General features: G+C 30.7%; 15 protein-coding genes, 1 long non-coding RNA gene and 2 other non-coding genes across 21 annotated transcripts; 7 read left to right on the forward strand and 11 right to left on the reverse strand.

The window, feature by feature from the left end:
- Positions 1–1,555: 1,555 nt before the first annotated feature.
- LOC124929063 (inactive poly [ADP-ribose] polymerase RCD1-like) lies at positions 1,556–8,861 on the forward strand. The gene is made up of 7 exons (XM_047469330.1): positions 1,556–1,723; positions 5,450–6,622; positions 7,651–7,892; positions 8,033–8,115; positions 8,263–8,418; positions 8,507–8,605; positions 8,692–8,861. Exons 2-7 carry the CDS (start codon positions 5,577–5,579, stop codon positions 8,698–8,700), a joined length of 1,635 nt encoding a protein of 544 aa, XP_047325286.1. The 5' UTR covers positions 1,556–1,723; positions 5,450–5,576; the 3' UTR covers positions 8,701–8,861.
- A 1,410-nt stretch (positions 8,862–10,271) lies between these two features.
- On the reverse strand, positions 10,272–11,917 carry LOC124933093 (probable transcription factor KAN2). 2 transcript variants are annotated; one of them, XM_047473822.1, is made up of 6 exons: positions 11,425–11,917; positions 11,253–11,329; positions 11,128–11,176; positions 10,900–11,044; positions 10,693–10,804; positions 10,272–10,595 (listed from the first exon to the last, which is right to left on the reverse strand). In XM_047473822.1, exons 1-6 carry the CDS (start codon positions 11,897–11,899, stop codon positions 10,512–10,514), a joined length of 942 nt encoding a protein of 313 aa, XP_047329778.1. In that variant the 5' UTR covers positions 11,900–11,917; the 3' UTR covers positions 10,272–10,511. The 2 variants fall into 2 exon arrangements, with proteins under 2 accessions (XP_047329778.1, XP_047329777.1); XM_047473821.1 differs by having other exon boundaries at positions 10,693–10,807.
- Positions 11,918–26,956: 15,039 nt separating this feature from the next.
- On the reverse strand, positions 26,957–35,002 carry LOC124933054. The gene is made up of 2 exons (XR_007098809.1): positions 33,959–35,002; positions 26,957–33,850 (listed from the first exon to the last, which is right to left on the reverse strand). It is a non-coding gene; the product is annotated as an uncharacterized LOC124933054 (long non-coding RNA).
- A 2,619-nt stretch (positions 35,003–37,621) lies between these two features.
- Positions 37,622–39,295, forward strand: LOC124931871 (probable plastid-lipid-associated protein 3, chloroplastic). Its single transcript, XM_047472446.1, has 3 exons — positions 37,622–38,410; positions 38,491–38,686; positions 38,777–39,295. Exons 1-3 carry the CDS (start codon positions 37,695–37,697, stop codon positions 39,095–39,097), a joined length of 1,233 nt encoding a protein of 410 aa, XP_047328402.1. The 5' UTR covers positions 37,622–37,694; the 3' UTR covers positions 39,098–39,295.
- Positions 39,296–39,538: 243 nt separating this feature from the next.
- Positions 39,539–43,105, reverse strand: LOC124931933 (binding partner of ACD11 1). The gene is made up of 6 exons (XM_047472519.1): positions 42,954–43,105; positions 42,736–42,874; positions 41,284–41,387; positions 41,128–41,203; positions 40,522–40,608; positions 39,539–40,252 (listed from the first exon to the last, which is right to left on the reverse strand). The coding sequence occupies exons 2-6, from the start codon at positions 42,739–42,741 to the stop codon at positions 39,722–39,724; spliced, it is 804 nt and encodes a 267-aa protein (XP_047328475.1). The 5' UTR covers positions 42,742–42,874; positions 42,954–43,105; the 3' UTR covers positions 39,539–39,721.
- Positions 43,106–43,897: 792 nt separating this feature from the next.
- LOC124932480 (protein SAMBA) lies at positions 43,898–45,376 on the forward strand. Of its 2 annotated transcripts, XM_047473116.1 has the most exons (4): positions 43,899–44,106; positions 44,178–44,288; positions 44,908–44,949; positions 45,051–45,376. In XM_047473116.1, the coding sequence occupies exons 1-3, from the start codon at positions 43,950–43,952 to the stop codon at positions 44,946–44,948; spliced, it is 309 nt and encodes a 102-aa protein (XP_047329072.1). In that variant the 5' UTR covers positions 43,899–43,949; the 3' UTR covers position 44,949; positions 45,051–45,376. The 2 variants fall into 2 exon arrangements, with proteins under 2 accessions (XP_047329071.1, XP_047329072.1); XM_047473115.1 differs by lacking the exon at positions 44,908–44,949 and having other exon boundaries at positions 43,898–44,106.
- Positions 45,377–45,645: 269 nt separating this feature from the next.
- On the reverse strand, positions 45,646–48,351 carry LOC124930999 (heat shock factor protein HSF8). The gene is made up of 2 exons (XM_047471379.1): positions 47,904–48,351; positions 45,646–47,049 (listed from the first exon to the last, which is right to left on the reverse strand). The coding sequence occupies exons 1-2, from the start codon at positions 48,174–48,176 to the stop codon at positions 45,925–45,927; spliced, it is 1,398 nt and encodes a 465-aa protein (XP_047327335.1). The 5' UTR covers positions 48,177–48,351; the 3' UTR covers positions 45,646–45,924.
- Positions 48,352–48,853: 502 nt separating this feature from the next.
- On the forward strand, positions 48,854–53,424 carry LOC124932720. Its single transcript, XM_047473387.1, has 7 exons — positions 48,854–49,032; positions 49,231–49,320; positions 49,507–49,661; positions 49,758–49,878; positions 50,406–50,525; positions 50,621–50,926; positions 53,137–53,424. Exons 1-6 carry the CDS (start codon positions 48,922–48,924, stop codon positions 50,924–50,926), a joined length of 903 nt encoding a protein of 300 aa, XP_047329343.1. The 5' UTR covers positions 48,854–48,921; the 3' UTR covers positions 53,137–53,424.
- On the reverse strand, positions 51,837–52,809 carry LOC124928846 (transcription factor MYB53-like). The gene is made up of 2 exons (XM_047469099.1): positions 52,537–52,809; positions 51,837–52,452 (listed from the first exon to the last, which is right to left on the reverse strand). The coding sequence occupies exons 1-2, from the start codon at positions 52,803–52,805 to the stop codon at positions 51,837–51,839; spliced, it is 885 nt and encodes a 294-aa protein (XP_047325055.1). The 5' UTR covers positions 52,806–52,809.
- Positions 53,425–54,062: 638 nt separating the features above from the next.
- LOC124932719 (RING-H2 finger protein ATL29) lies at positions 54,063–55,128 on the forward strand. The gene has a single exon (XM_047473386.1). It carries the CDS (start codon positions 54,075–54,077, stop codon positions 55,050–55,052), a length of 978 nt encoding a protein of 325 aa, XP_047329342.1. The 5' UTR covers positions 54,063–54,074; the 3' UTR covers positions 55,053–55,128.
- Positions 55,129–56,372: 1,244 nt separating this feature from the next.
- On the reverse strand, positions 56,373–56,476 carry LOC124933182. Its single transcript, XR_007098892.1, has one exon. It is a non-coding gene; the product is annotated as a small nucleolar RNA R64/Z200 family (small nucleolar RNA).
- A 375-nt stretch (positions 56,477–56,851) lies between these two features.
- Positions 56,852–56,938, reverse strand: LOC124933170. The gene has a single exon (XR_007098881.1). It is a non-coding gene; the product is annotated as a small nucleolar RNA Z199 (small nucleolar RNA).
- A 5,465-nt stretch (positions 56,939–62,403) lies between these two features.
- On the reverse strand, positions 62,404–64,441 carry LOC124928847 (protein RGF1 INDUCIBLE TRANSCRIPTION FACTOR 1-like). The gene is made up of 5 exons (XM_047469100.1): positions 64,438–64,441; positions 63,591–63,802; positions 63,299–63,499; positions 62,981–63,196; positions 62,404–62,888 (listed from the first exon to the last, which is right to left on the reverse strand). The coding sequence occupies exons 1-5, from the start codon at positions 64,439–64,441 to the stop codon at positions 62,679–62,681; spliced, it is 843 nt and encodes a 280-aa protein (XP_047325056.1). The 3' UTR covers positions 62,404–62,678.
- A 4,735-nt stretch (positions 64,442–69,176) lies between these two features.
- Positions 69,177–73,424, forward strand: LOC124929603 (uncharacterized protein At4g17910). 2 transcript variants are annotated; one of them, XM_047470008.1, is made up of 16 exons: positions 69,177–69,594; positions 69,673–69,736; positions 69,871–69,916; positions 70,026–70,159; positions 70,276–70,349; positions 70,645–70,720; positions 70,803–70,892; positions 71,353–71,426; positions 71,640–71,727; positions 72,080–72,206; positions 72,315–72,422; positions 72,519–72,645; positions 72,715–72,766; positions 72,834–72,878; positions 72,987–73,085; positions 73,178–73,424. In XM_047470008.1, exons 1-16 carry the CDS (start codon positions 69,545–69,547, stop codon positions 73,328–73,330), a joined length of 1,407 nt encoding a protein of 468 aa, XP_047325964.1. In that variant the 5' UTR covers positions 69,177–69,544; the 3' UTR covers positions 73,331–73,424. The 2 variants fall into 2 exon arrangements, with proteins under 2 accessions (XP_047325964.1, XP_047325965.1); XM_047470009.1 differs by lacking the exon at positions 69,177–69,594 and having other exon boundaries at positions 69,667–69,736; positions 70,003–70,159.
- A 4,416-nt stretch (positions 73,425–77,840) lies between these two features.
- On the forward strand, positions 77,841–79,807 carry LOC124932787 (glycine-rich cell wall structural protein-like). The gene has a single exon (XM_047473467.1). It carries the CDS (start codon positions 77,882–77,884, stop codon positions 79,571–79,573), a length of 1,692 nt encoding a protein of 563 aa, XP_047329423.1. The 5' UTR covers positions 77,841–77,881; the 3' UTR covers positions 79,574–79,807.
- An 11-nt stretch (positions 79,808–79,818) lies between these two features.
- On the reverse strand, positions 79,819–82,948 carry LOC124932788 (probable ADP-ribosylation factor GTPase-activating protein AGD8). Its single transcript, XM_047473468.1, has 7 exons — positions 82,777–82,948; positions 82,516–82,634; positions 81,991–82,411; positions 81,398–81,658; positions 80,586–80,708; positions 80,231–80,332; positions 79,819–80,162 (listed from the first exon to the last, which is right to left on the reverse strand). Exons 1-7 carry the CDS (start codon positions 82,843–82,845, stop codon positions 80,055–80,057), a joined length of 1,203 nt encoding a protein of 400 aa, XP_047329424.1. The 5' UTR covers positions 82,846–82,948; the 3' UTR covers positions 79,819–80,054.
- A 5,432-nt stretch (positions 82,949–88,380) lies between these two features.
- LOC124932006 (mitochondrial carnitine/acylcarnitine carrier-like protein) lies at positions 88,381–89,687 on the reverse strand. The gene is made up of 2 exons (XM_047472599.1): positions 89,141–89,687; positions 88,381–89,012 (listed from the first exon to the last, which is right to left on the reverse strand). Exons 1-2 carry the CDS (start codon positions 89,533–89,535, stop codon positions 88,508–88,510), a joined length of 900 nt encoding a protein of 299 aa, XP_047328555.1. The 5' UTR covers positions 89,536–89,687; the 3' UTR covers positions 88,381–88,507.
- A 7,983-nt stretch (positions 89,688–97,670) lies between these two features.
- Positions 97,671–98,565, reverse strand: LOC124932891 (transcriptional regulator SUPERMAN). Its single transcript, XM_047473602.1, has one exon. The coding sequence runs from the start codon at positions 98,433–98,435 to the stop codon at positions 97,734–97,736; it is 702 nt and encodes a 233-aa protein (XP_047329558.1). The 5' UTR covers positions 98,436–98,565; the 3' UTR covers positions 97,671–97,733.
- Between the last annotated feature and the right edge of the window lie 4,466 nt (positions 98,566–103,031).

Below are 103,031 nucleotides of genomic sequence, written 5' to 3' on the forward strand. Positions count from 1 at the left end.
AATCATGCTAGTATTCTTCGTTAAAAAAATATTATATATAGTTTTGAGTTTTCATCCGGTGTCTCTAATTATTAGGCAAATATATGTTAGACTATATATTTATATATACATATTTTATTTTTCTATGTTGATATATGAATAAATATTTTTAACTACATTATTAAATTCAGAAAATTTATTATCATTAATGGTTGTCATTCAAATGTTATATATAGTTATTTAGAGTTGTAATATAAGAATTAGTTCATGGTCATGTATTTTATTTAAAGTATCTGATAAATATTATTGAGACTCTTTTAACCTAATAACAATTGTCATTAAGACGTGAATATCGTCGGTCTTTTTTAGCTCTTGAGTTCCAACTCGTCAAGCGACAAGTTATGCATTTGATTAAATGGTTAACTGTTTGTAGGCTACGTGTTCATCGCACTTTAAAGAGAAACATAACTCTTCTAAAAAAATAAAATATTATTAAGATAATAAGATTGTAAACTCAACATGTTATTCTATAATTTAATAGCACACAAATGAAGTTTATTTTATCTTAGACAAAAAAAAAAAAAAAAATATTGGTCAATTTTATTTTTTATTTTTCCTAAGATCAATAACATCATTTATTCATATTTTAGAGTTCTTTTTTAATAAAGAGATTTGACTACTCATTTCCGTTTGAAATAGATGTAAACTTGAATGATGAATATTTATAACATATAAAAAATGATAACTAAAAGTAGACATCCTATTACTTTATAGTCATTAAAAAGTTTGATGTTTATGTAAATCAAAATTGTAATTTTCTTTTATTTTTTCTTCATTTCGTGAGATTAAATTAGATTGATTTTACACGTTTGTTTTGCTTTATCAATATTCACTATATTTTCAGATTTAGTAATATACTTTTAATATTGTATGAAATATTCAATTTTGATCGTATTTGAATAACAGATGAATACATAACCTCTAAGCCCAATGTAATAAAATAGACAAGTTTATTAACTATTATTTTATTAACAAATAAAGTAAAAAAATTGAAACTTTAATTTGAATAATGATATAATAAATAATCTTATAACAAACCAAAAAAATTATAATTCTAATGATATCAAGAATTAGATAATTTTTTTTTTTTATCATCATTCATCCAAGATATTTTATTAGTAAACAAATACCTCAAGATTTTTTTTTAACAAATTAGTTATCAATTTTGTGAGATTAAATTATATTGATTTTATATTGTTGCTTTGCTTTATAAATATTACCTATTATTTAATAATATATATTTTTTTGTAAGCAAATACATCTTCTAAGATAAACTATTAACAAATTAGTTATAATATTATATATTCTTTTAGTATTCAAAGAACTTGGGCTAATAATTTCTTTTCTAATTGATTTATTCACGGACGTTAAATTACACTAAAACCCCTTCTCACTTGAATCACCATTTTATTTATCTGAAGGGGATTCAATCTAAAAGGGTAAGTTCGTAATTGAACATTGTCATGGTTATCGTCATCCTCAAGTAAAATCAAAATGAAGATGGAAAGAGTTAGGTCGGTCCCATTGGCATAGAACGACGGTCTCGAATTCTCATCCGGTCCAGGGCTAACATTAGGGTTTTCGAACGTACGCAGTTGGAAGAAGAAGAAGAAGAAGGAGAAGAGAAATTGTCTTTAATCAGTTCCCTCGCTTTCCTGGTTATTTATCGACAGCGCGTTTCCAGGTTCGTTTGATTACCGTCTATCTGCGATTATATATATTTTTTTCGTGTTTACTTTGTCCATTGATGATTTAATCAAGTTCAAGTATCAATAATATGGAGATCTGTCATATACGATGCATTTCTTGAAATTGTATTGTTCTTCTTCCGGATCTTGAATTCGATCGCGGACAATTCGTCGACAATTCCTTATATTTGTCTAAAAGTCAACGCTTACGTGCTGAGAAAATTACTTGATTCGGAAAATAATTTAATCCTAGTAGAGTACATATTTTTATGAAGAAATGAGTTGTGTAAAGATCAGATCCAAGTATTCACCAAATTATATTTGTACGGTAGAAAGTATGGTTTCAATTGGATAATTATTATTATTATTATTATTATTTTACATCACATGCTCTTACAGTTTCAATTTACATTCGTTTGATTTAAAAAAATCGTGGTTATCACGTTTAGAGTATTATTTAGATAAAGGCTGGTAATTACTAGATATGAGGACTCAGTGAGCTTGATCTTTGCACCCCTTCTTAATTATATTTGAAGGTCACTTGATGTTCATCGTGATTATATAATTTCTTCATTATTTCAGTCAGATCAGTTTTTAGTTTTTACTCACTGATTCATAAGTTCCTTTGATTGCAAAAGTTGGCGTAGAGTTCTATGCTGATAGACTTTGCTTGCACTAATCTTTTATCATTAAAGAGACAAAAATTCAAGAACATAAATGGCTTCATGAATTTGTGCTAGATTTACCTTAGATGGGTGGACATGAAAAAAAGAATGATATTGTTGCAAGTGACAACCTTTGAGTATTTATATAATATTTGTCTAAATGATTATAGATTTGAGTCACTGAGTGTTGGTGTATGACCAGCATGGCCAAATGCCATCCTCGATCTTCTTGCGTTATGGTTTCTCCAAGAGTTATGGTTTTTAATTTAGAGCCTTATTTTTGCACCCTTTCTTAATTATATTTGAAGGCTCACTAGATGTTTTATAAAATGATTTCAGTCATATCAGTTTTACTCACTGATGCATAAAGTCATTTGATCCCAAAAGGTTGTGTAGAGTTCTATGCTAGTAGTTTTTGCTTGCACTAATATTCTATCATTAAAGAGACAAAAGTTCAAGAATTAAAATGACATCATTAGCTAAGTTTTTGTGCTAGATTTTCCTAGGGTGGATTATGGAATGATATTGTTGCAAGTGAAAACCTAAGAGTATTTATAAAATCTTTGCCTACATGATTATGTATTTGGGTCTCACTGTTGGTGTATGACCAGCATGGCCAAAGGCCTACCTCAAATCTTCTTGCACTGATGAGTCTTCGGTCATGGTGGTCTCCAAGAGTTAAGTTTTGATACTTTTGTTCCCCATCTTAATTAGATGAAGGCTCACTGGATGTTCATGACGACTATATAATTTCTTAATTATTTCAATCAGATCAGTATTTACTCACCTATGCATAAGATCATTTCACTCATTTGATCCCAAAAGGTTGTGTAGAGTTCTATGCTAGTAGTTTTTGCTTGCACTAATCTTCTACCATTAAAGAGACAAAAGTTCAAGAACAAGATGTCTTCATGAGCTAAGAATTTGTGCTAGATTTTCCTTAGGGGTGAATTATGGAAAGTGACAACCTAAGAATTTATATAATCTTCAAGCCCACCCCAAAACTTCAATTCCTGGATCCGTCACTGGTTGGGGTAATCTAAATCCATTGCTTTGGATTGGGTTGAACATGTTTGGATGGGGTTATGATTTTTCATCAAGTATGCATGACCATAGTTGATCTATACATTGAGCATTCATTAGGGTATATACCTACCAGACTAGACGACGATTGCTTAGAAGTGTGGGGTCATTTTTTAACATTTGGTCTCTCCTTGAGTAGAGAGAACTCACGTGTTATTAGTTGTAGCGTGTGGAACGGTAGTGTGAGACAATAATTATCTTTACGTCTCATGTAGGCACATTTTGGATTGACTCTCCACACATTTGTTTGTTTGACTTGATTTAGGGCAGTTCATGTTGTAAGTTACTGAAGTTGTTTGGTTTTACCCACTATCAGCGTGATCTTCGTGTTTACTATGGTTTTTAATGATTTTTTCTTTAAATAAAATATATCATTATTGTGGAGAGTTTATTTGTTACAATAGACTTGGCAGGGTAGGAGCATGTATATATATTTTTGAAGGAAGGAAGATTTAAAAAAAATATGTTAGTATTAATCTAATTGTGAAGACTGACTTCTTTCAATTCAAACAATAAGAAAGAACAATAAAAGGGAAAAGAGGGGAAGATGAGAAGCTTTGACATAGACTAGATAACCTCCATGGATGTAGAGGTTATAGTCGAATTCTGTAACGAATCACAAAATTATTCTGACTGTAAAGCCAAATCAAAATCATGTGTTCTTCCAAATTGTGTTATATCCGCTATGCTGGACTAAGCGAGAGAGAATCCTAATTATTGTTAACTTGTAGCATTGGCGGGTAGAGGAGGATTCAAGTATGAGTGTGATTGGTCATGAGAGAGTTCACCGCGTTCCCAAACAGTGATGCCATTCGGTGCAAACAAGGATGTTGAGGTTGTGGCGTTAGGGATATTGACAAGGAGAATGATATTCGTTATGTAACCCATATTGACAAGGAGTGTGCCTTTTGATTGTACTCCAAGTGGGGTTGTGGGAATTCAGATTAATCCCACGCCCACATGTGATGAATCATGAAAGGAGGGTGGGAGCCAGATTAAAGTGCTAAACCATATCAATATATATATATATATTTATTTAAACTTAAGATTGCAATAAACTACAAATTTTGCTCATATATTAAGATTACCAAAGATGATACCTTTCAAATAACACTATAGAAGAGGTTGAGATGACAGTTCATAATTGAAAACTAAGAGGCTAGTGATGATGAAAAGGTTAAAAAGACTAAGAGAGAACTGAAGAAGTTGAGTTAAATAAAAAAAAATGATTGAGTGATTCTCACGAAACCTTTAGTTAAATATGTTGTGCAAATAAATATGTACATTGTGTTCCTCCATTAGCAGATTTGATTATTTTTCATGTTTTATATTGTCAATACAGCTAGAGTCTAGTTTGTTGAACCATAGAAGGGGAAACCTTGTAGTTTAATCACCAAGCTTGCTACGCTTAAAAACTGAATATTTGTGGAGTATGGATATCATTTGAGAGTGAGTAGTTCAGATAGAATCAAACTTTTGATTATCCAGGCATTTTTGGATCCTATATCTTTTGCCTATGTTCCTTATTTTCTTGTATCACCACATCTTGTTATATATCATTGCAAAAACTTGATCATTATTGCTACAATGATGTGAGGGGATGGATTATGATTTTTATGCTATTGGTTTTTAGAAACGAACAAAATAATTAAAAGATGCAAAGGAAACATAGAAAATAGTCAAAGCTACAAAGTGAAGCTGGAAATGAATGAATAAGAGTAAAATAAAAACACAGGGATGAAATGAAAACGACATGATGGGATGAACATATTTGGAGCTTGTTTTACATGGATCCTTGTATTGATTTTCTTAAATCATTTTTACATTGTGGTGCCATTTAACCTATTCAGTTTTATGTAGATGTTCAAAATTCACCATTATGCAAATACATTATTTGTCTAATTTTGATTGATAATTTTATTTTATATGTATGGCTGCATCTTCTGATTCTTCTCTGAGTGTTCTGTTGATCAGGTCTGCCACTTATCATCAATGTCACAAGTCATGATGAGTCATTGACAGGATTAAATCAAGTGTTAGTGTTGTTTTCGTGAACTCTTGGTTGTATATCTGTGGATAGGGATTGATCCAGTTGGTAGAAATGGAAACGCAATCCGGAAAGGTATTGGATAGTTGCAGTAAGATTTTGATTGACTTGAAAAGGAAGCAGACTGCACTGCATGAAGCATGTCTCTCTGGGATTAATCCATTGGATAATTCCAAGAAGCTTAGCAGCAAAAGGAGGAAGTTAAATGCATCAGTCAACAAGTGTGTCAAGAAATCTTTGGTTCACAGTTATTCAAACTTTATGAGAAGTGAGGTCCCACAGCGACTGATGTATCATCAGGATGGTGAATGGTGTGATTTTTCTCAGGGTTTTATTGATCTAATTAAGAATGATTTTCAATTGAAAAGGGCAGCTACTCAGTTAGAGTTTAATGGTCATCAGTTTTTCCTAGATTTTATACATATGTTGCAATTGGATATGGAAACAGGTTTGCAGAAGCCGATTGCGTGGATCGATAAAGCAGGTCAATGTTTCTTCCCCGTGACTAATCTGGATGAGGAGGATCACCTTTTGGAGTCTCCCGACTGCCATGATATTAGGTTGCAGCTAGAGATTGATATAAATGGATTGGATGGCACTAAGGTGCAGGAATGTACTGGGGATTCAAATCCAATACTTGATCCTCATCGAGTTAAAGGACAACCCACCATCAAGAACTGTGATGTAGAGGTTGAGGTTAGCTACAACAACGCTCCAGAGCTTGCTGGAGGAAACCGAAATCATCTGAGGGTGAAAAACTTGGCTGACAGTATTGATTCCAGAAACACAGATCCGGACACAGATACTGTGAGAAAAATGTTCTCTACGGGCATGGGTTCCTCCATTGCTGCAGAGATTGTGAAGATTTATCGTGGTTGTAGTGCTTCAATGGAAGCTCGTCTAGAACTGTTCCACAAGCAAGTAGAAATCACCAAAAAACATCGTGGTGATGCAAATGTACGTTATGCTTGGCTTCCTTCTACTAAAGAAATGATTTCTGGTACGTTGATGTATGGAATCGGCGATAGTGGAATGCTCAAAATCAAGTCCACGTATGGTGATGGTGTTCATTTAATGCCTTCAAGTTGCACTATTACTAGGTACAATATCCCCCACACCTTTACTTCTGTTTTTATAGTATTAGAATAACTCACTAGGGTAGCTCAAGTGGTAAGAGTCGTGCCTATGAGACCAAAGGTCACGGGTTCGATTACCACTAAGAACGCTTTAAGTTGAAGCGGGGGCCATGACTGTGGGGGTTGTGCTAGCTTCCTAAATTCAAAGAAAAATAAAAGATATTAGAATCTTCATCTGGTGGAGATTTATAGGATTTATGTTTCTGATTTTGTTGAACCTCCAATTACATGCTAGAATATTTAAGTCTGGGCTAGAGTTGATAGTCCTTTTCCAGGGGAAAATAGATACCCCATTTGGAAACATGTGGATATAAATTTTTTTGATAGAAAAATATATATGAAAGAAATAATGTTTGGAAACTAAACTTAGCTAGAGTCAAATTAAAAAAATTATGTGTTGGTTCTCATCTGAATCCGAATCCGGATACAAAAACAAAATTGTTAAGTGTTTCCATATGGGGAGTGATTGCCATGTTTTATTGAGTTTCCACTATCTGTGCTACAACTTTTTTATTTTTTTTATGAATTAGAGTTGGATGTTCTTTCTCTGGAAAAGAAAAGATGTTTGCTTTCTTTTCATGTGGCTAGGGACTTGATCCATGCCATTTTTGAATGCTAGTAGTTAAACTTTCTTTTTTGTTAGGGTCTGGATACAGATGATACCTAACTTTGCACACTGAGATTTCTCTATTAATTATGTAAACAAGAGTGCCATGGATAGATACAAATGAATGCTAAACATGTTAAAGTATTACTGATTATCATTATCATTTACAGTATGATGCTTGAGAACGAGGGTGGCTTGCAGAGTTTGGATTCTTATGCTTATCTTTGGTTTATACTAACCTGAATTTAATTTCTGGTTTAGTTTGATGTAGAAGTTTCTATTCACTTTATGCAGACAGCACTATATTGTTGTGATGTGCCTGCTGTGTCGGTTTTGATATGCATTTTAGTAGTATTGTTTTTTGTTTTGTTTGAAATCTTGACAGTGCAAAAAATAGTGATGTTGACGAAAAAGGGGTGCGGCACATGGTATTCTGCCGTGTTATAATGGGAAATATGGAGCTTCTTCATGGAGGATCAGAACAGTTCCATCCTAGTTGTGAGAAGTATGATAGTGGGGTTGATGATCTTCAAAGTCCCAAACTCTATATGATATGGAACATGAATAAGAACACTCACATTTTCCCAGAATATGTGGTTAGTTTCAAAGTGTCATCTGATCTAGAAGGTGATACCCGTCCTTCTTCTTTATCTAACCCTATCTGTCCAAAATTAAACCATGTGTTATGTTAATTGTGTCACTCCATATATTTTTAAAACTTTACGAACTTGGCTTGAGTGTTGGTTCTTGTATCTCATTCTGTGCAGTGGGCAACGAGGGCTTGCTGGAAAGTTCAGGGATCACTACTTATTCTCAAATTCCTCAAATGGGTTTACTTGGGGCTGCTGTAGTAAGTACTGAGGATTATTTATTTCATTATTTTTATCTGTAGTTTTTTTGGGTATAGCGCATAACTTTGAAAGGTTTAGAATCTATAAATCCACGAAAAATGTTTGTCTTATTTTGTTAGTTACTTGTGTTTGAATAATATTGTTAGGGAGGTGGTGGTGGTGGAGGAGGACGTCGTCCCTTCAATGCTGCTAGGGTTCCTCAATCTCCTTGGATGCATTTTACAGTATTATTTGATGCAATCACAGATAAAGTTCCTCCTATGGCTATGGAATCAGTTAGAAGTAATTATGAGTTGCTCCTGGTAATTAATTTATGTTTGATTCTTTCTTGCAACGATTCCCTTGTCTTTTCTTTTGTCTTCTCATTCTTGGTATGAGACGTACTTTCAGACGAAGAAGATTAGCCGCGATGAGTTTGTGAAAAAGCTGAGGCGGATTGTTGGGGATTCCTTATTGAGGTTTGCAATAACAAGTCTTCAACCACGCCAGGTATAATTTTTAATAAGCTTCTTGTGTTAATAATTTGTAAAATAAAAAAGTTTCTCATTTGAGTAAAACTATCATATGGGGTGCAGGTTGTTTGAAAATGAAAGGGAGAATGATGAATTATTATGGTCTGTTTGTGTGGTTTCCCATACATATATATATGTTTAATTAAGAAGCATCTTATGAATATGTAATCTTGGCACTACTGAAGGACAAGAAGTTTATTATCCTCTAATAGTAATAATGTTGCTGTGAAAATGAATGGACCTTTTCTTCTGAATGAAATGAAAACACATTATTATTATTATTGTTATACCTAAGCCCTATTGAACTTTTAAGGGCTTGAATTGAAAGAGCTAAGCCGAGCTAAGCTCGTATGTATTTAGTTTGACTCACGAACCGCTTGGGTCGGGAGATAGCTCGTTAAGAGTTCATTTACAACCCTAGTTACAAATTTGTTACTGAAATAAAAATATGATTTACAAGATACATTTAATTGAACATGGTTGTGAGCCTCTAAACAAACATGACAAACCAAATGTTTAAAACCTCAAATTTGACTTGTTAAAATTTTAAGCTTTTAATCGGGTTCGTTGAGACAAATGGTATCGTTTTCTTACTAGTTTGCAGTCAGTTCAATTAGGGTTATTTTTTGAAATAATTTTGTTTTAAGTGACTTATTTAGATAAACCTGTTAAAATATTATTAAAAGGTATTTTAATTTTGAATTTTAATTTTGAATTTTAATATATAACTTACTTGAAACTGGTCCAAAGCATGATGATGATATAAATGTGAAATGAGTTGGGTAAAGGTTATGAAATGTCAATTAAATAAAAGGAGACTGGAGGACTTGGAAAGTTTGTTATGATTACACAAATCAAAGTGCTTTTAGAGTCATGATTTTTTTTTAAAATATTTTTCATTTCAGATGAAGGATAAAGTCATCAAAATTCTAGCACTGGTTAGGCTTTATAGGTTTAATATATTTTGCTTTTTGTCTTTTACCTTTCTTTTTGAATGCACCAACTTTTAAAAATTTACATTGTTTAAATGAAAAAATATTTATAATATTCTAATATGATATGATTTAGATGAAATAATATATTAAATTTATTTTATTTGTTTTCAATTATTTCATGATCATTAGTTATGTCATTGTTTCTTAAGATATTATAACATGTTACTTTTAAACTTACAGTATATCATAATTATTTTTAAAAATATAAAGGATAGAAGATAAGTAATTTTATTTATATTTATTACATAAAATTTGATTAAATTAGATTAAACATTTTAAAGTGAAAATGAATAAATTTAAGTAGTTTGTCAAAATTTAGTAACAAGAAATGTAATTGAATCAAATAAAAAACAGATGAAAAGGGTTATAAATTTTTAGATTAAGTTAATTATATGATATTTTTTTTTTCCAAATAACCTAATTAATAATTTCATCATATGAACCAACTCTTTATCAAGTAGATCAATATTAACAATTAGTTGCATGATAAATATATCCTAATTAAAGAGTTGATCAATAATTGTTTTGCAAAACCTGAATAATTATCAACTGTTTCCTTACAATTATTGATTGATGATGGAATTAATTCTTGACCATACGAAGTACGTACTCTTCTCTTTCTCTTATGATCACTCACTCACTTAATTGATACAAAATGGATGATTATATTCGATTTGATAAATATATTATATATTTTATATATATATATGGATCTTGATATATAAAGATAAGGAAAGGACTATGCTTTTCTCGCCCCCATTGTCCTTTGTTTCCTTGTCTTTCTTTAGCTTTCCTTTTTTGTCTCATTTTTTCAAAAAATAAAAAAGAGGATGGGAAGTTGATTTATTCTCACTTTTATGGCCATTAAAAGAGATGATACCCATTTCTTCAATGAAGCGGTGTTCCCAATGTGAAGTCCAAATTGGGTTTGCTTGAACAATTCACTTTTCCTGAGCTCAAACAGTACTTTTCCTGTATCATATATTCAGATTTATCAAGATATTTAGAAAAATATTGTTTTTTGTTGTTGTTGGTAATTGGCATGCATGCACCACCTGACCTGACCTACCTCATGATGATGATGATCAAGAGATGATGATGATGATGATATCATGTTTCTTCTTGAATTATTATTATCCATTATTGTTTTCCCATGCACCCAATTTCCATGTCCATTGTTGCTGCTGAAATTAATTTAATTAATTAAATAAACATAAACAAATATTAAATATATATGCTTTTACTTTTCTTAGTAATTAATTAGCAGACCGACAACCTTGAAGAAGTATTGCTCCACAACAATGGCGGACTATCAGACCTAATAATTGTTTGACTGTCATCAAACATCACCATTGTCGTCGTCCTCGTCGTCATATCTTCTGATGTTTCTCCAGACATCCACCTATTGTTTTCGAATCCTCCTTAAAAAAAAAAGAAGACAAAAATTACAACACAGTAGTTTAGTACATAGGTACAATAAAGTGACTCATTTATATAATTGTACCCGATGAAACCATGGTAGATCGATCAGATGTCTTCACTGTTCGATACATCTGCATCATCCATCAAACATATTGTTTTGAAAACGAATTATAAATTTTGTTTTGAAGAAGTTAATTAATTAATTACCTGCAAATGAGACTTAACATGCGCCAAGGTGAGATCTTTTACTTCCATAAGTTCAAGAACTGACTTTGGAGTTGCTCCTGTAATTAAAAGAGGGAATTAATCAAATTAATAATATTTAAGAGAACGAATTAATTAAAAGAATTAAAGCTAGGGTTTAATTAGGCATATATACGGTGATGGCCGCCAAGGAGATGAAGGGCATGAAGAAAACGAGCATGAAGAGAGGTAGTCCATCTCATCCTTGGCGCTCTTGTTCGTTTAGTTGGAAACCTCGCCGCCGCTGCCGCCGTCATAGGCCGCCGCCGCTCATGGTGAGAAAACTGTAGGCAGTTATATTCTGGAGGAGAAGAAGAAGATGATGATGATGAAGAATAAGAATCTTGGGGGGGCATCATCATCATCTTCATAAGCCCGATATCGATATGATATTCAGTAGGAGGTTTGAGGTGTTTTTGGTTGTGGATCAAAATGGGTCGTAATTGTGGAGTACTTGGAGTTTCTAAAGAGGTGGAGGAGGAGGCTATGGAATTAATTGATAAAGATGAAGATTTATTCCATATTGAATGATAATAATATTCCTTGTTATCATTCATGGTAATTGGAGGAGGGCTGATTTGTTGTAGAGATAGGTCTGGAAACAGCTCCATATATAGATAGATTAAAGATCTGAGTTTAATTTGTATATTATATATAGAGATCACCCAATTCACTTATATAGATATATATATAGCTATATATGGTGGAGATCGATCGATCGATCGATATAGAGAGAGAGGAGTATGTAAAAGTTATCTTCAGACCTAGCTAGCAAAACATTAATAAAGATTACCTTTTTTTTTACTTAAAATTATTTGGTGAACACCATTCTAAAGTTTGCATTGTTCCCTCAACAACTGTCATGCATAGTATAATCACCTTATTTCAAATAAACTTTTATTTATTTAGTTATTTTTAAATTAGGGTTTATAAAAAAATTCTTTTGTAATAATAAAAAAAGACCTTTCATTTTCCATTCAAATAGACTATTTTATTTCTTTGAAAATCAAAGTTTATTATATGGATTGAGATTAATGTACTCTAGTCTAGTACACACATGACCTCTTATTTAATTCTAATTCATATTATATAATTTGTTGAAATTTACAAAGATACATATACTGCCCCCAAGAAATCTTTAATCCACATTAAATATTCTAAGAGACAACTAATATTCATTTATGTATGCAAAATAAATAAATAAACATTTGGTGAAAAATCATCATTAATATAAATAAATAAATAATTATTAAATTTGAATAAATAAATATTTGGTGAAAAATCATCATATACAATCAACATTGCTATATATTTGCTCAACTTGCATGATAGCCTAGCTTAATTAGTATATTGAGTTATTTGTTCATTTCTTAATAAAAAAATATACAACTTTTTAAGTTTATGTAGAAGTTATCATTATGAGATCATTCTAACTTCTAATATTCAACAAAAATAAAATAAAAATAGATTGATTAAATTGGTAATCATTATTGTGCAATCTCTTTAATAGATTAATTAGTGCATGAAAAAATTGTAGAGGGTGAAGGTTAGGAAATGATTAATTAGTGGTTAATTATATATTCTTAACTAGTATAAAATAATACATATAGAAAGCTTTTTACCCTTTACATTTTTAATCATTTCATAGTTTCAGAATTTAAATTTACTATTTCAAATATATTTTTATTAATAAAATCAATTAATTATTAAATAAAATATTATATATTTTTTTAACTACTTTCATTAAATATTAATACTTCTTAATTAAGTTTTCAAATAATATATATTTTTTAAAATCTCAAACTAAACAAAATTATTTAATAAACTAATAAGTTATTTATACAACAAAGCCTTACTTTACCCCGTTTCCCCATGTTGAGTAGATCTTGTCGGTCGAAGAAAATTTCCTTTTAATAGTTTCTCACTTTCCCGATTTATATGCTCAATATTTCTATTATTAGTCCATCAATTAATTGATTTCATGGATCTATTATCAATTGAATTCTTTTAGAATTTTAGCCATGTCCTTTCTTATTCAAAATTAATAAATATAGCAGGTAAATTATTATTTCTTATACAAAATATAAAAATTAGTATAATTATTTAATAAATTATATAAAATTATTATTTTACTATCACAATTAATTAGCTAATGTTTTGTGTCCGAACTAAGCAAATTGCAAGCTCTATCGAACCAAGGGAAATTCTTGAAAAGCCTATGTTATTTTATTTATTTATTTTATAGCCTGAATTTTATATGGAGTTAGTGGCTATTGACTCCAAAGTCATGAAACACGCGACATCTTTTAATAAGAGAATGTTTAGTAAAAACCAAATACGAAATATTTAGTTTACAAGATAAGATTCATTGTTAATTGTGTTATAAAACCAGTTATGTGGACTTCAAACATGAGATTTGTTTTAAAAATCATATTCAAACAATCTATAATAGAGATCATATAAATAATCCACTATATTTTTTTTAACTAACAGAGGTATCTTACACTAGTCAATTCAGGTATTTTAACAAATAGGAATAAAAAATCTTACCTACTAAACAAAAGCTAATTTCATATTCGATTAAACGCTAGGTGTCGTGCTAATCACCTTAAAAAATATTTATATCCATTCAAATATTTGTATTCATATTTTTATAGAAAATAAAAATATAGAAAGAAAGTCAATAGAGTCTATTGAAGGAGTTAATTATTCTTTTCAAAGATTTACGATCGAGCTCGATAACTTTTTAAATATATATTTTTTTATTTTATATTTGTTATATTCATGTCATGTTTTGTCGTTGATATGCATAACTTTAAAAAAAAATATATATATATATATGTTTTACATTGAAAAATTATAATATAATATTGTTTGTGATAAATGCAAAATATTGGATGGATGAGCATAATCAAAGGAAATAGGTTGAACTCTATAATAAATGTGAGGTGACTTTTGAACATGAAAAAAAACAGTAACAATTAATTATGAAAGACTATTAGTATTTGAGAAAGGACAGTGCATGTCACATATATATAATGGGAAGAATGCCAATTTTACACACCAAGTTGTAAGAAGGTGTCAAATTTACTTATTAAGTATCAAAATTCCATTTATATGTATGAACTTGTCAAAAAGTGTCAAATATATTTAAAATAACAGAAATGTTAAACGGTGTTAAAATTTTTGCCACATGTAATATCCACCTATTTTTTATTTTTTTAAATTGACATTATTTTAATTATTTTTCCATTTAAACAAAACTTATTTTTACTTTATCTTTCATCCCTTCACAACTCTCCATTTTTTATAATTTTTCTCTCTTTGATTAACTCAAGTTCTTTTGGATTTTTACCTTCTTCTAACCTCCAAATGCTCCCTAACTGAACTTTAAATAGTCATCATCGTTGGTGGAAATTTTTGTTGGCCGATTCCTAAATCATAGACGTTGTGGCCAAAATCTTCATTAGTCGAACCCTAAATCATTGTCGTCATTAGCGGACAATGTCGAATCAAGGTAATACAATTAATAATAAAATTACTCATAGATGAAGAAATGAAGAGAAAAATATTTAAAGAAAATGGTAAGTTGTGAGGGTAAAGAAAGATAAAATAAATAAGAAAAGATTTTAATGTTTTGTTTGAATAAAAAATAATTAAAGTAATGTCAATTTAAAAAAATAAAAAATATGTGGATATTACATGTGGCAAAATTTTAACACCGTTTAATATTTCTGTTATTTTAAATATATTTGACACTTTTTGACAAGTTCATACATATAAATGGAATTTTGATACTTAATAAGTAAATTTGACACCTTCTTACAACTTGGTGTGTAAAATTGACATTCTTCCCCATATATAATTAATGAGGAAGAACGTAATAAAAATGTCAAAATATTATTTTTACTGTTCATCAACAGTAATATTTTTTTTTCAGTCCCCACCAGTTCTCTTAATAATTGACCTCATATATATGAGTAATGAGTTTGCCAGATAAGGTATTGGCTCATGAATTTTTCTTTCATATTTTCATACAAAATAGTACATTTAAATTTATTTATTTTTGTTGGAATTAGGGTAAGTTTTGTAATAAATTAATTAATGTAAAAATAAAATTAACACTATGGACTAATTATTATTATTAAATTTTTTATGAAAATATATTCCAATTCCACAATAATTGAGTGATAAGAGACATGTACTAAACAGTTAATTTATCATCATTATATGTTTATTAATAACCCATTAATTGAAATTAGAATTGAAATTTATGATATTGAGTTGATGCCCTAACATACAATAATAATAATAATTAATTGAAAATAGACTTAAAATCTTAATTTTAATAAAATATTGCAAGCATTAATATAACTTAAGCTTGATTAGTACCCCAATTATATTTTACAATATTGTACTAGATTTTAGTAATAATAAAATTAAAATATCAAAACTCAACCTAACTAAAAAGTAAAAAATATAAGAAATGACAGTAAAGCTGTCGTTGTTGACTAGCAAATTGAAATCTTCCAATCAAATTGAAAAGGACAAAATTCTGAGGGACAACATGCAGAATACTTTAATATTCCATTATTAATAACCATATTATATAAATGTTAATTATTATTAATTTGCCCATGCATGTAATTAATTTTGGATAATTAATAATAAACTGAAAAAGCAAAAGATTTCCAAATCATATTCTCATACCTCTTTAATTTAGTGCTTGTCCTTCCCACAAATTTAAATACAATGTTATAACAATTAAAACTCAACTTTTCAAAATTCTACAAATCAATCCTATGTAATTTTACTAAGAAGTTTGGACTAATTAGAGATTCAATATTATTAAAAGTATTAGATTAAGTGAATTATCGTTAATAAGGTCGTGGTGATCAGAAGTACCACCAAACCACCCGACCCCTCTTAGAATTTAAACAATTAAAAACATTTTAATAAATCAGTTACCATCTACATTAACACTATTAATTGTTTATAATTTGTAACATTATAATGTTATATATATATCTTTTTTTTTTTAAAAAAAAAGCACACAAAATTATATTAAAAAAATTATCACTTAGGTGCAAAATATACTAACTTTATTTTTCTGGGGATCAGTAATTTTGAAAATGTTAATAAATTCAAGGGAGAGGATAAGACGTGTATTCTAATAAAAGATTAATTAAATCACTAAAAGTTGAGACATAATGAATCTTTTCAAAAGACTTTGAGCCCATATTAGTGACTTACAAATCTTTTGGAACAAAGGAATTTGCAGATTTTGACAAGAACCCATTAACCACACTCCCCCTTACTTTTCTAATTATTTATTTTCTTAGATTGTATTCTCTTTTCCTTATATTCATATCTTATATATTAGGGTTCTTGACAACTTAATTAGGTCAATTTGCTACATTTAAACAAGGACTTGGATGCATTCATGCATGCATGCACGCCTCATATGACTATATATTGTGTAGATCCATATTGTATTGATTAAGGGTGGTTGAATATATAAAAAGGTTTGATATATATCAAGCATTATAAGTTCATTGCAATTTATAATTAAGTTAAAAGTAATGTTTTCTTTATTAATTTTGGTGATGGAGAATCTTGTTATCAATAATTAATGGTAGCCACATATAATTGTTTTTTTTTCTTAGCTAATCTAATGGTGTCAAATCCCATGATGCTTGTTGGACTATTTGTAATAATATTCAAATTACATGACCATATCATATCATCTGCTAACAAATTAATGTTGGATATCTAAGCTTATTTTATCGATCTTTTAAATAATATTTTAGTTGCGGGTTTGTTTTGATAACTAATGATCAAAACATCTAACCTTAAAAGGTTCAAGTTATTAATTAGTCGAGGATTAATGAAAGAAGTTCCTCAAACTTTCCTTATTCTTATCTCTTCATCTTGTCCACAAATAATTAATGTCAAAGTTAATTAAATATTGGCCGGTTGAAATAATTTTGTTAACTACTTTTTTGAAAACTAAATTTGAACAAATTTAGGTCATGTATAATGTATTAATAAATCATGAAACTTAGACAAAATATATATATAAAGTGTAAATTCTTTTTTTATAAATTTGTGCAGATCATGATAATCATAAGGAGTGTAAATCAGAACAGACACCCTTCTATAGGTTGGAACCTCTAGAAGAAATACTAGCTACCATTTTTTTTTTTTATATTTTTTAAAATTATAATTAATTAAACTTATGTTTATACATTTAAAAAAAATGTTTAATCAATCAGATTCAATCAATAAAAATATCAATTTAATTCTTAAAATTTTAAGATTTTAAAGAAGGTTAACATTTAATTCTTAAACTTGTAAGATTTTAAATTTACGATTTCAAGATTTTATAATTTTACTACAAGATGATAGTGAGAGGGAAATTTGGAGAGAGAATGATGTGTATCACCAAGGAAATAGAAAAAAATAGAGAAATTATTTGATTTTTTTAAGTGATTACCTCTTATATTCTCTCCCTCAATTATTTCTTTTTTAATAAATTATTTTAATTAATAAATATATATAAAGTAAATTTATATTTAAAATTATAAAAAATAATTATTCAAATAAATAAACCAAATTTTGTAAGTATAACTTCTTTTTAATATTAATTTTAAATATAATTATATGTAAAAATAATAATAATAATAATATAGAACTAATATTTTTTAAAATAAACCTATACTATTTTAAATAAATTATTGATCTTACAAATTTATAAAAAAAAATTTAAGTAAACAGCCTACATTCGATTTGGACTGGAGTGAGCCCTTTAAACTCAAACTATTAGGGTAGATGGATAAAGCCCCCATTATATAGGTATGATATTGATATTAAATATTTAGATAGAGAAAAAAATAATGATGGGTGATAATTTTAAGAAAGTTATGATTATTTTTAATAAAAAGACTTAAAATGTATTGATATATATAAATAAAATAAAAAATAATAATTTAAAATAAAGAATATTTTAGTATTTTGATTAATGAAATGAGTGATGTGATGGTGGAGAAGTGATTGATTGAAAAATTAATTTTGGTTGGATTTTTTTAAAACCTAAAGAGAAGCAGGCATATTATACAAAATCATTTCATAATATATATTAGAAATAAATAATTACTTCACTATATATATTACTTAACTAATTAAATAAATAATAATATAATAAAATAACATAGATCGCCGTCCCCATCTAGGCCAGGTGACAAATGATTTCTTCAACTTATAATTGGTTCTTTAGCATTATTATTGCTTCTATTTTTACAAACTAAACTTTAGTTCATTAATTGGTTTTTCTATATATCGGGAGGATGGTATGATGTGTTTTGAAAATCGCATTCATTGACATAATTTTTTTTTGAATTATGTAAATTCTTAAAATTTATTTTTATTTTTGTTGAGTTGTTAATCACGTCTAGTTAACAAAAGTTTATTTCAAGACAACGTGACAGTTTAATTATGTTATTTCCAAATGTTGGGCTATTCCTATCAAAGGTAAAAATATTTGAATTTATTTTGTTCCATCCCATTTTGCAAATTGATTTTTCATAGTAGTATTGCAGTTAATGCATATACTATCTATCAATTAAGGATGTCAGTAGGTTCGGATCCGAAATGTACGGTTATTGATGAATTTTCTCTGGTTTGACCTAATTGACCGATGAGGGTGAAAATGATATTTTTAATCTCACCAAAACACTCAACATACCTAATATATAACATTATTAATATTATTTATTTTTTTATGTTTTATAAGAGATGTAAATTTATTTTTCTATAATAATAAATTTTTAATATATTAAAATATTTGTTTATATAATTTTATAAAAATATAATTTTATATATTTTTTGAAAATATTAATTTTTAAACTACTGTATAATTTAAGTCATTTTTTTAATCTGATAGATATTCTTAAAAAAAGTCCCCTTAATTGTATATTTTACTTTTTTTTTATGTATATTAATTTTATATGTATTCGTTTATTTTTATTTTAATATGATTATTCCCTAACAATTTACCGAAATAATAATTAGTCAGCCAACAAAAAGAAATATATTATAGACTAGAAAGTAACATTTGTCCAAGTAAAACAAACTTAACCAATTCTCCAAGTCAACATTTTGTGATGACATACAAGGAATACAAGAAATGAGTTTCATATATCAAATAAAACTCTCTTATGCATATATTTTGGACACAATATGTATTAACAAACGAGTGCAAAACAATATCCCAGCAGCAGACATCAAGGCCTTGTTTGATGTATGGGTTATTTGGATAAATTCTGGGTTTTTTCCAAATAACCCTTGTGTGATGAAAATGATAAGAAACCAGGTTTTTTTAATTTTATTCCTATTATGCCTTTCCTTTTATATATTTTATTACATCATCTCCCCCTCCCTCTCTTCCTCTCTTCCTCTCTCCCTCTCTCTCTCTCCCTCTCTCCCTCTCTCCCTCTCTCCCTCTCTATATATATAATAAAATAATATTATATTAAATAAAATTTTAAATATAATAAAATAAATATTAAAAAACTATATATATATATATATATATTAATATTAACTTTTATTAATATATAAATAATTTTTTTATAAATACTTATAAATAATTATTATTATAATTCAAATATTACATAAAATAATATAATAAATTATAATTTTATTTATATTATGTATTTATTTTTATTTAATATAATTAATATAATTTTTTTACATAAAATTAATGTTATAAATATTTTTATTTAAATATGTCACTTTATTTTCTAACATAATTATTTATTTACACTTTTTAAAATTTAAATGGTATATTAGATAATATAGAATGTTATAATTTTATTTATATTTTAAATTTATTTATATTTAATATAATTTTTTAAAATAAAATAATTTATTAATTTAATTTATATGAAAATAAATTTTATAATGTAATAAAATAAAATAAGATATATATATATATATATATATTTATAAATATAAAATAAAATATTTAAGTAAAAGTAATTTGGGTATTTTAATTAATAAAAGTGTTGATGTGATTGAGGATGGGATTGTTGGATTTTGGGATAAAACTTGGTTTTTATTCCAAAAACCCAAAGGTCAAACTAGGCCCAAAGGCCCAAAGGAGGTTCTAACACCAAATCATTCACTAAATGTTCCATGGAGGTCTAGAGCATTCGCACTTTGTATCATATCATAGAAAGTCACATCAATCAAAGGAGCTTCTAACACCTCTTACCCCATTCACTGAAGTGAATGGTTCATATTCTTTTCCAAATTGCCCTAGTAACAACAACACTTGGATAGAAAGGAAAATAGAACTTACAAGTACACCTTGCAGGCTATAACATCATAGTTCTCCTAAGAGAGAAAGTCCCTACCTACAAAGTCAATTGCGTGAAAGAACTTATAGGTACCCTAGTGCAATTTTAAGTTGTCCACAAAATCATAAAAACAAAATAGAAGTGAAGAACCACCGAGATATAGATGACCCCATCCAACCGCTAAGGCATGTACCAAGTTGTCCAAAAATTGAGAAAAACTAGACAAAGATACATGGGACAGTAGTTAGCTCTAAAGCAGTGAAAGAACTTACTATACCAGGCTGAAGTAGTACCAATGCTATATTATCAAAGAGGGTTTTATGTGTCCTAAATATAGGAGAAACTTCTTCTTGAATGCAAAGTAATTGGTGAAGACAAATGCAATATCAATATCGAAAGGCAAGAGTCACTGTCAAAAAAACGATACCATCCGTAATAACCAATTACAATGGCATCCACCAAATTGTTCAAAAATAAAATCAAGAAGCATTCCGATCAATAGGTGAAATTAGGCGAAACCAGAGTATTATCCCTCAAATTACCTTAGAACAACACAATATGAAAAACAAAATGACAGTAACCAGCTCAACAACAAATTAAGGATGGACTTGCAGCAGACTATAGCATCAAATTTATTCAAGGAAATTAAGGGAGAATCTTAAAAGTACCTCCTGAAGGCTAAATAATTGGTGAACAAAAATACAATTCCAATGTCATTTATCATAATTTTTTTGTAATCCTGGAATGGGCATGTTGCCGATGACAACATTCATGATGACCAACTGCAAGAGCATGTACCAAGCATTCTATTAAAGAAAAAAAAATTAAGGGACCTAAACTAAAAAGGTCATCGAGAATGCATCGTCAGCCCTCAAACTACCTTAGAATATTAGAAAAAGAAACAAAGGGGATTGACTTTTCAATAACAAGTGAGAACTTACAGGTGCTTATGCAGGCTAGAATATGGAAAACTTTCAAGGACTATTTGAAGACCCTAACCAAACCGGCTAATTTGGTTGAACTATTGTTAGATCCACTCATGAAGGTCACATCATTCATCAATCCAAAAAACACAAATGAACAATTATATTTGACATGATGGACTATTTTATGGGGACATAACACAAAAAGTAAGCTCAATGACTATTTGAAGATCAGTGCAACAAAAACCGGATGACTTCATGTGAAGGAAATTGCATCTGTCATCCTAACAACACAATGAACCAACTTATATTTTACAATATAATGATGAAGTTAACACAAAAGATGAACTCAATAATGAATGTATTTGAAGATAACAATAACCAAAACGGACTGAAACTGCCAAGTAGATTGTCCAGACAGGTTGAATATTCACCACTCCACGATCAAAAAAATCATCCTATCAAGGTCAATAAGAACACATCATATCTTAGCTAAGAAATATTTTTTTTATCATAATCAATGCACAAACAAATATATCAAGGTGAATAAATTCAAGGACACCCATAACCAGAAGCCTGTTTATAGTTCCATCCGTCCATCAGCCCAATTGAATATCTAGCCAGACTTGGACATTGACCACTCCACGATCCAAGAAAAAAATAATCCTACACCAATAAGAACTCATCACCGCTCGCCTATAAACTTTTCCTAATCATAATCAAATTACTAAGTGAACAAATTCAAAGATAGACGGATAAGTATGTTCTTTTATATCCAGTTATTCATCCAGGATTAAATAGTAATCCCACTCCTATGTTATTTAACAGAAAGACAACCTAAGGCAAATAAGAACAAGTCACATCCTACCTATAACCCTGGTCATAATTTAATGCCACAAAATAGGAGAGAAAAAATTTGAATAATGCCATAACCAGAGGCCTGCTTCTTCCAAATTGTCCATCATCTCAACATAAAAGGTCAACCTTCCAAGACAACCAAAACAAAAATTATCCTCCAACTGTTAGTTAACCCTAATATAAAAAAAAACAACATACAAAACGACATCTTAATAAAAAAAACTAAAAGTCCACCGTAACCAGAATCAACAATTTATATCCAGTTTTTTCACTAACACCAAGAAAAACAAACTATCTACCTATAATCACTGCAATAGACAGACACAAAAGAAGACAACAGATGACCTCATGATTACTTATAAAAATCTACTGCCATACCAAAACCAGACTACGGAAAGGTTTATCAGTACAAAGAGAATCAATTTTGTTTCTAAAGTATTCCATGCATCTAACATTAGTTAATAAGCTCCTTTTACTTTCTGCTATTCCCAGGAGCATGCCTTTACAATATTGATTTTAAAAATCTACTAGAAATGGTTTAGAAAGAGTACAAATTTGAAATATGTAAGTTGCATACTAAATCATGCAAGTTAAAAAAAACTCAAGACCTAAATTTAAAAAATAAACTGGGAGAAAATCTTCATATTGAAGAATAAAATCAGAGAGTATATAAAATAAGGTTTAATCAGTTCAAAGAGAAGAAACAGATTTAGAAACAAGTTTGTGTTTAAGTAAATTATATAAATGTTTATGTTTTAATTGTTCATGCATAGTGTAGTCATTTGTTTTCTGTTATTATTATAAATATATGCAAACAAAATTATGTTACCCCACAACTGTTAATTTGTAATGCAAATTAGAGTATTCTAAAAGTGTACAAATTAAAATTTAACATTAAAAACTAGAAGAAAAAATTCTTAGAAAAAAGACAATGAAAAAAAGAAATACATCATCTCAAAAAATGAAGGAGATCTCATATATCAATTCAAATAGAACAAAATGTTTTAGAAACGACATTAACAGTTATTTTTAATAACAATAATACAAATATATGACAAAATAATAGCATCAAATAAAACTCTAACATAAGCCGCTAGCAGAGTTCCTTCTTCCAAAGTATGCCCAAACACAATACACTCTCTTATGCATTTATTGTGGACACATTATGCATTAACAAACGAGTGCAAGACAATTTCCAAGCAGAAAAAATCAAAGAATTTTTTAACACCTATCCATTCATTAATTGGTTCATATCAGACAGAACGTCATTAACACTCTTGCAGACCTAGTATTATGAATGAGAAAATCTATTGAAGCACCATCATGACAAAGAGCTAAATGTCTATCATTGTGGAATATGACAATTCCCAGGCAGAATATAGAGAGAATTCAGTTATAACATTAACATTCATGATAAAATGTATTCTTAGACATATTGCATTTTCCACCCCTCCCTGCCAAAGAAGCCAAATATGAGCTGCAGAATTAAGTAAAACAGGGGTGTTCCATGGAGCTCTAGAGTATTCGCACTCGGTATATCATATCATCGCAAGTCACATGACCTCTTACTCCATTCACTAATTGGTTTATAATTTTTCAAACAGTATAAAATTTCCCAGCTGGAACAGAACACTGTTAAAGTCGAGAAAATTCATTGGAGCGCACCATCAAGACAAAGTCCTAGTATATCATTGTGAAATATAAAATTTCCAAGCTGGAACAAAGCACTGCTGCAGTCATAAAATTTTGAATGAGAAAATTCATTGAAGCACACCATCAAGACAGAGTCCTAGGATATCATTGTGAAATATGACATTTACCAGACAATTCAGTTAAATCAATTCAGTTAAATGCATTCTTAAACATATCTCCTTGTCCACTCCATTCACTAATTGATTCATACCAGCACTAATGCACCGGATCACATCAAAACTCCGCAGTTAAGCGTCTGATAACTCTTAGGAGAACCACACCTTAAAAGCTAGCTTATAAGGTGGGAGAGCCTAAGAGTTATTAAACCAAACCCAGAATCACTCTACATTGCCGCCCGACATCCACGCGGCGAAGGTCACGGCAATCTCCCTGATTCCGCTCAAACCTCCCCGCGCTTCGTCGCACCAACGGTTCAATGTAGAGACCTGCTCTGATACCATGTAAAAAAATGAAGAAAAAAGAGACAAATTTTATTGCTTGTGTTTTTGTTGTGATTCTTACACAAGACTTTCTATATTTGAGGATAATTCTACAATAATTTTTCCAAACAGTATAATATTTCCCAGCTGGAACAGAACACTATTGCTGTCATAGTATTTTGAATGAGAAAATTCATTGGAGCACACCATCAAGACAGAGTCCTAGTATATCATTGTGAAATATAAAATTTCCAAGCTGAAACAAAACACTGCTGCAGTCATAAAATTTTGAATGAGAAAATTCATTGAAGCACACCTTCAAGACTGAGTCCTAGGATATCATTGTGAAATATGACATTTACCAGACAATTCAGTTAAATGGATTCTTAAACATATCTCCTTGTCCAGTTCTCCACCCAAAAAGCCAAATAGTAAAATGCAAAATGAGTTTCATGAAAGTTTCGCAAGTCGTCTAAATTGATACCATAAACCATAATTGGCAATTTTATACTATGTGCTGATAGTACTGAAGACACTTGAAAGCACCAGTAAACTAGGCCAAAAGGCCACTACTTTTTGTTGAAAGTATTAGGTCAAAAAGCCACTTATTGCTGAAAGTATTGGACTGGAAATATTACTAGATTACTTGAAAGAAAAATGTGTACCAGTAAAACCAACCACAACTCCAAAATAAACCAATCCTGCATATCAACTATACATGACAAACAATAAATCGTGAAGGACCACCCATATAAACCATATTTTAGCACCAGAGTTGTAAGGAACACTATAGAAAATAACCAAGCTGCCACTGTAACTGAAAATGACAACTGAGTGCACTTATCAAAAAGCATTATTGAGCCAAAGACTTCATGAATTCAAATTGAGGCAAAATCTTTATCCGTACCATCTAGAGTTCAAAATGGTCAATATAGCATGTGCACAAATGGAATGTCAATGTTGCCAACTAGATCAAACTTAGGAAAGCAGGGAATGGCCAACTTAAAGATGACACCATCCAACCAACTGCATGGACTATCAAGAAGCATTCCAGTAAAGGTAAAAAATCAGGGATCAAACCAAAGAGTGTTCCGTAGTCCATCCCTCAAATTGCCCTAGAATAACACTTGGGATAGAAAGAAAAAAGAACAATAGCTAGCTAAATAGCAGGGAAGAACTTAAAAGTATACCTTGCAGACTGTCACATCGAAGTCTAAGAGAGAAAGTTCCTACCAAAGTCAATTGCTGACTATAACATCAAAGTCTAAAAGAGAAAGTTCCTACCAAAGTCAATTGCTGACTATAACATCAAAGTCTAAGAGAGAAAGTTCCTACCTACAGAGTCAATTGTGGGAAAGAACTTACAGGTACCCTAGTGCAATGTTATGTTGTCCATAAAATCATAAAATGAAAATAGAAGTGAAGAACCACCGTGATATAGATGACTCCATCCATGATAACCAACTGCAAAGGCATCTACCAAGTTGTCCAAAAATTGAGAAATATTCCAATAAAGGTAAGAAAATTCAAACAAAAGAAATAAAGATGACCCCATCCATGATATCCAACTGCAAAGGCATCTACCAAGTTGTCCAATTGAGAAATATTCCAATAAAAGGTAAGAAATTTCAATCCAAAGAATTGTGAAGTGTTGTGGTCTCGTAACTTTCAAAATGCCATGGAGAAACATTAGACAAAGATACAAGGGATAGTAGCTAGCTCCAAAGCAGTGAAGGAATATCAAAGTCGACGGCGGAGGTTATATTTAGGGATGGCAATGGGGCGGGGAATACAATTACCATCCCCGCCCCGTTCGGTTTTTTTCGGTTTCGGGGAATCCCGCGGGGCACCGTTAATAATTTTTATTTAAAAAAAATAAATAAAAATTATACAATAAAATTATATAAACGAATTTTCTAATATAATATATATTATAATGTATTAAAATTTTATATTATTATAAAGAAATAATTTTAATACTCTTCTAAAATATAGTAAATAAATAAATATATTGATGATTTAATATATTTAATTATATTTATGGTATTCGGGGCAAAATCGGGGTGAAAACGGGGTGAAATCGGGACGGGTCGGGGGACACAAATACCATCCCCGCCCCATCCTTGTTCGGTTTCGGGGAAAAACCGTCCCAAACGGGGCAATTCGGTTCGGTTTTCGCGGTGCGGTTTCAATCCTTAGTTATATTATCATAGTTATCCAAGGCTATATTATCAAAGCTGGTTTCCTATAAAAAAAATATAGGAGGAATGTCTTCTCAAGAAGGCAAAGTAATTGGTGCAGACATGCAATATCAACGTCAAAAGCCAAGAAGCACCGTAAATAAAAACGATACCATCCGTAATAACCAAGTGCAATGGCATCCATCAAATTGTCTATAAAATCAAGAAGCATTCCGATAAATAGGTGAAACTAGAGGCCAAACCAAAGAGAATAGTATTATCCCACAAATTACCTTAGAACAAAAGGGCATAACCAGCTCAAGAGCAAAGGATGGACTTGCAGAGTATATTATCAAACATATCCATGGAGAAAGTTCTTATAAGTCAAGTCCAAGGAAGAACTTAAAAGGTACCTCCTAAGCACTAAATAATGGGGGAACAAAAATATAATTCCAATGTCACTTATCAAATCAATTTGGAATTCAGGAATGGGTGGGCGTGTTGGAGATGACACAATCCATGATAACCAACTGCAAAAGCATGTACAAGAGCATCCAAAAATGGGGAAGCATTCTATTAAAGAAAAAGATTAAGGGAGCAAAACTAAATAGATCATAAAGAATGCATCGTTACCCTCAAACTACATTAAAATATTAGACAAAAAAACAAAGGGAAATGGCTTTTCAATAACAAGTGAGAACTTACAGGTGCTTTTGCAGGCTAACTTTTTCAGGCTAGGATATGGAAAAGTTTCTAAAAATAAAGTTCCTACAACGTCAACAGGAAATACTTATGAAATGAGAAAGTACTTACAAAGTTATTATCAATTGAAATTCTATTAGACAAACACAAAAGATTAGTGAGACTACCCAAATAACCACCTAAAACTGCAAGGAGAGCAAAAATATCATATGCACTGCCTCCCTAATAATGAACATTTCGCAAGTTGAAGGGAAGACAGTAGAAAGAGGTAGTTCAAACCAGGGAGAAAATACTCCAATAATCACTATATCGGTACAAAATAGAAGAGAGAAAATCCAAAACATCAAGAAAAACTAGTCACTCGAATATTTTGAAAAAGCATTATGATCTAATAGAAAGAATCCTGATAAAAAGGTTGATCATCATAATATGCAGAAAATACATGAAAAAGATGTGTAACCTGCCTACGGAACAAAGACAGAAAACATGTTATACCTTAAGCTTACAAAAATATCTCCAAACGAAAATTAGGATAAATAAACATCCGCATTATGTATGTAGTAAATTAAACTGGGAACATACTTAAAAGGCTGAAATTGGGAAGATATCAAAGACTAGTAGCAAAAATTTAACCTAGGTTCTCCGTTATCCAAGGACAGAAGACATCCTATGAGGGACAACAAGAAAGAATAGTAGCACAAAGAAATAATTATATTTTATACAGACTAATTAATCTTGATGAAATACCACAAAGGAAGGCTGTATTAGAAGACCAGGACAACGGACAAGAGATAATTTGTTTAGATATATAGAGATCACATCATCACTCCTAAAATCACTGGAACAAAGTATATTTACCATAAATTAACGATGAAATAACATAAAAGGTGAACTTTTAAGATCTCTATTTGAAGACCGAAACCAAATCGGCTAATTTGGTTGAACGATTGTTAGATCCACTCATGAAGGCCGCATCATTCATCATTCCTAAAAACACAAATGAAAAATAATATTTGACATGAGACTATTTTATGGGGAAATAACACAAAAAGTAATCTCAATGACTATATGAAGATCAGGGCAACCAAAACCAGATAACTTCTTAGCCAATTATCAGATAAATTGAAGGAGATTGCATCTTCCATCCTAAAAGCAAAAGGAGTCAATTATATTTCACAAAATAATAATGAAGTTAACACAAAAGATGTGAACTCAAGAATGAATGTATTTGAAGATCACAATAACCAAAACTGACTGGAACTGCAACAGGCATATCTCCACTCGAGAATCCAAGAAACTGTGAATCCTACCAAGGTTAAATAAGAACACAGCATCACCTACCTTATGAAGTATTATTCTTAGTCATATCACACAAACAAATATATAATTGGGGAATAAATTAAAAGGCACCCTCATAACAATAAATCTTAAGGTAGTTAGTTTATATTCATCCATCCATTAGCCAAATAGACTGTCTATTGAGTATGCACCACTCCACGATCCAAAGAAAAAATCATCCTATCAAGGTCAATGAAAACACATCATATCTTAACTAAGAAATATTTATTATCATAATAAATACACAAACAAATATATCAAGGGTGAATAAATTCAAAGACACCCATAACCAGAAGCCTGTTTTCATTACCATCCGTCAAACAGCCCAATTCAGTATCAAGCCAGGCTTGAACATTGACCACTCCACGATCCAAGGAAAAGTGAATCCTACGTCAATAATAACACATTAACGCTTACCTATTAACGTTCCTAATCATAATAAAATTACTAAGTGAACAAATTAAAAGATAGACGGATAAGCCTGTTCTTTTATATCCAATTGTTCATCCATAGAGTGTCCAGAATTGAATAGTACTCCTACTCCTCTGTTATATAACAGAAAGGTAACCTACGGAAAATAAGAACAAGTCATCTCCTACCTATAACCCTAATCATAATTTTATATTACAAAATAGTAGAGAATAAATTTTAATACTGCCATAACAGATGCCTGCTTTTTCCAAATTGCCCATCATCCCAACATAAAAGTCAACCTTCCAAGACACCCAAAACAAAATTATCCTCTTCCTGTTAGTTAACCCTAACATAAAGAAATAACATAAAAACGACATTTTTATAAAATAAACTACAAGTCCACCATAACCAGAATCAAGATTTTATCTTCAATTTTTCACCACCTACACCAAGAAAAGCAAATTATTCCTTCCTTCCCTTATTGGTAAATCGTGATCCGAAAAGAAATAAATGAAAACCATGGAAAGACTTGGGGTAAATAGTTAGAACTATGGGTGGATTGAAAACAGTTTCGGGAAAGAGGCTTTAATTGTATCTACACTCATTGATCCAGGAATAGAACAACCGACCTAGCAATAATTCCAGTAAAAACACGTCATCTTTTCCCCAAAAGCTAACCCCGATAATAAAGAAAGAAATCCGCATAACCATAACAAAAGTTGATAGAAAGAGGAACCATAACAAAAGTTGGTAGAAAGAGGTTGGTGATGACAATCTATCAATAAAATGCATCTCTGTCAGATCAGAAATTTTCCATAGAATAATTAACAATCTGCATATACTAAACTTATCAGATAAGAAGGACAAAAGAATAGAACCACTAAGAAATCATTATATGCAGACTAATATTGATGAAATAATACAGGGGAGGCTCTATTTGAAGACCAGGGCAACCGAAACAGAATATTGGTTTGGACATATAGAGATCGCATCCACACTCCTAAAAATACGAGAGTAAATTATATTTCATCACAAGTTAATGATGAAATAACATAAAAGGAGAACTTAAAAGGAGAACTTTCAAGGACTCTATTTGAAGATTGTAACCAAACCGGATAATTTGGTTTAAAGATTATTAGATCCACTCATGGAGGACACATCATTCATCCATCCTAAAAACACAAGGGAAAAATTATAGTTGACATGATAGACTATTTTATGGGGAAAAACACACACAAAATGAGCTCAATAACTATATGAAGATCAGGACAACCAAAACCAGATAACTTCATAGACTGATTATTAGATCAAACTTCTTAGCCAATTATCAGATAAATTGAAGGAGATTGTATCTGCCATCCTAACAACAAAAGGAGCCAATTATATTTTACAAAATATGAAAATAATAATGAAGTTAACACAAAAGATGTGAACTCAAGAATGAATGTATTTGAAGATCACAATAACCAAAACTGACTGGAACTGCAACAGGCATATCTCCACTCAAGAATCCAAGAAACTATGAATCCTACCAAGGTTAAATAAGAACACATCCTCACCTACCTTATGAAGGATTATTCATAGTCATATCACACAAACAAATATATAATTGGGGAATAAATTAAAAACACCCACATAACAAGAAATCTTAAGGTAGTTAGTTTATATTCATCCATCCATTAGCCAAATAGATTCTTTACTGAATATGCACCACTCCACGATCCAAAGAAAAAATCATCCTATCAAGGTCAATAAGAACACATCATATCTGAGCTAAGAATATTTAGTATCATAATAAATACACAAACAAATATATCAAGGGTGAATAAATACAAAGACACACATAAACAGAAGTCTGTTTTTATTACCATCCGTCAATCAGCCCAATTCAGTATCTAGCCAGCCTTGAATATTGACCACTCCACCGAGATGTAAATGAGCTCATCCATGATAACCAATATTAAAGGCATCTACCAAGTTGTCCAAAAATTGAGAAACGCTAGACAAAGATACAAGGGACAGTAGCTAGCTTCAAAGCAGTGAAGGAACATAGCACTCAATAAGCATGAAAGAACTTACTACACCAGGTTGTAGTAGCATCAAAGTCAACAGAAGAGGCTATCATAGTTATTCAATGCTATATATTATTAAAGTAATTGGTGCAGACAATTGCAAAATCAACATAAAAAGCCAAGAGTCACTGTCAAAAAAATGATACCGTAATAATCAAGTGCAGTGGCATCCACCAAACTGTCTAAAAAATAAAATCAAGAAGCATTCTGATAAATAGGTGAAATTAGGCCAAAGAAAAGAGAGTATTATCCCTCAAATTACCTTAGTACAACACTAAATGAAAAACAAAATGACAGTAACCAGCTCAATAGCAAAGGTACAAAATAGAAGAGAGAATATCCATCTTTTGAGAGATCGTGAAAAACATGAGAGCAAATTATATTTTGCCTTAAATTAATAATGAAATAACACAAGTTAAACTTTTAAGGACTCAATTTGAAGACCTGAACCAAACCGGATAATTTGGTTGAACCATTGTTAGATCCACTCATGGAGGTCGCATCATTCATCAATCCTAAAAACACAAGTGAAAAAATATATTTTACATGATAGACTTTTTTGTGGGGAAATAACACAAAATAATGTGCTCAATAACCATTTGGAGATCAGGGAAACCAAAACCAGATAACATCATCATAGACTGATTATAGATCCAACTGGATAGCCGATTATTAGATGAATTGAAGATCGCATCTGCCATCCTAACAACGCAAGGAGCCAATTATATTTTACAATATAATGATGAAGTTAAACACAAAAGATGGAACACAAGAATGAATGTATTTGAATATCACAATAACCAAAACTGATTGGAACCTGCAACAGGCATATCTTCTAACAGCCCCACCCACATATTATTGTCTGCTTTTCCCTCTTACAATAATAAAAATATTGACATACACAAACAGATTTAAGAATCATTTTTTGTTCAACTACAAATTGTTTATGTTTTCTTTGTAACATACATAACTATTCATATATTTTCTGTTATTATTACAAGTACAAAAAAAAGTTAGGTTAAGCCTCTACTGTTAATTGTTAATGCAAATACAATTAACATTAGAAAATTGAAGAAAAAAAATTCGAACATTAGAAACTAGAAGAAACTGTTTCCAGGAAAAAGACAAAAAGGATAGAAATTCATCATCTCACAAAATGAGAATATCATACATAGAAGATTATGAATTCTGAGAGAAAAAAATTGAAACAACATTATTAGTTACTTCTAATAGCAATAATTTAAATACATTGAAGAAGCTTCTTCTAACAGCTACCCATTCACCAGTTGATTCATATCAAATAGAACATCATTAACACTCTTGCAGACCTAGTATTATGAAAGAGAAATCCATGACAAACAATAGATTGTGAAGGTCCAACCACCATATAAATCATATATTTAGCAGTGAAGAATATAACCAAAGCTGCCACCGTAATTGAAAAGGACAACTGAATGCACTTATCAAAAAGCATTATTGAGCCAAAGACTTGATGAATTCAAATTGAGGCAAAACCTTGTCCGTTCCATCAATATAGCATGTGCACAAATGGAATGAATGTCAATGTTGCCAACTAGATCATCAAACTTGGGAAAGCAGGGAATTTCATGACACCAACCAACCAACTGCATGGATATCAAGAAGCATTCCAGTAAAGGTACAAGATTAGGGATCGAACCAAAGTGTTCACCGAGTGTTGGTAGCCTTCCTCAAATTGCCCTAGAACAACACTTGGATAGAAAGGAAAATGAATAGCTAGCAAAATAGAAGGGAAGAACTTACATGTATATACCTTGCGGGCTATTATAACATCATAGTTCTCCTAAGAGAGGAAGTCCCTACCTAGTCAACAGGGTGAAAGAACATACAGGCACCCTAGTGAATGTTATGTTGTGCGAAAGAACCACCGATATGTAAGTGACCTCATCCATGATAACCAACATTAAAGGCATCTACCAAGTTGTCCAAAAATTGTTGAGAAACGCTAGACAAAGATACAAGGAACAGTAGCAAGCTCCAAAGCAGTGAAGGAACATAGAACTCAATAAACATGAAAGAAGTTACTACACCAGGTGGTAGTAGTATCAAAGTCAACAGCAGAAGAGGCTATCATAGTTATCCAATGCTATCTATATATTATCAAAATAATTGGTAAAGACAAATGCAAAATCAACATCAAAAGCCAAGAGTCATTGTCAAAAAAAAATGATACCGTAATAACCAAGTGCAATGGCATCCACCAAACTGTCTAAAAAAGTAAAATTAAGAAGCATTCATTCTGATAAATAGGTGAAGTTAGGCCAAAGTAAAGAGAGCATTATCCCTGAAATTACCTTGGAACAGCACAAAATGACAGTAACCAGCTCAGTAGCAAAGGTACAAAATAGAAGAGAGAATATCCAACATTTGAGAGATCATGAAAAACATGAGAGCAAAAAATAGTTTACCACAAGTTAGTGATGAAATAACATAAAAGGAGAAGTTTTAAGGACTCTGTTTGAAGATTGTAAGCAAACCGGATAATTTGGTTGAAAGATAGTTAGATCCACTCATGGAGGTCTCATCATTCATTCATCATTCAATCCTAAAAACACAAGTGAAAAATTATATTTTACGTGATTGACTTTTTTTGTGGGGGAAATAACACAAAAAATGAGCTCAAAGACTATTTGAAGATCAGGGAAACCAAAACCAGATAACATCTCATAGACTGATTATTAGATCCAACTTCATGGCCGATTATTAGATGAATTGAAGATCGCATCTGCCGTGTCCTAACAACACAAGGAAGGAGCCAATTATATTTTCACAGTGTAATGATGAAGTTAACACAAAAGATGGAACTCAAGAATGAATGTATTTGAATATCACAATAACCAAAAAAACTGACTGGAAACTGCAACAGGCATATCTCCACTTGGATTCATACATCCTACGTACCAAGGAAAATAAGAGCACATCATCACATTCATCTACGTTATGGTATTATTCTTAGTCATAACACAACATAAAAAAATATATCAAGGGGAAGAAATTAAAAGACACCCCATAACCAGAAGTCGCTGAAGATTGTTAGTTAATATTTCATCCAAATAGATTGTCTGTTGAATATTCACCACTCTACAATCCAAAGAAAAATCATCCTATCAATAAGAACAGATCATATCTTTAACACAAACAAATATATCAAGGGTGAATAAATCCAAAGACACCCATAACCAGAACCGTGCTTTTATTTTCATCCATCCATCCATCCATCAGCCCAACTGAGTATCTATCTAGCCAGGCTTCAACATTGACAAGGAAAAATTAATCCTACGCCAATAAGAACACATCACCACCGCCAAGGAAAAATAAATTATCTTCTTCCCGTTAGTTAACCCTAATATAAAAAAATAACATAAAAAAGGACATCTTGCCCGCCCACCGTAACGAGAATCAAGATTTCATATCCAGTTTTTCACCCCCACTTACACGAAGAAAAGCAAATTATTGTATCGGGATCAAATCGGAAATAATTGAAAACCAACATATGGAAAGACCTAGGGTAAATAGTTATAAGAACGAACGGTCGGATTGAAAACGGTACCGGGAATAGACTACTGGCTTTAATTATATCTATGATCCTTCCTTGATCCAGGGATAGAACAACCGACGTCATCTCCTACCTAAAAACTAACCCCGGTAACAAAGAAAGAAATCCGCATATCCTTGATCACAAATACGCAAGAAGAATATAATTCGCCGGATGCAAGCCAGGATGTCTTATATATATATATATATATATATATTTAGAAATATATTATTTATTATAACAATATAAAGTATTTTAAGAGTCTATTTTTAAATTAATAAATATATAATTTAAAATAATTTTAAAAAATAATTTATACAAATTATAATTTTAAATTTTAAATTAACAAATATATATTATTAAATATTATTTATAATATATCTAATATTTTTAAAAAAATAATATAAATTACAAAATATAAATATACAATTAAACTAAAAAAAAAGTAATTCAACCGAAAACAAAATCGTGCCAAATTCATCTACACAAATTACCAAATGTATTCTTATTTTTGCATCCCATAATTGTATATTTTAATTTTGTATGAATATTATTTTTTATATTTATATTAATATTTAATATGATGATTTACCTGATAATTTAATTTCTTACTATTAAATATAGTTAAAGCTTTAAGTTAACGCGATATCTTAATATTATATAATATATTATATATCAATTTATCAGTTAAGAAACACAAATTTATTTTAAAATTTGTCAAACTAAACAAACAAAAATAAAAATATTTTTGTTTAGTATAAAAATATAATTAATTAGTTTTAATAAAAAAATACATCAACAAACTATTTTTTTTATTTTTTAATGTGGAATATATATATATATATATATATATATATTAAAAATAATATATGATTTTTATTCTAGTTTTTAAATAATTTATTGAAAATTATTACTTTTTAGTTTAGACATTTTTCGTGTCACGTAAATTTGAAAAATTATTAATTTTTATATATTCTTTCTTCATATCTATTATTTATATAATTATTATTTTTATTCATTATATTTTTAAATAAAATGATTAAATATATTGTATTCATAAAATAATAAATTAAACAAAAAAATTACATAAAAAATTACAAGTGATACCATGATTAAATAATTAATATTTCAAACCCTCTAGTTTATATTATAAGGATTAAAATAATAACGTTCACATATATCATATATGTGGGTGAATATATTTGAGATTGAAATAATGATAAACATATTAAAAAAATTAGGTTATAAGAAGAAAAGAGGAAGAGCAGCGTTGTTGGGTATACGCAAGTAGGGAAAACCAGTCTTGTATTTATATAGTTTCCCAACCAACACGGAGTTTTCTTAAATATATAAATAATTTTTCAATTAACAAAAACAATATTATTTTAAAATTAATATTTTTTCATTATATTATCCCAATTAATTTAAAAAAAACAAAAAGAAAAAATATATTTATTTTGGTATAAAAATATAACTAATTAGATAAAAAAAAAATTAATAAAAAATACATCCACAAATTATTTTTAATTTTTTGTTCAGTTATAAATAATTTTTAAACAATTTTTCTAAGTACTATGATTATATTATAAGGATTAAAATAATAACTTTCATATATTAATATGTGGGTGAATATTTTAGAGATTGAAATAATGATAAATATATTCAAAAAATTAGGTAAAATAAATGTTTATTAATTTTAACATTTTAAACTTGTCTAATAGAATAAAATATATAAGTGTAATGTGACTACTTTTTAATGTAAAATCTGTTATATATTTTTTTGTATGTACTTTTATATTAATTTTAACTATTTATTTATCTAATTATTAAAAAAATATATAACTTATTTTTTTTCAAATTTTCTATTTATTACTATTGTATCGTTAGCTTTCTACATTTTTTTTGTTCTTTACAATTTTTGTCCCCTTAAACTTTATTAAGAAACAAAAACGAGGCTAAATACATATGGCGGAACCGTATGAACGACCTGAAAAATACACGTACATATTGATAAAACCACTTTTTAATCAAGTCTATTGATATATTTACTAACAGATTAATTTATTTTTTTTTAAAATGGTTTAAACATAAACAATACAAAAATATGAAACAAATAACAGTTTAATTTAAATAATTCTATGCATTAATGTACCTCAAGTTAATAATAAATTTATAACAAAATTTACACTGGAACCAAGTCCATTAACACTTTATAAAAAGAAGTTAGACTCAAATTTTCGTAAAAAAAAATTGTTTTGAAAAAGTCGCTCTTTTTGCACGATTGTAGGCGGACAACAAGTCGAAATTGGGGACATTCGACAAAGGAAAGGGAGAAGAGGCAAGACTAACAAGTTTGAGTCGAAAACCTTTCATTTCAACAAAGGAAATAGTGAAGGCAAGACTAACAAGTTCGGTCGAAGACCTTTCATTTGGGAGGCAAGACCAGAGGTACCTAATTCGTTAGCTCTATTATGGATAATAGTTCATAAAAGAATAAAAACTTATAAAACCTACATGACAATAAATATCATTATAATATTTGATAATTAAAAAAATATTGAACCTAATTTTAGTTTTGGATGTGACCCTAAAACCTGATGTTAAAAAAAAGATAAATAAATTTGAAGATATTTCTATTATGACTTAAGGAAAAGAAACAAAAGAAGTCTCTGGTCATCTTTTTTTATGTCATTTGTTTCCTTCCGTTCGTTAGGTTTCAATGATAATTATTTATTGAAAATTAATATATAAATAAAGTATGTGCTTGTGTGAGAGAGAGAACTCAAATAAAAAAGTATCCGTCCCTTGTTCCTTTCTTTGTTTCTTTCTTTCTCTCTCTCTCTCTATCTCAAATATGAAATCCATGGCCGCTCATCTTCTAACTCCCTCTTTCCTTCTTTCTAGAACCACAACAACAACAGCCACACTTCCCCTCAGTTGTTCCCGGAGAACTCATTCTCTCAAATTCCCTCTCCTCCACACCTCCTCCTCCTCTTCCCGCAACTCATCATCCATCCGCTCATCTTTCACCTTCTCCGGCGACTCCGACGACAAATTAAACGGACCTCCCTCCCAAATCACCGACGAATGGGGAGAGAAGTCCGGTCCTGAACCTGACTCCTCCACCACTAAGCTACCAGAGACTGACCCACCTATAAACGAAGACGAGTGGCAATCTTCCGCTAATGACAATTCCTCCTCATCGGAGGAAACTCGCTCGGGAGTTGTCGACGAATGGGGAGAGATAGCTGTGCTTGAAACAGAACCCTCCACCAAGCTTCCTAGTACCGATCCTACATTAAATGAGGACGAGTGGGGAGACGACAGTACTGTTCCTCCTGCCGCCGCCGACAATGACCTAAAAGAAGATGAAACCAAAAAGGCCAAGCTGCTGCTTGAGGAGCTAAAGAGATGTTTAGTGGATACCCTTTACGGGGTGGATTTAGGTTTCCGGGCTTCAGCAGAGGTTAGAGCAGAAGCGTCGGAGCTTATTAGTCAGTTAGAGGCGGCCAATCCAACTCCGGCACCGTCCGAGTCACCGGAGTTACTTGATGGCAACTGGGTATTACTGTGAGTTCACTAAAACTTTAGTCTTTTTTTTCTCTTGTGGTGGCAATTATGTAATGTAATGGAATGGAATTATGAAACAGGTACACAGCTTTTTCTGAGCTCTTGCCTATACTGGCAGCTGGTAGTACTCCTTTATTGAAAGTTGACAAGATATCTCAACTAATTAACACAAATAACCTCACTATTGAAAACTCGGTTACATTCTCCAATCCATTTGTTAGTCTTTCCTTCAGTGCTACAGCCAACTTTGATATCCGCTCTCCATCAAGAATCCAGGTGTTATGAATACTCCAATCAACAATTTGTCAATCATATCACCAAATCCTAATACAACAACAATGTTTTCTTTTCTTTTCTTTTTGACAGGTTGAATTCAAGGAAGGAGTGTTTAAGCCACCAGAGATAAAGACAAAAGTTGATGTCCCAGAGAATGTAGATATATTTGGACAAAAGATAAGCTTATTACCATTGCAACAGTCTTCAATTATTGGTCCTCTTCAGGAGGCTGTTGCTGGCATTGCTCGGGCAATCTCTGGTCAGCCGCCCATCAAGGTTCAAATCCCTGGTGGCCAGCGGTCCGAATCTTGGCTTCTCACCACTTATTTGGATAACGATTTCCGCATCTCTAGAGGGGATGGTGGTATTTTCGTACTAGCCAAGGAAGGTAGCCCCCTTCTAGATATCTAGTCACCTACCCTTTCATCACTATAATTTGTACTAATTTCATCACTATACAAGTAAAGAGATATTTGTAAATCGCCTTACTTTCTCATATCCTTTTCATTTCAATCAAATGTCAAAATGATGTAGCCTATACCAAAAATATCCTATGCAGATAAGTGTCTTAAAATGCATGGAATCAATGAAAGTTTTTCATGAGAATCACTACAGATATTGCCAATACCTCCCAATATAAATGTTTAAGGGTAGTCTCATCTTAGGAAGCGCACAAGGTCAAAACAAAATACTTTTTATTAAAAAAATAATAATGATATATTTAGAACCCTAATGTCATTTTACCCAAATAACCAACTATAAGTAACCTTATTTTTTATAGCTCTGTCAAACAAAGATATTTGGAAATAACTGCTGGGATGTTCAAATAACACTAGATAAAACAGGGCCTAAGGTCTTCAGAATTCTTACTTTCATAGACTTATATATGACGAGTTTAATTGAGTTCTACATTGACGGGCAGCAGCAGCCAGCATCAATCATATTAGACTCGCATAACATAATACAGTATATCTAATAAACATATGACATTAATTGAACAATGATAATAATAGAAAAATGAAATGTTTTAGGCTCTTACTCAGACAAATGAACTTGTGCATAATCGCCCACCATTTTCTGCCTATCCTTGTCTTCCGACTTCTCCACCTTCTCTTTTGTTTTCTGGCCAACTTCTCCAGCAGCCTTGGCCACTTTATTGAAAGCACCAGTCACCCAAGATGCACTCGTGAATACGTAACGGTTCTTCATTATCGCCGATCCAGCGCTACTGACTTTCTCCTCAGCAGCTGAAAAAGCTGATTTGGCTTTCTCGGAAACCTGAAATTTCTGATCTACTTCCCGCACCTTGTCGCTCACAACAGAAGTCCCAATGCTTATTTTATCGGTCAGACCGATCTTTTTGTCCAGAGAAACAACCTTTGATGTGGCAGTGGAAGTCAACTGGTGCTTTTCGTCGAAGGACTTTGCTTTGCCCACAACATCTTTTCCTAAGACAAACCCTTTTGCTAGCATGCCAGTCACTACATCTTCAGCTTTGCGAAGTGCTGATCCAGACCCAGCCGCATCCCCAGATCCAGCAACATCTGGAGCTTTTTGTTCCGTTTTCTGCACAAACCCAGTAGTAGAGTATAACATTGTTATCAAAGATTCACCTTCACATTGAAAATTTGTCAAAAATTAACTCAAACTGATTTTGCTTTTGTTTGGTGAATGTCATTTTTAATGTTTTATTTGGTTTATGAATTATAGTTTAATTTTTTTCATTTTGTATAAGCTTTTTTTTTTCTTTCTAAATCATTATTGGATCATTACAAATTACAATCCAACGTGGATCACTATGTTTGAAGGAAAATATTTTTTCTGCAAGTACTTACAACAGGTTGTGGTGCTAAGGCAGCAGGTGGAAGCTGATAATCTGGATCCAAAGTTACTATCACAGATTGATCCACTATTGTTGCTCCCTGAGAACAAATAAAGCTTTGTTAAGAGACAGACAAATTTCCATATTTTGCAGTAAAGTTCATATATAATATATATACATATCAAGACAGCCTTCCATTGAAAATTCCATAATTTCAGCACTCAAAGGAAAATGAAGATCATGGCATCTAAAAGAAATTTCTCAAAAAAGAGATTATGGCATCTAATGAAGTCATGTTTATATCCACAATGTAAAACAAGAGATATTTGAAGTAGGAACCGATTAGATCCCGACGATGGAGATCCTATCCTAGAACCATAGGCATTGTTTGAGTAGGGTTATTTGAAAAAAGTCTTATCTGATGTAAGAAGTGGGTTATTTGAGTGAGTAAAATGACAAATGAACTTATTAATTTTATATTATAATGTTATAAAAAATTATAGTAAAGATAATTTAGTATTTGGATTGATATTTGAATGATGATGGGATAAAGGGGTTATCAAACAAGGCCTCAGTGAAGGTTTAGATTCAAAAAGATTGTAACAAGATGTAGAATCACCGAAAGTAGGACAGCAGTCTCTGCTCCTTGAGCATCCTTGAAGGTAACAAATGCAATTTGGGAACGCTCACTGTCACTGTAAGAACATACAGAAAAACTGGGTCATACAAGAAGCATAACAAGAAAAGGAAAGATGAAACCCTTTTAAACGACAACCTCTTGAATTCAACATAGTCAATATCGCCAGAGAAAGAGAAGAACTCGTGTATGTCTTGCATTGTAGCCCCTAAAGAAACATTACTGACTTTGGCAGTTCTTACCTGCAGCAATCCAGTATTCACACAGAAGCATTTAGAGTCATTCACATTTATTATAACACCTGAAGCCTGTATTGTTAAAATATGTACTTTGTATAAAGCAAACAGTATTTTTCTTTACAAAAAGAATACTCAAAATAACTTCAATCTCACTTGTTGAAGATTGTATAAGATATTAGTCTTCGCTTATAGGCGTGATCAATTATAAATAGTATCGATTAAGAGAACGATCTTCAACATACATGGTAACTACATCAGTGCAATAGTATTTGATTTCTCAACATATAAAGATAATCAAAAGAAAAATCCAAGTGATAGCACAAGTACATTCATTAGCAAAAGAAGCCCTAAGAGACCAAAGGTCCAAAGGTCTCGGGTTCAAATCTCAATAAGAACACTCTTTATTTAAAGGGGATCATGTCAATTCACACTAAGAACGCTCTAATTTAAATAGGATCATGACTGTGGGGGTAGTGCTAACCATTCAAAAATAAACTGGGGTCACAAAAGAAAAAAAGAAGTAAACTGGGGAACCACACAAGGGAAGAACTTGTGCGTTGAGTGGTTTCCACATTATTTATGGGAAGTTAATGAAAACCGAACCATCATATTAGATATAATACTAAATGAACGTTATATGTCCATATTTGACGATTAGGAGATCCGTATGAAATGTCACTCGCATCAGTGTGGTGAAAAAGTTTCATGCATCATATTCTTTTCAAGCAAGTGTATAACATTTTCTTTAGGCAAATCATATATTTGTTTCAAGCCTCTCAACTCTGTTCCACCATAAATTAGAGCTGCAAAGGAGCCTTTTCTACATACTTAGTTATAGTGAAACCATAAGCATGAAGCCACTACATGCTTACAAAAGAAGTACCCTGGAATACAGGTCATAGATCTTCATTAAATCAAATCCAGCATAAATCAAAGAGTGCTCACTTATGTTACACTTCACCTTTCACCCCCCTGTAGAAAAGCCATCAGTTCTGCCATTCCTTGATCCTAAATTCTAGCAACTAAACATTCAAATTATATATCCCCCTTTTCACATTCTAATTGTAAAGTGGGAACAACAGCTGCAATTGAACCTACAGTCTGTTCTTGTAAAACTATCGCTCAGAAATAGCAAATTAAAATAATCCAGGGAACATTAACCTAGTAGCGTTCATTGATGAAAACAAGAAATTAGTAGTCTAATCTTTAATCCTTTAGTAAATTTGAAAGACGCATATCCAAACCAGCACAGAAAACAGTAATAGATAGATATAAAGTAATCCCTTGATAACTAACTAAGCACAAAAGGAAATGAAATGGCAAAGAGAAAGGAAGTAGACAGATTACTGACCGACATCCTCACTACTTTTCCCAGATATAATGAAACAGAGAGATCGGCTGACGAAGAACCGGATGTGACGGATCCAGAAAACTGCAACCAATCGAGCTCAGTTTTCCTAGTTGTTCTCCTCAGTGCTGAAGCTCCGGTACTGGATAAAATTCAACTAGAACTTTAAGTATATGATAATCTGAAGTAGAGACGGTAGAGAGAGAGGGAGAGAGATTTACACTTGCCGGCGTTGTTGGAGCGTCAACTGCGTCGTAATTTCAATGGCCTGCGTCTAGCTTTCCAGCGAAGTCAATTTTGAAGAAGAATCCGGATTTCAAGAAAATATTAAATAAAAAATAATCCAGAATTCAAGATAAAAGTATCCTCGATTTTCCATGGATCACACGTGATTTTGATCGATCTAATTAAGCTTGTTTGATTCAAATAATATTCTTTTACAAAAATAAATATTTCTATAGCATTAAGAAAAATAATAATTAAAATATTCTTTACAGTGGTTTGACTGCAAGAACTTTAAGACAACAAATAACATTAATCAATTACAGTAAAGTGAAAAGTAAAAGAAGTTATAATTATAAAATGAAATTATATAATTTATTTATTAGACTAAATAATATTTTAATAAAATATATACATATATATTTATTTTATTTTAAATTAGGTAATTTATTAATATTAATAAAATAATATTTTTACAAAAAAATAAAAATATTTTAATAATTAATCTTAAATTATAATATAAATCATATATATAAGATAGGTTTAAAAAAATTGAAAAATAATATTGATAGAATTTGAGAATTTTAATTTAATTATAAAATGACACTTCGTGTCAACTCTCTTGTTAATATTATTTGAAAAATACTGATAAAAAAATATTAAATTTTTAATTCACTCAATAGAAATCTTTGTTAGATATTTTATTTACAATTTTTATAAAGTTATGTAAAGGTTGACATTTTAAAAATATATATTAAATTTAAATTTATAAAAAAAATACTAAAAATCTTAAAAAGTTAAATCAAACTCGAGCTCTTACATATCTTCTCTAAATTAAAAAAAATGTAAAAGTAATTTAAAAAAAAAAAAGTTGGAAAAACAAAATAATATAAATAACTGAAAATGGTTATTCAAATAACAAGGTCTAACAGTCGTCAGATATTCAGCGTTCAACAAACGCTAAAAAGTGGAATTCAAATTTCAAGCATCAAAGAATGAGTAATAGTTCGTTATCATCATCTCCGGCTCGATCCTCCATATCAACAATGGCAGTCGCCGGAGCTAATGTATCTTCTGTTCCTACCGCCGACGATTTCCAATTCCCTGCCGACATCATTTCCATTCAAGACCGCAAAGACCAAGCGCTTAAAGGTCAGCAATCAATACCTTCGCCAATCTTCTCAACTTCTTGTTTTAGGTCAAACTGCTCTGTCCGAATACAGGTTTGAAGGTTGATCTGATGGCTGCGCTTGACAAACAAGTCAAGTCGTTGGATGATGACTGCTGGATGTTTGAAGGTCCTCGTTCCCGTATTCATCTCATCTCACGACCAGGTAATTAAACTCCCGAAATCTGATAGTCACTCCAATTGTTGAATCTTTGATTCATCTTCATTACTGTCATCACCTTCAATTTTTCATCAAGAATAAGTTAGCAGTACTTTCCTTCATGTAAAATAGCAGGTTGTTGATCTAAAAGCATTTTTAACCTAGTGTTGTTTACATTGTGCGGTTTGATTAAACCTTATATGAGTTGTTAACAGGGAAAGTATATGCTTTGTGTTCTGAAGTTTGCCATATTAGATTTAAGCATTTTGGAAGAGTTCAAATTCATGTCATGTCATACATCAAATTCAAGTATTTGCTTACAAAAGATAGACTCAACTAGTTTTCCCTCACACTTAAAGATAGACTCAACTAGTTTTCCCTCTGAAAATAATAACTCGGATTTTCGAGTTAAAACAACAAAGCCCAAGAACATTGTCATTCCTACCTAACTAACCTAATTGTCACAATGTTCCTAACAGTTCACTAGTAGTTTTAGGCTTCCTACGTGTCTTTTCATAATGCTCAAGTTTAAATTATGTCTCACATATGTGAATATGCAGAATTAACACTCTGAACAAAAAAAGCTAAATTACCTACTTATGATATGTCTTTATTCTCTGTGAAGATATATGTCTTTACATCAGTCCGGTTGCAGGGCAATCATAAGGTTGGATTTCATCATTTAATTTCCATTGTAGGTTTGTTTAATAATAATAATATATATATCCTGCAAGTTGCAACTTAAGTTAAACTCTTGATTTTTGTTAGGCGGCCATTTTAACCCGAAGAACCGGGAAACTTCATCAGTGGACCATACCACCTTTCCCAAAAGATAATCGGATCAACACTTGGCTGATCAGTGAGCACTTCCCTTTGCTAAAAATTTCAGATGTTCTAAGGAGATGGAGCTTCTTGATTCCAGCTCAGGCTGTAGACGACGATTGTGGTCTAGCTAAGGAATGATTACAAAATACTCATTCTATAGTTGATTCACTAATATTGATGTAGTCTTTGTGAATTGATAATATTCTTATTAATGGGCTGTTTTGATATTCATATTTTTTCAATCATAATTAGAACAAAATCTACATTTATGTTTATCCACATTTATGTTTACTTTTTCCAATTGTTTATGATATATATAACCAAAGCTCTAAAGTTATCAATGTATTGTGTTGTTATTTCATAATTTAGAGAAAAGTATTCTTTATAAATATAATTCAATCACTTTGTGTATAAATTGACTTTACAAATATATGAAATAGGTTATTGAAAACATGAGTAAACATCTAAGAAAATCAGGAGACTCAATTTGACATAAACACTTATACTGTAAAAATAAGACAAAAGAGACAATTCCATAGAAAATTTTTAGATCTTGTATTGAATATATTGCTAAAGCTTTAAAGAAACACAAGGAAAAGTTTTTCTTGTTTAGAAATAATGATTGAGGACAGACTCAGCGACAGCATTGGTATTCAGTTTATTACCATACATGCTAATGCTTATAATTGTTGACAGTTGAAGATACATGTAATTACAGCTAACATCCATCATCAAACACACTACTACCGGCGAACTAAGGGAAAGCGACTCATTGAAAGCTGACTATATATTGACAGTTGCAAACTTGGGCAGTAGATTAAGAAGCCTTCTTCTCAGAGGTAAGAAGTCCCATCTGTTCTGTAAGCTGTTCCATGTATTCAGTTTTGTCCCATCCATTCTCAGATGGTACATTTGTTTCATTACCGTTATTTGTTCCTTCCATTGAACTTGAATTCATCTCCTCTGTTTCAGAAGGTGGCCGCGGACTAGATGAAAGGAACTGTTCCCAAAAAGGATCGCCTATTCCTGGTAGCTGCTGTAAGTCATCTTCTTCAAGTAACGAGTCATCCCACTCAAAATCACCAATTTCTATTGCGTTCTCTGGCGCATTTGCAATCAAAGGACTCGTCATTTCAGAGTTGGAATCAGGAGGAGGAACGTAAAACTGAAGATTTGGGACTGTGGCTAAAGGAAATTGTTGTTGTTGTTGTTCTGATATTAATGGAGATGGAGGAGGGGGCACAACCTCTTGAAGAGTAACTCCCGATGGACGAGAAGACCCGTAGTCCATTTCCTCGTTCATTAGGAAGTTGTCGCCAATGCTGTTAAACGGTTCGACTAGGGGAGATGCATCCAATTTCATGATTTGCCTAAGCATTGCCTTGGCAGCCTCGTTCATCAAAGGCTGGTATTTAACAATCTGCCCGTCAGCAGGTCTAACCGAAAGATTATTATCAGAAAGCTCATCCTGCCTCAGTCTTCTTTTTTTACTTCCTTCCATTATGAGTCTGCTGCTATCATTCTGTTGCTGCTGCTGCATAAATTGTGCAAGAAAACCGGGGCTACGAACCACCTTAGCCAGGAAAGACATCATCTGTTGTTGTCTTTGCTCCATCCCCTGAAGCCGCTGGACCATCGATTGCAACTGATTATCTGTACTCTGCTGCTGTTGTCTCAGCTTCACAAGCTCTTGCATCAACACATTCTTGTCCCTTTTTAGCCTCTCCACTTCTTCTTCAATACCGAATTTCCCAACCTCAACGCAGGCTCCAACCGAAGGACTTTGACCACGTGGCGGCTGCTGCTGTTGTGGTTGCTGGTTAACGTTTGTATTTGTATGGGCAGGTTTTTTTCTATTAATATTTCTTAGGAGATGCTTTTGACCTCTAAGGAATCCTTCATTTGCAAATGCCCATTTATCTGGATCAATCTTCCGGAAACCCTACTTGTCCAGAAAATAAAGGCTAAAGTTACTAATAAACTATACAACAAATGAATGACAGCTAATTAAACAAAGAAACAGCATAGTTAACCAAGTAGGTTCTAAAGACTAATCATGCTTTGTAGTACCCATTTACCAACAGACAATCCATAACTGCAAAACAATCCTTATAAAGATTCTATATAATCTTGCAATAAAAAAAACACCTGGTTCATGTTCAATCTGTCAGTCAGGTTATCAAATACTATATTTAACCTCATAATGCAAAAAGAGTAGGAAAAAAATTGGGAGAATAAGGTTGGGTTTCTTAACAGATAAAATTGCATAATAATTTCGATTCAACTCAATTAAGCTATAAAATATGACTTATTTCGGTAAACTATGAATGACTTAACTCAGTAATCTTTTGGAGAGCATCCAAAAGACAACTTTAACACCTGAGAATTAATCAAATTATGTCAATGTAAAGTAAAACATTCTTCAAGTTCAAATCAATCAAAAGCTAATATATGGGATGTGAACCTTTAACTAATAGTAATCCACTCTAAGACAAATACAAACAAAAGGTAAACCTATCGAGTTCATGTTATCAAATTAGAATCTGTAGCAGGAAAGAAAACGGGTATATCTTGCTTAGGATTGAAAACATGGTTAAAGTGGAAATGGAGGCACAAATGGAGTTTTTTTCTTTAAACAAATAAAGACAGTGAGTGGTCTTTTTCTCTAACAATCTGGGAAGTTAGAACTAGGGTTATCATCCTTACTGAAAACCCAGTTAACAGAACTCGCTTTAAAACAAATCTATGGTGGGCAAGTGTTTAAAAAAAAGTAAAAAGAGAGAAAGAAGATCATACGTAAGTGTTCAATTGTCTGACAAAACTGGAGAAATTGTTGTGCTTGAAATATTTGGGCAAAAGGTTTCTAGCGAACTCGGGAGGATCCCAAACGATGAAGCTATTGTTGGTGGAACTCCAAGAGACGATATTATCTGTTGATGGGTCCTCGACCATGTCGTATGTCTTTACCAAAAACGGCGGTGGGGAATTTGAGTTCGATATGGGCATCGGGAAAGGAGACGGAGACGTGACAGAAGCATTGAGCGCAGCAGCGTTTTCTCCTCCAGCCATTTAGTCAATTGGGTAATAGAGAATCAATGAATCAGATGATGAAGTGGGTAACTAATGATTTCGTTCTTCCATTAGTTATAAAACTTGCTCTAGATCTCAGTCAGTCAGTCAGTCAGGGGAGAATCATGGATCAAAAGGAGACGATAGCCGACTGAGAGAGGGTTAGAGAAGATTAGACAAACAATAAACAGTAGTAGCCTTCCTTTGGGGTAAAATGACGATGATGAGGAGGATTTAAATTACTCAATTGTCCTCCTTTGTTCTTTCTAATGACGTTCTCAGTCCCTGGAGGAATATGACTCGTTCAATCCTAAAATAATTAAATAAATGTATTTCCATGTTTATTAATTATATTTTTTTAAAAGGAAATATATCTTTTTTTCTAATTATTATAACCCTCCATTTTAATTTAGTAATACAAATAGTTTTGTAAATTAAGTAAATGATCAAATTTTGAGAATCCTTATAGTGTAGATTTCGGTTTATTTTTTATTTATTTTTTTAAACGAAACAATTTCAACCGTAAACTTATTATTTATTTATATGATATTTATAAATAAATAAATTTAAAAAATAATGTAATTTGAATAAATAATCCGAATTTATTAATAATTATTTATTGATCATTTCCTTTATTAGTGAGCAATTATAATTAGTCGTCGGCGGTACGAGTCCAGTTCAAAAGGGTAAGGGTTAGAAGTTGAAGAAGAGCTGCTAAAAAGGCGGGAATATCGGCAATCCGGCAATGAGCTCACCGCCGGCGATGGACTCAGATGTATCGGATCTGGTTTGCCGGCTGGACAATGTCCAGGGCATAGTGGACGCCCTCTCCTCTATTCGATGGAAACGCCAGCAGGTCCTTACTTACTCTGAGACTACTGAAAACGAAGATAATTTTGCATAATTTCTTTTGTCTCGAATTTTGCATAAATTCGTTTGGTTCATTTTGAATCTCTCTGGATTCATACTAGCCAGGCAGAATCCGACGGGAAAAGAATCTAGGTTCTTTTTGGTGAAATCTTTTCAATTTTGTTTTAGTTTTTTTGTGATATAGGACGCTGTTGTGGAGTTATCCGAGCATGGAATAGTACTCATTGTTGAGGAGTCTAGATGTCTTCAAGCGAAAGTTTATCTACAGCGTGAGGTAGATCCTTCTACTTGACTGAAACGGTTTGAATTTGTATCTGGTTCTTTGTAAAGTGTGAGTGTATGATGGAAGAATGATTACCTTCTGTTATCACTTACAGAGATCCCAGAATATTTTCATTTGTTTTTTTGGGTAATGGATAGAATTCAACATCCTGAAAAGCTTTAGTACTTTATTTTGTAGCTATTCGTGCAATATGAGTATGCATCAGAAGGGAGACCACGGTTTGGTGTAAGTTTGGGTCTCTTTGTTGATTCTCTCAGCACTTTCTCTACCCCTGGACGGACAAACATGATTGAAATCCGGTACCCAGGACCAGATATGCAGCTTCTTATCAAGTATGTCTGTTTTATTTTCTGGGAAGTTTTTGCCTTATAACTGTTTTGTGTTGAGCTGATTAGTCCCGGACTTCCATATTGGTTTGTTTGTCACAGGTCTCTTGATTCGTATAATGCTTGCATCTATGCTGAAATCAGAACAAGGATCCCCGATATGGTTTCCTGGGACTACAACTTTGAAGCTGCTGGAGATACTCCTCTAAGCTTTACTGTTAAGGTATTTCTTACCTCAATGGTGCCTGTTATTGACCTCAATTAGTTTGTCTTTTATGAAAAATTTGGAACACACATCCGCTGGACCACAAGAGTTATTTGTTGCATATTTGTAGAAGGTGGAAATATCAAAAAACCCGAAGTTTTGATTTGCTCAAATAGCCTATTGACCTTGTGAGTTTTCGAGATCAATATGAAAGAAGAAAATTGAGCCTGTACTTTGTCAAAATCGCAACCTCATTAATCTTATAACTGATTTGCTAGATTAGTTAAAACAGATTCCACAATCATTTGAATCCCTAATCAGAAAACATCTAATAAAATCTTCCCGATTTGTAGCAGATACTTGAGAGAGTAATTCAGACAATTGTACATTCTTAACCTATTACATAATTCTTTGATGGGAGAGGCTTGTGAGGAGGATATCTGTTGTTCTTATCTGTTGTATATGCAAGTTGGACGACTCGTCTCTTAATGTTTTTTTCTCAGATGAAGTGTGTATTGATCTAAACAATGACATGCAATCCTCAGTCTGCAGCTTTGAAGGAAGCCATTGATGATCTTGAATGGCCAGGATCCAGCATTCAGATAACACTAAAACCAGACCCTCCATCTGTTACCTTCAGAGGAGAAGGCCATGGTGACTTGCAGGTGATGTTTACTTTTTTCAAACGTTTTGAAATACAGAAACAAAAGTGTTTCCTAATTGGGGCCAACAAAGTGTCAATGTTTGATCATCTTTGCAGATAGACTTCATGTACTATGTGAACACAGACCTGTTGGTTGCATTTCATTGCGATCGTCAAGTCTCGTACAGGTATAAATATAAGTTCCTTCGTGCGACATCTTGCAATATTCCAGGCAGTGTTATAAAGGATAACAGAGGAAGCAAATTGACGATAGGGAGAGGTGGTATGCTAAAAGTTCAGCATCTGGTGTCTGTTTCCAAATCATCCATTCCACACCCACACATTGACTCTACTGGTTATCAACAGCCCAGCCGAATAGCTTATATTGAGTTCTTTGTCAAGCCCGAGGATGATGAAACTTAGGTAAATTAATGGTCGATTGTCAATTCCTTATGCATGTTTTTTTTTGGAAATGTAATTTTATGCTGATTCAGATAGATCTCAGGTTCGATTCTCTTATTAAAAACATTTTGATTGAAATGGAAGATCAGATCACAACCGTAAGTCGTTGTGCTAGGTTTCACTAGATGTGCATGTAAGCTAACTTGATCTTGATGAGTGGAGTTTGAGTGTTAGAGAGAGGGAGATGATCTTTATGAGAAGTCAAATACTTGTTTTACACGGAATTATGTTAGTATTAGGTAACACTGCAACTAACAGGTAGACTTTCACTAATAAAACATCCAGAAGCATCCAAACATTTAGTTAGAAGTCAAGTCTTCAAAAGTGGACTTGTAACAATTTCTTCGTTTTCTAGTAATTAGAAGCATTTACATATATAGGTAAATTGGTTTACCCTCTCCCAATCAGATCTACTTGTGTTGACTTTACATAATTATATTACTTGTCGTTATCAACTTTCTTTGACAAGGCTAGGATTATAATTTTTTTTCTGATCCAGGTTTAATCTCAGGGGTGACTAACACGACCTCCCACAGTCATGGCCCCTTTTAATTAGAGCGTATTTAGTGGGAATCGAGACATTTGGTCTACAGGGTAAGACTCATTGTCACTTAAGGGGTTGGCTAGGTTATAATTAGTGTGATCTCCCACGTCAAAAATCACATAACAAATATAATATAATATTATTAATATATACTCAAGTGAAGCATGAAGACATAATGAAATGGAATTCAAACGACTATCTTTTAGTGTCTAGAATAGCCTTTCCCTTAAAATCATTTCTGCAGCTGATCGTCATTTGATAATATTATTCTTACAAGGAAATGCTAAGAATTGATTAATTTGGGAAAGAAACTAAATTGGTGCTTGATCATGGAAAATCATTTTCGTCATTCAACAGCTTCTCTATATCTTCAAAAATGTTGGAGCTGGATGAATAAGTGACTAATTCCTCCACCATCCCAAAACCGTTTTCCAATATCACATTGTCGTTGCTTACACGATCTGTACAAGGAGAGTAAGCTGGAAGTAGTGCAGGAAGCTCTATTCCAGGAAAACTACATGAACCTATGTTGAAACATGTAGACTCATTCACAATATTATTGTTGGTCATAGGTTGTTGTTCTTGTTGGCTAAATCCAGTTAGTGTCGACTGTGGATATGGTACTGTATTGATCATAAGTTGATCAAGTTGGGACATATTAATATTGTTCATCAGTGGAAGTACTGGATTGCCCACAAGGCCTTCCATTAGCAGTATGCTTTGGAGTAGAGTAGTAGTCATGTTGTCCCAAGGCCTCATTAGTAAACTCCCCAAATTTGTGTGAATAAGATCCGTCAGCAACGAGTAGTGATCTGAAATAATAGGCATATGGGTATTCGGATCAATACCCGTTTTCAATAGCTTCTTTCTAAGATGGGTATTCCAATAATTCTTAATCTCGTTATCAGTACGCCCCGGAAGTTCATTCGCAATCCTTGACCACCTACGCATATACAACAGTCCAATCATTTTTTTTTTCAAAAACAGATAACTTAATAATATTGTGAAAGAGTGCTTTATTACTTACTTATTCCCAAGAATGGAGTGGAGTTTAAGGATGATTTGCTCTTCTTCGTCGGAAAAGTTTCCTCTCTTGATCTCTGGCCGGAGATAATTATTCCAGCGAAGCCTGCAACTCTTCCCACACCTGTTCAAACATGCAAGCTTGGGAAGTGCTCTCCAACTTCCATGGCCATTTTTGTTGATAAAGTCAACTAGCTTTGCATCTTCTTCCTGCGACCATGGTCCCTTCTTCACATCATGATCACTCTCACCACAACATGGAGATCTCCCCATCTTCTTCTTCCTCCAAAAGTATCTAGTGAGAAAGAGAACTAACTAGCTGTTGCTGAATTTTCTGGCACAAAGGATATCTGATTAAATAATGGATGTCCATGGAGGACACGGTTCATATGCTGATGTCAGTTCCATTATTTATTTATTTTTTTATTATTCAATTGTAGTGTACTTATAGAAGAAGGCAACTAGGAGTTGTCTAACTACCATCTCTGGTTTTATTTTTCAAACTTTTTCGTGATTTGTTTGGTTTATATGTTACATATCCATTCATTGAAGTTCGATATTGTAACTGAAATTTATTGTTCATGCATGTGCTATATTCTCGCAGGATTAACGAGGTACCCTCAAGTTAGCTTAGCTTGAACAACAAGGAGAAAAACAAATGAAAACCAAGAACCAAACAAATTTATATATTAAAGTTGTGGTTAGGTGATAATAGTGTGTCATCATGAATGAGAGAAGGGAGAAAAAAAAGGTCAAATGAAATGGAAGACCAGATTTGCTAGTACTATAAATCATATGTTAATTGTGGGATGTTTCCTTAGATAAACAGTTGACCAAATTAATCTTGTAATCCGCATCCAGGTTTTAGGAGACAAGGATCCTCTATCTAATATGCATGCATGGATACATACATACATTATTTAATATTTCATACTAACTCTCTTTTTCTAATATATATATATTATCATTTTACTTATTTGCTGTGTCATATTTCGTATGTGCTTAACTCAGCATAAGATTTTTGACCATAATAGGAAACAAAAAAGAAATCTCAGTCTATAACATATTATTATTTTCAGAATCTTCTCAATGTTAATTCAAGTGTGTAAAAATTGTGAGTTATTCCTAGTTAAAGTTAAAACTATCCTTAAAATAAACTTACCAAAACTAACTATGCAACATGTTGTGTGTGAGAGAGAGTGAGTGAAGGGTGTAATTAATTGTGGCCTCAAACAGAAAGTTTAATAATAGCCTTTAAAGAAAAGAAAAAACAGCTTTGTCTATCCCATGTAGGACTAGTGTCGTCGCTTAATGACTGTATGGTTATTGTCCATTGATTGCTTAACTAACTCTACCTAACTGCTCATCTCATTCATTTCCTTTAACATTTTCAATACAACAAAAAAAAACACACAAACACTTGTGCAAAACAAATCCAAACGCTTAGCTAACTAGCAAACTTATTATGAATTGAGTACATGGTCTTCAATTAATATTATACACATTGAATCCAGAAGAATCACCAACAAACAATTTATATCCATGGCGGAAACCCCGCCGGTGGAAACATACTCGTCCTCACCGACGGTGACGATAATCTTGACAGTAATCTTGTTAGTATTTTTCTTCTCAGGTTTCTTTTCCATCTACTTCTGTCGTTGTTTTATGGACAACGTAATCTACAGTTGGTACAGCCGAAACAATCTCACCGGAGGAACAACCATAGGTACCGCCGGTCGTAGTGTCTCAGCAATCCAAGGTCTAGATCAAACTGTTATAGATTCTTTCCCAACATTCCCATACGCCACCGTACGTGACCTCCGTAAAGAAAGTCACAGCCTAGAATGTGCAATATGTTTGTCGGAATTTCAAGACGAGAGCACTCTCCGTTTGTTACCTTCATGTTGTCACGTCTTCCATCAAGGTTGTATTGATATATGGTTAGTATCTCATAAAACATGTCCTGTTTGCCGGAGAAGCCTTGACCCAGATGAGAAACCAACCGCCGAGAAATCATCATCACCTCCTCCTCCGCCGCCGCTGCCTATAACAACAACCACCGCAGTAGCAGCAGCCGAGGAATACGTGAGCATTGAGATTAGAGATGATAATAATAATAATAATAATGTGGGTATAGCAATAGCAAGCTCATCGGGGGCGGCGGCAGGAGGGGAGATTAATAAGGATGTAAGTAAAGATGATGAGGATGATGAATTAGAAGGAGGAGGAGGAGGATTGATGGAGAAATTTTCTCGGTCGCATTCAACGGGGCATTCAATAGTTAGAGCTAGGAATATGAAAACGGATGAGGAGCTGGGAGGTGATCAATTAGACAAGTATACATTGAGATTACCCGAGCATTTACAGGCCAAGCTTACAAGGGGACATCAATTAACGACGAGTTGCACCACCTTTGATGAATTTAGGATCGGTCGGACGGAGGGTGGTGGCTTAGGCGAGGTTTCGGAGTCACCCAGCAGCCGGGGAAAGAATGTTAGCTGGAGATTAGATCATACATAAATTAATCCTCCCAAATGTTTTTATTTCTTTCCATCTTTGTAAAGATAAAAAGAATTAATTATTTTTTGTTCTTAAATTTAGTGAAGTTTTCTTACATTTAATTGAAAAACAAATTAAAAAATATATGATTAAAAAAATAAAATTAAAAAATCAATTATATAATTTTAAGATAAACAATTTAACATTTATTTTATTTAAAATACTTTTTATATTTGTATTTTTGAAAGTAATTTTACTTAATTAATATAAAATATTTCTAACTCTAGATCAAGAGAGAAAAAAAAAGATTGTCAATGAAGATCCGAGTGGAAATTAAAATATTAAATAGCTGATGCGCCGTTAATCATATTTAATGACGAACAGCTGGATAAATTATTATAATTATAGATTATTTTTAGCGTGTTTAACATTTTTGTTCTTTAAACTTTTAGAATAAAATATAATTTAGTCTATTATCTCAAAAGAAAGAGTTATTTTTTCCTTTTTACAATTTTAATAGTTTTCTTTTTAATATTTATTTTGTTATATTCGAATGGGACATTCTATTTGGTTGAATATATTTATCATTTCCGAATTTTATAATTGAAAAAAATACTTTTAATTAGTATTTCATTCTTAATAAATAAAATAAAATGAATCATTATTATAATAATATTTTAATAAAATTTAATTGAATGCGACTAATACCGGTTAGGATATCAAAACAAGAAAACAAGAAGAGGGGATTGCATTATAAATAAATGATGAATTATTATTTTGTTATTATTTTTTGCAGAATTATTATTTTGTTATGATTTTTTTCAGAATTATTATTTGTAACAAAAAATTTCTGATTTCCTTGTAAATTTGGAAAAATATATTTAGGTAAAAGAACAAATTTATTAATATTAATATAGATTAAACTTTTTTTTAACTTATTAACCTAAATTTTATTAATGAATTTTATTAAATTATCTATAATTAAATTTTAATATTTTATTATATAATTAAAATAAATTTTTACATGCATTTTATTAAAATTAATAAAAACTAGCTCTTTAATATAAAAAAACATTTTATTTCAATGAAGTGTCATTAATTTTAATTCTATAAAATTTATACATGAGATTATTTTGATGATCATCTAATAGATGAAAAACAAAGGTGCAAGAACTTAGGTCTGGTTTCGATTGGATCGTGGTAATGAATTTAATTGAAAAATTAGATATTAAAATTTTGAGAAAAATTAAATTACTTCCTTAAAAACATTAAAAAAACAAAGTGTATAATTAAAATAAACAATTATATTGAATTGTTAATTAAAAAAAAAGAGAGAAATCTCTAGGTGCTCAGAAAAATGAATTTTCCTTCTCATAGATTTTGTTTTTTCAAAAATCTCTGAAGTCTGACATGTGAATTAAATCCGTGATTCATCGAAGCAGTAGAGTATTTCATTAAACATTAAAATCATTCTAAAAATGAAAAATCAAATGTTAGATCGGAAGAGAACATAACAAAACAAAACATCATTAATAGTAGATCAGAAAAAGAAGAGATCAGAGAATTGGTATAAAATTGTCGGTCACGGTTAATCAGAACCACAGCCAAAGAGAATACTCATCATATCTCACTCAAAAATAACTCAAATAGGGTTTGTGAAAATTGACATAAACAAAAATGAAAATGATCAGAGTATGGTATAAAATTATCTGTCACGGTTAATCAGAAACACGGACCAAAGAATACTCATCATATCACTCTAATATAAAAAAAAAAAAAAACACGACATTGATAGGAAAAAGATTTAGAATACGAAATCGAACCATCAGAGACTTAAATATATAAAAATGAATCATGGATATTTTCCAATCATATTGTTGCAGTTTTGTTTCCTCATCACCTGATTCGAATTCGACAATGTACAAAATAGTAAACAGACAAGCAGCAGAAGATAAACCCTAATTTGAAACAATAAAGAACCTGACAGAGCAAATACGTTTGACGGCTTTCTGTCTTTAAAAATTCAGAGATGGGGTGTTGTTTAAATACAACAACAACAACAACGTCAAACCCTAATTTGCCTTCTTCTTTTTTATTTTCAAATTTGGGCCTATCTATGGGCTTTTTTCTTACTGAGCCTTCTTCATTCTATGGACTCAAAATGATCTTTCAAGCAAAGGCTGAATGAGACCCAAAAGCTCTTGAAGGAAGATGTGTCCACGTGTATGTTTCCTATTCATCCACTCAAGTCTCAACCTTACACGTCACGCCGGAGGGAGGAGGAGGAGGAGTGGTTCTGTCTGTCATTCTTAATTTGCTCAATTCCTCACCGTAGCTTTCACTCCCTTTGCTTCTTACCTTCATTTTTTTTATTTTCTTTTACCAAATAAATAAAAACCAATATCATTTAGGATGTAACCATTCATTAGAATTGGGACACGGTAATTCAATTTTTTTAAGTGTTATAGGTCACTTAAATTTCATATTTTGATTTTTAATTATAATTTTTATAAAATTACAAATAATATATATATATATATATATATATATATAATATTGTAATTCTAATATTTAATTTTTAAAAATAAAATATCTTATTATTTTACCATGTACAACATAGTTAATTTGATGAATTAATTTTTTATATTATTTAATAAGTTATCATGTCGCACTTAAACGAAGCCCGTAAAATAATGTAGGAAAGAAATCATAGGATCATGATTATAAAATATAATTTTTACTTGAGCGATGTTAAAACAAAAGTGGAAGTACTCAATTTTCCATTTGAATTTAAATTGTCAACTACTGAAGTAGAGAAAAAATGTATTAAAAATTGAGAAAATGTAGTGGTTGAAAACTAATAAGGAAGAACATGGTATTATTCTCAGTCATCAAGAAAGTTTTAATGAAACAATGGGAGCAGAAATAACTAGAGAAGATTTCTGCAAATATACATGATCTTTATTTTCTACATTTCAAGAAGGGTTCAAACATTGACGATATTCTGAAACATTGGCATGCTTATATTTGATCCAGCTACATGAAGTTGGAGAGATGGTCTAAAGAATTAAACTTGCGTGGCAAACCAAAGAAACAACTCATATATGGTTTAAACTTTGGAATAATATTACAGCACAAATGTACAATGTAGAAGTTATAAGTCACTTTGCAATTTTATTGAAGAAACATTATACACGGACCCAATTACAGAAGGAGGATAACAACTTACCTTTGATAGAATAAATATTGAAGTGCATCATCGAAGTAAGCTGTCAAAGAACATGATAGTAGTTGATACGAAAGGAAAGTCTACAGTCATAAAAATCTCATATAAATGGAGGTCACGCATGTGTGTTTTCTGCAATACTTTTCAACATGTTAGCACTAAATATGCAAAAATAATTGAGAAATGGTAGAAAATTCTAAAAGCCCAAAAAGAAAAAAAAAACGAAAAAAAAAACGGATTAATCAAAGATCGGAGAGCATATTGTGGAAGTTAAAGGCAATATCAACAAGGAAAAAATGCAGAGTAAAAAATTAAGGAAGAATCAAAGAAGAAAGAAAATAACATAGAATCAGATAATGAAGATATTGATGAGACATGGGATGCTAAAGACGATAAACCTAAAGACAAGGAAGATGAAGATGTAGAAGATTGAAGCAAAGATATATTAGAGGAGAAAAACGAAAAAGAAAATAAGGTTGTTGATATTTAAACACGTAAAACTGAAATCGAGAAACACAGTGACAAAAATCCTGAAATCTAGAAGAATAATACATTTTATCATATTAATATGAGTTCATACAGAGGAAGATTAAACAATGCATGAGTGCTTCAATTCAATTCTTTTTTATGAAGAACGAGAGAGGAAGAGGACATGGAAAAAACAATATGGTAAAAAAAGGCAGACATGGAGACAATACATGTTGAAATAAATAGATAGAGTAGTCTTTGTTCATTGTAATATGTGTTTGTAATGTTGTATGATTACTACCGTTCAGAAACGTTTTGCTCGTTTATTTGTAATCTTATAATCAAAACTAGAGTTTGTCTAGTTTTAATTATTGACCCTCCCATTTTTTTAGGTTTCTTAATAAAATAGTTAAAATGATATTGAACTATTTAAAAAAAATATAATTATAACTATTATTTTCCCTTTTTATTTTTTTATGTCATTTCAAAATTAGTGGACCATGAATGTTACACTCAACAACCTTATCACTATTTTGTTATATCTTTATATATGTGTGTGAATTTTACTTTTTATTGCAAATAAAGTAAAGGGTATGAATGGTCTATCCCGATTATTATTTATTAAATTTTAAAAAGTGTACTTATCTTATCTTACATTTTTTATTTTATTTTTTATAATAGTCAATATCTTGTTTGTTTGTTTACTTGGCTTAGTTTGATATATATATATATATATATATATAATAAAGAAAAAATATTTAATTTTTTACGAATTCGATTCTCACTAGAAACGAATGTTGTGACTATAACTATGAGGTGTCATGCATGCTAACTCTTCATAATTAAAAAAAATATATATATATATTAAAATTAGTTTGATTTAACAACTTATATATTAACAATTTATTTATTATAATAATTCCCAAGTTTTAAGTATCTTAGACCCAAGAAAAAGGAATTTGTTCTTCTTTTTTATTTTACTTTGTATATTATAAATCAAATTGAATAAATATTTAATGTCAAATGTATTGTTGATTTGTTGTCCTGAATAAAACATTAGCAATGCATTTATCTTACATACATATTTATTAACAAATTACTCACACTATGTTAAATTAGTTTAACATTCTATTTGAATTTTTATTCTTAAAATATAATTAAATTAGTAAGAGATAAAATTAAAAGTATATATTTTAAAATAGAGTCATAATCAAGAGTTGAGGTCTACACCAGGATTTCGACACATATACTTAATCACCATTAGTTAACAACCTTTAAATTTATTTAAAAATATAAATTAAATTATTATATCACTATCTTTTAAACATCAAAATTATTTAATTTATTAAATAAAATATCAATACATTTTTATTTTATTTTTATTAAATATAAATTTTAAATAAAAATATATATTTTTAATAATTCCTTCTAAAAAAAAATCTCAAATAATTTAGTTTCTTGCTAAGTTTTTTATTTTTTATTTTATATAAGAATGCAAGTTGAAACGAGTTATTGCAATTTTTCCTAAAGGCGGCTGAACTAATATTTAGTGGTTTTCTGAATTTATTATTTATTTTCCATCCTTCCGCCAATTAAACAGTGACACACAAGGGGCCCCAACCGACATGGACAACATCGGCACTTGTGTGGGCTCTAACAGCCACACTTGGTTAATATGGTCTTAGTCCACATGTTTATAGGTCTTGTTGGTTACACTTATTTGTTTTTTCATAACATTTTAATATAAATAATCTAACTATTTCATCAATTTCAACTTATTTTTGTAAGAAATTAGTCCTTCTAAAATAATCATCTCCAAAGATGATAAGTAAATAAAGAATCTAAAATTGTGTTAACTATCATCTTTGGGTTAGAGTCAAATATCAAATTATTACAAATAATTACACAAATATTTTTAAACTAGTAAACAAAATTAGTAAAATCAATTATCCTCTTACAAACTTTGTGATGATTAGCCCACTAAAGTTAGTTAAATGATAAGAGTTGGTTTAAGAGACCATAATGTCACGGGTTTAATCCAATTAGAAACGCTTTGAGTTGAAACGAAAGTTATGAATGTGGGGTGTCATTTTAGTTCTCCTTAATAAAAAAATAATAATTTGTAATGAATTTTATACAAATTACATATGTATATCTCATCAAGATGGAGATTGAAAAGAAGACTTAATAAACCAAAATGTCACATGATAGAAATAAAGCATTGTTAGGGAAGATTAGGCTACTTTTCATAATTTTAAAAAAAATTAACATTTGTATGTACCTATTAAATTACATTATTTTTTGTATTGCATATTGAACTTATAAAAATTAAATAAAATAATCAGGAAAAGACAAAATCTAACCTTAAAAGTTAACAATGATATATAATTTAAATTGATTTGGAAAATAATAAAAATAAGGAGATCAACTTGCTCTAAAGTTATTCTTATAATTTTAATTTATCTTTTTTCTTCTTTAATTAAAGTAACTTTGATTTTAAATAAGGATGTCAATTATAGTTTGTATATAGTTTTCTTATTGAATTCAAATATATAATAGTTATATATAAAAAAGTAATTGGTAAATAATAAAAAATAATATTTACAAAATCATCTAAATATTAAATTGCATAAATAACTTACATAAATAAAATTTTAAGTAAAAAAAAATTAAAAAATCATTATGCAATTTGTTAAGGATTCCTCAAAAGACAACTCATTTGAGTTCTTAAACGAGAATATTTAAATATAGTAAGTTGAACATACCAATGAAATGGTGTCAGAAGAATCTCTACAAAAGATTCTGAACAACAGTTAAAATTATCTTTAGCCGATGATTGGTAATCAACACAAAAAAACAATGACAAGTGAAAATGGATCATCTATGTGACCGAAATAATGAAAAATCCATGTAAATTATGGGAGGATACTTGTAGAAATATTAAATCGAATAATTTTTATTAAAAAAATTAAAAATAACTTTAAATCCGATTATTTCAAATGTATCTATCAGGATTCCCTAAAATTGATTGAGATGGGAGATAGAACTCCGTCTCTATTCAGTCATGGTCAACCTTAATGGTCATTAAAATGTGTACAAATAGTTCAATCAGTTAGTAGATGAAATGATTTTCCTTTTTAATTAATAGCAATCAAAGCAATCAAGTTTTTCTTATACATGGTGTTACAATTATATTAGTATGTTAGCATATTACTATTATTAGTATTGTCTTAGATTTATCTATAAATAGTCTTTTGATCTCATTTTTATTTGATCAAATTAATACAATATATAGCCCAAGTTTTGCCCACAATCTTTGTTTCCATTTTTAGTTTTATATGAATCATGTTATATAGCCATAAAAAAAACTCAGAAATTGTCTAATTGGACATAGTTCTAGAAATAAAAATAAAAATAAAAATTATATTAAGAGAAACTAAAACAACAAGAAAAGACAATTAATATTGAACGTTTTGACATGCAATGGAATCTTTATTTTTTTTTTTATGGCATTTCATTTATTCATTAAATTGCAAATATCACAATATAACTAAGAAAGTTCATAATTTGTTTTATATTCAAATTAATATTATGCTTCCATGTTAACCCATGATACAAATATAACCGATTTGTTGTTAAATAATGATTATACTATATAATGAAGAGGAAAATACACTACTAAACTATATTTTTACATTTCATTATACAAGCTCAAGAACACAAGTAAAAAAAAACTTAAATTTTGTTTTAAACAAAGCTTATTATATATATATATATATATTCCTATTTTACCCCTACACACTGCTACATTTGTTTGACATGGATATAATATTATTACAGTAATTTCACATTGATATCTAATATGTATATGATATATATATATAAGATATTTCCTTCACACTAGCAATGGCCTTTTTGGTAAAAGCACAAGTGCTAGTGGTGGACTGAAGCCATTAGTATTCAATGACTAGTCCCATAGGGGCACGATGGGGAATTCCCTTCCTCCTCTTTCCCGTCCGGTGATTGACCGCCGTTGGCGGCGGCGTTGACGGACAGAAACTCTGCACCTTATTGCACGAATCCTCTGAATCTGACGCCACAGTTAGTAAATGTTTCTTCTTCATCATCATTTTCATCTTCAAATCATTGGACGTTCCTACAATCTGTCAAAATTGATTTCAAATCAAACCCAATATGTTATATGACCCAGAAAAGAAAACCCAGATCAAATCTACAAGCTTTAATTCAAAATTACCTTGCAACCGAGAGAGCAGAATCGGAAGGAATCAAGAAGGCTACGGTCGCAGACATGACAGGTATTAGTGACGCCTTTACCAGGCCTAGGCTGCGGCCTCTGGTTCAGGAAAACTACCTTAGCGCTATTGATAACGTATGTCTGCACCGATCCTATGTCCAGATACTTCTGAATCTCCGAAACTCTTATCACATCATGGTAAGATGATCTTCTTATCTGTCAGTCAGTCAGTCAGTCCATGGAAGAAGAAGAAGAACAGAGCAGATAAGATGCATTGAAGAACCCATATATGATGAATTGATGAAAGAAGAAACAAACCTGAATGGCGCGGTGGTCTTTGTGGTGGGAAAGACAGAGATAACAGAGAGGTCCATTTCTGCAATCCAGACAGTACATATTACACTCGGTCTTGTGAGAATCGACATGAAGCTTGCATTGAACAAAGAAATTCTCTCGGAGGAGAGGTTTCAGCCACAGCGGCCAACGGTTGTCTTCTTCATTTGAACCTCCGGCGGCTCCCTAACATTATAGGGAATCAAAGTTAATAAATAGTGAATATGATGAATAAAGGAAACAAACAAACACCCATTAATCCATTAATTAGTAGTACCATGATTTGTCTGTTGTTTGGCTTGAATTCCCAGACGGCCGCAGTTTCCCAATTTTCAATCGCCAGCTTGACCGGAGAGATTAAGAATGCTCTGTTTTCTTTTGAAGACAGAGAGAAGGAGGAAGGGAGGAGGGAGCTTGAAGGAAATGGAGGCGGTGGGAGAAAAGAGGGTTCTTGTAGCCAAAGAGAAAGAAAGAGAAAGAGATGCTGTGCTTATCCGCACAGTCCTTCAATTGATTAAGCTTTTGCATCATTAATCACTTTCTTTACTATCACATTAAAAGGCACTGATTTTTTTTACTAATTATATTATTATTATTATTATAGCATTTTAAATTGAAATATAAAATCCATATTTGGCCTCAAATATCATCACTTGCACTTTCTTTACTCTAAACTTTATTCACAAGATTTTTAATACTAAACATATTTAAATTGTTCACCTATTACTTGGGAATCAATGGATATGCAAAGAGTTAATGGTTAGGAAGAAAATGAAACTAATAAGATTTTTTTAAATAATAATATAGTCTGGACAATACTCTAATATTGAGGTGCCACAGAGAAACTCGTGATTGGTGTGAAGGAGAAGATGTGCTTATGATATAGTTAAACTTTTATTTTTAGTATAATTAATATAATTTATTTGATTAATTAGTATGTTAAACACATATCATGAATTATGGATCAAAACTTTGTTAGTGATATTATTTGTTATTTTTCTAATTTTGGGTGTCGAATCGTATTACATGTGGCTGATATTACCCTACGTCGGCCATCTCCTCAAGTTCATAACTGTTTAATACTAGATTCTTACCGTTCAAAAAAAATAAAAATAAAAAGTGACCCATTTACATTTTCACAATTATTCTATAAGGAGATTAACAAAAAAAAAAAAAAAATTGTTAGAGATTAAATTAATTAGATAATGAATCTAATAAAATTAGGAAAGAACTAAATTCAGGGTATCATTTGTGTCCTAGATATACATTTTTAACTTATGTATCTTTTAGGAACTAGTTTGATATATATCATTGTCTTTAGAAGTGTTTGAAAATATAAATAAATAATAATGACTTAATTAGTATATTAAGGAAGTTAATTAATAAAAAAGAATTGTCCACCAACCAACCAAACATCTATTTTAAAACCTATATTAAAGATGCGTTTGGCTATAGGAATGATAGCCCTATATATCTTTTCATTTCTTAATTTATTCACCTCTCACTTTCTAGTGATTAATTAGTTAATTAATTGTATTATACTTTAATTATTGTTGGTATGAGTAGCTTTTTGGTCTTTAATAATAGAAATAATTTTATTTGTAATGGGTTGATGCAGTCTTTGTTCGCACATTTGAAATTGTTATTCTCTTTCCAGTTTTGTTTTTTAATTTGTTATTGATGTCTATAAATATAACATTTGTTTATAAGCATCCAAATTTTTGACAATTTCAATTGTTTAATTTGAGAGAAGGCTTGCATGTAGATGAAGAAATATATTTCCATAATAAATTGACAATTTTTTTTTTTGATAAATTATCTTTAAATTAGTTAGGAAAATATAATAATGGTGTGAAACCAAAAAAAATGTTAAACGAAAAATAAGATTATGGACAGTGTTTTGCTACCCAATTTGAGGATTCATTAGTATTGCAAGGGATGAACTGAACTTTAAAGTGGTGATGACAAAAAATAATTTATTTAATATCTTGTATAACAGGTTTGGAACTCCAATGACTTCCTTTCGGTGCGTCGAAAATGACAAAGACTACATTTTTTACGTCTAACTCGAAAATGACATTGTGTCATTGATTATCCACAACACACCATATCATTTGACGAAATGCTATGGCCTCGATCACAACACAGTTAAGGCATCTGAAAATTGACAAATTCAATTGTTTAATTTGTGAAAATGTTTGCAGATAGATGAAAAATTATATTTCAGCAAAGCATTCATCTTGTGATTAATTTTTATAGACATTTTGGTATTGAGTGTGTAAAGAAAATATATAAATTTTGTTAATTTGATTGATTCTTACAACTTTTTTTTTTTTTTTTTTAATTCTGATCAACAACAAATAACTTCATTAAATATAAGAATGTAAGAAAACAAATGTAGCAAGTTTGATTTTTACTAATTGAAACATTTTAAATTAAAATAATAATATTGATAATTTATGAGAATCCAATTATATATATTTTTTGTATTGGGATTAATAGTTTGTCTATGACAAAATTTAATTTAAAAAGAGACAAAATGTATTTGACTTGTTTCTTAATTTAGTCACAAAGTGAGAGCTGCTATAAATTAGGTTGCCAAACATATCAAATGTCAACTAGAGAATTTAATGTGAAATCATTCAAATGCCACCTGCATGATTATTGCCTTCAAAGGTCAATGCCCAAAATGCATTTTTCTTTATTTTTATTTTTCTCTAAGAAGACTAAGTCACTATTATTTAATTATTTTCTTAAATAAAAGGCATATCATTTCGTCATAGATTATACCCATGCTTGCCCTTTCAAGCCTGCCAAATCATAACCACACACTATAGATAGATTATGGATATATGGAAAAAACTCAGAAACAAAGTATCATATTTTCACGAAATTTACTGGCTTTTAACAAGTAATAATTGATTGAGAGGATATTAAGTCAATATTGTAATTAATCATATTCTTCTATACACACTATTCTACGATTTTATCAAGCTTAATTACTATTTAATGTTACATTTGATTCTATCTACCCCTTTTTTAATTGTTGTCTTTTTTTCATTAAATAATAGAAGTTAAGTACTCTTAAAAAATATTATATGATTATTTGAGAAAAAAGATGTTACTTAATGTTGAAGGAATAAATCTATAAGAAGAAAACATAGCAAGTATAAAGGTAATAATCTTACCACAATTGTTTGAATTTTATAAAGCAAAAGTGGGGTTGTGACCATTTTGTAATTTTTTTTAAGAAAATAAAAGAAGTGGTTGTTAGCTACATCAATGCTCAAATTCCTATATAGTTATTGTTCTATGCTTCTTTATAATTATTTAATTTTGATTTATTAATGTGATATTACCTTTTAAATTAAAATGTTTTTAATAAGAATAAAATTCGATATATTTATATTTATTTAAGTAATATTTAATTTGTACAACTCTATTGATGACATGCACCATCTTATGATTATAGTGATAATTAAGTGTAAATTATATAATACATTATTTCATCCAAATTCCACCAAAACTAGAAGATAAAACAATAGTAATAGTCAAAATTGATTGAAAACATTATAGGGAAAGCCCAACAAAAGAATGAGATCTACAAAATGTATTCACATAAAAAAGGCAAGAAATGAGTAAAAGAGAACTAAAAGACAGGCATGTCTAAATCCATCCAACGTGAATTTGTTTATGTTTGAAGTTTGTAGATATTAAATTGACTTATCTAAAGTAAATGGACTAATATTGGAAAGAAAGCTCTACCAAAGTTGTCACTCTTTTTATATGTTTTTATTTGTCAAGGTTGGCCCCAACTTATTTTGTACTCTATTGCCCAAAACCCTAATTAACCCCTTACCCGTCCTTTTTCTACATGAAATATACCAGCATGTATGCATTGTTCTAAACACACATGTTTTTTACTTAATTTGTTTCTCATTAGATGATTCATAATTGTGTGATTTATGCTATAAACAATTTAATATAAATAATTGACTTATATAAGTTAATTATGGTAAGGCATTTTCTTGAAAACCAATTACTAATTTGTCTATATAGTAACGATATATATCGATGGTTAGATCACCTATTCGGGAGCTGCTGTATTGCTTCGGAGCTTTGGGACAGATTCTATAAAAGCCTGGAACTGACCAGTTTCCCGAGCGAATGGAATGAAATCAAAGAAGCAGCACTACTCAAAGCCAAGGGAAATAGATTTGCAACAAGCGTGTTCAAGTGTGGTTTTGGAGCAGTGGTGTATAACATTTGGCAAGAACGGAATGCAAGGGTATATGACAGAACCCGCAAGAGCATTGACGAGTTATGGAAAGATATTGTATCGGATTGCAGCGCCCTTGCGGGAACGTGGAGAAGAATTCCAAGCACGGAGCAGAACTGAAATATCTGCAGGAACTAGAATTTACCGTTTTTTAAACTCACTAGAATTGAAAGCATTGTAAACAAATAATTCATTTACGTTTTTAGCTTTTTAGCTTTTATTCAGAATGTTACGACTTCAAAATCATTCTAGGCCTGTCTAGAATGATCTCTTAAACTCGTGGTTTTTTTCCCGTTTTTGGGAATTTTTAATGAATTGACGCTAAGTCGTTTTTCCCCAACAAAAAAAAAAATGATATATACCGATGGATCTATCTAGAGTCTTTATTGATTTTTTTTATTATATTGATATCTTTTAATATGTGATAAAAAAAAATCAATAAAGTTAAACAAAACAATTATAATAAAAGTATATATATATATATATATATATTATTAAAAAAAAAAATTTAAAAATATGTTTTAATTTTTTTAAAATAATAATATGTACTTTTTGTTTTATATATATTATTCTATATACTTTCGAAGCACTTACAAATTTACAATATAAAAATTCAAGGATTTGTAAGCTCATTAAGTTAGCAATGAGTTAATTTGGATTTTAGGTAATCCAAACAAAATCTTATTAACTGGATGAATATATTATTATTTTTTAAATTTAATATCCAAAATATGGAGGATAATTATAATTCTTCTTGCGATTTTCTATTTGAATTATCTTGTCTAGGGCGGATATTTTTTTATATATACTTTTTATATTTTTGTAGGTGACCTAGTGAGGTGATGATGATATTTATGTACTATTAATTCGTAAAAAAACGTAATAAACACACTTAAATATATAATATAATAAATATAATTATTTATTGTTTATATTTTATAAGTTAAGTTTATAAATTTTTATTCTTTACAAGTTATGATATAAACATTATTCTGCGGAAATTCCCGAACGAGATATGAATGATAGTGAAACAATTTTCTTAAACAAAACGAAAAAAGAGATGATAAATGATCGGCTCATTTTCGTCCCTACTTATTAGAGTTATAGTTTGACAAGAACATGATGTTTATACTTTTGGTGGAACTAAATCGGAACCAACGTGAACTTATGCACCCGGCTGACTTCTAAATTAGTAAGATAGGAAGAAGATAATATGTTTATGTAGTATGAAGGAGTTGTAGCTTCGTAGTAATTAATCTTGTCAATTATATTAACCCAAGTTCAAGCTTCAAAAGTAAAAAAAATAAAAAAGTTTTAAATGTTACATAACTAGATACTGAAGGAATGTGCAAAATCTATGATTTGAAGTCAGTCGCGAGAATATATATATAGGGATCCATGCTCAATTGTTATCATCGCCGATGCTCTATGGTTTCTCTTCCGCCGGCTATTTATTTAGAACTCTCAAAATTAAATTGAGTAAAATGGTCTGTAACTATTAATTAAAGAACAGTATTTAATTCAATTATTAAATATAAAAACACGTTCTTGACAAGGGGGGGCGCAAGAAGACAAACAAGGGTTTAGGAACGCCGTTTTCTAAACCGAATCCAATCCGAGCAGCAGGGTTGTGTTATCTAAAAACCCGTTATGCATCAAACGAGAGCGGATCGGAAGATTCAGATATGAGTTTGCTTAATTTGAGAAGCAGCGGAGGAGATAGAATTAGACATCTTGAGTAGATCATTGTCTAAACACTTGACCAAGTGGTCTAAACGTTTGATCCGAAAGCCCCCTCCTGTCTTCTTAGCTCCTTAAGGAGATCGCGCCATTCATTTGCTCGTCGGTTTAAAGCTGCAGCCTTTTACTCATTCCCTGATCTTGAGAAAAAAAAGTATTCTTCTCTAAATAGAAGAGATTTTGAGCCTAAAGTTGCGAATTCCTGCTTAGCTATGGATTCTTCTGGAAAATCCTTCAATCCCAACAAGCATCTGAAAGAGCAGTTACGATCCTTTCTAGGGTTTGTATTCATTGTTTACGATTGTAGATGACTGATTGATTGCTTTTGTTTCTCGCCCAGATTTGTTAGCAACTTGACTGGTTCTTCCATGCTTGAAACCTTTGCACTTTCGGCTTTAGTACCTGTAAGAGCGTACACTCATAGTTTTATTAGACTTTTACAATTTGATTCATATTTCCATTTCAAAGAATTATGAATGCTTGGTATGCATACTAATTTTCTTCTGCTTTCCTGCTGTTGGGTTATTGCTGACCACAGGTTTTGGTGCTTCTGCGACAATCGTTTTGTTGTGCTTGCATGACAGGTGTGGCCACAGCAAAAGTTGGGATTGTTTCATTGATCCTGAAGATCCAATTTAACTTCACAATCCTTGAAATCCCGTGATTGCAGCGATCATCTTTTATTTTTCACAGATGTTATGAACAAGAAGACTTCAGTCAATAAAAATGAGGACGGAGCCATTGGATTCAAGAATATGGGAGCCTACATGTCGATGTTGGCTATTGATTTCTTGTTGATCGTTGTTCCTATCGTTTTATCTTTCACAGTAAGTATTTGTATTGGACTTCTGTTTTATGTATTTGTGGTAATTACACTATCTAGAGAATAATTTGCCTATAAATTTTGAAGGAGTAAAGTGCTTGTAAACTTCTCATTTAACAGGTTCTATCGGAGTGGATATATACGGTTGCACTTATGTTGACATCGTTGTTGATATTCTTTGTTCGAACCAAAAGGTAAAATGCAGTTTTTTTTTGTCTTAGATTGTCTGTTTTCATGGCCATTGAAAAAGATAAGCAGCTAGTTATTCATAATGTTGTGTTTGGCTAAGAAAAGAAGTTTCAATTCGTGTTTGGTGAAATAACGCTTTTCATTGATTTGTTTGCCACTGAAATTTTCATTTATTTCATAAAGCTTCGGCCTTAAAAAAGCAGTTTTCTCCCATATTTGAAGGAGATTGAAGTTCTTAGAATCCTCCATTATCCCTTATTTCCTTCCCTCCTAAGCATATACTGGCACATTATTTTTCAGGTATAAACATGTTGCTGAAAAAGGGAATGATTCGAATTCTCTTCGATCAAATGTCTCATCTTATAGAGTAACCATGGTATTTACTTTCTTCTGTTATTAGTTTTTCTTCATTATATATAGCTGAGCCACGTTAATCCAATAGATACTGTCTCCTACAGATGCTTGTCACATGCTTCTCTATTTTGGCTGTGGATTTCAGAATATTTCCAAGGAGATTCGCTAAAACTGAAACTTACGGGACAAGTCTGGTGAGATCACTGCATTCCAGTATTGTTTGAAAACCTTTTTCTTTTATTGCATAAAGAATGTCTTAGGGCGTGTTTGGTTAGAGATGAATTAGGCATTGGATTTGAGGGGAACAGTTCCAGTTAGGTTGTTTGTTTAAGGACTTAAAAGGAGAAATTTAATTTAGAATTTGAATTCGAATGAAATTAACGTAAAAATATATATATATATATTTTACTTTGAATTCCTCTTAAATTTGCTTTGACTAAATCTCTTAAAATCAAACAAATCTGTTAAGAATTATAATTCTATATGTTTTTCAAACATAGGAATTGAATCGGAATTCAGTGTCAACCCTTATAGAAATGGAATTATTAGAGTTTTAGTTCTAATTCTAACTCCCCTCATCCAAACATTGTCTTAATGTTTTTGAAAGCACAGACAATTATTCATATCTGTTTTTGTGTGGTTGTCTTACATCAGATGGATCTTGGGGTAGGCTCATTTGTATTTGCAAACTCATTAGTCTCTCGTCAAGCTCGCGGCATACAAACTGTGTAAGTATTGTATGTCCTCCTAATTCCCATGTACAAAGTTAACATCAAGTAGTGAAAAATTAAAATTGAGCAACTGGATACTTTCTTGTTCATATGGTTATGATGTGAACTTTATCGATGCATGTGAGCGCTCAACTGTCTTCTTACTGGATCATGCTTATTTATTGTTGTAATAATGTTGAGATCCATATTTTATTTTCCATGCATGTCTAGAAAATTGAAGAATATAATACAATCTACTAGTCCACTTCTTCTTCTGGGGTTTGGTCGCCTTGTTTCTACTGCAGGCATACATTATCAGGTAAGATAACTCCTTGTTTATTCTTGTCTTTGCTTGAAAAGATGAAAATAATCTGAACTTTTTAATCCTAAGAGACCAAGAATGCCTTAAGTTGAAGTGTGGGCCATGATTGTGAGCGTGTCGTGTTAGTTTTTGAATTTTTTAATATGTTTTGGATTTGAATGATTCCTTTAATTCCAACCTGATGATAACTTCTCATATTTAGGCAATATACTACAGAGTTTGGCTTTCATTAAATTGATAATGCCTTTAGATTTTTTTTTTTTTTTTTAATTTTAAATTTCTTTAGGAAAATAGACTTTTGGCTAGATGTAACAAAACTGAAAATTGATTTTTTTTTTTTTCCTTTTAGGTTCATGTTGGGGAATATGGAGTACATTGGAATTTCTTCTTTACACTCGCTGCTGTATCAATTTTAACATCTGTAATCAATATTAGTCCGAGATATTGTGGAGCTCTAGGTCTATCGATCTTAGTGGGTATAATTTTTACCTACTAACTGTTTTGATCCCTTTTTCAATAGCCAATGATTTTCTTTCAGATCGTTTACATGAAGTCAACTTTATCTTGTTTACTGTCTGGATTAGGGTATGAGGTTATCTTGATGAAGGGTGGTTTAAATGCTTATCTTTTGTCTAATGAAAGAGGAAAAGATATTATCAGCCAAAACAAGGAAGGAATTTTCAGCATATTTGGTGAGGACTCCTCCTTGAAGTTATTTTTCATTTTAGAAATGTCATTTATTTGTTCATTCTACTTATGGTTGGATTGGTTTTCTTTGGGCTTTCCAGGGTACTTGGGTCTTTATCTTGTTGGTGTTCATTTAGGAAACTATTTAATCTTTGGAGATTCCGGTGCAATTCTCCGAACCAATAAATGGGCAAAGAGCAGGGTTTACTTTCTATCTATTTTTTTCTGGTAAGTATGCCATGTTTTTTCCGATTGTATCATTTTATTTTCTTATTTTGATCCGTTTATATATCATAGGTTATTGACTATGTTGCTGGACGAGTATGTTGAGGAAGTTTCTCGTAGAATGGTGGGATTTCTTTCTCTGATCCTCCTGTGTAGATTTTGTTTCTTATTGTCTTTCTTTCTTTCTGCAGTGCAATGTAGGGTATGTTACCTTTGTGTTGGCACAGAATCTGCAGGTTAGATTCATTTTCTTTCTTGACTGAATTTTGATTTGTTTGAATTGAATCATGTTTGTTGACTGATGAAACATTCGTTTCTGTGATCGAATTGATGTCATTTTGAAGGTTTTAGCGATATTGATGGAGGCTGATAGGATTCCAGGATACAAGATGTCTCTGTTGGAGCAAGCTATTAACCGAAATTTACTTGGCACATTTCTTCTGGTGATTTAATCTGTTGTGCTTTTTTTTTCTAATGCCAATAGTTATGATGGAGGCTGAAATGATCGATTGGTAATGATTTTTTATGAATGCAGGCAAATATCCTGACGGGTTTGGTTAACATGTTTGTTGAAACGCTGTTTGTGTCGACATTAACAAGCATTTGGGTCTTGATTGGTTATGCTTTGCTGCTGTCTTTTACTATGGGATTAGCTGATTTTTGTGGCATTAGGTTTAAATTTTGGTAGATCATTCATTCATTTCTTTTTCCTTTTTATTTCGGGTTGTAATATCATTGTATTATCCATCATTTAAGAACAAGATTCTTAAATGAAATATATATTGGCACCTTTTAAATCTTCATTTTTCTTACCAATCTTTTCTTTTTCTTTTTTTTACTAAACGATGTTTTTAGTTTAAAAAAATAAATTAGTGTAAGCAGTGGAAAGAAATTGGACTCCGAGAAGAGTGATTAGACTTGGCCCATTTACTCAAATTCAGAACCCAGTCAAAATACAAAATCAAAAAACTTTAAGGTTTAAACTTTATGGAAAGTACAAAATCACTAAGGTTCTATTAGGTCTGAGTTATTTAAATAATTAAAATCATTTAAACATAGTTTATCAAATTACTTAAATTATTAACTAAAATATTATATATTTTAAATTATTTTATTTTATTTATATATATTAATATCTTTTAAATTTTTTTTATCAAAAAATAATTATAACTTTCTTAAAATCATTCACAATCATTATTTTTTCTCTTTTCAAATTGTTCAAATAACCCATTACAGTAATTAATCTTATTTTACAAAATAATAATAATAATAATAATTAAATTTTGAATAAATATGTTTTTGATTTATAGAGATAATTTATGCCATATTTAATCACACAGCCAAACTTGTAGACTGTACTTGTAGTGACTTACAACTCAGATGGCAATGAGTGTCTTCTGGAAACGCGTATATATTTTATAGAATAATTTAAATATTAAAAGGCTTGTATAAGATTTTAAAATATATATTTACAGGTTTCCGTTTTTATTTAAACTAATTTATGTGTAATCCATTAGGATAATTTAAAGTATTGTATAAGAGATTAAAATGAATGATCATAACTATAAAATTCATAACAAATAGATATCGAATGGAGTGGTTGACTATCTATTATTTAAATCTTTAGGTTGAGCTAATAATATTAGTGGGAGTGTTACAATTAATATACCAACTCCATGACCTAATTATAGCATTAATATATAACTAATCCTAATGACATGATTCTTCATCTAAAACTAAATAAAATTTTGGTTTATATTCTCACTAGAAAAAATATATTCTGATTTAAATGGGTTTGAGAATTAGGGCACCTAAGCAGAAAAAATAATTTTATTATTTTTTTTAATTATGTAGTTATATTTTATATTTCAATAATAAATATAATAAGTTTGTATTATTAAAAATAACATAATTTATTTAGTTTTTTTCTTAATACATATAAGGACGTTTTGTAATTTTGATTTTTTTTGATTTTGGGTGACGGTATATAAAGGTAAAATTGCTTTTTCTAATCATTTATAAAAATAAATAAAAATTATTAAAAAAACACATTAAAGTAGTTTAAGAAACAATAATTTTTTTTTCGACCAAAATTTTCTTATTTAATTTTGATTATAGAGTTTGTAGTAACTTTCAAGAAATTAAAAAAATTATATATATTTATGAAATTATAAAAGTAATCTATTATCCATGTACGGATGAAAAGAAGTGCAATGAATAATAAAAAATGAAAAAATAAGTGCACGGCGCACTTAATTAATTAATTAATTAACATAACTCTATACTATTCTTAATTTCAATTTAAGTCCTTCAAATTGTGCCTTGAAATCACTCAGTTCCATGGTTGATTTTAAAAGTTATAGTAAAGGTAAAACTGCGTGGACTAGATAAATTATTTCAACCATATAATAAATTGAAATTTATAAGTGATGCAACAAAAAAAATTATGTAAATAAGATAATGGTAAATTAAGAAACAAACATTAAGCTAACCCTCGCCTCTTTAAAATATAAATAACTCTAACAATAAGGAATAATCTAACTTAAGCTCAAGAACATTGATCCAAACAATCTAACTCACATAATTAAAGATTCATTTCAAAAGTGTAAAACAATAAGAACATCGAATTTTACAAAATAAAACAAATGAGAAAACTTAATTCTAAGACTGTATATAAGCAAAGAAAAAGAAAAAAAAGTTCAAATTAATACATAAAATAAAAATTAAAAAGTTTGAGGGCTTATGTAAAAATTGGAGAATCTTATGGATATTCCACTAGCTAATTAGAGCATGTGATGATTCCAATTTAATCAAAGAGTTACTAGCTAGTAGTGGATCAAATATGTTTTTTTAATTAATTTTGACATATATATATCACTTAATAAGAAGCATTAACTGGTTAATTATACTAATGAAGGTGATTGTTACATGCACTAATTAAGCATGAAATTGTGATTCATAATTATAACCATAATATTATCACAATGAAGCTAGCACTAACTGAATGGTATATTAAAAAACATTTTTTAAACAAAGTTTATTTCACTAAAATCAGAAAAATTATATGATATAAAAAAGGTATCTCATCGATTCTCACATGATTCTTAGGTTAGATTAGGTCGACTCACTCTTGTAAGAAACTTAAATCTCATGCTTCAATACAAAAATTCGGGATTTGATCATCTGTTACGAGATCCCTGTTTCCCCTCGAAGGAAGGAGCAAAACATGTCATTTAAAAAAAATAAAAATTTTTTTTTTATTGTTTTGTCCCTCCATATGAGAGGCAACCCAGTGCAAAATTTCGGTTTTAGGTGTTAAAATCGGATATCTAACCCGAAATTAACGGTTCTGAACCGAACTATTGCATTTAAAAAAGGATCATTTTTTTTTTATAAATTAACATCTTTTTAAAAGATTTGTTTGTATTTTTAATTGAGATAGTAACTATTAACCGAGGTCAGTTCACTAATTATCCCACCTTAAGAAATTATAATTATAAAAAGGTTAAGATAATGTAACTAAGAATAATATATTTTTAAATAAATTATAAAAATAGAATATTGCTTTTATCATAAAAAAAATAACAATAATAAAAATAATTGGTACATATTTTTTCGGGTTTCAGGTGACAACTCTATAACCGGATGATTGACCTTAATCGGACCCTACCGGATTTTGACCCAAAACTTTTGATTCTTTGTTTACCCGACATCGAGGAGGAGGGGCGGCCGGGTTGACCCGATGAATATGGTTGACATGCATGCCTAATACCACTAACCTGTCACCTTTTCCCTTTGAATAGCCCAATATTACTCAAACTAAGAAAACACCCTAACTTAAAGTGAGACACATAATAATAATAATAATAATAATAATAATAATAATAATAATAATAATAATAATAATAACTTAATTAAAGGGAAGAATGTCAATTTTACACACCAAGTTGTAAGAAAGTGTCAAATTTACTTATTAAGTATAAAAATTCCATTTATATGTATGAACTTGTCAAAAAATGTCAAATATATTTAAAATAACAGAAATGTTAAACGGCGTTCAAATTTTTGCCACGTGTAATATCCACATATTTTTTGTTTTTTTAAATTGACATTACTTTAATTATTTTTTATTCACACAAAACATTAAAATCTTTTCTTATTTATTTTCTCTCTCTTTACCTTCACAACGTAACGAGTTATTAAGACTTCGCCACAGCGTTGGCAATTTAGGATTCGACCAACAAAGACTTCACCACAACATTGACAATTTAGGATTCGATCAATGAATGTTTCAACCAATGACTATGATAGTGTAACTAAGAAAGACTTGGATTTGGGGGTTACGTCTGGGAGCTGATAAAGTTTAACAGAGTAAGTATTATGAAAACTAAAATTAAAACAAGTCGATTAAGAGAGATTTTATTTTGATTCGGCATTGTCTGCTAATGACGACAATGATTTAGGGTTCGACTAATGAAGATTTTGGCCACAACGTCTATGATTTAGGAATTGGCCAACAGAAACTTTCACCAAACTGTTTAAAGTTCAGTTATGGAGCACTTGGAGGTTAGAAGAAGGTAAAAATCTGAAAGAACTTGGATTAATTAAAGAGAGAAAAGTTAAAAAAAAAATGGAGAGTTGTGGAAGGATGAGAGAGAAAGTAAAAATAAGTTTTATTTGAATGGAAAAATAATTAAAAGTAATGTAAATTTAAACAATAAAATAGGTGAATATTAAATGTGCCCAAATTTTTTAATATTTCTGTTATTTTAAACATATTTGACATTTTTTGACAAGTTCATACATATAAATAGAATTTCGATACTTAATAAGTAAATTTGACACCTTCCTACAGTGTAAAATTGACATTCTTTCCCTTAATTAAAACATATATTATTGGGTGGATTGAAGTAGTTGAATTATTTGTAAATATGGTGTGAAATGAAATGGGGATAGTTGGGCGGAAAGATATGAAAACATGGTTTACAGCAATGTTATACTACATACAATACATACATACATGCTAGTGGGGATTACTGTTGCAAGTGTAGTAGTGACTAGTGATGGAGAATGGAGATCATGCAAGATTTTTACACTTTTGTCTCTCTTAAGGTAAGGTAATAAACTGATCAGTGGGGACATCACTTTCTATCTCTTCAAGAAAATGTGGCTTTTGAGAGTACCGGGTGCCTATAAATACCCATAGTTTCCAATCCATCATGCATCAAGCTTTACTAACATGGCTAAATACAAAGTTCTCACTTTAGTCTTCTTTGTGGTCCTTGGTTTGGGAACTTCCTTAGCCAATAGAGCTATTCTCACTATTGGAGAGAGCTATGGTGCAACTAGTGGACTTGGTGGTGGCGGTGGGGGTGGCTCTGGAGGTGGAAGTGGTTATGCTGCTGTAGGTGTGACTGGCCATGGAGGTTCTTCCCTTGCAAGTGGTGGTGGTGCTGGAAGTGGAGCAGGTTATGGTGGTGGAGTTGCCGGTGGTGGTGGAGGAGGTGGAGGGAAAGGAGGAGCTGAAGCCTATCTTGGTGGTGGAAGTGTTGGTCACGCTAGTGGATCTGGGGAAGGAGGCGGTGCAGGATATGGTGGTGGAGTTGCTGGTGGTGGTGCAGGAGGAGGAGGAGGTGGCAAAGGTGGTGGTGGAGGAGCAGCTTCTGCGGGTGGAAGTGCAGGCTCTGGCTCTGGTTATGCTAGTGGAGCTGGGGAAGGAGGTGGTGCAGGATACGGTGGTGGAGTTGCTGGTGGTGCAGGAGGAGGTGGTGGTAAAGGAGGAGGTGGAGGTGGGGCCTCTGCCGGTGGAAATGGTGGCTCTGGTTATGCTAGTGGAGCCGGTGAAGGAGGCGGCGCAGGATACGGTGGTGGAGCTGCTGGTGGTGCAGGAGGAGGTGGTGGCAAAGGAGGAGGTGGAGGCGGGGCTTCTGCCGGTGGAAATGGAGGCTCTGGCTATGCTAGTGGAGCCGGTGAAGGAGGCGGTGCTGGATACGGTGGTGGAGCTGCTGGTGGTGCAGGAGGAGGTGGTGGCAAAGGAGGAGGTGGAGGCGGGGCTTCTGCCGGTGGAAATGGAGGCTCTGGCTATGCTAGTGGAGCCGGTGAAGGAGGCGGTGCAGGATACGGTGGTGGAGCTGCTGGTGGTGCAGGTGGAGGTGGTGGAAAAGGAGGAGGTGGAGGTGTGGCTTCTGCGGGTGGAAATGGAGGCTCTGGCTATGCTAGTGGAGCCGGTGAAGGAGGCGGCGCAGGATACGGTGGTGGAGCTGCTGGTGGTGCAGGAGGAGGTGGTGGCAAAGGAGGAGGTGGAGGCGGGGCTTCTGCCGGTGGAAATGGAGGCTCTGGCTATGCTAGTGGAGCCGGTGAAGGAGGAGGTGCAGGATACGGTGGTGGAGCTGCTGGTGGTGCAGGGGGAGGTGGTGGCAAAGGAGGAGGTGGAGGTGCAGCTTCTGCTGGTGGAGGAAGTGCAGGCTCTGGCTCTGGCTATGCTAGTGGAGGAGGTGAAGGAGGTGGCGCAGGATATGGCGGTGGAGCTGCTGGTGGTGCAGGAGGTGGAGGTGGTAAAGGGGGTGGTGGAGGAGGAGCTTCAGCTGGTGGAAGTTCAGGTTCTGCCTATGGAAGTGGAGGCGGTGAAGGAGGTGGTGCAGGAGGAGGGTATGGCGGTGAAGGTGGGCATGGCGGCGGTGGTGGAAGCGGTGGAGGAGGTGCAGTTGCCGGTGCCGGTAGTGGCGGAGGACATGCAGGTGGCTATGCCGAGGGAAGTGGGTCTGGATATGGCGGCGGTGCCGGTGGAGCAAAGGGTGGTGGAGGAGGTGGTGGCAGCGGTGGGGGCGGGGCATCAGCTTATGCAGCAGGAGGAGCCAATGGTGGTGCAAGTGGATATGCTACTGGTGGTGGAAGTGGCGAGGGTGGTGGTCATGGTGGCTATGCTCCATAAAGAAAATAACAAAAGTATAATAGCCACCCATATAGTATAGCATCCCTCTTAATTAATTAATCTACACAATTGTAATAAAAACAATAAGAGTGATGCTTTTGTATTAATTGAGGGGATGGATGGTTTGAACTTTCAATATGGAATGAGTTGCCAAATTAAGATTATAAAATTATGGATGGCATCTATCAATTTCTGTAATGCTTATTATCCCATAATTAATTAAACTTGTAATTAAGTGCGTGCTCCAACTTAGCTTTCAAATTTATTACTCATAAAACACAACATATTTCTATCTTTATCACTGTCATGCAGCAATAACAACAAAATTGAGAAATCAAAAATATACATACATAGTGACAGTATAATAATATACATAACCTTTTATTTATTTGTGTTCTCAATATGTTTAGGCCTTTTGAATTTACACGAGTATAAGTATATCCATATTGAGGTAGTTCTTGCCGATGGATAAATGTGTTTTTCAGAGAATTCTGTCTTCAAAATCTGTCATTATAGTCGAGGCCAAGCTACTGAGTTTCTTCCCAGTCTCTCCCGCCATATCCTTAAGAGACGACAGATCCTGTTGGGCCTGCATGGACATAATCGACCACCAAAATCACGATTCCAAATTCCAACACATGGAATTTAGTTTATTACCTGGAAGGAAAATCTATTAATAATGTCTGTCGCATTGGCGTCCAATGATGAGTTATCTGAACCATGTCCAAAAAGATCAGCACTGGATATTGCTGCTGAACCCTGAGAAAAAAGAAGAAGAAGAAGCAATTGACTACTGTCTGTCTTTACATCCTCTGAAACAGACATTACAATTCTTGGTTAAAGGATTTTTATTATCCTGCTCATGTAAAACAGATGCAACTAGTGCAAACATACAGTTGATCCAACTTTTCGTTGTTTCTATTGAAATTTGTATATTTATTATCCCTAACTAAGGAGGATCATAGGGAAGCATCAGTAAAAAAAGAAGCATAAGATCAGAAACAGTGCATACTGAGAATTTCTGTAATGAAACTTTTGCATCCATAGCAGCTTTGTTTTGATCTCCAAAGTATTGTGCAGATGATATTGACTTTGCATTGGAGAACTTCTTCCTTGCTTCATCAGTCTCCTCAATCTGAGGAATAAAAACAGATCAAAATGTATTATAGAAGCAAGGGGAATGAATGCTTAGTTAAAATGCTATCCAAGAGTATGATAAGTCCCTATACTTGAAGAACAAATTAGGGTCCATTGAAACTGTCGGATAAAAATTCCACAGATCTTTAGAAAGCAGACAATATATAACCAAGAAATGTTTGTGTTAAATGTTGTTTAGTATTTTACTATTCAACTCTACAACCGACCAAATACTGCCCCGATCGTTTAACCTGCCAAGGTACGGTTGAAGATTTTAGGAAACAGATGCCAAGATTTGGATTTTCAATGAAAAAATTCACTCAAACCGCATCAACAATAAGACGGGTTTCCTAGCCATGTCAAAGTATGAGAGAATGACAATCATGTGTCTACCTATTTAAGGGAACTCAACTAGAACTGATAAAATAGCTCTAATTAAAATAAGTGAAATGCTTAATTAGGAAAACATAGTCAAAATGAAGAATGTCCTCATTACTACTTATACTACATTGATGTTATTATCTCCACTTGATAGCTTAATCAGATATAAATTCTGAGAAAAACTGAGTGATATATTTTGTTATTTTGAATCACTAGGAAACATAAAAGAAACCCATCTCCATTTCATGTTTCTGTCATGTAGTTCTTCTATTGTACGTGAAGGTAAATGTGTGATATGTGACTCACCTGAACTCTTGAATTGGAGCTAGTTTTTTTTGGATAGCTACTGTCCATTCCAAAATCAGAAAAGAAATCTGAAGACCTTGGTGGGGCTACATGACTTATCATTTGAGTGCCTCCAGAACTCATTTGAGCAGCAGCTGGGACATCATCTACATACTCAAAACGCGTTGTAGAGGGTGAAGCAGCAATAGGAGTGATAGTACTTGAGGCAGGAGCTTGCACAGATTTTTCTTCAGGTTTCTGGTCATAGAGATTTTCACTTGGCTGCATCCAAAATTTTAATATAAGCATGTGAAAACCAAAAAAACTTCTGCTTCATTGAAACCAGACATTTAAATGTTAAAATCTTGAAACTTAGACCTTGTTTGATGTGGGTTAATTTCAAATAAGCCACAATAAAAAATCTACTAATCTATCACATCATTCAAATCATCAACCAAAATACCCTCAACTTAAAAAAATAAATCATATACCCTAATTGTTTTTAACCCCATTTTGAAGAACCTACATCAAACAAGGTTATTGAAACAACCTAAGATTTAACAAGGCCTTAATTTATTATATATTTGCAGAAACACAAGTTACAGAGGATAAACCTTTGTAGTAAGTTTTCTGGCACCAAGACCTAGCTTTCCAGTTTTCTTGGCACCAAGAGGCTTCTTAGATGCAGTTAAAACTGTATGGGAGGATTTTGACGAAGACGATGCATCTGGTTCTTGTTTCCCTGAGGAAATTTCTCTAGGTTCGGTGGGCTTGACATCAAGAAGACCATTAAAGGTTTCTGATGACTTGGAAGCAATAGATGATGATGGTAAACCCGTGTCATCAGCAGGACTTTTTCCAATTTCCTTGGCAAGCAACTGCCTATAGAGTTCAGCAGCTCTAGAAGTATATTTGGCCTCGATCTTTCCTCCATCAATCCATCCATGTTGTCTAAAGAAAACATGGGCACGACTATTTCCCCCAAAGGACATCATCTTTAACTGTTCTGGAGTCCAAGAGTCTAAATTGGTAGACCTACATTGAAGCTTTTCTGTCAGAAATGAGTAATAGAAATAGCAGGAAATACAAAAAGTAAGGTAAATGAGAAAATGAAGACGTGATTTTCTGTAGTGGGTCACCTCACAAAGCTGACATGAACGCCAAGACTGCGGTGTACAGAGGAGCAGTCGATGCACAAGAAGATACCGTAAGTAACAGACGCCCAAGTTGGATTTTTGGCGTTGCAATCAAAACACATCTGAAGAAGAAGAAGAAATGAACAAAAGAAAAGAAAAAGGCCATACAATTAGGCCAATATCTAGAACTAGAAATAGAAATAGCATATCCATGCATGAATCAAAGCATCAACAAATGAAGTTCTTATATAGACATGGACGTACCTTGTTTTCCGACTTGGCTTTTAGCTTTTTGAACACCGCGTTCTTGTCGGTGAACAGATCGGACGCCATTGCAGACAGATCGAAACAAAACACGCGATCGCTTTGATGGAAAACTGTCGATTGATTTCCGATCTCCGTAAATCTTTTTTTTTTGTCTTGTTTTTGAAATGGCCGTTTTTGTTCTTAGGGAGAATATGACTAATTTGCCCACGGCTTTAATGAATTTGAAAATTTGGTGATGAGTTGTTGTCGGTCATTTTTGTAATTTGACATGAATAAATAACAACTCGATGATTTAGGACAGTTTGTTAGAGAAAGAATCACCAACCGACTGGTATAAGATCATCATCATCATAATCATATATAACACCCACGCAACCTTAATAATTACCCGAACATATAAAACTCACTTATTTATTTTCACATTTTCTATATAATTCCATCAAACTAAAAAAAAAAATTTCTTCTTTTATTGAGATAAATCTCATTTCCAAACAAAATCTTTTTTTAAATTCACATTTGATTGAAAAAAAAAATCAAAGATGATATTATATTATTTTAAATAAAATTTATTTAATTCTTTGTTAATTTATTTTGATGGATTGAACTTACTTCATTTTCATCTTTAGTGAGTTTTGTTTAGACACTATAGAATTTCTTGTTCAATTACAATTACTCCTATCAAAATTCTCTAGAATTTTATAGGCATATTTCTTTTTTAACATAAATCTTTGTTATATTTCAACACCTAAAAAATACTTCATTTTTCCAACATATAAATTGATTATCAAAACATCATTTAAAAAAAAAAATTAAAAATAGAGTTGGTTTTGAAGGATATTATTTATTTTCTCTATGATTGAAATAGGCTTTTTTTTTACGAATATATCATGTCCTGAGAGTTTGTTTAATATCTTTAGTTAGTTCACCATGTAGAAATGCATTTTTACATCAAATTTATACAAATTCAAACTTTTTGTGAACAGCTATTATAACCAAGATTTGGATAATGTTCTACCTAGTTACTAATTCGAAAACCTCCTTATAACTAACTTCATATTTTTAGGCATAAGCCTTCGGGATTAATCCGGCTTATGTTTGCACATTTCTCCCTTTTCTTAACACAAATCTTCTTTTCTTCTTTAGAAAATTTAATTAAATTTTCTATGTTTTGTTTTTCTCAATAACCTTAATTTCAGTTTACATTCTCTCCTTCAACTGGATACTACCAATAACTTCTTAAAAAAATTGAATGTGCTGATAAATTGAGAACTAGGTTACTCTAATCTTCTCTAATTAAGTGTAATCGACAATGTAGTATTTCTGTCAATAAAAAATCTCGTTTTTTTCTTTGACAAAGTTAGTGGTGAAGTTTATGAACTTTCTCGATGTGAGATTATTGGTGAGGGCAGGCCTTCATCTACTTTTCAGTTATTAGTTCCAAGTTTTCACCATCTTTATTTTCAATTTCACACCCACCATTTCCCATTCTAGTTTTTTTAACTAGAGTTATTTGACAATCCCAACACACATCTTCCTTAAAAATAACATCTCTATCCCACTATAAATTTTTTTTTTTTTAAATATGATCATAAAATCTATAAATTTTAGATTTCTTACTTATACCAAAAAAACATAAATAGAGCTCTTATTATTCAATTTTAGCATTTTGTATAATTACATATGTACATGTGCAATGCAATCAAATATTTTTAAATGACTTATAGAGTGTTTTATATCACTTTAAATTTTTTTCAGGAGTTTTTTCTTTCACTACACCAGTGAAACTTCTGTTCATAATTTATGCACAACTATGCACAACTTCAAGCTAAAAATAATTAGAAACTTATTTATTGGACAGCATTTTCTCACATCAATAATGATTATTCTATTTCTTCTCTTCAGTTACCCCATTTTATTGGGAAATATATCGTGCACTTAATTGTCTTTCTTATCTCATTCACTGAATCACTTGATAGTAGTTATTTGATTCATTGTAAAATAAAATCTCCACCTCTTTTTCCACCATTAGTTTGAAGTTTTTAAACAAATTAAATGCCTCAATTTTTGTTTTTTAAAAATAAACTCATAGTTGTATCTTCTTTCACTCATCGAAGTTGATATTATGGGACCACATATGTCTTCGTGTATGAGTTGGAATTTTTAGTTGATCTCCACTTACTTTTTTTTTTTTTTTTTTTTAATAGCTTGCATTGTTAAATTCTAGAGAGACAATGAATGCATTTTTTCTTAAGTGATTTTTTTTTTGTAATGTTTCAATCATTTTCTTGAGTTCCATAATTTCTAATTTAGATTATCATCATATAATGTCAAAGATATAATTCACCCTTATACAGTAGTCTTAAAACAAATTTTTAGCTTTTGATTTATTTCTGATCTTTTCAACATGATAATTAATAGTTTAAATATTAAAATATTCTGATTGTGCTCATTTGCACAGTAATAATCAAACATTTTTGTGGGGAGTGATACGACTTGTATTCTCTCCATTTTATAATATTGTTGATACATGTCTCACTAAGATGGCTCATACTTAGAAGGTTATTTCTCAAGTTTAGAATATAATATATTTCTAAAATAACTTGTCTTATACATTTTATCATTAACTTCACACTGTTTTTTACTGTAATAGTTAATCTTATTTAATTGAGTGTCTAAAGTCGGTCTGCAGCCGATAGAATTAGGGCTGCAAATGAGCCGAGTCGAGCTCGAACCAGCTTGAGCTCGAACTCGACTCGATTTAGTATTTATTAGCTCGACTCGAACTCGAGCTCGAACGTGTTTATAAATTTGAGCTCGAACTCGAGCTCGACTATTAACCTACAAGCTCGGCTCAACTCGAAAAGTTTGAACTAAAATTAAATTTTCAAACTCGAGCTCGAACTCGAACTCGAACTCGAGCTCGAACTCGAACTCGAACTCGAACTCGAACTCGAACTCGAACTCAAACCCAAACTCAAACCCAAACCCAAACCCAAACCCAAACTCAAACCCAAACCCAAACCCAAACTCAAACCCAAACATAAACCTAAACCCAAACCCAAACCCAAACCAAAACCAAAATTTATTTTCAAAATAAAAATATCAAACTTTCATACATATATAACATTTAAAACATTATATTTTAAAATAAAATATTAAACAATCATAAATATTTAAAAATTAAAAAAATAATAGTCCAAAGTCCAAACTTTAAAAATAGCAGACCACCATTACTAATCAAAATTCTAAAACATAAAATTTCAAAATTAAAGTACAAAATAATATAAATTGTTTGAACAATCAATATATTAATCTTTTTTAAGTATGTTCTTCAAATATAACACACGTACTTACCCGCAGTTAATAATATGAAATGTTTAAGCTTAAAACTAATTAATATAAAAATACATGTTAAAAAATATCTAAAATTTAACTTATATATTAAAGAGTAGATACTGTCAAAAAAAAATATTCATAAACTTATTTATAATTAGAATCTACTAATTATATATATATATATTATAATATACTATTAATCTTATAAATTCATTTTTCCATTCAACATATTATATATATATTATAATTTTTTTATCCCTTCATTTATATATACTAACATTTTTTATTATATATAATATATTAACATTTTTTTATCTCTTTCAATATTGTATATAATATATTAACAATTTTTATCTCTTTCGATATTATATAATATTATATACTAATTATTATATCTTTATTTACACATTTTTTCTATCATTAATCCAACCATAATATAAATTGAAAATTATTTTATATAAACCCTGATATAAATTGAAAATCATTATATATAATAATGTTTCTATATTTATCCAATCTCTAATATAACTTCATGCTTTTATATATATATATATATATATATATATATATATATATATATATATATATATATATATATATATATATATATATATATATATAAATAAATAATAGTGTTTTTTTATATTTATCCTATAAGCATTAGTTTTTTATCATACATAAGGAAATCAAAGTTATCTATAATAGAAGTAAAAATAGATAGATTTTAATTACCTGTAAGCCTTGTGAATGAATGAGAGAAATATTGTAGATGAAAGATAATATAAAAAATGGAATCAACCTATTATTAATGAGTGAAAGAAATAGTAAGGACAAAAAAAAGAAAAAAAAGATGAAATGATGAAAAAAAATAAGAAGATGAAATGCTTGAAGAAGAAGATGAAATGACGATGATGAAGAAGATGAAATTGTGAAGACGGAAGAGATAGAAGAAAAAAAAATGAAGAGTTATGTTGATTGAAATTAAGGTTTTGCTTTAAATAATATAATATAATAATATGGATTGGACCAATTATATGGGCTTTGAAAAGAGAGGAGAAAAGAGAAAAAATATTGTTTTAAATTTTAATATTAACAATAAATACAAAATATATTATATTATCAGGCTCGAAAAAGCTCGAACAATCATTATATGAGCTCGAGTTCGGCTCGAATATTAAACGAGCCGACTCGAGCTCGATTAAAGTCAAGCTCAAGTCGAGCTTTGACCGAGCGGCTCGCGAGTAGCTCACGAGCGGCTTGACTCATTTGCAGCCCTAGATAGAACCATTATAAGTTCTCACACATATGATGTGAGCACCTAGAATCTAAATAACAAAACCTCTTATTCATTTTTTTCAAGTGGTTTTGTTGAATTCATTATGATCATTTCTTTTTCACATCAACTTCACCATATTTTCAGCATATTGCGCATTATTTTTCCAGTTGGAACATCTTTTTGATAATGTCTAATATTGTGACATCTGTAACACTTTATTGTAGATATGTTAAAATATCTCAATTTGCCTCTTCCTTATTTTTTTTCAATTATTACTATAAAATTTGTGCCGATGTGCAACTAAAAAACTTTAAAGTTCATCGATAGACTGTCATCTGACTATTGTCCCTGGCTTCTTCAATAACCACTACATTATGAACTTCTCTCTTAATGTTTTTAGAATATTAATAGAGTCTTCTAATTTTTCACCATTACTTCTAATCTTATTGGCTAATACTACAACTAAGCAAAATAGTAATTTATCGTCGTTTTTCATCCCAAGTATTTGGAATTTTCTTCGTAGAATATTAAAAAAATGATCTTTTACCTTCTCATTACCTTCTTACTCTCTCTTCAAAGAGTCTTATATGATTTTAGAGGTACTCTATAGTACCTATCCAATATTTGCTCGAATACAAATAATTATTCACCTTACCGTCTTTCATCTGCATCTCGTTAAATTTAGTTCCGGCTCCACTAGTTGTTGGATTGCCGAGTGCCTCAAGATCTTGAGATCGAAGTAAATTTTTCATAAACTCGCTCAAGCGATTGTAGCGGAGACCGTCAAAGCTAGAGATTCTCATTTGTATTTACTCATGTTTGAGAGTCTTTGAGCTCTAATATCACTGGTTGAAATCAGAGAATGCAAAACTATCATAATTTATTACTAACAAAAATACTTTATAAATAACCTAAACAAAATACAAGAAATTAAGAGATCATATAGGTTAATTATTAATTATAAATTGCATTGATTTAAGAATTCAAAATCAAAATGAAAAATTACTTTATTATTTATTAAGTGAAATATTATATGTAATTCAATACCCTGTTCTCTAAATTATAACAATTTCAAAAACAAAAAAAAGAAATCCATATCGTGTTTTGCATCCCAGTTCATGTCAAAGCAGATCTAGTCACTTCATACACCAAGAAGCATGTGGCATTAGCAGGGATGCTTCGAGCCATAGCAGGTCCAAATCCCCTATATAAGCCCTTAATTCCTTGTGCTTTCAAGATTTTCTTGAAAGCATCAATTGAGCCTGAGTACTTGGGATTTCTAAAGTCATCCACCTGAATCAAGCTCTTGACAACATCGGTTGGGTATACAGATAGCCAAAAGGAAGCACCTGCCAGCCCTCCCGCAACCATCAAAGAACCTTGCCCCAAACTGGAAGTATCAGACCCTCCTGCAAGGTACTGCTTTAAAGCCTCATATACACCAAAAGTAACAGCATTTCCAGGCACTTCACGGGCCAAAGTTGGAATCAAGCCCTTGAATAGGCCTCGAATACCCCCTTCTGACCTTATTACATGTCTTGCTACCTCCATCGGCCCTCCATACTTCACTAAGGCTACACCACCCGAATTGCTTCCCGCCAAAGCACTTTGTGCTTGTAACCTGTTTAATGGTTTTCAGATTTACACCCCACAATTCAAGACATCAACTTGATGTTTATTACTTTAAAGAATTAGACCCATCATCTAGAAATCAACTAGAATGCAATTGCAAATAAAAACAAACCAGACCTGCATTTGATCAATTCGGTAGGGCATGCCAAGAAAGAGACAGCAAGTCCTGCACCAGCACCGCAGAAAATCTGATCACGAGGCGTAAGTGAAGCGCCGCCGGATTGGGACCTGAACAAGGCTTCCATTTGGCCTCTGACGGAGAAGAGGACAGCATTGAAAGCAGCAACGGTGGCCAGGGGAGCACCCATTCCTTTATACAGACCCCTCGGACCTTCTGCGGCGATAGTTTGTCGGACAGCATCAATGGCACCGGAGTACTTGGAGAACTGACCTGGAAGAGGAACAGGTTGGCTTTGTAGTTTTACCTTTATGGTATCAAAAGGGTGTCCCACGATCAGTTGGGCAGCCCCACCGATTGTCCCAGAAAATAGATCCTTTGCAAGATCACCCATCAAAATGACTCAGCGATAGAGATGATGATGATGATGAACAAATTTGAAGACGACGCCACCAATGAGCTGAAAGCGATGGAGAAAACGGCCAATAATAATCAGAGGAGCTCAGAGAAAGGCATAAATGTATATAGGGTTCCACATGACTACTGTACTGTAAAGCTTGTTTGGTTTGCTTTATTCATTTGTTTGTACTATGTATTTATTGTTATTAGAGAATAATGTTAGGTAGCCTAGTAGGCAATATATGTTTGTCTCTTGTTTCATACTAATTCAAATAAATTATTAATCACATTTTTTTATAATATTATAAATATTAAAACATAATATATTTTATTCAGTTAAAAAATATATAAGAAGTTAGTATGACTCCATAGTCTCCTTCCAATCTCAATTTAAGAAATTATTTTTTATGTTTTCTCTTCAGCCTCGTTTGAAAATCTTAGGTTATTTGATTTTTACCTGGAATTTAAAAAAAAATCTTATATAACCTAAATGAAAAGAAAACCAGGTTTTTTAATTTTATTTACTTAATATTAATATAACCATGTACATATATCAATAAAGGGTATTTTTAAATTTTTTTTAAATAAATAGTGGGTAATTTAATTATTTTAATATATAAAAAGATTGATTAGATAATTGAGTTGATAAATTAATTTTTGAATAAAAAAAATAAAACAATAATAATAATAACCACTACATCAAACAAACCCTTAGACATCTACATGATAATTTGTACTCATTAGTCATTCCCATTCATTCCAGGGCGAATTCAGAATTTTTTTTTCACTGGGCTTAAGGTTAATTTGGATACTTGGGTCGGATTTTGGGTTGACCCGCCCATAAACTTAAAACGGTTAAAAATAAAATTAAAAATGCTAGAGGTATGTTTCGAACTTACAACCTAACAAAAACAAGTACAATCCTTTAACGAACTAGGTTACTAAGATTTTATATTTTAAATTCAACACCAAATTTGATAAACGCGAGACGTTTTAACATTAATATAAATTCAAGTTTGTAACTTAATATATATATATATATATATATATATATATATATATATATATATATATATATAATGATGTTGAGTAAATGGATACTTGAGTCGGATTGTGGGTTGACCCACCCATAAATTTAAAACAGTTAAAAATAAAATTAAAAATGTTATCCGTAATTTTTTTTCACGGTTTTTTATATTAGGGCTAAATGCTAATTACACTAATACGGGTAATAAATAAAAACATTAATCAAATTGTTCCATAAATATCCTTACTAAAATAAAATAAATATATAAAATTTAATTAAAGATAAGAATATTCCATTTAAAAAAGAAATTTATAAATTTAAAACTATATAGTTGAAGAAAAATTAAATTTAAAAATGTAAAAAGTTAAATTAATTAAGTTTTAAATAAAAAAAACTAACTATATATAAATAAAAAAAAATATGAAAATATAATAAGTGAAGTTAATTATATGATAATATAAAAAAAAAGTAAATAAAATATAAAAATAATAATAAAATTACAAAATCATCGTTATAAAAATATATTATTAAGTGAATAGACATTTAAAAAATTAGAGATCATTAATGCATATAAGTTATATTAGAAGAGTATAATTATAAATTATATTAACTTTTAAAATATAATAAAAAAATTAAAATAATAATACAAAACCCGGGGAGAGGCCAAAGTTTGAACACCTTACCTCCCCATTATTGTTTCATTCAAATACCAACTGGACTACATAACATTTGTTATTCATATACATATAAAACTTTATTATTTTAAAATTCTACCCTGGGCTAGAGCCCGCCACGTGGTTCCGCCGTTGCATTCATTTATGATTTTTTTTTTCAAACAATATTTATGATAAAATCTCAATTTTAGAGTTAATAGATAATTTAAATGACAATAATATTATTTATGAGATAAAAATAAATAAATTTAATTATTAATAAAAAAAATCAAAATAAAAGTAAAGGCAATAAATCTGATAAAAATAAAAAAGAATAAAAACATGATAACTTTTTAATTGATGAATCAAACAAAATACTTTGTTAACAGTTACATGCAAAATTCAAATCGCTTACTTCCTTTACCAGAAAAAAACAGAATACCAAAATAATAAAATTAAACTAATATGTGTATAAATTGACTTGTCAAATCCATTTATTTTTAAAATGGATAGAAGTTGATTTTGTTTTCTTAATTTTTATTAAAATATTAGTTTAATTGTTTTTAATATGTACTAAACTCATTTTTTTTTAATAAATATAGCAAACTCCTTTTTTTTTAATTTTATTTAAGTTTTTAGATAATCTATATATTTTCTTAATCGATTTAAATATTTTTCTTTCTAAAATTATATAAAACATTCCTCTAAACCTGGAGTTAACTAGAAAAGAACATGAAAAATAATCTAAACAAAGTCTAAACCTGTAAATCAAAATGAACTTTGATAGTAAAGTAAACAAAATATTTTTGTTGTCATTGAAATTTACTAAAATTCCTAAAATATCGAATCAATTTTACAAAAATAAATACATAATATTTTTCTCATTTTCTCAAAATAGTTAAATAGAAATATATGGGAGCGAGTAATTTAAATAATATGTAGATTATTTAAAAAACTGTGATAGGGATAATTTGAAAAATAAAGTTTTTTTTTAAAAAAAAAAAATTAAAGGGTACTAATATATAATGATAAAGGTGAATACTTACCATAAGGTCATGGGTTCAAGCCCGTCATACAACAAGTTCTGCGTCTGGTTAAATTGTTAAATATGTTTGCGGGTTACCTACTTAATCTGTTTTCCCATTTTTATTTTTTTTTATGTAATGATAAAATATTATTTTTTAAGAGAATAGAGACTATTTTAATATTTTGATTAATCAATTAAATAATTTGATAAATATTTAATAAATAATATTTAAGTAGGTTCATACTTATTAAATTAAAAAAATATATATATATATTTCAAAATATAGTTATAAACAAGTTGTTAAGAACACTTTTGATAATAAAAAGTAGAGAAGATATTGTTGGGCCTGGGGAACATTTTATGAAACATATTTATTTTGGGCGGTTTCTAAATAGAGAGAGTGGGCCGTGAAATGTGGACCTCATTCATTTAATGTGTAAAAAGTTATCATGATAATAAAAAAAACATAATTATAAAATGATACCTACAAGATATTGTCAATATGGCCCACACAGTTGTGTGAAAGTGACAAAATTTTAAATTGCCCTTCAACCTCTTGTGTTATTAATTTATTCTTTTTCTATTCAGTATATATTATTTTAAAACAACTTCCTAAATAAACATTAATATTTCCCTTTCCAATGTATTCTTTTTCTTCTTTTTATTTCACCTTTACACAAACGTAATGTAATTATGGTAAAATAACTCAATAAAAAATATTATAAATAAGTCACAACACCAATTGATCTTAATTATAAAATGAATCAAATCCAGTCAACAACAAACACTCATACTATCGGCATCAAAAAGCTCCACCCACCAATTTTTTATAAGAATTTGTACACAAATGGTGAGCTCTTTCTTGCCTTTTCTTTTCATTTACCTATGTTTGTTTGTAGATATTGTTGTGTAAATTCAATTCATTTTATAATCAAATAATTTAAATTTTAAGTGATTATAAATATATATTAAATGATAAAGCAAATAATCAAAATCAATAATCACAAATACATTAATTTTTGCACTCTACCACAGTGTGAGTGATGATTCACCACAGTTATAAATCACTAATAAAAAAATGTTTTGAAAATAACACATGATTATAATAATGATTCAAAATACAAATATCTAAAAATTAATATTTTATCACTGTAACAATTACAATTTTGAAAATTATCAAAGTAAAAAGTAAAAAATTATATGTGCATCTAATAAAGATGTATAATTTAGGAGATGACTGCATAAAAAAAAAAAAACATTTTTAATAAATAAGATTAACTTTAACTTTTAACAAAATAAAACAAATTCTTATAAAAAATAAGGTCAAGATCATTTATTTGATTACCATATTAACCATTAAGGTTATTTTTTATAAATAAAAAAATCATCATGCATATCTTTATTGTTTATTAATTAAACTTGGATGGTATAATTTGAAGGTAAAATTTTAGTCATTTAAATTTTTTTCACAAGCGAATTATTTTCACATTTATATAAAATAACCGTTACGCGCTGTCTTCTTACTGTAACGTATTATTTTATTTTTTTAATCATTTTATCACATTTATATAAATAAAATAACAATAGTACTATATTTTTCGATTTTTTCAATTATTTTCACATATTACATCGTTTTTAAAACATTGAAACCGTATTCGACAGTTTTAAATACGTATATTTAAAAAAAATACTAAATTTAAAATATAAATACATCAAAATCGGTAGATTTTATGTCATTATTAAAAAAAAATTAAAATCTATATATTTTTTAATTTTCTTAAATATAATTATTATTTTATTTAAAAATATAATAAATTAATTATAAAAAAAATAATACGTTAAAATAATATAACCAGTTTTGTTCATTTAATTTTTTTTTTTAAATTCGAACCCATATACTAAAACTCTCATTCTTATAAAAGCATCCAAGTTGGAACCTCAAATTAACCATGCTAATTAAAAAAAAACATAGAAAAATGAAAGATGAAGAAAAAGGGCCATTAAAATCCATGAAGAATCTGGGATTGTGCCGTTGGATGATCTGCGGTGGAGAGTGGAACGATGTCACTCTCAAGTCTCAGCTGTGGATAGGAGAAAGGCAATGATTGCTGTGAGAGAAAGAGAAAGAGAAAGAGGTAATGTCTTATTTCAAATCAGAGCCCCCCATGCACTGAAGTCGACTTTACCCCCATTTCTCTCTCTCTTCTTCCTCAACCATACATTCATTCTCTCTCTCTCTCTCATTGATAATAACATACCAAATCTCACTTTGTATATGTTTTCTTGGTTTATTATTGTCTTTTTTTACTGTGCAGTTACCGAAAGAAATATATCGAATCTTGGTTATATATATATATATATATAAACAGGTGGTAATGTATATATATATATAGTCGACAGAGATACGTACATTAATTACTACTCATGATCATGATTCATGAATATATATATATGTATGATATATATTTGTCGTCGTCGTCGTCGTTCGTACTCTGTACGTAATTTAATTACCAGATTGTCCTTTATCACCACTATTTATACATGCTTTTGTCTTTCTGAAACCACATGACTGCCTATTTCTTCTTCAATTCAATTTATCATCCATCAATATCAAATTAATAATTACAACTTTCTTTATAATTAATTTATATATAAGAGCTAGCCTAATTAAGATCAGTAGTGGTGTATACAAACGTCGTATGTGAGAAAGAGATCAGGAGATCCATCATGCATGTCGGCATATATATACATATATATATATATATATATGGGGACCAAACTAGCTATAGGTACTACTTTTTTATGGATGTTGGAGGAAATTAATTAATTATATAATAATATTACAATATCCATCAGAATATATATAGCTAGCGACTGGCTTAATTTGTTGTGGTCTCTCTTACCAAGTTAGCTAGCTAGCTGTCCACCTCTAAATTATATATGGTGGGAGGGGGTCCAAATTTCATTTCACTTAAGCCTTGTTTCAATTGGGTTTTCATAGAAAGAGAAAATAATAATAATAATAATAATGATCGATGATTTTAAAGAAGTAACGATTATTTTTGGTAAAAAGATTTATATATATATATATAATAAAAAATAATAATTTAAAATAAAAGGTATTTTAGTATTTTGATTAATAAAATAAATGATTTGATTATTTATAAGTGATTGATTAAAAAATTAATTTTCAAACAAAACTTTATTGTATAAATATAAATGCATCAGATAATAAATATGTTATATATATTGAGGGACAAAGATTCTCTAAATATGTTATCCTTTTCGATCCCGACCACATCAACTTCTTATAACTTCCTAGCTAGCTAGCTAGCTAGATAGATAGATGCTATATTTATATATATACTCTTTTCATGTCTTCAATATACATATATATCCAACTTTCAACTTATTGGAACACCTGAAACAGTATATATACCATTCAACTAGCTAGTTACTACAAATTAAGTTTGAATTTAACTAATTAATTGGATTCTTTTCATTAATTCATAATATTAAACACAAAAATCATGAAAATTTAATTTGCTACAAAATATGCCACAATATCAATATAAGTTAAAAAAAGAAAAAAGGAAAAAGAAAAAAAAAAGAGTTCAAAATTAAGTAGATGGTCCAATTCGAGGTTCTCTAATGACATTAGATCAATATCAGTTTAACATACTAAGTAGAATACATATGTTTTTCAGAACACTGTAAATGAGACCCATATGATTTCTCTCTTGTGGAAGGTTATACACCAATGCTTTAATTATTCAATTTGACTAATTTTAATAACCTAAACAAAATCAAATATCATTTCATTTTCCTTTCATCCAACCCATTATTTAATTCATTTACCAAAATACTAATACATTCTATTTTAAATTATTATTTTTTATTATATATATATACTCTTTTAATAATCATTATCTCCTCAAAATTATCAATTATTAATATTTTTTTCTCCCTCTAAATTTTTCAAATAACTTCAATCCGAAACTCTAAACAAATGTTGATAACCCAAACTCAGGGCGACACAGCAAGCCCATGAGTTAGGGTAAACACAACTCTATGCCTCCCGATAACCAAATTTAAAAAACAAAAAATTATTTTCTCTTTCATTCTTTCCTTTTGATCTCTTTCCTCAAATTTTCTTTGTAAAACAAATAGTCTATGAATGAATCTGATAACGATACCAACAAGTTGTAGCCTAGCTAGCTTGATGCAGCCATTTGGCACAAAGACTCAAGACCCCAAGGGAAATAAGTTGTTAGTGTTTACACATCAACATAAGTATCATAGAGAATTCTAGATAGCATCCTGGCAAATCCCCATTTTTTTTCTACTGGCTGGCTATGATCATATTGATGTTTTATTAATCAAGAATTTTGTTTTCAGACTTATATATAATCTCATGGGTGTGAATTGACAACATTATGTCATATGATTTGTAAACAGCAGGAATTAATTTCATGTTACAAAATAAATAAAAATATATAAGGTTCAATCTGTTTCCACTTAAATCAGGACTCTGGCACTGAGTTCCCAAGAAGTTACATTAATGGCTGGGTACTGTAAAATATTTAAATAAGTTTTGAATGAAATAATTAAACCGTGTCTTACATGGTAAATAAATGGAAGATAAACCTTATAAACAACGAATCCTTTATGTGCAGACAATAATCAAAGAGCTCATTCATAAGGGGACAAGATATTTTTTTAATTAGAGATTTCTTAAAAGCATTGTCCATATCATATGTGTTATAACTATTGTCCTTGGCAACTCTCTCTTCAAGAAATTAAGAGAAGAAAGAGAGATCACCCCCACGGAAACATATGCATGCCCCAGAATTTAAAAGCCTGAGGGAGAAAATGACACTGCACTGCTATCTAATTATCACACTCTCTATCTATCTTGATTGCTCATCAAAACCCTAATTCTCAATAGTGAAATTCTGGAAAAATATCTGATAAAAGTGTTTTTTTTTTGTTTTTTTTTTCAAGAATAAATATATTGATAAAAATAAAAATAAAAAAACAGTTTTTTTTTTAATATATACCAAAACACTTTATATTTTATTTTTTGGGGTTTAAATTAAAAAAAAATGATTAGATGGATGAAATGATTGCTGTTTAGAATAAAAACTCTTTAAAAAAAATCTTTAAAATCCAGAGATCAAACAAGCTTAAAGACAAGGGATGAAAGTGAGAGTATCATCAATCTTAAAATAAAAAAAAAAAAAACTAGTTTTCAGTATTTATTTTCCTCATCTGTAATGTACTGATGTCCAGTACTAGCCATTTGCAGGATCAATCACATGTACACACTACTACACATGCACAATTCAAGAAATCAAACCATGTAAATTAATGTCACAAATTGAAAATAATTATACTAGTAAACTAGAAGAGAAGAAGAACACAACATTTTTCATATAATATCATCAAAAAAGTACAAGATTACATATTCAATTTAATTAACATGATCATGAAGATGGCCAGTTACGTCCTAGCCTGAGCTCCAGATCAATCTCTTCAGTTGCTCCTTGAGTACTGCTTGAACTATGATTAGGGTTATAATTATAACCGACCACCGGAAAGTTAATACATGATATCGAGTTGTTTTGAGGGTGTGGCAAGGTGTCGGAGAAGAGTCTCGAGGTTTGATGAGATGCTTTTTCGGGGAGAATTGCGCCTGTACCGATGCTATTAGGGTTTGGCGGCAATGAGTAGACAAGGCAGAGACCGCCGTTCGTCATGAAATCTTGAGGCGGAATTATGAGAGGGGATGTGGGGGAGGCGACCGTGGGGAGAGAATTAAGAGGTGGAGGAGGAGGATATGGGTGGGACTGGTGGAGCCTTGCCCTATCGCGGCGGTGAACGTTCATGTGGCCGCCGAGAGCTTGCGCTGACCTGAACTCACGGCGACAGAAAGAGCAAGTGTAAGATCGGGGCGGCCAAGTGGTCCCCATTGCTTGATTGGTATCCTCTTCAAAGGCCTTGACTTCCCAATTAGGGTCTTCTTCATCATCGTGGTCGGCTATGACATCATCCATAGGAAAATTGGGTTGGTTCAACATCCATGTAGCGGTCGCCGGCGGCGCCGGCGGTTGGAGATTGTTGTGGTGGTCGGATTGGACTAATCTTTGAAGGTGAGTCAAGGAGATGAGGCCGAGATCACCAGCCATGAGTATAATAATAATTATATATTATTATTTTGATGAGTTTTCAGATAGACAATAAAAGGTATATAGGATATGAGAAATCGATCGATCGAGATAGGGAAATGAAGAAGGAAAAGTGGGTTAAATAATAAGTGATGGGATAATATTGGTTGGGTGTGACTTGTGAGAGAAAATGTGGACATATTAAACCCTAGAGAGAACCCACGGAGATACTAACAATGTTTAGTTTGAAATAGAAATTAATTATGATTTGGAATTTAGTGAGAAGAGATAGATGGATAGAGATAGATAGATAGATAGATTGGAATCCAATCTAGTGTCACTGAGTAGTCTATGTATGTGGTGGAGACAGTCATTTTCTTCTTTACATTGGCTTCATCGCCCTCTATCCGTCATGCATTTGCTTAGGTACTTTCACCCCCTTTTTTTTCTTTTTTTTAATTTTAAATTTGGTCACATTTGAAATTCAAATGCATTACCTAAATAGATGAGTTAATGTGCACTACCATCACTCATGAACCTGAGTTATTAGTTTTCATCAAACCAATAATAAATTATATCTTTCAAAAATATCAATTAATCCAAACAATGAGACTAGTTCATCAACATCATAAATCAAACCATTAACTTAATTTGAATGAACATTGATGTATATTAAACCAATTCAACAAGCACAAACACAAAAGAATATATATATATATATATATATATATATATATATATATATATATATATATATATATAAAAATATATATAATGATGCTTAATTTCAAAGTGTCTGGATTAACGGGTCGAGAGCTCTGGTTAATTTGGATATATATATGTGAGAGTAAATGGATATCTGAGTCGGATTGTGGGTTGACCCGCCCATAAACTTAATACGGTGTAAACTAAAATTAAAAATGTTATACGCATGTTTCAAAATTGCAAACTAACAAAATAAATACAACTCTTTAATCAAGTGTGATTGAGATGTGATCTGTCACGGATAATAGGCCGGTATCAATTGAAAGTGGTTAAAAATATGAATCAAATATTTGATTGATCAAAGAGTGAAGTAATTAATGATGTTAAATGTTAAAAAAATATGAATCAAGTATTTGATTGACCGAAGTGAAAATGTAAGGTTACGAGATAAGAGAATCATTTGAAAAAAAATATGTGATGAGATATGTGAGAATATAAATTATTTTACCGAAGTAAATAAAATGTAAAAGGATAGTTTTCTATTTTTTATTTTAATATATTATTCGTAATTTATTATAAAAATATATTTAATACATATTATTATTTATATTCGTTTGTATCGCAAGGAAACGAAAAATCTCTCACACAATTTAATAGACATATATGAACCTATTATATTTTGGATAATGAGCATGCTGCCCAGCCTGGCCCGGTTAAGTAAAATATTTAAAACTAAATTTAAAAGTTAATTAATACTAACATTTACATAATTCAAATTAATTAAATGTTTAATTAGCTTATTTTATGTGTATTATACTTATCCAAGGTTGGAAGAGTTATAGTTAAAAGTATTTTATTTTCTAGCTATATGAAATAAATGTTTGACTCTATTATTAAATGCAATAAATATTAAATTTTGGTTCAAGATTAATTAGTGAAATATTATGTTAAGTGTACAAAACGTTTTGTTGAGAAAAAACACTTAACCATTTAATCAAGCGCAAAATTTGCCGCCTGACGGGCTCGAACCCAAGACCGCATAGAGGCCTGACTGGGGATATTCATCTCTTGTTGCCGCTAGACTAGAAGATTAAAATTGTTGAGTAACATAACCAATTATTCTATTTGTTGAGACTCCGAAAAAAATAGTTTTATTCGGGTCTTTGATTAATGATGTGAGATCGACATTAATACAATATTTCATCCTCCGTAACATTCGATTCTAAATAAATATATTATTTGTGTATTTATTGTCCCACTTCATCTTACAATGTTCAATGTCATTTTTTTATATTAAAGCTACCCTAATGAATTTTCTAGAATATAGATCAATATTTTTAACCTTTTAACTTAGTAAACTCTTTCATTCGAGTTTGTGATGTGGTGGTGTGTACGTACTAAATTTCAATATGGAATGTAATTAGGTAGTTGTACAGATTTATGCAACTTTTATTTTTAAAATTTTATTTTTTATAAATATTTGAGATATATAATATGTTAACAATGAAATAAAAATTAACATAATTGGTTAGTTAAATATAATTTTAGTTTTTTTGATGACCCAAAAAAAATACAAATATCATTTGGTGGGTGGCTCTATGATCATTGTTGCATTATAGTGTGGTGTGTATTGAAAATAATTTTTTTTTCTATTCAACATCTTTGGAAAATGACAATAATATTGCAAGTGAATGGAAGAAATAGTCTTTTACCCCTCCTTAATTAATCACATAGTTATTCTCGCCCTAGCTCTAATATTAACATTATTATAATTCAACATTAATGACTCATCAAACTAATTAATAATTGCTTACTCACCCATTCAATCCGTGTCTCAACTTTTGTATAGTATTATAAAACAAAAACTAAATAGTTTTACTTTATTTTTTTTATGTATCTGATAACTTATCACAAATTTTGAACAAGAAATATTTTATTTTACAGTTTACGCCATGTATTTAATGAAAATTCTGAATTAAACAAATAGTTTAAAACAACAATTAAAAACTTGTCATATATCATAATGATCACATCCCATAAGTTAACGTTTCAAATAATTTTTTAGGCAAGAAGAAAGAAGTTAATTCCATGAGAATTTATAACTCATGAACTTCAACTAATTTAGTTAAAATTGAGATTATTACTTTTAAAAGAGTATTGGTTATAAATTATTATTATTTATATATAAATTAAGTATAAAATAATTGAATAATATTACGAATAAACAAATAATACTAGAAAGAAAAATCTTATTTACAAAATCAATTGGATGAATTCATTTATTTGAACAAATAATTACATTTTTTTATTTATAAATATTAATTTCACTCTTTTTATATATAAAATCAATTGAATTTATCTATAAATTCATAAAATTGTGCAATTTATTTATTTGTTTTATGTTGGAGCTCAGTTAGATGACTATATATGATAATTACTACTAAAAATAATTCTGGAAGGAGATATATATTTGTTTGGGCTGATCGTTCAAATAGGCCATATGAATCAAAACTTAGCCCATTTCCAAATAAATGTAATGGAATCTTTACAATTTAGTAAATTAAATTGAGATTAACTATTAAATTAGTTAAATATTTAAGATTTTAAATTTTATTCATTTAAAATTATATAATTAATTTATAATTGATTTGATTTTATATAATTAAAAGGAATTTATATCTGTAAAAATTAAAATATGTTCATATATCCAAATATATTTTGTAACTATAATATATATATATATATATTTGAAATATAGATTTATATGTAATAATTTTTTGTTTTTTTTAATTAAGATTTTTTTTTAATTAAACTTGAGCCCTGTGAAGATCATGAGGTAAATGTGGGACAATATGGAACCATTACAAACTAAGTTAAGACAAAAAAACAATTGTCACAAATTTAATTAAATGAAATTAAAGTTTTGAGTATGTAATATATATAATAAAATTGTATACAATATATTCATTACTTAAAAACTAATTATTAAACTTTATATTATATAGTTAATTTTTTTGAATTTTGATTTTTTTTAGCAGATCACACTTTATTCATGCGATTTAACTTCTGATATTATGCAAAATGGGCTTATTAGGCCCATTAACTAAAACTAGCAGTCACATAATAATAAAATAAAAGTCCGCCTATATGACCGCTATTTAAAATATGAAATATCCACTCTCGTAGGTCCTCACCTCATAAATCTTCTTATTTTTAATAAATTTGATGATTATATCTTCTCTTAAAGTTTACCTATTATGAAATTGAGATTTATTTATTTTTACCCATTTTCTATTTTCTTATTTTTTATAAATTAAAAATACAAAGCTTACAAGTTACAACATATCCCACCCTTCAAGGATTTTCAATTACGAAATTTCCTGAGAGGCAAAACGATAAAAAAAAAAGTAAATTTTTTTTTTTAAAATATGACCATTTTGTCAGTTCTGTTGAGGAAAAAAAAGGTGTAATAGAAATCGAATTCACAGTTTGGTTGATACAAACTTTTGACATTTCTCACATATTTTGGTTGAATTAAATTTTATACTAAAGTTTATCAAATATAATAAGTAAATAAGTGACAAATGAATTTAGAAGATATAGTTTGACCATAGTCCCACAATCGTTAATATGGGTAAAAACATTATTGAAATTTTTAGTATATTGAAAACATTTGTACTGCATAATATCATAATTATTTTTTATTTTATTTTATATACTGAACAATAAACGGTATGGTATAATTCCGATAACGAAATTATCTGTCCATATCAACATAAGGTTTTAAAAGTTTTGATACATTGATGTATACCAAAATAATATTTAAAATTAAAAAATATATATATATATAATACTTATAATTAAATATACCATGACTAATTAAATTATAAATAAGTAAACCATAATTCTCAT

Source organism: Impatiens glandulifera, chromosome 3 (assembly GCF_907164915.1).
Source record: "Impatiens glandulifera chromosome 3, dImpGla2.1, whole genome shotgun sequence".
Classification (NCBI taxonomy): domain Eukaryota; kingdom Viridiplantae; phylum Streptophyta; class Magnoliopsida; order Ericales; family Balsaminaceae; genus Impatiens; species Impatiens glandulifera.

What these genes read in the sequence shown, in the direction of transcription:
- LOC124932891 (XM_047473602.1), bottom strand. Translation starts at nt 98,435, where the DNA reads ATGGCTGGTGATCTCGGCCTCATCTCCTTGACTCACCTTCAAAGATTA.
- LOC124932787 (XM_047473467.1), top strand. Translation starts at nt 77,882, where the DNA reads ATGGCTAAATACAAAGTTCTCACTTTAGTCTTCTTTGTGGTCCTTGGT.
- LOC124928846 (XM_047469099.1), bottom strand. Translation starts at nt 52,805, where the DNA reads ATGGGGAGATCTCCATGTTGTGGTGAGAGTGATCATGATGTGAAGAAG. An exon ending in CACTCCATTCTTGGGAATAA is followed by an intron (nt 52,453 to 52,536) that starts GTAAGTAATAAA and finishes GTATATGCGTAG; the next exon opens with GTGGTCAAGGATTGCGAATG.
- LOC124931933 (XM_047472519.1), bottom strand. An exon ending in GACTATGTTGAATTCAAGAG is followed by an intron (nt 41,204 to 41,283) that starts GTTGTCGTTTAA and finishes ATGTTCTTACAG; the next exon opens with TGACAGTGAGCGTTCCCAAA. An exon ending in AGACTGCTGTCCTACTTTCG is followed by an intron (nt 40,609 to 41,127) that starts GTGATTCTACAT and finishes ATTTGTTCTCAG; the next exon opens with GGAGCAACAATAGTGGATCA.
- LOC124933093 (XM_047473821.1), bottom strand. Translation starts at nt 11,899, where the DNA reads ATGGAGCTGTTTCCAGACCTATCTCTACAACAAATCAGCCCTCCTCCA. An exon ending in TCTCCTTGGCGGCCATCACC is followed by an intron (nt 11,330 to 11,424) that starts GTATATATGCCT and finishes TTTTAATTACAG; the next exon opens with GAGCAACTCCAAAGTCAGTT. An exon ending in ATGTTAAGTCTCATTTGCAG is followed by an intron (nt 11,177 to 11,252) that starts GTAATTAATTAA and finishes TGGATGATGCAG; the next exon opens with ATGTATCGAACAGTGAAGAC.
- LOC124932720 (XM_047473387.1), top strand. Translation starts at nt 48,922, where the DNA reads ATGAGCTCACCGCCGGCGATGGACTCAGATGTATCGGATCTGGTTTGC. An exon ending in TTCGATGGAAACGCCAGCAG is followed by an intron (nt 49,033 to 49,230) that starts GTCCTTACTTAC and finishes TTTGTGATATAG; the next exon opens with GACGCTGTTGTGGAGTTATC. An exon ending in AAGTTTATCTACAGCGTGAG is followed by an intron (nt 49,321 to 49,506) that starts GTAGATCCTTCT and finishes TTTATTTTGTAG; the next exon opens with CTATTCGTGCAATATGAGTA.
- LOC124932719 (XM_047473386.1), top strand. Translation starts at nt 54,075, where the DNA reads ATGGCGGAAACCCCGCCGGTGGAAACATACTCGTCCTCACCGACGGTG.
- LOC124932006 (XM_047472599.1), bottom strand. Translation starts at nt 89,535, where the DNA reads ATGGGTGATCTTGCAAAGGATCTATTTTCTGGGACAATCGGTGGGGCT. An exon ending in ACCGAATTGATCAAATGCAG is followed by an intron (nt 89,013 to 89,140) that starts GTCTGGTTTGTT and finishes ACCATTAAACAG; the next exon opens with GTTACAAGCACAAAGTGCTT.
- LOC124932788 (XM_047473468.1), bottom strand. Translation starts at nt 82,845, where the DNA reads ATGGCGTCCGATCTGTTCACCGACAAGAACGCGGTGTTCAAAAAGCTA. An exon ending in AAGCCAAGTCGGAAAACAAG is followed by an intron (nt 82,635 to 82,776) that starts GTACGTCCATGT and finishes CTTCTTCTTCAG; the next exon opens with ATGTGTTTTGATTGCAACGC. An exon ending in CCAGAAAACTTACTACAAAG is followed by an intron (nt 81,659 to 81,990) that starts GTTTATCCTCTG and finishes TTTTGGATGCAG; the next exon opens with CCAAGTGAAAATCTCTATGA.
- LOC124932480 (XM_047473115.1), top strand. Translation starts at nt 43,950, where the DNA reads ATGAGTAATAGTTCGTTATCATCATCTCCGGCTCGATCCTCCATATCA. An exon ending in CAAAGACCAAGCGCTTAAAG is followed by an intron (nt 44,107 to 44,177) that starts GTCAGCAATCAA and finishes GTCCGAATACAG; the next exon opens with GTTTGAAGGTTGATCTGATG. An exon ending in TCATCTCATCTCACGACCAG is followed by an intron (nt 44,289 to 45,050) that starts GTAATTAAACTC and finishes GATTTTTGTTAG; the next exon opens with GCGGCCATTTTAACCCGAAG.
- LOC124929063 (XM_047469330.1), top strand. Translation starts at nt 5,577, where the DNA reads ATGGAAACGCAATCCGGAAAGGTATTGGATAGTTGCAGTAAGATTTTG. An exon ending in AGTGTCATCTGATCTAGAAG is followed by an intron (nt 7,893 to 8,032) that starts GTGATACCCGTC and finishes CATTCTGTGCAG; the next exon opens with TGGGCAACGAGGGCTTGCTG. An exon ending in GTAATTATGAGTTGCTCCTG is followed by an intron (nt 8,419 to 8,506) that starts GTAATTAATTTA and finishes ACGTACTTTCAG; the next exon opens with ACGAAGAAGATTAGCCGCGA.
- LOC124929603 (XM_047470008.1), top strand. Translation starts at nt 69,545, where the DNA reads ATGGATTCTTCTGGAAAATCCTTCAATCCCAACAAGCATCTGAAAGAG. An exon ending in AACAAGCATCTGAAAGAGCA is followed by an intron (nt 69,595 to 69,672) that starts GTTACGATCCTT and finishes TTTCTCGCCCAG; the next exon opens with ATTTGTTAGCAACTTGACTG. An exon ending in TTTCTATCTATTTTTTTCTG is followed by an intron (nt 72,646 to 72,714) that starts GTAAGTATGCCA and finishes TATATATCATAG; the next exon opens with GTTATTGACTATGTTGCTGG.
- LOC124930999 (XM_047471379.1), bottom strand. Translation starts at nt 48,176, where the DNA reads ATGGCTGGAGGAGAAAACGCTGCTGCGCTCAATGCTTCTGTCACGTCT. An exon ending in TCAGACAATTGAACACTTAC is followed by an intron (nt 47,050 to 47,903) that starts GTATGATCTTCT and finishes CTGGACAAGTAG; the next exon opens with GGTTTCCGGAAGATTGATCC.
- LOC124928847 (XM_047469100.1), bottom strand. An exon ending in CAAACAACAGACAAATCATG is followed by an intron (nt 63,500 to 63,590) that starts GTACTACTAATT and finishes CTATAATGTTAG; the next exon opens with GGAGCCGCCGGAGGTTCAAA. An exon ending in AAGACCACCGCGCCATTCAG is followed by an intron (nt 63,197 to 63,298) that starts GTTTGTTTCTTC and finishes ACTGACTGACAG; the next exon opens with ATAAGAAGATCATCTTACCA.
- LOC124931871 (XM_047472446.1), top strand. Translation starts at nt 37,695, where the DNA reads ATGAAATCCATGGCCGCTCATCTTCTAACTCCCTCTTTCCTTCTTTCT. An exon ending in GATGGCAACTGGGTATTACT is followed by an intron (nt 38,411 to 38,490) that starts GTGAGTTCACTA and finishes ATTATGAAACAG; the next exon opens with GTACACAGCTTTTTCTGAGC. An exon ending in GCTCTCCATCAAGAATCCAG is followed by an intron (nt 38,687 to 38,776) that starts GTGTTATGAATA and finishes TCTTTTTGACAG; the next exon opens with GTTGAATTCAAGGAAGGAGT.